This window comes from Melanostigma gelatinosum, assembly GCF_949748355.1.
Source record: "Melanostigma gelatinosum genome assembly, chromosome: 17".
NCBI classification, from domain to species: domain Eukaryota; kingdom Metazoa; phylum Chordata; class Actinopteri; order Perciformes; family Zoarcidae; genus Melanostigma; species Melanostigma gelatinosum.
Genome location: NC_136650.1, coordinates 18,128,917 through 18,273,095, shown reverse-complemented (window position 1 = coordinate 18,273,095; position 144,179 = coordinate 18,128,917). Strand labels below are relative to the sequence as shown.

Below are 144,179 nucleotides of genomic sequence, written 5' to 3'. Positions count from 1 at the left end.
TAGGGAGAGTGGTGCAATGAAAGAGGCCGGTGGAATCCGACGTTGGGGGGGGGGGGCACTGATTATACCGAGAGTTCCTCATGCTTGTGCATTGCCTCTTTAACCAAAACACTCGTTTTCTGCAATGCTCCACAGCTCACTGCATTTGATAATCCCTGGAGACACCGCAAGCGCTAAACTATTACATTCTGCATGCCTCGACACATGCAAATAAGTCAATATCGTCGGAGCCTAGTTTTTATGATGGAAAACAACCGGCTTTGGCTTCTGTGTGGAGCAGCCGATGATTTATTACAGGAGCGAGCGCTGCAAAGCAACTAAATAACACCGTGCCTGTCAACCTTCCTGTACAATGGTTACCCTCATGGTCCTTATTTTTTATGTTGTAGCCAACTCTGGTGATAAGAAGTCACCTCTGTATTTATTTCAAACAGTCTCCTGTGGACGCAGGGTTTTTTGTTCGTCGTTACGAGAGCAAAATGCAGAGGATTTCACAGGAATAGATCAGTGGACAGACTTGGCAACACGCTGGCCAAAGCGAGTAGATGGTTTCGATTTAGTCTCATGCCGCTGAAACTGAAACTATACACGTGTGACTACCGGTATACACATGTGACCCTTCAGACGTCACCATGCTTCAACCAAAGTGCTCGTTTGAAAACCCGCTCAGGGGCACTGTCAGGTTTCCGTATAGCCGATAATCCGACAATCCTAATTCAGCGCTCTTATTTTGAAAAACAGGGCAGAATGAGTTGAAACCATGTGGTTGCACGCGGTAGGTGTGTTAAGAACCGTCCCAGCATGCACTGGGGCCATGGATTCATTCATTCTCTCATTTTATGCCCCTGTGTGATCGTGATCTCAATACAGACAAAGAACAATCGTGTATACTTGTACGCCTGTGAGGGAGCGATTGTGTGTGCGCAGTTATTTCTGTTTGAATGATTATTGTGTCTCAACCTGCCTTTTATGAGTCAATTAACACTTTTCTCAATCATGATTCGTCAGCTGTGTGGAGGAGAAAAAGGAGTCACGGGTTTCAATTTCTCTCCTTTTCTCCCCCCCCCCCATTCTTTACACGACTATTCCTGTCCCTTTATGAGCGAACAACCGAGCGCAACATGAATATGAATGTCTGAAAACCTTTGTTCATTCCCCCATATTTTAAGAATGAAATCCCTTTAGATTACTGTCGAGTAAGCAACCGAGAGCACAAGCAAACAGCACACCGCCAAGCGTCCAGCAACACCTCCGTCACAAAGACACGTTATGGTGCGACCGGGCGCTTTACAGTACAGGTGATCACCAGACAGCCATTAACACATAATGGAGCAGATTGGATCATAATCATAATCTATTTAAACCTTGTGCTCAGTGCTCTCTTATAATAGCTGAAAGAGGACGCATTGAACTGTGTTCCTTGGCTGCTGTAGTCGTAACTAATACTATGACTGGACAACAAGACGCTCATTGAACAAAAAAACAAAGACTTCCTCGCTGCGACTAAGTGGCGCAGGTGGCTGGAAGCGATGCGTTTACGTCCACTCGTTTGTTTGGGAGAATTAAATACGAGTCGGCGGCTGATCGGACAAAGAAAACCGTCTCATTAGCATAGAAACGAATGACTATTTTCATTATCGATTGATTTCTTCATCAGCTTTTTAAATCAAGGGCACAAAGGGGATTGATTTCACAGAGCCCAAGGCCCAACACAAGAGCCCAACACAAAGAGAAGCAGCACATCCTCACGCGAACCGGAGAACCGGCTCTACTTCAGCCTGATTAACGACTCAAACGATTCATCCCGATTGAACTGTTCACTTTCTGCGGCTCAACTAATTGTCCAGAGAAGGTGACAGCCTGCACTGCTTCTCAAGGGAAACCCAGTAACGTAGACCGTCTACCTCTTGGCGCTGGTGGAGAGCTTGGCGGCGGTCTTGCTGGAGATTTTGGCCTCCTTCTTCTTGGGTTGGGTCTGGTCCCGCTGCTCGGGGCCCGGCTGCTCCGGTGGAGCCGCCTCCCTCTGCTCGGCGTCCGAGCTTCCCCCGCTGGTGTTGGGGCTGTCGTCCGGCCTCGGCTGCACCTCACTGGACATGCTGACACTGACGCACACACACAAACACACACACACACATATGCAGAGTTATGGATACCGAAGCCACAAAGACAGCATGCATTTAAAAATGCTCATCACGATTTACCAGTAACAACTTCAAATGGCCCGTCTGAACAACTGACGCCCATTTCTATAATGCAGTACAAACATTCAAATGCCTTAGAATTAGCTTAAAGCGCCGCATATTTATCGGCACTCATACATATGCATCGTGCTTCATAACAATAACATATTACAAGGCATTTTATCTTGACATAAGGTGAAGTATCATAATAATCCACTCACTGACTCAAGAATGAGTGTGTATTATAATGACCATGGTCGTAATACATTTAATGCATTATAATCACTGTTATAGTGCATTGTGTGGTTATAATTGACACTAGTGGGTGCTAGTAAAGATTGTATGCATTAAGTATGTTTATGATGCATTATAAACATGGGCGTCAAACTTTCCGTCCATCAACTTTTTATTACCATATCATATCTTCAACCTCAGTCGAATATTCAGGGTTTATCGCTGAGTCAGCAGTGTAGTTTGTCGGTAATATCGTGCACATATCTTCGACTTATTTCATCATATTTAGATGGTGTTGAGTTTCTTTATGAATGAGGAAAAGTCATGAATTCAAATTGAACTGCAACTCATGATTATGGTTATCAAGCTGCTTGTGTTCTTGATCAATTGATCACAGGTGTGAAATATGTCGATCCGACTTCCTGTTGTTTGGTTTGTTCGACCACCAAAGATGTTCAGTTCACTGTTGTTTTTTCTTTTGGGAGAGCGAATGTGTCAATGTTAAAGACAAACAGCCACTGCACACACACGGGCTATCTGATGCAATTAACTGCATTTGGTGGTGAGCCGATATGGGAGATAATTGGGGGATTATACGGGTTAGGGTGATACGGAGGGGCGTCATTTAAAAAGGTGATAACGTTTACATGCTCTGGTGAATTGCATCCTCTCGGGATGACCTGTTGTTATAATGTGGAAGATGTCAGGTTGAGGACAAAACACACCGAGAGGAAAAGTTGCAGACAAAGCAGCACATCTATTGGGCAGATGTTTGTTGTTGTTGTTTTTTCCCCCTTCAGGTGTGAAACTGTCAAAACACCTCAACCATAACTATCAACCAAGGTGTGTGTTATTGAGCAGGCCTACAAAAAACAAAACAATAATAATCACACCCCAGAGAACAGACAGCCCCCTCATTTTAAAAGACAAAACATAGATTATTTTGCTTTAAACCTTATTTAAATTAAACTATGTTGTTGTACCCTTAACAAACCAGTTCTTTATTTAAAAACATTTCAACTTTGACATTTGGTTCTCACTGTAAAGCCAACACATTTCAGTTGGAAAGGGTTTCGGGACTATTACAGAAGTTTAATTTGTATTGCTCGTGCTGTTTGGTGCAATGGGTGTACACCGAATAAAACAGTGGCTGTTAACGATTTTTTTTAAAACAGTCTTTTACGGCATCCCCATGGAGTCTATATGCCCGGTTACAGAGGAGCAGGTTTTAAATGGTTGATATTTTGCACGGAGTTCCGTGCAGAGAGACCTTCTCTCCATTCACGCAGAAGAAGGCACGTATCTACCGGGCTCATGTTGGAGGAGCCCCCCGAGGAGTGAGCAGCAAAGACAGCCTCGTTAGGAGACGTCTCGATGGAGATAGAAGGAGACCAACAAGCACGCGCCAAGATCGGGGCTCGAGCTGACCGCTGCCCAAATCTGCTCCTGCACAATAGACGGAATGAATCCCCCCCCTCTCTCTCTCTCTTTTACCCCCCGACCACAGCCGCCCCCTCCCTCTACAAGACACCATAATAACCCTTTATTTCGTCTGCGGAGTTGAGCGTTTAGAGGAGGATACTGACCTTTATGAGCAGGCTGGGCGCGCGGCGGCAGAAGGAGCAAGGTGTGATGATGTGTCCACTGTGTATTCCGTAAATCTGTAATGTTGGTTGTCCGCTGCTTTCCGCCCGTTGCTTTGACTGACTGCGAGAGAATGTGCTGAAAAAAAAAAGAAGAAAAAAAAATTCCCGCGACGGTCAAGTTATCAGCAATTGCACGCATCGTTTCCGGTTTTAAGGTGGCAAAGTAAAAGCCTAAATGGGCACGTTCTGACGTCTTTTTTTCTTTTTTTTTAAGTGAAACATAAGTGAGGTGACACCTTTCAAAAAAGTCAGACTGCAGCTAATACATATACTTTAATCTAACAGGTTCATCCTCAATTTTTCGCTACAGCAGAATTGATGGTACAAGTAAAGCAATTAAAACAACAGAGTAAAAAATATTGCATATACAAATATACAATACATACAATGAAATAGAATAGGAATACAATTAACGAACGAAACAATATTGCAAAGATTTAACAAAACAAACAAACAACAAACGCACACTGCTCTTCTTCAGTGATTGCTCTTGAAGAGACAGCAACTAAAATTTGGACACAAAGTGGCAAACCGTACCTTGAAAATAAAATAAAAAACACATCAAAGAAAAAACGTTCCAATAAACTATTAATTATTTTTAAATCGTTTTGTCACAAAAGGAACAACATACTATCCTACACACAGCAGACTACTGGGCTTTCATTATTTTATGTTTAGGCAGAGAATCCTTCAGTTCCGATTTATTTTTCTTTTGTTTGACGCAGCTTGACAAATCAGACCGCCTCCGTGCGCGCTCCCACGCGAGTCCGCGCAAACTGTGTGCTCTCTGAAGCGTTATGGCAGGCTTTGATGATAGTCGACTACAAAGGAAGTGTGCAAAAGAGAGGAACAGGTCCATCTTGCTTGAAAAGTGTGCGCCAGGATTTCAAAAATACAATATCCGAGATAATAATGACAAACATAAATAGATAATAATTTACAGTCCATACCATATAGACTGTTGAAGAAGGTGCACACTCGGAGTTGTTAGTGGTGTCTGTGCTCGGCAACCTGCTCCTGTGAGGAGGAGAGGGCCCATTAATCAATTAATCTAAAACAAGTTGGAATGAACAGCTTTTAAACACCACAGGAACCCTACATATTTTAAGTGACTATATATATATATATATATATATATATATATATATATATATATAGATAACTAAGTGACCAATATATCCTCCAAATGTTGCAATTCCTTGACTATCCGTACTTACTATATTATATTTTGTAAATTAATTAATTTACATTTTAGAAATACTTAACGCTATTGTTCAAGGACCAAGTCACCACCGCGGAACCTTTTATGTGGTTGATGTTTCTCCACGCAGAGTTCAGTGACGGACGTTAAACTTCCCGACATGCGCCATTGAAAAACAAACGTAGCAGAATCGGCGGGGGGCTTATACATTTCCATTCCAACGAGTTCGAGGGATTTGTTTCGTCTTTAATAAAAGTCTGGACACATTTATAAACAATGGAGACTATTTTAGAGCAACAGCGTCGCTATCACGAGGAGAAAGAGAGGCTAATGGATGCTAAAACTAAAGAAATGTTGCATAAGAAGTCCACGGTAAGAGCTATGCTAGCATTAGCAACGACTGCTAATCAATACCGCAAACATGGGAAATAAACTGCAAGTTGACTTGTGTTTTCTTTGTGTCTTTGTCCGACAGCTGCGGGATCAGATAAACTCTGACCATCGAACAAGAGCAATGTTGGATGTGAGTTAAAAACGAGTATTTGTTTTAAAGTTAAACACGTAACGTGCTAACGTTGCCTATAAGTTAGATATGAAGGTTAGCATTTCCTTAGGTACGTTTAGCTCATTTATATCATCTATATGGCAACAAGAATAACTAAAAAACATTTTAGATCTCTTAATTAGTGCACTGCGATAATTAAGCACACTTCCAATGTATTGTTACATTGTTGGACAGTAATTAGAGAGTAGTTTGGTGAGATGTTTTCGCCATGTAACTAAAGAGTAATGCAGGTCTGAGTCAGTTTTACGGTCATGTTGAATAATCGGTGTCTTTTGACAGAGGTATATGGAAGTCAGCGGAAATCTCAGAGACTCCTATGAAGACAAAGATGGGTGAGTGACTAACCTGCTCCAGTTAAAGTGACAACACCAAACCGTGACTCTAATCCAGATGTGTTGGTATCAACCTGGAAACAGGACTTTCACCATAACATTTAAACAGTCTCTTAACCTGTAAACATGAACATGGATTTCTTATCGACAGAATGAGAAAAGATGAACTTGCTGCGATCTCCGGACCGAATGAGTTTGCAGAGTTCTACAACAGACTGAAACACATAAAGGAGTTTCACAGAAAGCACCCAAATGAGGTATTTAACCTCTTACTTCTGAGCAGTCTCAATTTCAGACCATGCAAAACTTTTGACATTCATGCTTTCATTTGCCTCTTTTAGATTTCCATTCCCATGTCTGTAGAGTTTGAGGAGCTGATGAAGGCCAGAGAAAACCCCAGCGAGGAGGCTCAGAGTGAGTCTAAATCCACATGTTTACTCCAGGCTTTCTTATGATGATTTGCTCTGTAGAGGGTCAGCTGACCAGCGTAGGGATCTATCCTGTAAACCAGCTTGGACTGATGGCTAACACACCGCTCTGATTGTCTTTGTCTTCCGCAGACCTGGTGGAGTTCTCTGACGAGGAAGGATACGGCCGCTACCTCGACCTCCACGACTGCTACCTGAAGTACATCAACCTGAAGGGAGCTGACGTAAAGACCCCCTTTAAAGTCTGCATACTTCATGCTCTTCCTCCAAACTAAAGCAGTTCGTTTGAATTACTTCCTTTGCGCTTTCCCAACAGAAACTCGAGTACATCTCTTACCTGTCTTCATTCGACCAGCTGTTTGACATCCCCAAGGACAGGAAGAACGCTGAATACAAAAAGTAGGTCCATCATACTTATTCCCATCAGAACTGACGGGTAACAGCTGTACGAAACTTGTAGTAGAAAACATATCTAGCTGTCATGATCCCACCTTGACGACGTATCATGGACCTTTTCAATATATTATAAATGCTGCATACACGTGTGTAGAGTTGGATATGTGTTAACCCTGTGTGGTGGTTGTTTGTGCAGGTATTTGGAGATGCTGCTGGAGTATCTGCAGGACTACACAGACCGGGTCAAACCTCTGCTGGACCAGAACGAGCTCTACGGCAAAGTGCTGATAGACTTTGAAAAGAAATGGGACAATGGGACCTTCCCAGGCTGGCCGGTAAGTTCTGTTCACACGTGGATGTGGTTAGAGGTTTGGGCGTACGGCTCATCTGACCCGGTTGCTTTTTTTAACTGTAGAAAGAGACGAGCAGTGCCTTGACACATTCTGGAGCTCATCTGGACCTCTCTGCCTTTTCTTCTTGGGAGGTAAAACATGAAGTGCTCATATTCAGAGATCTATCTTTTTCACCTGGCGTTGCTCATTCATACGACTGATGTGTTTCTCTTATTCCTCTCCGCAGGAGTTGGCTTCTTTGGGTCTGGACAGGTTGAAGTCTGCCCTCATGGCGTTGGGGCTGAAATGTGGAGGGTGAGAATGTTGTTTGCATTCTGAAACTAATAACATTAAACTTATATGTATATATAGAAACTATTAGTGCACATTGTGCATGAAGTTAGGACAGCTGATTGATTGTGTGTGTGTGTGTTGGACAGGACTCTGGAGGAGAGAGCTCAGAGGCTCTTCAGCACAAAAGGCAAATCACTGGAGTCGCTGGACCCGTCACTGTTCGCCAAGAATCCCAAAGCCAAAGGCCCTAAAAAGTAAGCGGGTGTAAAAAAAAAAATCCAGTCTAATGCCGACAGTGTCTTATGATCGCGCTCATTAATTCATAACATATTCCATCCATCATTTCTGCAGGGACACGGAGCGTAACAAGGAAATTGCCTTCCTGGAAGCTCAAGTCTATGAATATGTGGAGATCCTCGGGGTGAGTGAATATATATCGACTGTTGCAGTCATGACATCTGGAGAAAGGCGTCAGCTGGCTCCATTGTAGGCTCAGCCGTGACCGTTTCCATTGTCCTTGGCGGCTGCAGGAGCAGAGGCAGCTGACTCACGAGAACGTCCAGAGGAAGCAGGCCAGGACCGGAGAGGAGCGCGAGGAAGAGGATGAGGAGCAGCTCAGCGAGAGCGAGAGCGAAGACGAGGACAACGAGATCATCTACAACCCCAAGAACCTGCCGCTGGGCTGGGATGGCAAGGTGAGGCCACGCGTTTGTTTGAAACCAACACATTTACACTATTAGCGGGGGTCTTTGTTGGCTCAGCGGGGGGGTTTACTTACATATGTCTACGGCTCTTGAATAAGGATGTCCTGTTTTATTCCCTGTAGCCAATTCCATACTGGCTCTACAAACTCCACGGGCTGAACATCAACTACAACTGTGAGATCTGTGGAAACTACACTTACAGGGGACCCAAAGCCTTCCAGAGGCACTTTGCGGTACGTTTGTTTTTTTACGTCACGTCTTCGTTGTTTACGGAGCGAGTGTGAAATCTGCGCGTCTTCAAACGCGCTCAACGTCCTGGAACAACAGAAGTGTATTTTGTGTTTTGCAGGAGTGGAGGCATGCTCACGGTATGCGCTGCCTGGGAATCCCCAACACTGCTCACTTCGCCAACGTCACACAGATCGAGGACGCCGTCTCTTGTAAGAGTCCTCGTCTCGCTCGTTTTGAACATCTGTTTTTTTTTTTAAAGAGTTTTGGAAGTTTGTTTCAATAATGTTTTTGTTTGTTTGTTTGTTACTCCAGTGTGGGCAAAGCTGAAGTCCCAGAAGGCATCAGAGCGGTGGCAGCCAGACACAGAGGTGAGTCCACACGGATGGAATCAGGACGACTGGTTTGGGGAAACGTCGCTTCCTGCTTTATATCGTAATGCTCATTCTGTGACTCGTGTGTGTTTTTTCAGGAAGAGTACGAGGACTCGAGTGGCAACGTGGTCAACAAGAAGACCTACGAGGATCTGAAGAGACAAGGCCTGCTGTAGATTGAGGAGAGCAAGAGTCACACAGAAAAGAAATCTACGAGTAACAAGCGTCCTTTTAAGATTTGCGGTATTTTCTATCACCCATGTTTCTTTTTATTTGTAAGTAGTAATGTTTTACAGACTTTGTAATGTCGCAACCATTGATGACTATAATAAACTGAGTACTTTTGTCACAATTGTTTGTCTTCATCTCCTTTTTTATTCTCTCTGAATGTGCTGGTGAGTCTTCCCTCTGAAAGGATTTCTACATATAGCCAAAGAGGCTACATAGAGTGAAACAGAAATATAACATTTCATGGTTTTCTATTGGCATAGATCACATATTTCACCATAAATGTTGACGGTATTCTTTTTCATACTGCGGAAGGCGGTGTTGCATACCACCACTTTGTTGTTAGGAGCATGTGATGACAAGGCGCTGAGTAATTGGTTCAGATAAGACACCAAAACCTTTTCGTCACCGACATCAAGGCTCAATGTAAAGCCAGTCTGTGAAACTGGTCAAAAGACAAAACCATTAAATACAGCGAAGCTCTTCTTGTGCCATGTGCAGGCTGCTCATTAACAGAGGGCAGTGAACAATAGCTTGTTTTGTCCGACCTGCAGTCCAAATTAGAAAGACAATCACTTAACTATCACGTTAGTCAATACAAGGCAGCAACTCCTCACATTTAAGAAGCTAGAACCATTAAATATTAAAAGTAAGGGATTATCAAAGTATTCACCGATTCATTTTCTGCTGATCTGATACTTGCGGCTCTTGGGTGGACTCTCCTAATGTCTGCCTTCATACCGTCATGTATGCATGTATGCAGAGGATGATTGTCCCAAAGATCATTCTGTAAATGTGAGGTCTTTTAAATAAGATCAGGAGACTTTCAAGGCGGATCATCTGGAATGAATATCTGAGATATTGAAGAGCAGCATAAATTGTGGCAAACCTTAATATTACATGAAATACCAAACTCATCAGAACTGTTGATCACAATAAAGTGAGCTCGCAGATGAAGTGACAAAGCTCATCACCTGCGCTCAGCCTCCCGGTAGCTCTAGTTCAGGGGTATTCAACTCAATTTCCAAAAGGTCCAGATTGAGAAAATCTCCTCGGACAAAAACATAACAATAATATCTAACTCGCGCTATTTACTGCCCTATATATATAAATGTATTCAAGAAGCCTAATAGTAGTACAACGTCTCTGTGTAGTCAACAACTATCAAATCAAATAAAGAAAGTACACATCAATTATATTTGAACAATTCTTATTCTCAATTTTCAAATGTAACTGGATGGACTATAAATAAAACAGAAATACATAAATAAATGTTCTTCTAATTTCAAGTACAATAAGGGCTGGATTAAAGAATAACTGACATAACAGAAAGCGTTTCAAAAATGTGCATCTGAAAATAAAGTAATTCATTTTAGAAAACATGTATTTCACTGAATTGTCCTGCAGCTTTAAATTCACTTCATTCAGGTGTGAAGCGATGTAAAAAAAAAGTCACATTATATTTTTCTCATCTTCTAGAAAGAGAAATGAGTGAGCATGATCTTCATCTGTGGTTATGAATCCACTTGTTTCAGCTCTATTCTCTCTGTTAACATCCTTGTTGTGAAGTGAAGTCACGTGTTAGGATTCTGATCATGTTGGGCTCTTATGTTTATTTTCTGTGTCTTCATTTAGATGCGAGTGGGTACGTTTGTTCAAAAGAGTTGTGCTTTGTCTCGTCGTGGCGCTTCATTTACCGCTTTATCGTCACGGTCTCCAACACACACTTCTATTCGACTAAATCCTACAACTGCAGCAGAGCTCAGACAAAACCAACAGCGCCCCCCTGTGTGCTTAGTCAGTCATTACATCGAGACCGGAAGCTTTTGTTGAATTATTCAATTTAAGGAGAGGATACAAAACCTTGAATAGCAGTGGGCATCTAAAAGTTGTATCAGCGCAGAAGATCTAAATAATTTAAATATATGGCTGTTCGTTGTCTATGATTACAGTATTTTACTGTTGGCCGAGGAACAGTAATACTGTGAAACACAGCATGTTAATGCACAGGATTTGGGGAAATTATTCGACTGTAAATGCATTTGCAGTAACACTTTAAAAAAAAAAACCTTTCTGAAATTTTAACTCGCGTATATTGTTTCTCATCTCTGCGTAGTTTACGTTGTGCGTTCCTATATTTAGTTGTAAAATGAATACAACTGAAACGTAAGGATCGTTACGGTCTGTTCATATTCATCAACATGAATCCCATTACTCTATGACTGTATGAGTATAATTGTTCATTTCCTTAGCGTTTAGTGAATTCCTACAGCTCTCATCATGGCGGCCACTTAAATACTTCCGGGTCATTTCACTCAGTTAGGAACCTTCCGAAGCAAAAAGGAATATTTGACCCGAGGTCGAGCCTAATTGAGTCTCAGTCCCGTGATTCCTTGCCGCGACATCGCCTTGCCCATCATCAATCCCCATTCGACGCTGCTTTCATCCCCTCGTGCTCGGGACCTGGGAATGTGGCAACACAAAGTTGTCAGATGGGGAACAGAATTTGTTGTTGCAATGTCACCGTGTTCCCAGATCTCAGCCTCGGTGAGTACAATGTTACCATAACTGAGAGCAATGATAGTCTAAAACTGTGGAAACAAGACCCAGGTTGTGAATCAGAATCCTCCTTTAAGCTCGAGGTTTGGACCAGAATTCCTCTGTTTCTGAATTCTATAAAACTCTGTTCAATATAATACTTTTAATTGCACATTGAAGACTAAAAAGGACTCTAGCCAACCAGCTCTTCAACCCATAAAGCACCCATATCTGGAGCAGCTTTCAGCAGTTCTACTCCTGCCTCATCTTTTCTATTCTGCCGACTCTAATCATGTCACCAGCCACAAACAAATGCAACTTGGACTATGTCTGAAGGAACGGACGGAAACACCACATTCTTGCAACCCAGGGCAGACTTCTTCGATCATTTCTAACCTTTCTTGCGCAGTGACACCACTGATTCACCAACAGGAAACAGACACACGTTTTAATTTGTCTTCAAAGAGACACAGGAAAGAACAGTCTTTCATCATAGGAAAATAAGAAAAAAGAGCCCGCAGAGCAGAGTTGCTGTACACAGACGCACTTTCTTGATGTCGCAAACAGAGACTGAACAGAGTTGTTATCGGGAAACGATGGTCATCTGTCCGTCCTTGTGACGGCTTCAACATATCAGTTATTAACCTGTACAGAAACATGTTAGTGATTTAAAAACAGTAAGGGTAGAGTGAACATTTATCTCATCAGAGGGGCTCAGAGTTGGAGCAAAACAAGGTCGGCAGATAAACATAAAGAGATTGTCTTTTGCTGTCTTTTCTGGTCACGCTCTCGGCATCCACCAGGGAAACAAAGCCCCGCTCACATCAGCCACTTGTCCTTCTCCTTGTTGAAGTTCTCGGCCCACTGGCGCGTGAGCTCCAAGTAGTGGTCCGGCAGGTTAGGTTGGTAGTCTAGGTACAAACGGGTCACTGTTTTCTTGGGTACAGCCTTCTCTATCTGCGTGCCTTCGTGCCATTGGTTAAAGGAAGTGACGGTGACGATTTCTGGTCTGACAGACAAAGCCGCCTGCAGGGACGTGTCGTAGTAACGTCCGTTGACCCGGTTCCTGGTGTTATGGTTGTTCCACGGCCGAACAGCTGTGTCCACGTACCCTGGACCAACGCTGGGAATGAATAGAAGATTGTTTCCGTCGCAGAACGCCTTGATGACGTTCCAGTTCTGGTGGGACGAGCCAAAGGAGAAGCCGTTGGAGGCAAAGTAGGTGTACATGCCATCAAAGCCGCTGGCCAGGATGTCGTGTTTGTGGCGCTCTTCCACAATGAGGGCGACGAAGACGCCGTCGTAAGGTGTGCCCCTGACGCTGTGGGAGCCTTTGATTGTCAGGAGCTCCGCCCAGGACTCCGGTGGCATCAGGTAGGAGTCATAGACGTAAAACAGAGGCAGGACTCGCCCTGTCCTGGATCTGAATCTGTAGAAGGCGCCGTGCTCTCCATACCTGAGAAACACGAGAGAGAGAGGGAGAGTTTCAACCTGTTGCAATATGCATGGAAACAATGTTTACCTACCAGTAACACCTCTCATCAAATTCAGCAATTTAAATCATTGTTGACTTAAAAACATTGATTGGTGCAGCTTTAAGTTCTCAGGCAGTTTGGTGAATCAGACATTAACTTCAGTAAAACGAGGACAGCAATGACAATGTGCTAGCAAGCTACAGTACATGCTAGCGATGGAAAGCCCAGACAGAAAGTTGAATTGCCACACGCATCACACGTATGACCCAGAGTCAGTGGGTTAGCCAGACTGGAGGCCTACCAGTCTTCTTATCAGAGGTCTTGTTTGATTTCAACGATGTTTAATAAAGCTAAGATTGTCTAACATTCAGAAAATATTTATTCTTTACTTAAACCATCATTTATTTTTTCTGTCTCTCCAATTTTTGTGTCATTTCATACAGAAGGCCAACACAGTAGGTTTGCGAAGTCCAGAAATCAGATTCAACTCGAGGCTGGGCTTTGATTTGACTCCCGTCTCGTATCATGCTGAACATGGCATCGCTTGGACTCTTTATTCTTCTTTCCACTCACAGCGTGAGATCGTGAGCTTCTTCTGTTTGTTTTTTTTAATCAGACTACTGCTGAATATATTATTGGATAAAACACTATCTAATTAGCTTAGCAGCCTTTCGTTGCTTGGGTTCTGGGAAAAGCTGAATATCATCAAATGTTATGAGTCCGGTTCCCTGACGACGCACATTCCTGGTCGAAGTCCGAGCAAAAGCTACACTGCAGATCCATTACAGCCGGACCACAGGGGAGACATCTATTTTTAACACCCTGATCTTCAGCTTCCCTTCTCAGGCGTCACGTTTCACCACATGGCTGGACTTCCAACGTCAGATCAGGAAATCAGAGCCGCGCCCTTCGGTCAGTGGAAGGAAACACAACGGGCACAGAGGAGAGTGGAAGAAACAACTCACTTGTCAATAATGTATTTGATGTTGTCATGCATGCTCTGGTCCGTCCGTCCTTTGTATGGCTGCATGTGAAAGGCCACCTGTGCAGACCACATTTGAAGACAGATGTTAACGGAAAGATCATGAAAGCGCAACATCAACACACAAACACCTGAAAAACAAGGGGTTAGGCAGTGAATTCCAAACGGAGCACTCAGCTGTTCTTTATTCCAGTGTATTGTTTGTTTTGATGGACAGCCAATATGACTGCAACATTGAATTAGCTTGACCTATAGGCCCGTCGTGGTCGTCCCTGTTGCCGGTGTTCGGGCACTGAGAGGCGAAGTCGCTCCCCTTCTGGTGTTCACGATGGGACCTTATCTCAGAAAACATACGTACGGTGGTCAACGGCAAGAGGCAAATAACTTCTTCATCCCGTTTGAATTGTGCCATGAATTACACACGTGGTGTTTGTCAATTTAAAAGATCCTTTTGCAAGTCGAGAAAGACGTGGTTTGTCGTAGGTTTATCAGCACCAATGTTCATCAAATAAAAAAGACTTTAATTCATAATATGCTAATCGTGTTTGACGGAAAGTGTCGACTCTGTACAGCAGCAGAGTCGCAGCACAGAGTAACAGGAGTGACGAGAGTCGAGAGAGTCGAGAGAGTCGAGAGAGAGGAGTTGGGAGTTTGTTTAGAAGCCATTGCTTGTTCACGAACGTTCACTGAACATAAAGCGGTCGAAAAGCACATTTCTTTCTCATTCCTGATTCTTCTTTTATTCCACACGGGCATGATTGACAACATTTTAACCACAAATAAACCTGCAGAAGACACATGATTGACAACTGTGTGACTACAAAGTAAATAATTCATGTTTGAAATGTTGTTCAATCATGTCAATATGGAAAGAATGAAGAACCGGGAACAAGAGAGATGGCAGTGTTCTGATGCGTTGGTCTTCTTTTGTGCTGATAATTATTGCCCAGCGCCTACAAAGACGTTATGGATGAGTGTGTGCCTCTGGATGATTGACAGGCATTAAATAAACAGAGTTCACCTGCAGTGAAAATAAAACACTGTTTTAAGCTTTTGTGAAGTGTCACTATTTCAGGACCGACTCATTTGACATCTTATTTGGAACGGCTGCTTCTTTAGATTAGTATTATTCAAGGATTAAGGCTTTGTTTCCGGCCCCGAAATCTAAAACATTTACAGCATTACTTTAAACAGTTCACAAATGACTTTAACCCCGTCACAACACACGGCACATTCGTTGTTTCTCTCTGTTAATTGTTCAACTGTCTTTTGTAATGTTCCAAAAATATGTCCCAAAAAGTATTTTTCAGTTTCTTTCCAGCAAAATTTGAAAACAAACAATCTTCCCCGTCAAAAACCTGGTGCCCAAAATACCCACAGTGCAACCCGGCTGCCACTTTTGGTTTGGGTAATACTGGCTGATGTGGCCTTATTAAGAAACAAACGACTACAACAAAATGACTTGGTAATGTTTCGGCAACAAGAGGACACAAACAGCTGTCTGAAGTTCATTTTAAACTAATTTGTGATACGTCAGCAGCAAACGTAACAGGATGACATCTACGCCACTGACCCAAGAGTCTCAGAAAGCCTTTTCAGCTACTTCTCAGTAATAATTCAAGCTTCAGAGAGTCTCTCTTTTTTCTGTTCTTTTTTTAGATTCAAGTCATCCGGAGGGAATTTCAGTTCATGCACAGCTGAGATATAAAAAAGAAGTAAATGAAATAAAACCCTAAAACTGGAGGCATGAGCCTGATTTGGCAGGAAACACTGTGTCATGTTCTTCCTGAGCAGAAAGCTGAGTGACTGATGGCCTCTGTCATCCAGGAACAACTGTGGTACGCTTGTTTGCTTCAGTCACAAAAGAGGGAGAAAAGGGTCTACTGCAGCTCAGCGAACACTAAAGCATTGACAGAGCCACAAACGCTGAGCGCACAACGCCCACTCCATCTTTCAAAAGAGGCTGCAAGGTCTTCCGAAACAGTTTCCATGGCAACGCGGCGGTGTTTGGCGAACAGGCTCGTGTTTGTCAGCCTTCTCGACCGGTTGGAAATCATGAAAGGCCAGCGAGGTAAGACGCCGCTCAATCTGTTCCTGGCTCGGCTGAATGAAACCACGGATGGATGCGGATGAAAAAGTGCTTTGTTTGCTCGGATCCCCCTCGAGTTGCGCGACGCCGACAGACTCTCGTATTTACATTCCAGGCCTCAGGTGTGTCGACGCTGCCGCAACACACACAACCACTCCTGGAGTGTTTCACCCAATGTTTGGCTTTTTCTTCGTTTGATGACAAACACTAACCCGAGGCGATGACGTTATATCATCATGTGGGTGTGTGCGGCTGGAACCGAACCAGACTGAACCAAAACAGTAAAGTCGTGGCCCAAAAAAACCCGAAAACAATGAGCCCACAGATGCTAAAAAGCTCTGTAGAGCTGAGAGGAGTTGGCCGATAATTCTCTGTTTGTTACGGAAAACAACACCTTTTCACGTTGCACATAATCCGTTGACCCGCTGTTTACATCAAAGATGTTGATCGCTGCAGCTTTTAATGTTTTTATGTGCGAGACTTGATGGTGATGAAAATAAAAGGATGATCAGTTCATTTAAAAATACTCAAATCCCATCGATGTTCTGACAAAACTGCAATTATCCTTAAAAAAAAGAGAGCTTCCTTTTTGTCAGTGAGAGGTTTGTTGGAGTTAAAACGTGGTACTTTTCTGCTCTGGTTATATTTGATCTCTGCTTGTTTTCTGCTAGCACCCTGACATTTCACTGGGCAAACAGGGTCAATCTATGCTTAATTAGTGAGGATGGAGTGCTGGAGGAGATTACAGATCAGCCTGTGTCCTCCTGTCTCTCATATGTGCTGGTCTCAACAGATATCTGTGACACCGGTGGCTTCGGATGGAATTAGGAACAACAGTGGCTCATCACACCTCATTTCGCATTTGAATAACAACAGAGGAGCTCCTCCTGTGGCAAAAGCACCGTAACAAACAACATATATGACACGTGGGCAGAGAAAACACACACATGGCTGCTCACAAACACTGTGACTTCAGCCTGCGTTTTGTCAGCGGCAGCTCTGTTGCACCGAAACACTGGAGCGTCAGCCCTCGGGTCAGCTGTGAGACACACACTGTTGTGTAAGTGCGACTGAGACAGAGAGAGACACAGTTCTCCGTCTAAGACTTCCATATAAGGAGCATTAAAGTAGACCGAGGGGAAGCTATTCTGTCCCCTTAATGCTGAATGCTGTGCTCAGCTTGTTTTGCCACCGCCGTCTCCAGCACCTTCAGCATCTTAGGGCTTTACGGTACCAGACCCACTAAAGTGCTAAAGTAGATCTGACTTCGTTAGATGGGGTGGTGCTTTGAAAAAGACAATCTACCCTAAAGTTTAAAAACAGCTATTGGCTCGAATAGAAAGGCGTCTGAAAGCAGAACACTTTCATCTCTCTACAACCTCCATATCACTGTCAATGTCAGGTGTTAAGGTTAAAGCATCACAAGTGGAGACGCCACTGGGCCCCACTGGTTAGGCACCCATTTCTTCACTGTCGGGAGCCTCGGTGGACCAGAATGCAATGCAGCTGCAAGACATGCTGCATTTTCAATAAAGGGCATGACACACTTTTTCTCAAGTGGAAAAAAAAATGCAGTTTTAAGGACCAGTCACACCAGCATTCAAAAGCAAAATCCAATCTTTTAAAGTTCAACTTTCATGATGAATGCTAAATACTCACATCTGCATTGTTGACCATGAGCAAATGCCTGAACTGTGCTGACTTTTGAGGCAACAAAGAGCTGGAGAATCCAAAACAGGGTCAGAGCTAGCTGTGTTGCACCATGCACTTTTACATGACCTTGCTCTGCTGGAGTATAAACTGCAGACAGTAATGAAACAGGAGTAAATGGATGAAGTCCTCAAAAGTTTGAAATATACTTGTCACACTCGGTTTAAAGAAAAAAAAAACCCTCAGCTTTAACATTTAACTGTCACTAGCAAGTCATTCATTCAGTAAATCATCAGAAAGGAAAAAAAACATACCGGTTGTCTCACCAGTTACCTTGATGCTGTGCCTGTGGGCGGCGTCCATGACAGCGGGAACCAGGTCCTCGGTGGGCTCCCCGTGGTCGTCTGCCACCCCGGGGGGGTACCAGGACAACACCAGCACCCCTACAACACCACAGCATGGGGAGGAAGTCTGCTCTGAGTACAGTCAGGGAGGTTAAAGCACCGCTTTGTTGGGGGATTCAGGAACATGCTGGAAATGTCAACTTCGATGTGGCATTAAAAAGTAAATCATGACTTTCAGCCAGTGTATATTTATATAGAATGTATATAGTTCTGCTTTTATTTGAGAACTTTGGGCGTCTAGGCAATAACCAAATCATCAATAAAAGCGATGGCAACTTTATTTAGACTATTGTGGATGAGTGAGTTGGGGGTGTTGGGTGGACCGGCTATACGGCCCTGGAGGTCCACAAAAAGGGAAACATGTATCGAGCCATGCAGTGTTGCAAGAAGTACCTGCTGCAGCCGCCTCTATCTGGGCCATGTGCGACTCCAGCACCGTTGGGTCCCTGGAGCTGTAGGGTCCCAGCTCAGGGTAAAAACTTGAGGCGATATCATCTGGAGGTGTGTGCTTTCCTTGGGCATGACTGGCAGCGATCTTGGGGTCCCAGTGTGGCACCAGCACGTGATCCCAGTGGATGTACTTGTTGTCCATGCCGGGAGAGCCGTACCACAGGTAGTAGAATATGTGCACGTCGTAGAAAATGCTGTAATCTCGGTCCGACTTGGTGAAAACCACCTTAGTGTCACTGCTGCCCATGTGGAACTGGCCCGGAGACACCACCACCGCCGCCGCCGCCACCGCGTCTTTCACGTCCAGCCGCCTCCTGTCGGATCGCTCCCCGATGAAGTCCATGCCCGGGGCCAGGTCCGAGAAGCCGTCGCTGGGCTTCAGCGTCCTGAGCCCCATCATGGCCCCGAAAATGAAGAGCGTGAAGAGGAAAAGTGCCACGAGAGCTTTCCTGCGGAGCCGAGTCATTGTCGCTGTCCGTGGTGCTGCAGACGAACAAGCCAGTAACGCGGGTTTCCTTCGTCTCACCGCCGACTACAGCTCACCAATGCAGTCATCGTGTTTCAGCAGGTAACAACAAAACATAAAAAGCGTTCAGTCACTGCAGAGGCTGGCGCATAATCGATCCTGTTAAACGCACGACAAGCAAAGCAATCTCATTTCACTTCCATCATCACGACCTGTAGGCATCTCGCACTATAACGCTTCAATACATCGCCCCCATGTTCGCCTTCTCACCGCCGCGATGCGCACGTCGGGTTTTATTTTGCTCCATCGCTTTCTCTTCCGAGATAAAAGTGAGAAATCGATTTTTTTATGATTATCAGTCTACAGTTCCCTCTAAAGAAAACAGAAGTGGTCACAGTGGAGGATTCTGTGAAGCTCTAATAAAGCAAAGTACCTTTGTTTTCCGTCCAATGGCTTCTGTCGCTCATCTCTTCATGTTCATCCCATCTTCATCACAAGGGATCACATCTGCGTCTTGTTGTTTTTTTGTTCTGTTGCTAGAACCAGCCCCAGCATGGGAGGAACACTGTTGTTATTACTGAATGTTCCTGTCAGGCGAGAGAGTGAAGGAGGGAGGGTGGGATTAACCCCGACCGGAAATACGTGTATGAGGGGTGATTAATGCCACAGGCTCGCGCGTATCTGTTGGGATTCATCTCTTATACGAGCATTTCTGTGTGGACCACGAGAGTGTGCCAAAATGATACAAATGCCAGTTTTAGTAGTACAGCAACCGAAACAACGGAATTGTAGCCTTTTATAATACATTGATAACAAGTGTTGAAAATGAGCGGGAGCAAATCTATGACGTTATAATCCTACAGGTAAAACCATGGTTTTACTTGTCCACGTTATGAACAAAAGAAAAATTGGTAGTGCAGCCTCATCTTTTATTCACTGCACAGAAGGTTACAGCTAAACATGCAAAATGTGAAATTTGCCTACAAGCATATACAAATCAGCATATGTCTCAGAACCTGGGGGTCTGTTTCCTCTATAATCAGTACCCAAAATAACTTATACCTGAAGGACTTCCAATCCATTTTCTTCTTTTAGGCCTTTTCTATACAGATATATATATATATATATGCCATTTCATTGTCTCATATAAAGAAATACATCATGTACTTTTCTGTTATATAACAAAGAAACGCTGTGCTATTAAGCACTATAAACTGGAGCTCAATCTCTGTCGACGCTGCAAAACATTCCTTTAATTCATGATGTTTGTGTGCTGATCTAACGGCAGTCTTTCTTTGGATTTTGTATGAACCTTTTCTTTTTATTCTTGGGTGGTCTCGGAGAATACATAAGCTTAAGGTGACATCTAGTGGCAAAGATGAAGTAGTGCTTTCTATTATGCTGGTGATTGTATTAGTGCCTGTGCACTACGGATGGCCATTATCTCCCAACAGTCTGTGAGAGTAGACTGTTATCCATGTCCACATGTCACCCATTTATCTAGAGATGAATAGATTACACAGGAGAGACCCTGTGTTGCTCTGACATGGATGTTTGTTTTGCATAAAGAAAAATCACTTGTCAAATGCATCATCTTCAATTTTATTTCAAAACATTTTAAACCAATTCTTTTTTGAATTTGTGAGCAACTTTTAAAATAGTTTTTTCACACAGAACGGCACAAGCATATGTTTAAAGAAGCAGGTTGAGAAGAACATATAATAACGGGAGAGAAAAACTAGGATGAAAAAAATAAAGACAGAAAAAAGACAGACGAGAAAACATACAATCAGCCACACAGTCCCAGAGGTTGACCACTGTTTAATAGTGTTACCCCTTGTCTCAACCCTTATCTTTCCTTGTCTTCCCCACTCCTCACATGTCTTCCATGACCCTGTTTTTCCTGTGTGTGTGTTCTCTCTCACTGGTTCATGGCTCAACCACACGGCTGCCATCAATCTGCTCGTCAGCTCTCTGCTCACCTGGCTGCAATCAACACATCACCGCCTACAGATCTACCCCGACACCTCTCCCATTCAGGGCCATACTGTTGCCTCTACACGACATCACCATGAACACACACACACACACACACACACACACACACACACACACACACACACACACACACACACACACACACACACACACACACACACACACACACACACACACACACACACAGTAGTTCACTTCCCACACACACCGTCCTGCTGCAGCAAATGTGGATTAATCCACCGCTGAAAATAGTCCACAGCAAATGCAGTATTTCCTCAAAATTTGCCTTTTTTTCATTGAGTTTTAAGTGTATGATAAAAAAACGAATTGACATTGGTGCCATCTGGTGGTGTCAGAAGGGACACTGTGAGAGAGAATGCATGTTCCCTCAGATCTGAGATAAATGAGCTGACAGCAACACAGACTGCACACATTTCCATCAGAATTGTTTGAATTTATGCCATCGGTCATTTGAAATATGCTGTAAACACATAAAAATCACACATATTGTAGCTTTGCAAATGTCCTCCACATTGACATATGATGAAAATGAATCTGTTTTCTGTTTCAATTGATAGTAGATTCAACCAAAGTAACAATCCCCCTAAAAGAAATCTGGTCATACTCCTTTAACGGACAGGTTCCTTTGTCAAAGAAGGCTTCAGCCTGTCATTGCTGCCCCGAGGTGGCCCGCGGCAGCCTCTCCTATAGAGGCTCGCTGTGGGAGGGATATCTGTCACAACATGGCAGCACGTTATGGATTTGTTATCGATCAGGTTTATTGATTGATTTCCCTCTGGAGGAGGGGTGAAAGGTGAGCTGACAGGCTTCCCGTGGGGCTGCTGCTTATTTTCCCCCCTCTGCAACACACAGGGTCTCACACAGTCATTTAAAACGTACAGTATTACATGCACAGCATAAATACTACAGAGTATTAGCGGTACTTTTATATGTATTCAAATACTTTCACTGTCTGTGAGTGAGAGGCAACTTTGTGTGTGTGTGTTGATTCAGCGATGGCTGTTGAACAAGCGCGTGCCAAGGCTTTGTTCCCACAAGCCCCTCTGTGTGACCCCGGTCACCTTAGGGTGGCCTGTTTCGTGGTGCAGCAGCCGCTGGGCCTTTCCATTTCCATGGCGACTTTCAGAGCGCCTCTGGACTATTAGACTATTAGACTAACGCATGAATGGAGGTAGTCATTTGTTTTCATCAGGCAACACCTCGCACACACGCAAAATGTGCAGAGACAACAAGATGCATTTCTTTCCACGAGAAAGTCAGAAAAACTGCAGACTTCAGCTCATTATCTCTTCACATATGCAATTCCTGATGTGTGTGTGTGTGTGTGTGTGTGTGTGTGTGTGTGTGTGTGTGTGTGTGTGTGTCATTACAGGAAGTTCCATGACTCAGCGGTGATGAGAGCAGGTTTGTGGCGCTGTACAGCAGCTTGAGAGCGACCAATTATTTATGAATGAGTGTAGGGGAATGACTCCAATGGGCCACCGTATGTTTTTCAACAAACTTGTAACAGGTGGATGTGAATCACCTGAGCGGAGACAATGCAAGAAGCTTCATTTCATCAGCAACAAATCCATCCGGAAAGAATTAGGAAGAGGGAGATCCCATCTGGTGTCTACATTTCAACTAGTTTGTTCGATTATTAAAGAAAACATAAATGCAGCCAACCAATCCCCACTAAAGTACACACAATGCTCATCCAGAGAACATTCAGGACCAAAGTCTCCTCGAAGATGGCAGCTGAGTGACAAATATGTTGAATACTTCACTACACTCATTTGTCTGTGTATTTGAGAACCCTCTTTAAAACTCCTTATATTGTAAGCTCTAAAAGTACATTCATGTAGACCATGACTCCTTATTCTAAATATGAATTTGAAACATGCATATTTCACTTATTCATCAATGATCAATGATCAATTTAAAGTGTTATTTGGGGTTCACAAAAGGCCCAAAATCAAACCCTTAAAATGTAGCTGACTTTAATTGATACATGACTTCCCACTAAATGTACAGAAGAAATGTGTTATTCAAGGTATTTATTGATAATATACTGTATATTAAGGATTTTCTAATGGGCTTCCTGCAGGGATTCACGTATTAGATTCCTCTATAGATTTACAAAAATAGCATTAAAAAAAAATAAATACCATTCCTCAAAAATAAAAAGATGATCAAATAAGGTCCAAATTGAGTTATGCAATCAATGCACAATTCAATGGCTGATAATATACGAGTGTTTAATGGATTATCTGCACAGTTTAAGGGTTTCTTCACTGGTAAAAACACCTTCAAATTGATTAAAGTCACCTCTGAATTTTCACCATGGCTGAAAGAACGCATGGCTTTCATGTTATTCTCTCAGTTCACAGTAAATTATTATAAAAATGTATATAAGTAAGGCATCATTGTACATCTTACTTATTACAATTGCATGCATTGCATTTATGAAGGACAACATTTTGTGTGGGTTGTTCAGGAATCAGAAGCGTCTCCTAAAATCTCATTGTATATTTCGGCTTGTTCTTATATTTCCTGTGCTCATATTGCTTATATATCATTTGCAAATAATATACCTTGAGATAAAAATGTGGATTTGATTCATGAAAATGGAATGGAAACACCATCTTGTAATCTGAACAGTAGCTGTAAAATGCTTTGCAGATGGCTTTTATTATGTGTGTGTATGTGTGTGTAGGTGTGTGTGTGTAGGTGTGTGTGTGTGTGTGTGTGTGTGTGTGTGTGTGTGTGTGTGTGTGTGTGTGTAAGAGTGCGATGGAGGGTGGCAGTGGGCGGGGTAATATCTTTCTAGGCCCTAGGGTGCAACACTAAGCTGAATCGTCCAAAGCCCTGATTGGTCATTTTGTCAATTGTTTTGCCTCCCTATCTTATTGAACATGTGTGATTTATCTGCGACTGGAAATCACGTGGACTTGACCGAAAAGGTGGCTCTGTGTGTGTGTGTGTGTGTGTGTGTGTGTGTGTGTGTGTGTGTGTGTGTGTGTGTGTGTGTGTGAGTGTGTGTGTGTGTGAGTGAGAGAGAGTGTGTGTGTGTGTGGTGGGGGTTACTGGAGGTAGGAGGGTCAAGGGGGTTTCTGCATATTGTGCAAGAAGGGAGCAGGCAGAAGGCATTCGTTCTCCTGGAGGATTACACACACTGACACACACTGACACACAATCATCACGGAGAGAACGTGCACGGATGTCAAGCATGCATTTAACTCATTCCGTCTGATATTTTGTGGGCCGGAGCTGTTTTCTGCAGGAGGCCGAGGAAACCTCCCACCATGGCAGAAGGTATGGATGCTCTGATGGAAGGCGGTTGAATAGAAAAGAGATGAAAGGGGAAGCTTTTCTTCGTCTTGCATTGTCTTCTTCCTTCCTTTCTAAAGGGGACTGTCTATTCAGAAACATCTCTCCAGAAGTGCTGCCAAGACTTGGTGGCTGGGGTGGGGGTGGGGGTATGCGTGTTCTAATGTGGAGGTGGAATGGAGGTATAAGAAGTGGACAGCAGCTCGGTGCTCTTTAAAGCAGCAGAGAGCGGCGGGATGGGCTCTGCTTCCAATCAGAGTTTCACAGGTAGACCACAAACAGACGTGTCCTGAGAAATCCAGCTTTTAATTCATGTTGTTCGGAAATGAGTTTCTCTCTTTGTTTGAGAAGCCTTGGAGAAATAGAAACCGCTGATTTAATAATTCGCTTCCATAAAGAATTGGCTTTTTACGAATTTTAATGTTGTCAGAGAAGAAGGAAGATACATTTCATTTCCAAGGTCTGTTGGTGAGTATAGATACGTGCACGTGCATCAAGGCTTATTTAAAAAATATTTAGACATTTTATATATTGTTTTCTGTTATTTTAAAACGAGTGAGAATATTCATAATATATATAAATATTGTATTAGATTAGATTAGATATATACTTTATTCATCCCCAAGGGGAAATTTGTCAAATGATGTCATACAGCGATCAAAATACTATCAGCATCGTTACTTTTGACTGAAACATACTTGATTAATGATGAGATGGTGGATTTCCCTCATATTTTTAAAGGCTGTTTGGTTCCTTAATTATGTAAGTATCGTGTGTTAATCACCCTCAGTTCATCATGTGTTAGCAATTGTGGGTTTAGTAACACAGTTGGACAAGAAAAGTAAAATAAAGGCGAAGAAATCGACTGGAAATAATCGATTACATCCTTTTTTATGCATTATGTGGGAAATGTTTGAAAGATTTGTTGTAATAGTAAAATGTTTTTGGTACTTTTACTCGGTCAACACATTTGAATATGGCATATGGGCTTCGGGAAATCGGATTACCGTAAGCCTTTGACCATTGTTTTCTGACATTTTATGGACTTTTTCAGTAATAATTGTGTAAAAGTAAAAAACCTGCAGATGAATTGATGAAAATGAACATTAGCTGCAGCCGTCTTACAACGCATCTTCCACCGTAATCATCTGAGAACATTGTTGCTGTGTTGTTTTCTCGGGCCATTACGCAACACGTCAGACGCACGCGGCCCTTCTTGGGTTTCACTTTGCTGCCGTTTGTCAGGACTTTCTGACCAACAATCTCCGTGTTGTCTGTGCAGCAGCGGGCTGTCCGCGGAGCGAGGAGGAGGACGCGGGTCTGTCCCGGGGCAGCGGCGTGTGCAAGTGGTTCAACCTGCGGATGGGCTTCGGCTTCCTCTCCATGAGCAACAGGGACGGAGCTCCTCTGGAGGACCCGCTGGACGTGTTCGTCCACCAGGTGAGACGCTGCTGCTGCTGCTTGTCACATCTCACGTGCCACACATTTCAGGTTTATTTCATAATTGGCTAAACCACCTTATATTCAGATTTTCCTGAGAATAACCAGAAAAGCATGGGGCCCTGAAGGTGCTCAGACATTCAAAATAACATTTTCACATTATGATAAGGGACCATCATGTAATAACAAGACACTGACAACAAGACATTTCATGTACTAATAACAAGATATTTTGACGTCATACCAAGATTTTCACCTAATAAAAATATTCTAATGTTTTAACAAGATCTTGTTGTGTTATAATAAGATATTTTCATGTTATAACAAGGTATTTTCATGGTAACTAACATTCTCTTACAGTTTCTTAAATGCGAAGATGTACTGCTTTTCTTTTTTTTGGAAACTGCACTTCACTGTCATCTTTCTGGACTTAAGTCAGGAATTATCACGCAAAATCAGCTCGTAAGAAGAGTGTAAGACACGTGATGTGTTTTCGTGTAAAATTACCTGGAGATTAACACATCTTAAGGCTCACTCTTCTCCCCCAGCCCTGCTTCCTGTTATAAAGTCATTAAAGCATCAGGGAGCCCACCCAACCCTGAGTTTCAGTCCCACCTCCCATGTGGAGCCTTTTGGTCGGGACCTCTCCTGGGTTACTTGCCCCTGTGCTGCTGTAAATCATCTGATGAAAGAGAGGGGATAAGGGCCCTTTACATGCTTGTTTTGGGCCTCAGTGAATCGTTGATATCCAGTTCTTCTGTTTTTTTCAAAATTAATTAATTAATTTTTTAATTACAATTTCTTCCGTGTCGTTTTTTATCCTCAGGAAACACAGCAGATGTATAAAAGAAAAAAGTAAAGCCATATTGTCCTCTGAGCTGAAAGCAGCGTTGACTGTGCTTTGGTCTAATTCCCATAAAGTGCAGTCAGCAGAGCCTTTCACAGCTGTGGTCATCATACCGATCAGCAGGTTTACATTCTCTAGTTCATCCAGCTCTTCCAGCAGCAGCTTTAATGTGTATTAAGCAACAAATGACCATTAAGGCTCATTGCTGGTTGGCTTGTGGCTGCTGCATGCAGCCAGGCTCAACGCAGACAGACTACTTTCATTGCTTGGTGGTGGATGGCTAGTATGCTAGAATATGTTTTCTTCCTTTAATGGCGTTTTTTTTTTTTTTTTTGTCTATTTGCTTTTGTGTTCTTAAGCTCTAATGTTTCGAGCCTTCTCTGCCACCACCCCGCTGCTCACTTTGTTTGATTTACATCGGATTTCTGGGAAGTGCAGCGCAGGAATACCACAGCAGTGAGTGCTTTGCACCGAGGTGGAGCCAGAATGGGAAATAATCTCAGGACGAGCACAAACCTGCTCAGGAAAATTGAGACTTCCGTTTGAAAATACAGCACGAAAAAATGAACGACATGAATATGTGAGCTCAAAATTGACAGAGCAATATAGCAACATAGCAGCAGGTCCTACTGAGACAACAAAGGAAGTGATGTTTACATTAAAGCTGTCTTTACTTAGAGACATTGTTTTATGGAGTTTGAACATATTTGATGTTACATTCAAATTCAAGAAGAGGAGGTCATATGGTTCACTGTGTGGTAGTTCATCCGTCCCTCTATTTACCACTACAATTGGAAAGCGAGTAAAACATCAATAGTGCAGCACACCATGCGCTGGTGATTTACTCCTCTCAGGATACATACGTTCTCGCCTCCTCTCCTGGTAGCTATCCCAGGAATGCACTCCTCCCCTGTGCCATTTCCCAGCATCCTCCAGTGCAATGGTCCTCTGGAGACTTGTCCAGATGGACTCATTTTGGAGAGTCTTTGGCTGCAGGTAGGTGGTGGTTTGGGGGGTGGGGGTGGGGGGGGGGGGGTGAGGAATGCTTTGGAGGTTGGCTTGGAGACGTGCGAGGGGAGGAGGGGTGTTTGAAAGCATTGCTGTTTAAACAGGGCCGTCAACGGGATTGGATTTTTACGAGAGAGCTGAGGATTCCCTGACAGCAGCTACACGTTTCTATTAATGCAACATTTAAGTGTGTGGTCAGTTTAAGTTAGCTGCTTCTTTGTCTTGTTAGGACCGAAACTTGAATTTATTTTAAGGTTAAATATCACCTTTATCCCCCAATAAAAATAAATGTATTTATATTTAAAACTGCCCAACAAGTTAACTTATAACTTGCAAAAAAACTGCCAAATGGCGAACAAAAAGCTGCATCAGTAGGCCTACAGGTAAACTATAAGTAAAACGATGACAAAATAAATGTACGAGCCTGCTTGTACCTGCCGTCATATAGAAGGGAGAGGCCCAAGAATCAGAGAAATGGATGGACAATGGGGCACACTTTGGGACAGTCTTGGGACTTAAATTCCTTGTACCGGTATACTCATCCACCCTATGGGCTCTATCGGTCGTTTAATTCTGACCCTCTCCCTCTCTCTCTCTCTGACAGAGCAAACTGCACATGGAGGGCTTCCGCAGCCTCAGAGAAGGCGAGGCCGTTGAGTTCACCTTTAAGAAATCATCTAAAGGGCTGGAGTCTGTCCGGGTTTCCGGGCCCAACGGAGCTCCATGTCTGGGCAGCGAGAGGAGACCGAAGAGTGCCCAGAAACGACGCTCCAAGGGTGATAGGTAAGTCCAGTCTAAGGACATCCGCGTGCTCATATGGTACCAAAACACCTCAACGTTTTGAGAACTATGCTTGCGTTGTACCGGCTACATTACACGATGCCACACATCTTTTCGAGATTTAGAACTGTTTTCCCCCTGCTTTCAATCTTTATGCTAAGCTAGGCTAACCAGGTCCTGACTCAAGTGCCAAAATAGTGGTATCAATCTTCCCATCACACTCTCAGAAAGAGAGCAAATAACCAAAATGTCTCAAAATGGTCACGTTTTAATGAGACAGGATGTCCCAAAATGACACGCAGGATTCAGCAAAGACAGAGATTACTCAGAAATACTTCAAAGTTCATAATCTTGAGCTGAAAGTTATGCGAAATAAAAAACAAAGAAAGTGTCTTGCTGGTTAAACGTCGTCTCTGTGAGCAGCAGCAGGCTGAGCTGGATCAATAGATTGTTTGACCTCTCAGCGCTCCGTCTTTTGGCTGCTGTGCCGGCCACAGGGTAGCTTCATCAGTTCAAAGTTTATTCCTTGATTACAAAACACTAATTACTGGAGGAAACTGTCATTTATTTGCAATTGCTCTGTTTGTCTTTGAAGCATGTTTGGGTAATTAAGATCCAGTGAGGCTATTAATGTGATAGCATCTTTTAGATTAGAGCATATTAATTATGGCTGGCAGTGATAAAATGAATCCCACATCCTCCTATCTTTCAATACCTCTTGGATTTTATTGCATTCAGACGTTCCTACTTTCTTCTTTTCACTGGTTCCAAAACACAAATGTGTCAGTGCAAGCTTATAGTTTGATTTGCAGATTGTAGGGCTTAAGATCCAACAAGGTTATTAATGCGATAACATCTTTTAAAGTTGAACTTCATTAGTAAGCAGTGATGAAAATAATCCCAACAACTTCCTGTCCTTAAATACCCGCTATAGGTTTGATTGCATTCACATGTTTCCTCTTTTCTCCCAAACATAAATGTAGTATTCAGCAGAGGAAAGAATCCTATCCATTTAATTGATAACAGATGTAGGTGCCTGGGAGAGGTCAGAGGTCACCATTGCCATAGCAACAATGGGATGTGGTGTGCAAATGAGGTGGAGGGGGTCAGGGTTCAGAGGTCACAGTTGTATTGAAACAAAGGAGCTCCCTCTCCCGCCCTCGTGGCCACGCTGATCAATACTGAGCCCTGATGGGGGGCAGGGAGGAGGGGGGAGGAGAGGAAGGAAGTGGTGGTTAGCTGTGAGATGGTGCAGGGCTCGGTCTGGGTCTCATCACTCTGTATCTCACCGACTGACTTTAAAAGACGCATATGGGTTTGGGGGTGAAATCACCCATCTTCTTCATGGGTTTGTTTTCCTCTGGTTTTGCCACATGACACAGACGTCATCAACACGCTCATTCACTTGCTGCGAATGCTCTGGATAATGAACGGCTCTATTCACAACCAATGGGACACAACACAGACTTTGCACTAAGAAGCTGGCAGTCACATTTGCGTTCTCACATACACCTCCTGTGGGTAATATCCAGATCAATTCGGGGCAGCAGTGCATGTGTGAAAAGGGGCTACAGTTGGCTGGTGAACATAGTGGAGCGTTTAGCAGCAAACAAAACTGTTATTTCTCATATTGGTGGAACAGCCAATAGTTTGCTAGTAATGCGTGATAGCTTGTGGCAAATGGACAAAAAAAATGAATGCATTATATCAGATATAATCATTCAATGATTATATCTGATATAATCATTTTTACTAACAGTTTCCACAGTTTCAGTTTGTTGAAGTTACACTTCTGTCCATGCAGCTGACCAAAGGTTGCTGTAGCGTGTTATATTAAATGTGCTCAGTTTCCATGTATTTCTGCACAAGTACTAAAGCAATATGAAGAGACATGAAACTTGCCTGAGACATACTTTGTCACAGCGTAATGCCCCTTGCTCGGTTTGCTTTTAATTACTTGTTCAACTGCAGATGGAGAGCAAAAGGGGAAACGCCAGGGCCTGCAGTAAAACCAGATTGTCCGCAAAAAGAAATCAATGGGTTTTGCTCCTTTATTTAAGTGGCCAGTGTCTCTTTGTGTCACACGACATACTTGAGCCTCACTCGCCTTACTTATCCTGCCTTAATGAATTCACCAACAGGGTTTCACTTAGCTACTGATCATTAGCTTCCTCAGCATTGATTTACTGATAAAAATACACATCAAGCTCAGGAGTGTTGGGTTTCTTCATCGCAGCTTGTTGTGTGTGGGGATTCATACATGCTTTGACCTGCCGAATTATGACCGGATGGTCATTTTATGTTTGTCATCTGCTGACTTTCAGTGGCATCCTAATGTGTGAATATGATCATATCTTGTTTTTGTCTTCGTAATGTGTCTTTAAACTGCAATTAGAAATGAGTGAGTGCCTTTTACACACCGGACATGAAAAGACTTGCCATGGCAGAAAAAGCAGAGGTGCAATTAATCGCGTTAATGACGGCTCTGTTACTTGAGGCGCCTCGGTGAAGATGAGCAGACACTGGGCAGATTTCAGCCACAAATTGGTCGCACCCGACTCATTTTAGTGTTTGAGACTTTTTGCCCGATCAGCTGTTTTATGCAGATTGTGTGACCCACCAGTTGAGAATCACTGCTTTAAGAAATAATTAGCTTTGAACAATAATTCGTGTTGGATATTGCTTCTTCACAAAAAGTTCACTTAAATAGTTCACCTTCTTAACATTAAAAAAAATCCAGTTCAAGACAGAGGGATCTGAAACCAATGTTGGGGTGTGCTGCCCTCTCATGGTGGGAGCTAATCACTTCACTGCATGCAGATGGAATTTTATTCTTTTTGTTCAGATTCAAAATCTGCTACTTGTCAAAGCTATTACATGCATTATTCAAATAATACAAACAAATGATTATTAATTGATTACAGCGTACGTCCAATGTAACCTTACAGTATTCTCAGAACTAATATTTAACATTTAACATCCAGTAAAATCAGTTTAAGCCTGTTTTCTGAAGCACTGTTGCAGTTCTTGACCTCTATTCACAGTAAAACCTTAATATGAGTGAAATGTCAAACACAAATGACAAGAAACGTATTTCTGGAGAATAATGACGTTAATTCATCAAAGTAAACCCCTCTGAGGTCATTTCCTGTCTTCTGTTCATTGTAGATGCTACAACTGTGGAGGACCCGGCCACCATGCCAAAGAGTGTCAGCTGCCCCCTCAGCCCAAAAAGTGCCATTTTTGTCAGAGTGTTTCCCACATGGTGGCCAGCTGTCCGGTCAAAGCACAGCAGCAGCAGCAGCAGCAGCAGCTGCAGCATTCGTCTCCAGGCTCTGAGGGAACCGCACAGAGGGACGAGGAAGAGGAGCAGAGCCAGGTCTTCGTCTCCGAAAAGTCAGAGTGAGCGATCGAGGTTTTTCACTGGAACACTGCTGATAGAAAGAGCTACCTCAGGTTATATTTATTGAGCGGCAAAGTGTTGTTGCTGATGTGATGCGTTGTTCAATAGAGCGCTGGCAGACATGTCCACTTTGAAAACTTTTATTTGTCTTTCTACGTTGTTTTTCTGCCTCGGATACGTGTCTCAGCTTTAGAATGAAACAATCAGACTTACAAAATATAAAATCTTGCTGCTTTACAACTCTCTGATATGTGGGTTTGGTTTGCAGGTATTTGACATCAGTGCATATCTAGAAAACCTGCATGATTGTTATTATAGACCGGCCTTTTTATAGCAGATGTTTTCACATGTCAGAACAGGAAAACCACAGGTGCAATTTACAACATGCAGCGTTCAATTTAGGTGTTGGGTGCTTGGGCACTGGTATCGTTGCTCACTAACTCAGGACTTCTTCCTGCGTTGACAATTCAAAATATCTGCTGTAAATAAAGGTCCAAATAAGAATGAAGCACACTCAGGCTTGAATGTGGCACTCACATTCTCCCAGTACTTTCAGGTCATATGCTGCCTTCAAACTGTTTTTTAGCACAGGAAGCACGTGATATGCATTGAAATGGCTTGACTTTGAGTAAATCATGGGGGCAAGACACGAAGAAAATGTACCATGTAAGATTTCCCTTGTCCTCTTTTAAAAAGAGTGAAGAAGAAAGATTAGAAAATACTATTTTTACCTGTAATCTACTGCAATCCAATGCAAAAGACCTGTGATAACATCAGACTACATCAGACTTTATTAGGTTCATAATGTTCAGTTTTTGATGTGATATTGCCGGAAATCAATTATATTTCAATAATATGTTTATTTCTGTGTTTAAAATGTGGTGTCGTTGTTGGCAACAATTGTGTTTCACATTTACATACATATGGGAGGCAGATTATTAGAAAACACTCAAATAAATTCCAGTTCAACACCAACACTAACTATCACCTCAAAGCCAAAACATATGATTGAATTAACACCTCTGAAAGTATCAACAAAAACTTATTATATTATTATTATATTAAATTATAGGCATCATAATACTCAACTTCATGACACCAAGTGTACTGGATTGCTTTGGATTGTAGCTACAGATGCAACGAATGAGTTAAAATCTCCATTTACGTAATCTTAAATACCACAGTGGGTCATTCATTTGGAGCCCATAGTTCCACTTTATCTTTAAAAAGCCAGCGAAGGAAACGCATATCAACGTATTGACAATTGTAACAAAACAAAAGTGTCTAGACAGCATTTGTCTAAAAATATCAGTATTGGCCTTCAATAACCCAAATCAACCAAACCCTTGTGTCTGGTTTGATTTGACTAAAATCCTGTTTCATGAAGACATCAAACCGTGTTTTTGAAGTGAGATCAAGTGACACCACAGAGTATTGGGGTCGCCGACCGCGAGGGGAATAAAAATCGTATAATTTTGAGAAGTCAAAAATATAAAAGTCACAAATAGCATGAAAAGTCTCGTAATAATACTTAACAAGAATATCACATTACCATTACACATTTTTTATGTAATACTAAGTCTTTTTTTCTCTCTCGTAAAAATAAGAAAAATAAAACCTTTTTTTCAAAATGATGACTTAATTCTTCTTACAACATAAGTAAAATATGATTCTCAAAAAAAAGCATCCCTAATACTTTGTTGTAAATCGATAATCAAACATTGCATTATTTCTGTTTTGTTTTTTTATTTCTACTTTTGAAAGATGAGGTAAACAATCCAACATGTGAATGTAATGAGAGAGCTGCCAAATACTTTGCTGAAAGTCATTTGTGTCAGCCTTTATTGGAAAACATTTTCAGGTATTCTAGTGAAAAGTGAATGTTACAACATAAGTGCCATAACCTCCACTTCCCAATGGGGTTGATGAGAACTGCTTTCAACTGTCATACTCCACACACAAAAACAACAATCCAACTTTTATTTCCCAGTAGTGCGGAAATTTACGTCTTAATTACCAAGTTGCCATTTCATCATTTGAACTTATATGCAAGACCAGTATTGATTGTATGGCAGACTTTTGTGAAACAGTATTAATCCGAAGGAAACGTTCACACATATATGTCAGGGATTTTTCACGTAAACAATTTGTCTTCACTTATTTTAGTGAAGGGGCTGAATGTATATAGATATTATCTTTTTTATATCACCTATTTATGCAGAGTTGTTCTCCCTGAAGGGCAGACTGAACATTTGACAGCTGTAATCGTTTCATTTGTGACTTGTGCTGTGATTCAGAAATATCTTCAAAAGTCTTTTGGCTTCCTTTTGTACACATGCTGTGCAGTAAGTCACAACTTTTTGTTTTGGCAAATTCTGATGATTCTATTACGTGTAATTGTTTGCAGACAGTGTACTTATAACGGCGTCATTTTACAAATCTACAACTTAACTGGATTGCCACTGCGCAGTGAAACCACACAGCGTTCTAGCGTTTCATTTAATGCTTTGTCATTCACCTCAGTCTGCAATCAGTTTATTTAGCGTCTTCATTTTCAACTCAGGGAGAACTTTTTTGATCGAGTGTGTTTTAGGATTTGTCTAGATGTTTGATGTTTACTATCTTGGGGTGGCGGAAGAACCGACGCATCCGCTGCCAAATGAGCCATGCACTATCTTAATGCCATTTTCTGACACGCAACACGGACCAGGAAGTACTGTGTCCACACTTTGTGCATCTTTCAGCATGATGTGCATCGCTTTTCTTAGTGGGGGGTTGTTCTTTTGCTATTGTATTTGACATGGACAAGTGGTCAAACATGGACAATGTGATGTCCTTGTAAGATATTCAGCAACAATAGAGTGGGACGGCTGAAGCTTTTTTCCCGCCAGCTGTAGAGGGAAGTAGTAGCCTGTGTTTTTGTCTGATTGCTGAAGTATATTTCAAAAGGTTTAACGGTCTGTTACCATGCTTTACCATGTAGCCACCTGGCCTACGCCATGACATCCACATGGCCTTAGTGAGCTACATAGCTAATAGATTAGCCAGTTAGCTTGCTAACTAGGCATCAGCATAGTTTAGTTTCCAGGCTTTGGAGTTTGTTTATATGCAGGGAGTCTTCCCATGCACTCTCCATTTACAGCATTGAAGAAGTTGTTTATTGATTTGCTTTCTTCACGAGAGTGAGAAGATTAGTATTGTTCTCATGCCTGTGCATCAAGTAGGGCTATACGCAGCTGGAGCCAGGATGGGTTTAGCCTAGCTTAGCATCAAGCTTGGAAGCAAGGGGGAAATGGCCAGCTTGACGAAAATGCCCACCAGCACTTATAAAACTCATTAGTTAACATGTTATATTATGTTATATAAGGACATAATTCTGTAAATTAGTGAACTTTATAGATGTTGGTGTGGTGTATTTTAAAAATCGGCCGGGCTAATGGTTCCTGTAGCTAGCAGCTTCAGGGGGAAACATTTATCCTCTTAGCTGTTTTTTTTTTAAATTGTATATATCTGGTGTTTTTTTTTCTCCACACTGTATTAATATAATGTTCATGATGTGTCTGCATGATAATGAGTAGAATAATAATTAGATTAGCTGTTTCATGTAGAAGGGGACCGGCGACTGAGCCCGGGGATTTCACAGCACAGAGGATGTTCTGAAGCATCAGTATTGATCTTCATTCATGATCATTACGCCTATATTATGTGCTTGAGTTCACCATGATGCTCACCGTGCTGCAGTGCAATGGGGGTCTAGTCTACCATGTATAACACTCTAATTTAGCCTAAGTCCCAGTGTTTTGTTGTTTTGTTGTCGTTTGTATTGCTTCTTATGTGTGACCAAGACAGAACTCGTCTTGTCAAAAATCTATACAAGTCTACCTCAGGTGTGATTTTGGACAGCTTGAGAACAGCATGTCCAAAAAACTGTTTTGTATGTATTGTAAATCTTTTGTGTATTAAGTGGTCCATACAAGTATTTATTACATTGTATTTTTAAATGTTTTTAGTGTAATGTGTTCTACCTCATAGAACATACTCTACAATTTTTTTTCTGGTATCTTTACGCCCATTGTTGCTGCCAATATAACAAGAGATCCAAAGTGGTGCTTTTTAATGACGTCTTAGCCTTGTTTCCGGGAAATAGAGAGACACAAAAGAACTGATGAATGTACAAATAAGATGTTCACTTGCATTCTTCTGCGAAGAAACACCCATATCTTCACTTTGCAGAGCAGACACACCCACCATTTCTGTCTTTCTGGGAACTCTGCTCCAATACCAAAGTCCCTCACCATAAACATGCATTATTAAGAATGTTTGGATTGAGCATGTTCATGATGATTTTGGGGTTAAGTTTCACCTTTTCTCAATACTCAAGGTTGTTCTGCACACAAACTGTAACCTTATTTAACTTGATGTTTGAGTTTGAATTTAATTTGGATCATCTCCCCACCATGCTTGATTGTTCATCCTGCAACTGAAATATATTGTGCTGCAATACAAAAGGTAATTAAAGATCGAACAGAACATTTGTGTTTCATCTATCAGTTTCTTGTATCTAGACTTTATGCTAATGCCTGTCATACTTTTGAGAGACATTGATATCAGGTTCACGTTTTAAATATTGTTATGAGTAAGTACAAAGGGTAATAGTCGATTTCCGTCCAAGTTCTTCTGACGACTAGTGTATTGTTGTGTTGATCAGTTCTTTGACAAATTTCGTAAATCAATCTAACTTCTGTGCAATGCATACCAGAGAGTATGAAACCAAGTTGCATGAAAACTGAGCAAACTCCACTGATAAAAAACACAAGAGGTGGTTAAAAGCTCTGAGAAAAAGCTAAATGGACCTTGAGTTATTTTTTTTTGTGTGGCGAAATTACTCTTTTCAAGGTTGAAAGTGAACTTTCACGATGAAACATCAGTTTAATCAGAATTCTAGCTGGTGAAGAACACCATAAAACAATGCCATAAAGAACAGATTTGTAGACTTTTATCACACTTCTGTGTCAGTATCTCAACAAAAATGTCAAATCAAATTTCAGGAAGAATGGCATGCATAGATCTGTGCAGGTGTGCACGTGCTTGTGTCCTCTCCCTGTTAGTGACAGTTCGGTTTGAAAGGGGAGCGCAGAGGGCCTCCGCATTGTACTGACTGGTTGTCTATTATATGGGGAAATTCATAAAATTGCCATTTAGTGGAGGATATGGCCGGAAACCGCTATTATTTCCCCTCAAAATAAAGTGTATGAAATTGTCACCGTAGGGGGAAAAAAAGAACTGATCAATTAAATTGGTAGATTATAGATATGTAACTGTAAAAGTAGGCACATGTGAAATAATGTGTATCGTTAATATAATTTGTCATTCAGTAACAAGGCCTGTCATCAACTTAGTATATAATGAATAGGATTGTGTTTGTTGTAATGAGACTTTTACAGTTATTATATTATAATAATACATATGATTCATTACTTATTTTTTGATCAGACTGCACTTTGGTCATGACTCAAGAATTATTTCTAAAAATAAATATAATACATTCAAAAGTTGTGATGGTGATTGGTCACTGTGTCACTAATGTGGGTGTTATTAGCTGTTTTCGCAACTTTATTTGAATCCAACATTGTTTATATGGTCCATATTTCCAAATTACTTAATGTTTGCGCATTGTGAAAATATGTATATATTTCGTACTGGATCACAGAATTTTTATTGTTCCTTCACACACAGGAGTTTTATTTTGAAACGCTGTAGCCGGAAGTTGCCCACCTCTGCGCTGCACGCACTCTGCTTCAGCAGCTGCACGGTCTCACGTCGCCCAGTGTTTGACAAACCTCCTTGGGTTTTGACTGTGCGAGCAGAGAACGTGTGAGGCGCTAATGGCTGCCAGGGAGAGTGAGGAAGACAACAAATGAACCCCAGAGGAAAAGATTTGAAGGTGAGAATGAAAAGATGACAACTTGCAGCACAACAACAGCAGCCTCTTCTTCTACGTTTACACCAGTCTTCTTCTGCTGTGGCTACTCGTCTGCTCAGCTCGCAGGTGTGTTTTGAGGGAATCTGGTTGAATTCTTGACGGAACACACACACACACTCACACACATACTCACACACTGGACAATACGCTGTCCAATGGCCCACATGTTAGGACAGTTTAGGAGTCAGAGACTTGTATGAGGCTTGAATTGATACGTCTGCATGTATAGCTGTGCTGGTGAGGGCTGGACTCTTTGTTAGCTGGTGTTAAACGTGATTAGCTAACGTTAGCTCACCGACAACATCGTTAGCTGTCGGTGGCCTGGACACATTAGCTGATGTTAGCCAATCAGCCAAGTGGATGTCTAATTAGCCACTTAGCAAGCTGGCTACAGCTCTGTCAACAGAGACGGACATGTTTCTCACCACCAAATCTGACAGTGTCAAGTGTATTTACTTTCATCTTTAATAAACATTAAAGTTTTGATATTTTTGTCTCCCGAATAGCCACGTAGAAGGCGGGTGTTGGAGTGAGTTTGAGCTGTCAATGTTAGATTGGCAATTTAGAGTTTTGTTGCATTGCTAACTTGTGTTGTGCGTCAGTTTGGTAAACAGCTATTTTGCTTATAGTTTGTTGTTGAAAGCAGTACTTCAATAGTTTGAATAAGGTTACTTATTTGTAATATGATGACCCACTCGTCATTCATTTAGTCAAGCAGATAGCAGTATGTATCTCTCTCTCATATATAATCCATTAATCAGGAAATAAATTGACAGCGATTAAGTTATATATAAAAAACACAACTATCTATTTCCTGCCTTTCAGATATGAATATGTGCTGCTATTCTCTGCATTATATCATTGTAACTTAAATGTCTTTGGGCTTTGTACTTGTCACCTTGCACTAAATTATGAATTGATTAATCATTCAAATAATTGTATCTAATTAACTATAAAAATAATGTAAAGATGTCTGGCCCTATCTTCTCTCACATCTACTCTTTAAGAAGTACTTACGTCTCTTCATCAAGGCTGAATTTATGAGAATACCTGATTATAAAAGCACCAGTATTTGCAGCCTCATTGCTATTTTCTGCTCCGACAGGTGTATCAGGATTATGCAACAACACAATAAGGATGAGTGACACTGATGATGGAGGTGAGCCTTTTCCACACAATCCCATTTTAAATGTAAACTTCTTTGCAGCACCAGGCCTCGGTGGCATAGCGACGTCTGGGGGATAATCATGTGTTGGTGTCACATGCAGTCATAAACACCTCGACAAGGCGACATAATAACCCTGGAACAGATACCAGTTTGTGAAACTCTGTGTCACTTTAACACAGTGGTACATTTCGTGGCTCTAAAATGAGGTGTGGTTGGACATGCGGTGCTGCAAATGTGCTGATAGTGTTGGTGAAGGAGTGGTGTGTCGGTTCCCTCATTGTGTTGTGTTAGTGGTTGAGAGAGTCCTGTAGCTGCTGTTCTTATATGATGTGCGCCGCCATCACATTAGGTAACTATAAGAGACAAGTAGGGATGCTGTTGTGTTTATTTGAGGGAAAACGATTGTTTATGCTTCAGGGAACATATCAATTATCTATCAGAGTACCACCAACATGCCAATCAAGTGGGCATTGTTGGCAGCTAACACCTATATGAAAACTAAAGAGTATTTAGATTTAATGAGGAGTTTCATAACAAAGCCAGGAAATGTGTATCAGACGTTTTAAGAGAAATTCACTGATTCTGAAGAAAGGAAATGTATTTTGTGGTTGGGGACAGATGTCAGGTTTACTGGTCCACAAGAGGGAGCAAAAGGAAAATAATGTTGGCTTCCAAAGGTGTTTTGGGGAGTCTAGACTGTGGGGGAAATGCCAAATATACTTTCCCACTAGAAAATATGAGGCTGCTTGCTAACATGTGATGCCCGAATAACAGAACTATGACTCCTATACTTAAATATATCATAATAGACTGATGTAAGCAACAGTCAGAGCTTGACTGAAGCTAATATGAGTAACTTGGATGAATTGGTTGTCTTTGTTGTGGCTTTTACTTACTGTAATATGTTGTAAGTCTTGTAAACTCAGCTAGTCGTAGCCTACAGTGTGAGATCAGTCAACAGTGAACTAACCCCATGTTCTTTGTCCACAGTAAGGACTAGGATGGTAAGCAGCCAGCCGAAGTACGAGCTGATCCAGGAGGTGGGGCGTGGCAGTTACGGCGTGGTCTATGAGGCGGTAGTGAAGCGCACGGGGGCCCGGGTGGCGGTGAAGAAGATCCGCTGCCACTCGCCGGAGAATGTGGAGCTGGCACTGCGGGAGTTCTGGGCCCTCAGCAGCATCCAAAGCCAGCACCCAAACGTCATCCACCTGGAGGAGTGTATCCTACAGCGGGGCCAGCTGGCCCAGAGGATGAGCCATGGCTCCAGCTCCCCGCTCTACCTGGAGGTGAGGAGACAGGATTCACTGGAACAGGGTTCACACACGAGCTTAATAATATTGTTAACGTCACCCAGCATTTAGGCTGTGAGTGGATATTGATTACTTCCTTAATGTGGCCCGACAAGTACTGAATGTTTGATGTGGTTTTTTTTGTTACTGTACTGATGAAGTGCATACGCAACACTTCCTGCAGCTGCTTCTTCAGAGTAAAAGTCTTCCAGCAAAGACAATTGATTATGACTTTTACTTTGAATTGTCCTGTGCAAGAAATGTCACAGAGGGAATCTAAGCCGAGGTTAGACGATGGATACAAACTAACACTTGCGTAGACGCACAGCAGTTACTGCTCTGTAATGTGGAGGAATAACCAGACTGTCAACTACTGGAGAGTTACAGGAGCAGAAATGCTCGATCTGGATTCCAGATAAGTGTGTCGGACAAAACATCTCTCCTGCAGCTGTCCATGTTGCCAACGCATGCTTTTGGAAAATACTGAATAGTGTCTCAGCATTACCACATGACACCTCGGAGACAGAAACCAATGTACATAGTCGATCATGATTAGTGAAAATTAATCTGTCTTTAGCTCGGCTGGCGGCCCGAACAAGACCATAAACCTCAATTTTAAAGTGCCCGAAACAGTAAATCGGCTGCATCAGATCAGTTAATGTTATCTTATTATCCGCCTTACACAGTGGCCCCTTACCTAAGACTGTTTGTTTTGCTTACACGCCTGCCGAAAGGAGATCTTGTTAATATCTTGTGTACTGAAACTCGGTTGGCAAGACAACGGGCCAAACATTCTGGTCCACAGGTCACAGAGATGCTGATCTCAGCCAGGAGAGGAATCCAGCTCAACCCGCTGTAACTGGACATGTTAGACGTTTGACAAACACTTGTGGGTGTCTTTAAAATAGACCGACGCTATATTTCTTGTAATGAATCGGAAGCTCGTTTTGATTGACAAAGTGTACCGTGATATCCTCTGACATGTGTTTAGCCTGCTGGTCCATCCACCGCTGTTGACATCTTGCTGTTGGTAAAGATCATCTTTTGTCTGTGACAATGTAGCGCTAATAGGTTAAATGTAAATGTCAGTGAGTCAACCTGTCTGCAGCCTGTCATGTTGCGATGCCTCCCTGCTGTCTGCCGGCGGGCACACAGTTGCTCTGCCGGTGCCTGATTATAGCCTCTCAGCGGCACGCGGGGGCTATTGTCAGACCGCTCGCTCCGTTTTCCGCAGCGCTAGCGTTGGACACTTTCCCAGAATCCCTTGTTATTGCTCTGTAATGTTCCAGTGCGTGCTGACGCGAGAACAAATGATAATAGGGCGTAATTATCTGACTGCACCAACTGTGGGATAATTTGCATCTATTTGTTGTTTTCAGCAGAGTTTGCACTGGGAATGGTCTATTACACACATTCAGAGCATTTGTAAAGCAGTTGGCGTCGGAAGCCTCAATGTGTGGTTGAGCCTCAACTGACACTTAAACTGGTTTTTACTCTTCAGTTAACAGTTCGTCTACTTCAGCTATTCAAAGTGCAAACACGTCTTTCTCTTTCTCTTCAACTGATGTTTCAACTGCTTTCAGTGGTTACACATCAACTCCTTTCAATTCTTCTCTTACTCTTTAATTGAGATTTCATCTCCCTTCAGCGTCGCTTAAGGCCTTTACACACCAGAGGAGTGATGAAAAAAACAAAGAAATGTATAATATTCAAGTATTGTGAGAAAGTATTCGTGAGGAAACAGTTAAAATACATATTGATGTGCGAAATAATAATCTGAAAGGTGCCTTCAGATATCGGTCGAGGCCGCCTGCATTGTTTTCAATGTAAACATGGAGGGATAGCGCTTTAACTTTAATTTGTCTGTTACAAACCTGCAGCTTTTCAGTGTCTGAATACAAAACGCCGTCTATCAAATTGCAGAAACGCATCCCGTTTAATCTTAATGTAACGTGAGATGGATGAAGCCTCACAGCTTCGTGGTCCGCTGTCAAAAAGTGAGATTAAATGACTTCCTGCGGCCGGCATAAAAAATGAGAGGCCTCTCACTCTGCTTTGGTTTAATAAAGGACGGTGAGGAAACGCGTTATGAATACAAAGCCAGAACAACCTTGCTTGTTAAGTTATGAGTGACATTTCCTCCTCACCCTGCAGAGCTGGTTCACACTGTATCAATAATCATGTCAGCTACACCAGACCTAAGTGATGTCTTCTATTTGCTTCTGCTTGTTGCAGCGTTGTCTCTTGTGGTTTGAGTTTTTTCTTGCTATCGAAAGCAAAATGAACCGAAACTGACATCCCTATTTCCTATAGGTTGTATTTCAGCAGATCTTGACAATGATAATACTGTTTACCATAATATTTATAGCCACAGTAATTAAAGCAAAACATCCTGATGCCTGCAAACCAACATGTGCAGCATGTAGAGGCTGACCATCACCAGTGGTGTCATGTTGAGTTGAAGTGTTTCTTTCTCTGCATGCAGCTGGTGGAGACGTCTCTGAAGGGCGAGATCACATTTGACCCGTGCTGCGCCTACTACCTGTGGTTCGTCATGGACTTCTGCGACGGCGGCGACATGAACGCCTACCTGCTGTCCCGCAAGCCCAGCCGCAAGACCAACACCAGCTTCATGCTGCAGCTGGGCAGCGCCCTGGCCTTCCTGCACCGCAACCAGATCATCCACCGCGACCTCAAACCGGACAACATCCTCATCTCCCAGGCCTGCACGCCGGCCGGCTCGTCCGAGCCCACCCTCAAAGTGGCCGACTTCGGCCTGAGCAAGGTGTGCTCCACCTCGGGGCTCAACCCGGAGGAGCCGGCCAGCATCAACAAGTGCTTCCTGTCCACGGCGTGCGGAACGGACTTCTACATGGCCCCGGAGGTCTGGGAGGGCCACTACACGGCCAAAGCGGACATCTTCGCCCTGGGGGTGATCATCTGGGCCATGGTGGAGCGCATCACCTTCGTGGACGTGGAGACTCAGAAGGAGCTGCTGGGGAGCTACGTGCAGCAGGGCTCGGAGATCGTGCCCTTAGGGGAGGCCCTGTTGGAGAACCCAAAGATGGAGCTGCTGATCCCCGCCAGGAAGAAGAGCATGAACAGCCACATGACGCAGCTGATCAGGGAGATGCTGTCGGCCAACCCTCAGGAGCGGCCCGACGCCTTTGAACTGGAGCTCCGGCTGGTCCGCATCGCCTGCAGAGAGCTGGACTGGGACACGTGATGGCCGAGCACACGGCACCAGAGACATTGTACACATCTCATTAGCTACCGTTAACCTAGATCACGGAACAGGGGGTTATCGTTTGTTTTTTTAAACTTGGGCACAATAATTAGAATAGTCATTGTGTGTGTCATGGCTTAACTTCATTCACTGTCCGAGCACATGCAGTCCTCTGCTAGCTGTGTCTTTTATACTGGAGGGGAGAGGTGTGACACCCACCGCCGCTGCTCCGAGCTGCAGCTTAGTCTCAGGCTAATCACATCACAGCTTCCTCCTCACGGAATCACTCGAGCGTGCTGGAAGAGCTAAAATGACCCCAGAAGTTCTGGATTCAATGAGAAGAGAAAGTCAAAAGTGAAACCGAGACAGTTTGTCTACAAATGCCATCCTGGACTCTGTGCTAATTTGTTCCTAATGCAATACGAGACATTATCCTGTGATCACTGCAGCGTACAGATTCAATTCTGTTGTTGGCATTAAATGCAGGTATGCCCTGAATGCTCAGGTAAAACATACAGCATGGTGGTATTTGTAGACAAACAACTACTGTCGCCGTTGAGTTTTGCTCAGTAGTCTCTGAGGAGAAAAAAACTAAATAATCTTTGGTTTGAAGATAACGTTTTCTTTTATGGGCGGGGACGTTTTATCAGTTAGCGACCAGCCAGCAGGTGCTCGTGGTCAGATCTTTCCTCTTTCTGCTCGCTACAGACTTCAAGATAAGTGGACTGGTCAAAATGGACAAAATCGTCTTGGATAATCTTTCCACTGTTCCAACAATCATCGACCTTAATTCACTGAGTAAGATGTGAAAACATGCTGACTCTACACATTGTTTTTCAACTTTTGGTAATTTGATCTTTGATTTATTATTTTTTTTTTTTCGAATGAGGGATTATTACCAAAATTTCTGGTGCACTTCTTTTCAAATAAACCAGTTACGGTAATCTGATTACTTGTAAAACAACCTGCCGATCGCACATCTTGCCCTGTTGTTATCACAGCCGATAGAAATAATGTCCCAAACTGTGAAAACAAAACCAAAGTTGTAATGTACCAGAATTATCCAAACAACCTAGCACACGACAATAACGCCAGCACATTGGCCTACGTTCAGAAGACTTGGCGGAGCGACAAATCTCTATGTTGCTTAAGCATAAATTTAATTATGTGAAGGTTGAGCTGCAGCGACATGAATATTTACATCAGAGTCCATTTGGACCTGAATGAGTCGAAATGAAAGCACTTTTATTGAGTTGTTTATATTTATTCCTCATAACTACCTGCTGCATTGTAGGAGGAGCTCCGTGAGGCTGGACTCGGTGCGATAAACTGCGTCGGTATGTGTTCACCGAGCGAACACAATGTCAGCCAGCAGTCTACTTATGCATGCGGTGTCTCACCTTCAGGGAGGAAGCGAGAGAAGACACCAGCGCGCACAGTCCTCCGTGAGCCAGAGGATCTCTGCTTCTTTTCTTTGGGGGGGGGGGATACACAATACTGTTGTGTTTAACTTGATCTGCTCTCACTGTGTCACTGCTCCTCGTTTCCTTTGACTCTGGATCTTACAGTAATCCCTTTCTTCATGCTTTCGACAGGCTAATTCTAAGCCTATTAAGTTGTTGCAGCACTTGGCAGAGGATCGCGCTCGGGACCCCTTTTGCCTTTTCAGGTCATACATAATTTGTGCATTTATACTAATTTTTACAGGAACATGTAAAACCAATCAGTCCTGGCTTCTTTGCTCTCAAACTGTATAGGAAAATTCTTTTTTTTTTCCTGTCACGATGCGATTGAGATTTGCCTTATTTCTGAAATTCACTGGTTTTCTTTGGGACACTGAAGTGGCCTCATTGATATTGCACTCAAACACTGGCTTCCTGTTTGAGACGTTTGCCAAACAAACACTACCGGTAGGTCTGGGGTATTTACAGATTTCACCCTTTGATTTGTTGTATTCCTTTGCACATGTGTACATACTGTACAGGATTGACGGGGGATGAGCTGTTGATGTACATTTGACTGCTCTGTTTTCAAGAGCCTGACTTTGTTTGTAAATTGCTGTGATGGATTACTTTTTTTTTTTTTTTTTCTTCAGCTCTTGATTCAGCTTTCGGTTCCTTCGTGGAAGAGATGTGATGTGTGTTTGCAGGTCAATACTGTGGGTGTGCTGGTGATAACTGTGTGTTCTTAATTTGCCTATCTTTTGTGAATTTGTGTAAGCAAAGCTGGTATACAAAGCCTGGTACCGGGCATAAATCAAACCTCGGCACGTTACCGGCCCTGATCCAGGACCAGCATACACAGCGCCACCGCACTGCTTTGATATCTGCCTGAACTCGACTTCGAAGTAAAGTGTAGTATGGATTTAGGACAGCCGTAGCATCATTTTCTTTTATTATGAAACTGCTGGTTTCTTGTAACCGCACTATACTTTAATGATATATGGTACATACTGAACACAGTTGGTGTGCAGCATGGAATTGAGAGGCAGCTTACCCAGTACAGGTTTTTCAGTAATATTGCTGTAACAGTTTATGGCCACCAGTGGAAGACAGCTGCCGCCATTTTTTTCGTTTTTACAGCCTTTTCTTGGTGCGGAAAAAATCAAGTAGTTTCTTTGCACCAGTCTAACCTAATTAACGCATCTTGTCTGTTACTGAGAAGATTGCCGATCATTCAGTGAGATCAGATGGTCAGCATTCCTCCTGTAATCAACTTGATGGGCCTCTGAGATATCTTAATTCACAGGAGATGGACTCAGGACTGTGGTGCCCCATACGAGTCTTGGATCAGGGCTACTGCCACCATAAAATAATGTGTTTGATGAAGACCACCTGGAGTCACGCCAGACAATAAATCGGCCAACGTCTTCTTACACTCTTTTGTATGAACAATCTTTGCTCTTATGTCATTGTAACATATTGAAGAGATTAAATGAAGTTTATCAAAAGTGGTGTGAATACCTGTCGGTCGCTGTTGGAATTGATTTTTAATAACAAATGGATTCAAATAATTGAATTGCTTGAAGAAATGGAGCATGCAAATGTCCATTTCCTCCTCCGCTCATTGTCTTCTGGCCCTGCATTGCATCACAGGTAATTGCTATAATTCAGTTCACCTGATGGCCTGATCATTAAGAGCGCTGGCTGTATTCTCCCAGTGCCTCCAGCCTGACTGTAGTTTTTGTACTGAAGGCATTTTGTCATGTGGAACCAAGGTAAGGTAGCAAATGTTGATGTCACCCCCCAACAAAGAGAACAATATCTTTCTCCTTTTTGTCTTAAAATGGTGAGCGTCTTTTTCACGTTCCACAGCTTGCAGTCAGCCCGCTGATGGGATGAGCAGCCAGAAAGCAGAGACATTAAAGGTGTGTCGACCTTCCGTTGATAACTGAAATGTGTGTGGAGGATCTGAAGGAAATGTGTTCACGCAGACTGTAATGCATTCCTTCACCCTGATCTCGCCACAGAGGACGACTCTTCGGATTTTGCCGTGCACAGTGTCTCAGCTGCTGTCTGCTTCTCAAGACGGCAATGACACCTTTGCAATCTGTGGCTGGGAACTCAACCGGGTATGAGGAGCAATAAAACAAAATCCCAAAGGGGACCTTGAGTATATTCTGCAAAGTTGTGTTTTAAATGTGTGCAGTGTGTTTATCAACTCCATGTCTCATTTTAAACCAATCTGACAGACGATCGTGTTGTGCAATGAGGAAGGAAATGTCTTTGAGTGCCCAGCAGACATTACACAATGCTGCTTTGAAGACAAGGATGGGATCTCTTTTAATGTGCTCAGAAAAAGGAGAATTATCTATTATTTAATGAAAAATTGGTATATTGTGTGATCAAAAGCTTTAGAGCACTGCTTAAGGATCTTGAGGTGAGATTGTTTTGCCAACTGATGTTTCCAAGATCAAGAATGGACTCAAATAACGACTTCAAACACAAAGTTTAGGACTCGGACACGACTTTGGACTTGTTGACCTTGACCCAGAGAGTGACTTGTGACTTGCAAAACAATAACTTTGTCCCACTTCTGGCACACGGTTCTTATGTGACTCTCCAACAGTCTACAGAGAGAATGTGAAAATGTCCAGATTATGAAAAAATGGATGTTAAAAAATATTCTTTAGATTTTGAAACGTTAAATCATGTGCCAACCACGCTTTCCTGGACGTCATTCAAAACCCCATTAAGAAAACAAAGAATATCCAAAGTTGCCACATTCTTGAATGGAGTTTGGTCTGAGGATCACTGCTTGTGCGTCCTCTCGCTGCAGGTGTCCGTCGTTGGCATCATCAGAGGCGTTGCTCCCTTTGAGGCGAACATCAAGTTCTCTGTGGATGACATGACCGGTCCACCTTTAAACGTGAAGCAGTGGGTTAACACAGAGGCCAGTAGCATCAACGGCGTCTGTTCACGACTGCGTCGAGGAAACAATCCGCACTGTTTTGCTAAATGATACGTTTCAAACTCTGTTTCTCACAGGACTGCACTCCGATGACATTTACCTCTCCTGGGACATACGTGAAGGTTACTGGAAGACTACACAGTTTCAATGTAAGCAATGCAAACACCATTTTATTTTAAAGAGGTGATTAAAAGGATGTGAGCATTGTTTTTGGGATAATATCTGTTATATATTCCTTTTTTTTTTTAAATGTTGCGCCAGGGTCAAAGGTCATTGCTGGCAGTAAATAGCCGATGTATCGAGGACCTGAATGAGATCACATCCCACATGTTGGAAGTGGTGCATGCCCATATGCAGCTTTTTGGAAAGGTACACACACACACACACACACACACACGCGCTTGTGGAAGCTTTTGACCAGCAAACGGAACCGAAACTTATTTATTGAGCAGAATTCAGACAGAGATAAACAATCAACACTGAAACCCAGATTTGACATTTTCATGTACTCCATACTTTAGTTGAAGAGTTGAAGGTATTTTGGCCTCAGCTGGCCTGATTTCATTCTCTGTCCCCTCAACACTTGAAACACTTGTTTGGGATTTTTCTTCTCCGTTTGTGATGTTGTTTATTCAGGAGTTTGATGTGAACATGAATACCACTGCTGCCCCGCATAGCGGTGATCTTAAAGACATCTTACCGAATGGTTTGTCCTCCCTCCATCGTCAGGTGAGTGGGTCGAAAGAGTCAGTTCACTCTGATATATGTTGTTTAGTGCAACTCCTCATTTCTCCAAATCTGTACAATGGAGGTTAAGAGTGGAAAGTTAGCAATGGTGACATTTCTGGAAAAATATGCAAGGTTGCAATAGTTAATGTTTATGATATAACAAGATGAAGTGAATATTGTTACGACAGGTTTTTTGTTGAGATTGTTTCGCATGTAGCAATAACAAGAAAATATGTCCTGGTCATGAAAAATATCTGTTAATTTGTTGCTGGTGTCTTGTTTTGACGAGATCCGTCTCATGTTGTAATAAGAAAGTCAGCAATATTTTTTTCCGTCAGCAGTGAATTACAGCAGCGTATTACTGCCTCCGTGACAAACCAATCAGTTACTCGTGGTATGGTGAGGTGAATGGATTTTCCTTTTATGGAGCTTACTGTAAATGACCACGTTGCATTGGATATCGCATTATTTACAAATGATTGCAATACCACAAATAACTACAAAGTATTATTGAAGAAAAGAAGAATCTGTGGTGTCTTTCCAGGAAATGTCCTCACTGTTGGTCCATGATGAAGACACAGTGCACAGTGAGGCTGTCCTCAGTAACCACGCCGTTGTCTCTGCAAAGTCACATTGCTGTTGACAAAGATGAAAAATTAAACCTTTCATGCATGAAGTGAAAAGCCATCACGGCGCCGCAGGGTTGGAGAGTAATTGCTTGTTTCCCTTTACAAGGTGTTGACCGTAGTCAGGAAGTACTCTGTCTGCGACATTGGCATCAGTTTCCACGAACTGCTGATACAGCTGGGCTGCCTCAGCATGAGGGACCTCAGGTACATCTTGGCCTCGTGCCTCTTGTGCCGGATGAACGTGCAACTTTGGCTGCAAACATTGTGTGATGATGGATGATTGACAAACAAGGACGTCGAATGAAATGCTTAAATCTGCGACCCGTCTCTCTTTCTGTACAGATCTTCCTTGAACTCGCTGATGAACAACGGTCACGTCTTCTGTACCATGGATGAGAATCATTTCAAGTCCACAGAACACTAGCGGTCTACCGGGAAGCTTGAGAAGCATCGAAGGCCTTGTCGTCCTGGATTGCAGCCGATCAGAATGTACCCACATTGTGATGTCGACATGAAACAGTCATGTTTTTCGTTAGATTTAGTTAGTTATGACGTAATGTCTGTCTTGGTCTAAAGATGTTTAACTCTGTATATTTAAACAGTCGGACAGATTAGAAAACTGTCACAGGGTTTATAGTGTATCATTTATTGCTCAGGTTTCGTATGTTTGACCAGATACTGTTTTTTACTTACGTTATTTGTGTTCTGAATCTGTGGGTACCCTGCATTTTGATGCTGTATATAAATAACGACGATAAAAATGAATCTCGTGCCCTTTTTATTCACAATGCTTTCCTTTAAGAGCTACAGTCTTCATATGTCTGTCTCCTTGTGCTCCTCAGTTTCCCAGAATTTAAGGTAGAAAACAAGTGGGCCAAGTTGGCTGCAAAGCAAACGGCACGCACGGCTCTTGTAAGATGAACTGTCAAAACATTCACAAGCTTATCGACAAGAGACTGAGGCCCAATCCATATCACGCTACCTTGACGACACCAAAACCTACAATTGCGGGTTTGGGACTTTTTATTTTACTTAAGGAAGCGGATCCGCCCCAGAAATCACTATATATATATATATATATATATATATATATATATATATATATATATATATATATATATATATATATATATATTACAACTTTACTTACTCTACAAGCGACTCCCAACCAAATACAATGTGTTTGTGGACCTCCAACTTGAAGTTTACATTCTTTAATTTACACAAGTCACAGATTCAATGCTGCTCTTCATCACGGTAACACCAAAATGACACGTTTTGGTGAGTCCAGTGTTCAGTTTTCGCCTCATTTCAATGCTTTGTTCATCATTTTCCCAACAAATGAAATGGCATCAAATATTTTTTGGGTGTCGTCCGTCACATGATAACTTCCTGTCCTGTAGGAGTGGTGATTCAATGCAAGCGTTACAGTTGACAGGACACTGACAGACTGTCAACGGTTTGTAAGAGTCTCGGTTTGTTTGTGGAGTTTATTGTGGCTTATTTTCTTATTAATACGAGCTGTTTATGCAACTCACACGGGTTCCCTGGAGACCTGGATTGAGAAAACTGAGCGAATATAGGTCAGGGAAATGAGGGACATAGAGTTCCAACAGTAACCCGTTATATCAGTCAGGTTTACCACTGTTAGAAAAGATTAAAACTTTTGGAGATGATTTATATGAAGACCAATGCGATTTATGGTGTCTGTAAGCGTCTTAGAGGGCATTGCCAGGCCTTCCTTAACGCTTCAAGTGATATTGGCACTGCTTGTCATTACATTTTCACGACAGAGAAGTTACAATAACAGGAATGCGAAATTTGTAATTGGCTGATCACACAGGTTTTGCAGCATTGTAGGAGGTACGGCTGCCAGTACACCACAGTCTCTGGTCTACACCCAGTCCCAAAGATTTATGATATTTTAAAGAAAATTCTAATTAATTTGGATAACAGGTCATGTATTATAGAAATTACATTTTCTTTTTTAATCTAAACGTGAGACACAAAGCTGCTTTATGGTCCACACACCAAGCGGTCACACTCGCAGCTGTGTGGTCATAAAGGGTGTGGCTTGTTGTGTGTGAACTGATTTACTGGAAGTAATTATAATTCTTCTATGAAAGGGAAACGGACTATTCATCCCAGCAAGGCCTGGCTTCCTGGGCTGAACAAGTCCAGCCAGACGGCCATGATTCTGTAGCCGACACCGACGTCTGACCTCCCTGTAGAGAAGCCGTTTGTTTGCAGATACAATTTATTTTCCAGTACTGGTGTGCATCTTTTTGTTTCACGAGCATTATGAAGACATCAGTATGCAGTGTTGGTCAAGTTGCTTGGAAAGTGTAGTGAGCTAAGCTGCAGTTACTTAAATGAAGCTTCACAGAGAAATGGAGCACGCTAAGCTGCATTCTTTTTTTAATACATTGAAACAACTTGATTTCAAGTCTATGCTATTAAAAAAATACATATAAATATATAAACAAGGCTATGGGTTGAACAGCATCTGAAACCCCCTCTCTTCACACCTTTTTAGTGTTGGAATTGGGATACTGCGACAACCAATTTATGTTTCTCTCAAAGCCAACCATCGGAGCTCCAACAACTATTTCGTTCACTTTTTCTGTGTACAAAGGTTTTTGATGCGTGTGTTTAAATGAAGATGCCGTCCGTTAGGCGAACAATACCACTTCAATTTGCATTGTTTTGTAAATCAACAGCCAGCAAGTTGTCGGAAAAATTCACGTCTCGTCAGAGTTCCAGATGAATTTGTTCGTAATTTGCCAAACACTGTGGAAACAACTGAAAAACCAGGGCAGGGGAAGCTCCTCCAGGACTTCACCTGGATGTGATGAAAGGAGCTAAGATGGTGGAGGTGAGCTCAATTATCTCCCGTTCATCAACACCGAGCTGACCTCAGCCGTGAACCGAGCAACCTGAGCTCACCGAGGCAGGACGTGTGCCGAGGGCATTCTAGGGCCAAAGTAAATAATCAGGAGTATCAGTCTACAGCATACTTAATTTACAGGTTTTCATGAAATATCAAACCATATAAAGACCCAGAAAAGCACTCAGTAGATGCAGATCTCCAGGTGTGTCTGCAACGACTCCTGCTCTAATCGTTGAATGAATGCATACAAACCCTCAGTGATGACCGAGTGTATCAGATGCATTTTTCACTCCGATGCTCTCATTTTATTAAACTGCGTCGGCTTCCGTGTTGACTGTTCAACGTTTCCTCTGACCAGAAACTGGTCGTCCCGCTGTGCATTTTGTTCCGTCAGCGGTTAGCTTTGTTGGCCGTATTAGCCCCGGTAAAGTTAGCTCTGTCAGCCAAACACACTGTCGGACTTCTAAGCACCAACTAATCACACTTGGTTCAGTTTGTCAGAGAGAAAATACTCATTTCGAACATTAAAGAGCATTATCGTTAAAACAGAAACATTTCTCCTTCAGGTTGTGGCGTAAATTGTAAGTTGCTCTTAAATTCACTTCACTCTAAAAGTTCAATTATCCCAGAGTTTGAAATGTAAGTTCCTGCATGTAATTCGTCTTGTCACAGAATGTGTGCATTACGGTCAATTTCGGAGGCTTTTGCATGCCCTAAAAAACAAACAAAATAAATGAAGTCGACACAATCTGTCATGTCCCGCTCTCCTCTCTTTTATTCTGTCTCTCGTTCACAGACACTTCACTTCATACCTTTCCGTGTTTCCCGCCTGTGTGATTGTCTGCCCCGCCCTGATTGTTTCCACCTGTCCTTCATTTGCCCTGCTGTCACCTGTCCCTCGTTATCACCCTCCTTTCATTGTGTATTTAGTCTGCGTGATCCCGTAAGCTGTTTGGTTTTCCTCGTGTTGTAGATCATTCGTCAGTTCCCTTAGTGTTTTGGGAACCCTTGCTGTTTTTTTTGGACTGTTGCTCTGATCCCTATTATTTAGAAAATATTTAATATTTGACTCTGTGTTGAAACGTACTAATAGTGAGTCCTCTTTCTGCGGGTGCTGGTATCCCTGATATAATCATGTTGGCATGTTTTACTGTCATCCCTCCTCAATCTCCCCCTATTGTCCACTCACAATAAAGACATGAATGAAAATGGTCTTAGGCCCTGGTGTGTCTTTTTTCAGCACACAGGGCTTTCCTGGGACAAATACGCCTGAAGCCCCACAAGCCCCAGCAGGTTAAACTCCACCATGTTGTTCAGGGCGTCTACATTCTCAGGGAAAAACCTCAGACCCAAAGCAGCGCCGCACCGGGGGAGCTGAAGGCAGCCATGAAGAGCTGAAAGGCCTGCTGGGATTGCCTGACGAGCCAGATAGACGTCTTTGTTTGCTGCTGTTGGGTCTCAGCAGGGTGTTAAAAAAAAGAAGTCTGGACTGAAAGAAAGGCAAAACTCCTGAATGATGAGCAGCTTCAAACTCCAGACTCATTTGCAAAAGAAAAAAATGCGTTTCTCTGGATCTGACAATGCAGATGATTGACAGCTGTAGATGTATTAATAATTCATAGCTTGCGCTGATTTTCATTTGAGACAGAGGGAGGTAGATCCAGAAAGCAAAATCCAAAGTCCAACAAATAAGAATGAAGGGTTTGGTTTTACAGATCCAAATGTGAATCCAGGCTTGTAGGACAACCTGAATATTATCTCATACGTCTCTGGCTCATATATTCCTGCAATACATGTGGAATAAGACGGTCGGACTCTGACCGAGCCAACATCCAGAGGAGCTTGTGTGTCTTCAGCAATGAAGAGGGAAGTCATCAATCCAGTTCCTGTTTGATATTTGGTTTGGCATTGCTGGCCACCTGACACAGTGTGAGTCCAATGTTCACCTTTAGCTCTCTTTTGGTTTTCACTAACCCGGAGATGCTGGACTGTTGCTTTAGATGCGGTTGATGAGAGCAGAGTTTGTGGGCTGAAAAGCTTCGTAGAAGTGTAGAGTTGGGTGATTATTCTCTGTCAGATTATGAGCAACCCACTTGACATGACTCAAGTTTAATATTGCAGCTTTAGTATTTATTTTTAACAATACCACATTTGAACTTTTCTTACATGCCTGATATTAGAGACATATGGACCTTTCATGCATTTTGTGTATGCATTGAGAGATTCATCCCTAAATATCTCAATACTTATTATCTTTAACTGATATCTTACTGCGGTTACTTTTATGGATTCACAGCAGTACGCACTGTACTAGCCACTCCAGACCTCATTTTTCCGGGACACCTTCTGTATGAATTCCTTTGTGTGAATAATATTTGGTCAGCAGCTTATTTACTCATGAAAATAAGAATAAAATGTCACAAGCCAGGAAAGGAGTAGTAGACACGCCTGTAATAGACTGTGACAAGGCTACGAACTGCGGGTGAGGATTGACTTCAAAGAAGCTCAATAAAGAAACCTGTATTCGTGACAGCAAAATCAATGTTCTTTTTTTCTCTCCTTCTCTATTTTTATACCAGCATGTGGCTTTCTAAGCAAGTGCCATTGTCAGATATTTATGAAACACTTGGAGTGAAAGTGCTTTAATTGATATGACTGTTATTAGAATTCCTCTACGCTTGATATTTGTACAATAACTATAATCCATACCTCTCACTTGGCTGTGTGTGAAATGATGTGGAGGAGGATTAGAGGGTCCCTGGAGAAATCTCCCACTGAGCTTACTTCACTTTCATGTATTCACTTTTGTCTGCATGCTGCTAACGGTCCTATCTACGGTTAAATAAAAACCCCTTGAGAGTGCTAATTAAGTGATGTTTTTCCTGCAAACTGATTTTGATAGCATGTCTCTAGCACATGCTAAATGTGTCATTTGCTCACCGCGTTGATGAAAATATTCTCTGAAGATTTGGAGCACCTATCTGTTCTTTCTTTTTGAATCCAGTCCTGATTGGTGACAGGTATTGCGTTTGAAATGGCTCAGCTTGTCTTCTCAAATGCAGTATTTTTATTTTTTCACATTACCGCTGTGCTGTGCTCTCTTAACAGCCATTAATGATTGTCCCCACCACATAATGAAGTGTCTCTGTGCCTGACAATGCGTTGCCTGCTGCTAAACAAGTCTCCAGACACCCTTCAGCAGAAAGGCAGGCAAGCTTAAAATGATGTTGTTTTTCCACCAGAGGGCAACATGCGGACTGGAATCCACAAACACCCCTTATGTCTCATTCACTCCACACTCCTGTAGCTGTAAATCACATTACCATTGCCAATCCCATGCCATTGACAGTCTCTTATGGATATATAAATGCCATTCATTGTAGTGGGAAACACTCTCAACAGTCATTTTTTTTTAATATGGCGTCGGTTTGAGACAATGAGGGAAAACAGAAAATGAAAGCTTTGTTTCACTTCAGATATCCCCATGAGTGATGCAATAAACTGTGCCACATTATGTTTTCTTTCTCCAGATGAAGCTGCGATCTGTATTTTGGGTGCATTAAATGGAACGTATAAGCGTACATCGTGGCTGTGAATAAGGCACAGATTGCATTGCGTCCACCTTTAGGTGTCTCTCAAGCTCTGTGCAGGCCCCGCTGTCTCGCCAGCACAGATAAATGGCACCTCGTTAATCAAATCTGCATGAGTGCGCTCAGGTTGCCATGGCAATAATTATCAGAGCTGCCTAATTAACTTTCTCAATTGCTTAATGATATACGACCCTCTGAACTCCCTCATTTTTTTTCTCTCTAATCCAAGTTGTTGTGTTTTTCTATTCCTCCATTTTCACTCCCCAGTGTTAGCCCGTGACGGCCAAGATAATAGAAATTATGGAGGAATTAAATTCAGCACCACATCATTTCCTCTCTGCCCACCCCAACCTGTTCTGGAGCCAAATGAGGTGGGGGGGGGGGGGTCACACAGCACAAGCACATGCTAGTGAATGCCGACGCATGTAGCCGACGTGTGTCTGGCCTGTACAGTGTGTGGCTCGCATACTTTGTCTTCTGCGGTGACCTCGTGTGACAGCTGACTGAAGGTTGGGAGCAGCGGCCCTGTCGTCCCTGATCAGCCAGGCGAAACTCCTGAGCTACAGCGAGACAGGGGGAATCGTACCTGGTGACACCCACCCTGCCATCCTCTGTCACAGCCGGCCTCCTGCACTGTCTGCTGCCTGTCTACCCGCGGCCCCCTCACTGGCTGCCATCCTCGCAAAGTTGTTCAAAGAAGTTTCGAAGTTGTGCGTGAAAAAAAAAATTGCACTGGATACTGTCCAACTGATGCCTTTTTTGATGGCTTTTGCAACCTTGTCATGAATAATCAAGAAGAAAGAGTAAATGTAGTTTCTTGACCTGAAACTACTTCAGGTCACAGGTATCAGAGATATCTTGCCTTTCCCTCCCTAGCTGGATCCTACATTTCCCATACTGCAACTTCATAAACGGCCATTTCTTTCAAACAAGGACTTTGCTAATAGCATGAAGATCAAGCACACATAATCTTGATGACATCCCGTTGACATCATCGGAGGTCAGGTCAACCTAAACCTAACCTAGTAGTTTTGTTGCCTCAACACTGCTGGGGCTGGTGCAGGCACAGCGATCCCTCGTCTTGCCGGACATTTATAGGAAAACACACAGAAAAATATCAAAATCACTTTTCCTAAAACATCATATGAATCGTTGTATGAGGATATGTTGAGAATGTACTTTGAACATCAGGTTTTGAACCTACACGAGCAACAAGGTTGTTAATGTGCTCCGAAAAATCTAAATCTGTTAACGAGGATCAGACCAGAACAGCTACTAAATGGTGAGGTTGTTTCCTTGACTTCCATTTCCAAGGTCCCGATGTGTCATTTGCGTTGGAGGACATGTCGCTAGAAGCCCAGTTCTGTTCGCGTTGCTCCTCTCTGTGAACCCTCACGTGTGACGGTCGTGCGGAGGCCATGTTGTGCTGAAAGAACGGCCGCACAGACCCGTGCCTGAGTTCTGGGATCAGTGCTCGGTGAGCAGACCGCAAGGCCTGGAAGAGTTCATGTGATTAACTTTTTGCAACCACCATCAGGAAGCTTTACAGGACTGGGTCAAATCAAGCTTTGGTTACCACCGATGTCTGCCATATGTCTGGTACCGCCCGCTGACACAGTGTGATGCCATTCCCCTTTTTATTCCAACCCAACCTTCCTCCTTTTGCTCAGAAGAACCTACCCGTGCCTTAACTGTACCTGCTGGCTTTTGTTGCCTTTAAAGCCAGTGGGGGAAAAGATTATCTTTGTAACACCTCTGCATTGCATCACTGTGTATTTTTTCCTCTTGTGAGTGGATTTCATGGTTGAGAGTGCAATTTGAAATAGGATTAACTGTAGGTGTCGGGTAGTGTGAGCTAAACCTCTTCATGTCAGGTACACCAGAGAGAAGTCTGTCACTGCGTCTGCTTCAACCCTTTCACCATTGAACCTCCCTCGCTTGAGGGGGATTCTTTAAATATTACTAAAACTCTATTTGTATTCATCAAAGGGCTGTGACACAATGTTGTGGTTTCTACCTGTAAAAAAAAGACGCGCGTGCAGTATTAGACAACCTCAACATGTATGGCCAATATGGGAGCAAAATGCAGCCTTTTGGTTTTTTTGGGAAAATAGAAAACAGTCTCTTTTTTCCCTAAGTGCCTCTGTGACATTGGTAGGCCACATGGTTGGCTGCGGCCCAGACCCACAGAGAGGATGCATTCCTGGGATGGCCATTGGGAGTGTAAGGGCTGAGATGCCCAACCCTCCTCCGCTCCCACAGTTTCCGCACACAGCAGTGAGTCCCGCTGGAAAACAACACTTTCTTCCGTCTTATGTAACTCGGGTTGGTTGTAAAGAAAAGGGAGGGCTGGAGGGAGGGATTATGGACTGATGGGGAGAAAGAAAAAAAGAGGCGAGGTTGTTTAAGGCTGAAAATTGCAAACAGTTGAGTACTGTAATAGACTAGCCCAAAGCTAGTGTTTAGCCCAACCCAAATATTCCCAACTCGGGGCCAAAGTGGACAAAGACAATGCAAGTTTTCATTTTAAAAAGCACCACAGTAGGGGGTTTTCAGTGATTAGTTTTTGTTCTTTGGTTGAACACACGCTAACAAATAACTTGAGCTGCTGTAGTCTTCAAAATGTAAAAGGCAACATGTTTTAGCTGTATTAGCCTCTGTCAGGGCTCATTAGAGCTTCCAGCTAAAATTCTTAAGACTTAAAGCTGCACTGATCAGTATTTTCGTATTAACAATGGATCAAATGACAGTGTGTAATACGAAAGGGCTCACTCACAGTCATACACCCACTGAAATGTATCACCCAACTTTGCAGTTCCTCACAGCTCCACGGAGCTTTAGCATCTTTTAGTTCATTGTTTTGGTTTTACGGCCCGTGACTTTTTAACTTTTGGTTTGTTCTTGCGTTCTCATTAACCTTGTTTCCAGCACCGTTATTTAGCAAAGAATGCCTCAACCCAGTATACACCACAGTAATCTGTACTGTAGTGTAAACAGCAGGCAGACAAAGTTGGCGACTAGCTGTGAACATAGTTTAGCAGCTAATGAGCCAGGTGTTTTTCTCAGTAGTTCGTGGAGACCAACACAAAACAGCTAAAAGAAGAGTTTGCTGGAACTTGGTGTTGTTCTGTGTCTTTGCTTGATGTGTAAATAGGCAACTGGCTGCTAAGACATTCACTCTTGTTTTGTCAACTCTTGTGTCTGGTATTCTTAGTTTTGGTTATGATTTCCATCGATTATGATAACACTGTGCTGACCAAAGTAATTGCTGAGATTTGGAAGCAGGGTAAGATTGCTGAAAAGTCCAATGGGTTAAGAAACAAGCGATCAGACAACACGATTAGTGGCCAAAACTAAAAAAGTTAGACCCAAGTTTTAACCAAATTTTCTCTGAAAGATGGATCTGGTTATAGCACCTTGAGGGAGCTGCGAAGTCTTGACAGATTTATTTCCTTTGTCTTGGGTTGGCATGAAGACATTGAAGACATCCAGGGGCCATGGTTGAAATTCAGCTTCATGATTAAATGAAGTGAAACAGGTGAGTCAAAAACTCAGGGTGCCACCATCTCTTCCCTTCTGTTTTGCCTCATTATGAGCAGAGAAGAGCAGCATCCCAACTTTCCTGATTGGAGGCGGTGGCAGCAGTCAGTGTTACTCAACAGTTGAAAGCCTGAGGGTTTCCCAAGGGAGGGAGTGGCATCCCACCTCCAACAGTAAACACATCAATAATCCTGCAGGTTGACTGACTCACTGGATAAGGTATGGCAATGAAGGAGGGAGACCTGTGGAGAAGAGGCAATTAGTGTTCACTCTTAAGGTGTACGGGTCTGTGGAATAGTGAAGGGTGAACCCTGAGCCCAGTTGGTGATCAGCCTAATGCTAACAACTGTCAAGACAAAAGAAAAAATCAATTAGTTTCTCTGCAAAGATTGAACTTTTTCCCATTATGAACCCCTTTTTTATATTCAGCAACTTTCACAAATTGGACACTTACCGCTTCCATGAATTTCCAAAACCAGTTGATACCATACACCTCTTTGTCGTGTTAAAGATCAAAGTCATTCATATGTGTCTTGTACTGGTCTGGGATGTGTTTAGCCTAACGTCAATCAGCACAACAACCACAACTAACTCTGTCAAAAAGTACAACAAATATGCCTTCCAGAGCTTCCCTTCTCATGCAGTGTAGAAATAGCACTGTAAAAACCAGACATGTGGTTGATGCATTTCACAACAAGTCTCCACACCTCAATGACAAAGTAGGTCATGCCAGTGCCTTGCAAAACAACCCACATGAAGATTTATTAATCGACCACCTCTCAGGTTAAAGCTACATTACAGGAATTGATTTGTTTGGGTTGGCTATAAACACAAATATGACATCGAATCACCTTATACCCATGTCATAGACCTGCTCTTAAAATATGTTTTACATTTTTCTTTTATTAATAGTTTTTTCTTTTCTTTTTTCTTTTTTCTTTAATTTTACTTTTAAACGTCTGCTCTGTTAAGCACTTTGTGATGTTATGTCTGTGAAAAGCGCTCTATAAATACAATTCATTCATTCAAATTCATACAGTTGTTGTTTAAAAGAATATTTAAGAATCTCACAGACGTGGAGCAACATCTATTTGGAGACGTGTTTCTGGCCACCTGACGGTACCGCTGTCTGCTTACCGTTTGGTGCTAGTCAGGTGATGTGCAGTTTTTTTTAGAGGTTTTTCTTTTACTTAACACAGCTGCCTGAGGCTTGAAACAAGGTTAGATAGAGAGGTGACACTGAAGCAAAACAGTGAGCTAAAATATGATGAAACTCTTCGTAGAGCAGAGGGGAACTGCAAAGTCAGGGGATAATTCTCTGTGGGCTCGTCACTACGACTTTTACCCGCGATATATGTGCTAAGCTAGGCGGACACGGCCTGGAGCTATAGTATTTCTGCACATTCATTTGACTTTAGGTTTAATGCCAAGCACACTTCCCAAAATATTGGACTGTTCAGACAGATTTATGCCATCCTAAACTGATTTTTTTGGTGTGGTAGGTTATTTACCTTTCACTCCATCCCTTAAGTTGGGCATCAGTGGACTTAGAGATCGGTGGGTAGAGGCAGCTTGAGGGAGGTGGCAGTGACGGTCAATATTCATCAATATTTGATGCAGAGAAAACAGAGGGACAACGGATAAACATGAACCTCACGGAAAATCCAGTTGGCAGAATCAGTTAATCTGACAAATAAAAGATGGAAATGAAACACTGATGCAAAAATATGTTTCTCGGAAGAGCTGAATGTCAAGGCTCGCTCCTAATGTTGCACAAATGGCCACAGAGTCTTTGACAAGTCCACCCCCCCCCCCGTGTGAAAACATGTAATTCTCTGTCTGCCTCGTGTCGTGTCCAACCGTGTGACTCATGTTTCTCATGTTTACGCTGTGGCGGTACATCACCTAGCCGTGATGACGAGGATTTTGATGTAAGCCACAGCTGAACACGCTATATCCACCCTGCTGGTACGGCCTCAGTGTTTTCATTCCATGTGATGGGAGTCACACCACATTCCTGTTACAACTTCTCTGCGGCACATAAAAAATCTCCTCTCGAAAACCGCAGAGCCATGTGTTTTTAATTTTCGGTCTGTTTGTTCCCATTTACAGCATCTCTCTCCACTTTTTCCCTCTCTCTCTCACACTCACTGAAAACACACACACACACACACACACACTGATCGCCAGCCCTCTTCATGTTGATAGGCCCATTTAGTCCTCATGAAAGCATTCCATTTAGGTGCATTTGAGGTTATGGTTGTCACTGACAATCGGCTGTCAAAGAGTGGCAGCCTCTATCGGCGTAGGGGGTTTCCAGAGGAGCTTACAACGCACAGAGCAGCTATTGATGGAGCCCACTTTATGGACTCAGACCCACCAAAGGCAATGGTGTGTGACAAAGACAGCGAGGGGAGATGGGAGTTTGCTTCTCTGACCCCACAAACGGGAAGAATCCCAGCGGATAATTAATCCCATTTGATTTTATTGTAATGCCCGGTTTAGATGAATGTGTTGAGAAAAGATGTTAATGTTAAAGATTTCGATGGTGGAAAATGTAGACTCATTACGTTGACTGGTGAGAAAGGCAGGGCTGTAGCTACCATTTCCATTGTAGGAACTTTCTCAGGCACAACCATGAACTGGAGAACCTTATGTCTAGACTAGAGGAACAACGGTGTCAATAGTTCCTGGTACCAAACAAGTCTGTTCTTCCCGTGCAGGATGTGGTGTGTTCATGTCCTGTCACAGATTTAGCAATTAACATTAGCAACCTCCCCCCCCCCCACCCCTTAAACAAAGCAAAAAAAGTTTTTTCTGCCAAATTGTACAATATCAATTTTCTTGTTTATAAACACTAATATACTGCTGGCTAAATCATCTATTTTTGACTGAATGTGTTCAATTTGAAAATGTTTCGGACATCAAATTCATAAACAAATAAAGACTTCAGCTTTTGTACCCCAGAATTGTATCCCTTTGAGTATGAAGAAGGATTTGAAACAAGATTTACACTTTAAAGAAATGACAAATAAATGAAACTGAATGAATCGAATATATAAAAAAGAGTCAGTATCTCTAAAATCCTGGCTACAACTGGCTCGAGCTCTGGGAGAAAGTATTAATTGCTTAGTTTTTTGCAACTGTACACAGTGTCTTACTTATGGATTACATTAGAAAATACATACATATTGACCAAGGTCCTTATAAATGATAAATAGTACGGATCAATGTTTTATCCCATGAAGCTGTCGGCTGCCTTATTAATCTAAACGACATAGAAATACCATGTGTGACCTTCATAAGGAGTTACAAATGAAAAGGGCAGAGAGCATTTCAAATATTATCGTGAAAAATGTCTTTGAAGAGGCTTGTATTACATGATGGGCAATCTATCACTAAATGAAAGCAAAAAAATCTAATTCCTGTCGCAAATCGGGACTACAATCTAAGTTCCGTTGTGCAACTCTGTCGAACAATGAGAAATAAAAAACTTTGTAACCTTTGGTAAATTCAATTTTAACATTTATCTTTATTATTGTTATTAACAACAGCAATACTACTACTACTACTACTACTTATTATTATTATTATTATTATTATTATTATTATTATAGTAGTACTACTACTACCACTACTACTATAATAATAATTATTATAGTAATAATACTACTACTACTACTACTACTATTTATTATTATTATAGTAATAATACTACCACTTCTACTATAACTACGAATAAAAATAATAATAATTGAAATAAGTCATGGCAATTGTAACTTAAGAATAAAAAGATGATGTATGTGATTGAATTTGTCTGTATATAAATGACTGCCTTTGGAAATGTATTGTTGGGAATATCACCCCCACCACACACAAACACACGTACACACGCACGCACAGCCTCCTCCTCCTCTGGAAACCTGTTCTGGAGGGAGTGACTTGATCGAGGCGGCGTCCAATTATATGGAAGCAGCACTTATTCCACTTTATTCCAGGCTACAGTTAAGTGGCGTGAAGCCTTCAGAGACGCAGGCTTGTAGTATAAAGGCAGAGCAATAGGCAGAGAGACGGTACCCATGTGACATGTGAACGGAAAGACAAAGACAAAGGTAGAAATATCTAGTATACCAAGTGAGCCGTCTGGCGGCGTGCAGAGGAGACACAGAGGATGCTCCTAATCAAATCCATGAGGGCTTTTTTTTTCTCGTCTGGAAATTCACGGCTTCATATAAATGATTCATGAGAGCCTGTTTCTATTTCTAAGGGAGTAATTGCGCTCGCAGTGAGTTTCAGCTGAAGCCGGTCACCAAACAATCTGCAGAAAGACGGTAGTAGAGCTGGGATCACATCCTGGAGACAATTATAAAGTCAGTTCATTTGGGGGAGTTTGATAAGCGTTCCTTTTTTTTCCAACCTGGACTGGACCTCATCTTTCAAAAGGATCAACTGTTGCTGCAGCCGGAGCGAGCGCAGAGACATTCTCCAAGTGTGTCTGGCTTTCATAATGGATGTTAGACCGTCACTTGGTCCTGCATGCAGCCACACAGCCGCTGTTGTGTAATTAACATGGAAGAGAGACTGATACTGTTGTTGATGCCTCGGATACACCTTCATTTGTCCTGATGTGATGTCACATTGTTGCACTGAGGAGAATGATAACACCCCACACCGCTGCCGGCTTTTTCATACTGGTTGATCATCTCTGTGTGTGAAACAAGACACATTTATTCTTCTCCCTTTGCATTAGGGAGCAGTTTCGACATTGTAACTGTCGGACGTTAATTAGTTGTTATTGACAGGCTTTTTTTTTGGTGATAGTGACCTTGCCCGATTTTGACATCTATTCAGCGGGAGATCATCATGCTGATGATGATGAAGAACGGCGGAATGGATGCGCATCAGGTTGATATCGATTCGGAATTTGAGCCTCACAGTCGTTCGCGGTCGTGCACCTGGCCGCTGCCGTGTCCGGAGGATTTCCCCGGGGGAGAAGAGGCGAGCCGAGGTCTGGCCCCGGCATCGGTCAAAGTGGAGCAGTACAACGTGCCCGCATGCCGGGCCGAGAGAAAAGGCGGCGCACCGGCGGAGATCAAGCACCCAGCCGGCGCCCCGGCACCGGTCGTGGCCGCTCATGCCTGCATGTCCGGGGCTGCGCTCGACGTGGCCGGCCAGCTGCGCAAAGCCAAGTCCTCCCGGCGAAACGCGTGGGGAAACCTGTCTTATGCAGACCTCATTACCCGTGCCATCGAGAGCACCCCGGACAAGAGACTCACCCTGTCCCAAATTTATGACTGGATGGTTCGCTTTGTTCCTTATTTCAAGGATAAAGGCGACAGCAACAGTTCAGCCGGATGGAAGGTAGGCCACATGAAAGAATTTTTCTGACACATGGTGAAGGTTTTAGTGGAGAAACTGCACTATATTTAGCCTTCGTCTGTGTCTGCAGCATAACTCATTTCCTGCATATTTGAAAGCCACATAATTGACCCTTGGTTCCCGCAATTTATGTCAGTGGCGTGTCCCCATGTCATTCCACACTACAGTGTTGTGGAAAGGGGCGGTGAGCATGCATATGGGTTCACCGGGTTCATCGTATTTAGGGATTGCAGCCTTTGCATTTGGAGAAGCCACACGGAGCCAAACTCCCCCTGCCCGGTTCCCTTTGGATAGGCAACTATTACGCGCTGTGACGCATTGGCAAAGTGTCTGGTCTCAAGCCTGTATTTCTCTGCGTTATCGGGTCACACGGGGGACAGAGTGTGCCTCCGGTCTGATTTGCCGCTCTTTAGTCACCCATGCCGCCAGTTGGTTGCCCGGGTTAAACCGTTTGGAGCCACCCCGCCCCCCTGCGATCCAGTGAGCGCACGTTGAATTACGCACAGGCTGTGCGAAAGCATGGCACAAGGCAGGGGTTTAAAAGGACAATAACAAGAGATGATGACATGGGGTGTCACAGCAAACAGATGCAACTACAGATCATCCCTTAAATTCAAATTAATATGACGTTAATCTAATAGATTGGTTGCTGTAATCTACTTACATTTACCACCCATCATGTTTGGGGATTAATGGTCTTTTGTTTCTAGGCCCTGTGGCTTCCACTCTTACTATCCTTTATGTTTATGAAGTCTTTGTTTCTTCTGCAGGCCTCTTCTCTTTATTTTCAGCCATTTCAAAGCATACTAACAGATGTCGAAATCACATCTTCTGTTTAAAATTGCAGTTCAGTAAATTCTAAATAAATGTGCACTTACATCCGGTAACAGACATCAATCAAGACTGCAACTGGGAGGTAATATGCAAGTCGTATGTAAACACACGTAAATCACTTTTGAATCAGACCCTTTTCGGAAAGGAGACAAAGAACATAGAAAGAAACAAAATGTATTTGAAAATCTGATCACACCTCCACTTTGTAACACAGGCTTTGCGTTGAAACTTTTCAGTCCAAGCCGTGAGATAACGTGATGACATCCCCGTGACATCACCAGGGTTCATTTTTCAAACTTTAAAGTTCCCTCCAGATCCACAGAAGACATCATTGAATTGTTTTTCGGCTGAGTAGTACTGCCCGTGACAAGTAACAAGCGTTACAAGCGTTGTGTGTAAAATCAGTAGGGTGCCCCTTTAAGATTCTCTTAACGCTTTTGAAGTTGCGGTCTCCTGTGTGTATCGCTTTTCTGACACAGCCTGGCAATAGAAGGAATACAGAGGAGGGGGAACACAAGGTGCACTGGGATTAACAGGCATTTCACACCATCTGTGTGTTTGACATCGAGTTGATCCAAAATCCTCTATCCACTTCTCCGGTCATGTTATCATATCCGTACAGCGTTTTCTGATAAGTGACATTGTCTCCCTTCTATTTGTCCCTCCTTCGATGCTTTCCCCTGCTCTGCCATCCCATTTGTCTCCAAATTGAGCAGTCTTAAGACGCAGATTAATCTGAATAAAATCACCATTTGATTGAAGTCGGAGCGGAGCGGCAACAACCCCTGTCCAATCTTTATGGTATGGGGGGTTTTTAAAATTGGATTTAAAGCTGAGCTTAATTCCGCAGGCCTTGTTCGTGCTGCCCAGGGATTCCCAGCTTGATACCTGCTCCCGTTCCAGCTTTGCGTGGACGTTTTGATTGGCTGTCCTGGCAGGGAATCTGATTGGTGGAGAGACGCTCCAAGTGAAAAACAACTTGATTCAATCATAATAACGCTCCTCAACAATGAGAGAGCGCGAGAGAGAGAGAGAGAGAGAGAGACCCACATGCACTCACATGTTTGACAGTTGGCAGCGATTTTAATGAGATTTGAAACACGGAGGAATCACTCGCCAACACACACACACACACACACACACACACACTCCCACACATTGTTGTGTGTGTGATTCTGCTTGGATTGACCATTATTGATGAGAAGGAGGGGGGGGGGTATATATGGATGGATGCTTAGATGGGATGAGTGGGAGGGAAATAAGATCCAGTCAGAGTCTTGCTATTAAAAGCAGTCTTTAAGAGCTGTTGTGTAATCCTATCTGAGAGCTGCTGCTCAATTCAGCCGCTGGGCTCTTTGTCTTCATCTGGGCCGGGAGATTCTCCTGACTCTTAATACCACACACACACATACCTACACCCCCCCCCCCCCCCCCCCCACACACACACTGTACATACACTGTTGAGGTGTCACTCACTTGTTTGACAGTCAAGCGCTAAGGCTGAGGTAGATTGGATTTCTTTCACACGCTTACTCACTTCTTGCGTCTGGTGGTAGTGTATGGATTTATTTGATTGTGGTCACACACGCACGCGCACACACACACACACACACACACACACGCACGGTGTTGCTTAAGCATCTGGCAGCAGGGTCACCCCCATGATGACTATGTATGGATTTCTCCGACTGCGGTACAGGAATTGTGGTCAAGTGTTTGGGCCATGTTTGTTATTGCATCGGAGGTGGGAGGCTGTGTTTGGTCATATGAAGTGAGTTCAGTTCTGTAGGTGGTCATGGTGGTGATGCGGGGGTACGCGCTCAAACACGCACACATTGTTATGTTCATTTCACAAGTGGCTCTGCGTGGGAATGGATGTGCTGAGCTGTGGCCTGTCTGCAGGCTGTACTGTACACAGATTCAGCACCAGACAGGCTCACTGATTCTACCTGTCGGCTTCACAAAGCAGCACGGTAAAGGGACATCGTGGGTTTGTGAGCGTTGTAATCAGGCTGTGATATAATGAGCACATGGCAAAGAAGCAGCAATACACATGAGGATCAATTATACTCTCAGAAAAGCGTTCATTTCTGTTTGTTTTTATGTCTTTAAAGAGCAACTTTACACCCTGTTTTATCTTCACACGACTCTTTGACATTTGTAAAGTGACTGTAAATGTGATCTAATTATAACATGTAAGATTTCGTTGAATGTACGATAGTTTCGTCCATTTTACAGTATTTCTCACACTGTGAGAGTTTCTCTGTTTTGGTCCGGCATCCATCACGGCTGCAGACATTTACGAGCGTTACTCTCAGTATCTCGTATTGTCTTAGGGAAGTGCTTTTTTTAATGTAATTGTTCATGAATGCACCATTCCGGGAAGCGTTTGGATCAATTTGAAGCTGCACATCCAAAGAGACTCATGTTAAAATGATACATAGTCCCTGCACACCTGTGTATATAGTAGATCCCTGCCACATGACATGCATCCCATGGGTCCTGACAGTTTTAGGTTTTAGGGCGAGTTTGGGGTGTTTCGCGTGTTTGGGTTTATTTCAAATATAATTTATTGAGAAAATTCTCTCTCTCTGACTTTGCCAATCGTCTGTGTCAGTGCGTGTCATGTCTTGCAAGTACAATAGATTCAAAATGACCAGCTGGAAAGAGACAAAGCATCCGAAATCACTCCCTCCGCACTCATTCCCCTCTCCCTGTCGAACAAACACTTACTAGATAACTCTATAGTGAGAATTAAAATGTGGTTTTTGACACTTATGTATCGTCCTCACTGACAGCTGTAGAGTCACATGACTAAATGCGCCTCATTGTGAGATTGTAAGCAGAAAGTAGCCATGCATGCCACGGACGCCTCTTTTCAGGTTTTTTGAGGACACAATTTCAAAAGATACATTTCACACGTGGACACTCAAATGAAACGGTTGATCTTGGTTGGAAAAAGGTCGTGACTATTTAATGTTGTTTGGAAAAACGTAAGATTTGAAACTAAGCTTTAAGGGGCTTTAAGGCCAAAAAAACTCCAAGAACACAACATTTAAGTTTTGTCTGGAGACAATGTACTGAAACTTAACTGGTGTTAGGTGATTGCAGGATCTCAGTTCAAAACTCAATCATTCTAAAAAGGAATCTTAAAGACTTTATTTATTGAGTGTAAGGTAAATAAGGTAAACAGGATATATATATTTATATATATATATTCAGGGAAATGCTATTTAAATATTTATCCCTTAAAATGGTCAGATTGACTTTTGGTTGGTTTACCTTCTTCTATATCCCTGATTACTGAGACCAGAAGTGGATCTTTACCTCTAATGATGCTTCTAATCTGCTTGCAATGCATCACAATGCGCTTCACGTAAAGTATTACCGCCCACGCTGACGGCCGTCACCTTGTTCTGCCGAGACTCCACTCGTGAGAGATGAAGGAGAACAGGGTGCACATCGCAGAGAGAGAGAGAGAGAGAGAAAAAGAGGAGGCAAGGAGACATTTTGAAGAACAAGGTATTATTTGTCCTGCCAATAAAACCTTTTTTGAATTGGATTTGGAATTGAGTGGGAGATGGAGAGAGGCGTAAAGAGAGCGAGAGTGGTGGCGGTGGCTCCTGCTGCTGAGCACATTGATAGCAGCCTTAATGCCTGTGATGCTCCAGCGCCAGCCGAGACAGAGGGGAATTGGTTGGAGATGGTGGAACAGGCTTAGAGGGTTCCCCGTGCCAGCCGGCCTGGCGCTCGCTCAACAGAGAGCCCTCTGCACTGCTACACAGTTATTGTTATTATCACAAAGGCGCAGCAGAAGGAGAGGCAGCTCTCGAGTTGGCGGGCTTGGCGCTGGGTTAACCGGGGGCGGGGAATGGGAAGAGGAATTTGGAAGGCGGAGGGGGTTGGTTGTTGAATCTGAGACGATGGCAAAACTCATCTGATCAGTCGTGTGAATGGAGAGAAAACAGTTGGGAAGAGTCGTTGACTGCTTGAATGGAAAGGAGGCCATGCCGAGACGGACAGATTTTGATCCGAGAGGATCAGTTGCCTTGTCAGTTGATGCTGAGCAACAAAAGGCATTTGAATAGAACGCGGGCGGATATCACTTAAATCTGGAGAAGGGGCCGGGGATGTAAACAAGGGATGCACCAGCAGTGGAGGCGGGGTGTTCACTGCTGAAATGAGTCACAGTGGTTGGAATAGAACATAATATTCTCGCCCTCAGCCCTCACACTTCAATCAGCTGGAATAAAATGTTGAGAAACACTCCACAGATGGAAATTCCAGAGAGGAAACCGAGTCCAGACACTCGAAGAGTCAGTCAGGAAGGCGGATCTTGGGAATGGTGCCCGGCGGTGTGTCGTAAAATGTCGGCCCAGCACACATTCTCTCCGCGTTGTCTACCAGACCTCAGGGCTTCAAAGTGTTCTGGTGTCTGGCTCGGACGATGAGCAGAGCGGGAGTCAAAAAAACGTTCAGTGCTCTGTCCTCGCTGTTAGACCGTGACTCAGGAACAGGTCAGCACATCACGCGGTTAACCAGGCCTTAAAGGACCCCGCAAGGGGTTTTCTCCTTTCTACAACTCACTGACACTTTACGACACAACTCACCAAAAATGGTGTCTGCTGCTCGAGACATTGCCTTCCATTCATTTCTATATGGTATGAAAACATTATCAAAGTTATGTCAAAGTGTGAAATCTATTTATTTCTGGCTTTGTACGTTACGGATACATTGAGTGTCGACGTTTTTGCAATCGGCACCGAGCGACCGTAATTCACGTGGTAAGATAACTAGAATAAAAAGTCAGAAAGTAACATTGTTGCGCTTGCTACGTAACGTTCTGTAAGAAAGTCTGCAAAGGGCAGTTGTTGTTTTACGCTTTGTTTGCTACATCGGTTAGTAATTACACAAATCCTGATATATTTTCTAAACCTCACTAAGGTCTGAAGAAGTGACGTTGTGTTGCCTAAACCTAACCAATCGTTTCGCAACGTTAACCAATGCGTCTTTTCTGCAAGCTTGATACGAGGCTGATATGAAACCGATTCATGAATTAACATTTGGGGGGTTTCTTCTGCTATATTGCTCAAATTCACACATTGAAATGTATAAATCAACCAGAGTTACTTTTCAAACACAGTCAAACAAACCCAATCCATAAATTCACCGCAGCACCAAAGTGATCCTGATCCCACTGGAATCACTAAAATAATGTAATCATGCATCTGAAATTGCACAAAATTTTAATGTGATTAATGACACAGTTGCTTCATAAAGTATTCAACCCCCTAACTTTCTGCATATTGTACTCATTAAAATATGCACCAATTTGAATAAATCATGATGCACTCACATTGTGTTCATAATCGGCTTTTGATGCCTTATAATGCCTTATGAGCACCACTTCAAGTAAAGTGTTGCCCTTATTTTTGCTGCAAATGGGATTAGTTTTCGAGTTCCTGCACACGCTGATAGAGGTTTGTATGGATCTGAAGATTCTTATTGTGTGTGTGTGCGTGCATCTGGTCTTGTTGTTGGATAGCTAGGCCTGATGGGAGTCCAGGTCCGGGGGGTACAGCTCTAGTTAATAATTCAGATGAGGCTCATTATCAAGGCAGCGCAGATCTCTCTCTGATTCCACCTTAATTGCAGGCAGGATGTGCCTCTCAGACACTCTCAAAGTCACTCCCCCTCCTGTCTGCAGCTGCAAATGACTACCACACACACACACACACGCGCACACACACCCACAGATCTCCACGAGTTCTCTTCCAGACCTCACCTCTTCGGAGCAGGTCCCCTCGCTGAGATCAGGCCTGCGTGAGAAGGTGAATGGACATTTGGAGATGAGTGGATAAATCCCACTTATGGCTTATGACTATCAGAGAGTATCTACTCCGAGGCCAGGCATGTGCTCCTATTATGAGTCACTTACATTTTTTTATCAGATCTTCATGAGGGGCTTTCTCCTTTTGGAGGGCTCGGCGAACTAAGATTGATGGGAGGTAATCAGTCGGCGGACGGCAGCTCTGTGATTAATGCTGCTGGAGAGCGAAGCTCTCAGCGCCACGCTGGACGACCTGGATCGCGGCTTTTCAGCCCTGAATTTCCCGTAGAGTTGAAGTGACCAGGGCATGTAAAAAAAAAAATAAGAGAACTGCTGCTGCTTGACAAGTAGCATCAGAATGATGTGGCATTTGAATAATGGCCTGGTGTTTCATTGTGAAGTTAATATTCAGAGATCTCTTACAAAATGACTTTCCCCTACAACTGAACTGCAATCTCAATTATGTTTCTGAGGAAACCTTTTTTTCTCCTGGATTACTACGGTCACAGTTTTAAACATGTGGTTAACGTTGGACATGTGTTAAAAAGGTGTTACGTTTATGCAACAAATTCTAACTCCACCATGTCACATGCTGACGCTGTTGTCAGCACTTTTGGGGTCACTTTCCCTCAAAACGTAAGTGCAAAATGCAGTTTCGTTGTATGGGAACGTCATTTTTAGGATGGGAGAAGCAGGCTGGATCAACAAGATCACTATCATGTCAATTCAAGACAATCAAGATTAAATATGGTCACACAAAACAAAAGTGCAATGCCTCACCAATGTCTAAAGATGTGTTGGTCAAGCTGAGATTTGATTTGTGTAAGAAACAAATGTTTCGTGTATACATCCTGCTGCTGAGCATTTTTGCTGCTTGTATGTTTTTAGAACAGTTTCAGCATGCAATGTTCAAGTTTGATTCCTGCCTGGGAATGGTGTTTCCGAATCAATCCATGATGGGCATCTCTTTTTCTCTGCGGAGCTTCAACGTATTCTTTTGGGGAAAATATCCTGGACTAAAGAAAACAATGTGGGAATCCAGCTTACTGGAATCTCACAATGTATGTACACTATATGCTGTCATTGAGCCTTGATGGTGAGCAGATAGAATGTTTTAAGCTTGGTTGGTGGGAAATGTCTTCTTTTTACTCTTTGGGAGACATTTTAATTGATGAAATTTGCCCACAATACAATAGAGCATGTAAAAAGGTTGCCTTTCCCCCTTTTCACCAGGCCATGTTCCCCAAAATTGAATGTTTTTGTGTCTGCTTGATTATCAATTTTAGTCAAATGTGTCAGTTTATTTGATACATAATCAATTGAAGGTGTATAACTGACACAAGCTTGTTTAGTTTGTCTGTTTCATGGGTTCATAGGATTTTCTGTTCTGGATGTTGCGGTAGATCAGCAATCAAGGAGAGGGTTGACAGGTTTGTCTAATTACGTCCTTGTAGCAGGGCTGGGCTGGACGCTGCTAACTGTTGGAGGATAGGTGAGTTAGTTCTGCGGTAAATTACATTATGTCATATATGGTGTGCTCATTGGTATGCACTGAGTGCCCTTAGATTAACTGTGATTTCAGCTGTAATTTATAAACCTTGTGTTGATGGTAATTTCATTATTTTGAGAGATTTGGATGCCCGCTCTGTTTTGCTCACCCTGTGCTGACTGGCAGGTGGTACGTTCCGGTGAGTTGAGGCTGAAATGGTGAAATAAATGCCTTTCATTTCAGTAGAGGGGAAACACGAGTTGGCAGCTTGTTGTGAAGCTGCAGATTTCTTTTGTTTAATTTAGACTTATTGAAATTCCCGGCTTTCATTTTCCTTTCAGTCATCATTTTGTTAATGAATGCCCCTTTTCTTGCACCGCTCCTGCTTATTGGCGTTGTTCCTTAACGTCCCTTTTTAAAGTTTTCTGTTGCCAAACCACATCATCTGCCCTTTATATGGGAGTGTTTCTGCCAATGGTCGAATCTCAAGAACAGGTGGCACAGTGAAGAGACTTCAGTGAGTCTAACTTGGGATCCTCAAAGGAGAAAACCTCTCAGTAAAGACTAAGAGTGGTTTAAGTGGATAAGAACACAGAGGCATTCTTGCATGAGGCCCAATGACTGAGTCAATTCATAAAAGCTGAAAACGTCTCTACAAAGTACTGTGAGATTTTAAATGGAGGGAAATGTACTGTTAAAAATGATTTGTACAGCAAAAGATGCTGAAAAAGGTTAAATGTTTTGAGGGAAACGAATGGCTGCAGTTGGTAAAGAACAACATGGTATGTTGGTGAAAAGAGACGCTCCATCATTTTACAGCACTATCAATCACCCTTAATGCGTATTGTTCCCAGCGCAGTGCAGTCGTGTTCGGGTGATGTTCAGCATCAATCAAGTCACTTTCATTTGCTGGCAATTTAATTCATTTTCATTAAAGATGACTGTAATTGCACTTTGATCATAGTTGATAAAAGCCAGTTGAAAATTAAAGCCATCTGTGCCTTAAGTGCCGGATCATTGGCTGTGTTTTAACCAGAGTTATTTGCTCATTGTCTTTGTATAAAAATAAAAAAAAAGTCTGTTATTAAAGCAGTTGCTACACTTGAGAAGGTGTCTGCTAACGATGTCATGTCGGGCCCATACACGGAAAAAGAACATGTCTATTGTCGGCACAAAGAAGGGTCAGGGAGGAGTATCTCACCTCATGAATATTCATCAGTCCAACGGCATATTTGGACAAATTACAATAAAAGCCTTTCAAGCTGGAACTGAGTGGAAATAATTTACAATCTCTTCATTTTGGAGATTATTAACTGAACACCTTTTTTAAACTGCTTTAATTCACGGCTAAGCAGACGCACATTATGGTGCAGATCACACAACCTCTGTGTGTCACGGCTCGCTGAGGGCGGTCCAGGAGGCAGACAGAGGTTAGAAGCGTAAGACGGCTTCGCAGTGAATTTCTGTGTCAGTTTGACGAAAATAGGTCAGGATTCAGAGCTTTGTGTTCAGCATTCTGCCCATGTGATGGCTGACGCCGAGCCTGACGACAGCTAGCCTCAAATAAACTCCAGACTCTTTCTGCCCCCTCCCTCCCCATTCCTCTGTAATCTAAACTTTGTCCTGTCATCCTCTGTCTGTCCCTCTCTCTGTTGTGGTTTCCATCGCTTGGAGCTCACGTATGAGAAATTCAAATCTGTGGCCATAGGTTAAGCCCGCTCCTCTGCAGAAATTGCACTTAAATCCACAATAGTCTGCGTCTGGTCGAAGATTTATTTGATTTAGATGTACTTTTGAGGATCGTAGTCTCGCTTTCGAGAGAGAAAATAGATGTGCGGCAAAGTTTTATGAGGATAATATTTCAACCGTGGCCAGCAGTGACCTAGCTTAGCATAAGGTCTACAGTGTGGTTGGTCGCCACTAGAAGGGCTTGATTTATTATTCTCCTGCAGTGCAGACCCTCATCTCTCATGACTGCCAAGCTTTAGAAATGACGATCTAAAAGGTGAATTCGCTCACATACGAGCCAGCTCACCGCTGAGCTACATCTGAGGCTGTGCAATTGAGTCACAGCAACACCTCTGCCGTGTGGAGAATTGGCTGTGCACAAACAATGGCGAAATATAAAGTGTCAAAAGAGATCAATTCTGTTAAGTGAATTTTCTGATAAGGTTGATCTGCGTCCAATTAGATTACAGGAAGAAGAAAACAAGTTAGTTTCATAGCTTTCAGAACAGTGTGTTGTTGCTGGGGAACGGTTTACTGTCTTACCTGGCGATCAGCCAGCAGCTAATTTAGACAAAACAACGAGTGTTATTGTGAACGTGCGACTTGTAGCTATTTTCTTTTTCTCTTCCAGCACAGATGGGAGATTTTTGAGAGTTTATCAGACTGTTCACTCAAAAAATACAGCAAGATAGGAACAAGTTGTAATTGTTTTAAGATGATATGGCTTCTTGCTTGAGCGCCGCTACAATGGGCCTTCCTGTGTGCAGTTGTGTCTACCCTGTGGGAGCGAGTGCAAGCTGCAGTAGAGTTATCAACAGCCTTACGATGGAGTATTACCTTTACACTGCAGACAACCGTGATGTATTTTTTGTTATTTTCTTTTTGACAATCTGCCAGTATTTGAGTGCCTTAACTTTTACAGTAAGAACTATGGCCAATGCTTTACATTTTTTCCAATGAATGGAAAAACTAATTATTCACAGCTGCCGAACCGTATATTTTGTGTACCGTTCCACTCCCAGTACATGATGCACAAAATGTGGAAGAGGGAGATCAATTCTGTTGTTTAAATAGATGCCAACGCTAAAACTTGGCCGATTAAAGTTGAGCTGTTACTGTATAGAAAGTTAACTTCCTGGACAGGTCAGCTGTGTTCATGTTCTAGAAAGCCTTATGTGTCCGGTATCTGCTCCCTCTGTTGTCAGCCTCTACCTTGTGAAGAGTTAGATTACGCCTGCATAACTGATTTATAGGCCCTCCGATAGTCTGACTTCATCAAATCCTTGATACCGCTCGTCATATATACCGTCTTTGATGAGTGCCACCGAAGTCGACGTGTGGATTTAATAGCGGCATTAATCTGCCTGTTTAATGGCGTTGTTGAGTGGAAGGTGGTCACCACAAGATGCGGCACTAAAAGATGAGTTATGGGCCCAGCCGGCGAACGACGAAAGGGCAAAATGCAAAACAAGCTGAGAGTTGGAGGAGAGTGGCGGAATTATACAAGGTCTTGCCATACATTGAGGATGTGCAGAGGCTAGAGCTGGCTACTGAGCGCGGTGTGAAATGAAAACATGTCAGACCGTGCTGTCAAAGTTTGCAGCGGTTTGTCACCGCCGCTAAAGGTGCCGCTAAACACATGTCTGAGGTGATATTTTATTTGGTAGCACGCTTTGCTAATTTATTGAGAACACATGATAATTGATTCTCATGTGACATTCATGGGATTACGCGAGTATGCTTCATCTCGTTTTTAGATAATGAGTCTGCTGAAATATATCGAGACCAAACATCACGCGCCTCTTTTTTTTCAGGTGTTTTTCAAAACCTTCAACATTGTGGCAGGTTGTTGTTTTTTTGTTGTAATGAGGCCCGGTGAGGACTTTGTGCCATGTTTAATTGGCTGTGGTTATGAATCGGGTTATATGAATATTCTGGGATCGTAATACGCTGTACTCCTCTGAAAGGATGAACTTCAGTGGTGGAAACATTACTGTGTACATTTACTCACAAAATACCCTCCGCTTTTAACCAGGGGTGGAATGTAACTAATTACATTTACTCAACTACTTTACTTGAGTACCATTCTGAGGTACTCAAGTATTTAATGCTGCTTTATTCTTCTATCCCACTACATTTCAGATGCATTTACAAGTTTACTCGACCATATTTGACCAACTAAACATATGAATTCATCAGTACAGGTGGTTCATTTTTAGAAACAAGATACCCAATAGCATATCAAGCAGCTAGAATTAACAAGAAAGATGCCGTTTACACCTTAATGCATCAGTAAGAATGTTAGACAAGATGAGTGCCTTTGATACTTCAAATGCACTTTTCTGCTGATTCTTTTGTTTGCTACTTCTAGTTTTGAATGCAGGACTTTGACATTACAAATTGTGGTATTGCTACTTTAACTTAAAGCTACCGTGTGGAACTTTTAACTGGTTACGATCGAGTCTCAATTTAATCCCGATGACTCTATATGAACTACTTAAGATCACGAGAAAATCAGCATGAAGATTGTCTATTTATATGAAGTTGTTGTTCATGATGGTCGTCGGTGACAGCGGGTCGGATTCCGCACAAAATCGGACAAAACCGCGCCGGTCCACCAGAGACTCCCTTTAGCTCAAAAGGAGTCTGGTACTCGGGTAACGCCACCGCTGCAAGGGACCAAAGGTCAGGATATCTTTAGTTTGTCATCTGCAAGTTCCCCAACTTTTTGGAGAGTTCAAGAGTAGACAGCTGAAGCACTCCATTTCAGTAGCATTTTGAATGTTATGTGTGAATTTTGATGTTGGGTTATTGTGGTGTTGCAGTGAGTCTTCCTGATTGATGCGATGCAGTTTAATTGATTAACAACATGTGATCAACACAGCAGTTGATGGTAAGACCTCAACCCTGTATGACTCCAACACATCACTGTGACCATGATAGTGTAGTGTGTGTATATATTACGATGCATCATTGACTATCATCATAAAATATCGTCAATTTGCTGCTTCGCTCTGGATATATTGACAGATATGATGGCAGTTGAAGCCCACAGTAATGAAGCTGATGGGAGGACAGAGGAGGACACGGCGGTGGTAGCGGTGTGGTGTGCGTGACTGAGCAGTGCACGTCTCTCTCTCTCTCTCTCTCTCTCTCTCTCTCTCTCTCTCTCTCTCTCTCTCTCTCTCTCTCTCTCTCTCTCCGTCTCTGCTAATGATCTGCTCCGCCTGTCGCTGCCTGGCTGACTGATGCCCACTGACAGCCCCACTCATGCGGAAAGGCTGCACCCCTCCTCCCCTTCTCTCACACACACACACACACACACACACACACGCACACAGTAATGAACTCCTCAGCCCAACGCCAGATATTTGCTATGCATGTGTGACACACATGCACCATGCACGCCAACTTGCGTAAGCACTCACGTCGAGATAGATGCATCTACCCAAACAAATCACGCCCATTTGTTCAGTCACATGTCAACAGACATATATGTAGAGCAGATGACAGACACACAAATACAGCTCACGCGGTATACGTTATCCACAGAGAGGTCTCATCCTGTATACGTTGTAGCATCCGGCTGACTTACCATCCCTGCATTTTTATGCAAATGACAGCGTATTGAATCAGATAAGCTGAATGGAAAGTAGCACATTTCAGTGACATTTTCCGCAGTGTCGCAAAATAGTTTTCTTTTGCTTGCTTGAGAAATAATGTAATAAATAGAGATGGGAATGTATGTTAGTGACATGAATAATGATGCGGGTTTGACATGATGAGCTTTTGTAAAAGCCTCAGTCTCAACAGTTAGTGTTGAGGATGCGACGTGTTGACAGATGTACTGTCTTACATTTAGTTTGCATATTAAATATCCTGAAGTGTAAGTAGTGATGATGCAGTTAATTGATTCATTGATTAAGAGAAAATGTATCAACTGTTTTGAGAATCAAGTTCAAGTCACTGATCGGGCAAAAATGTCAAACATCAACTGTTTCCAGCTCCTCAAATGTGAAGATTTGACACTTTTCTCCACTTGAATATATATATTATGAATTTGAACACATTTGTCTCTCAGACTTTTGGTTGAACAAAACCCGACGTTGAATTGGGCTCTGAGAACTCGTGTTGAGCATTCTTCCCTATTTTGTGACATTTTAGTGGCACTCTACATTGTAAATATATGAAAATAACATTTTATTAATGTACAGTTTTTGTCAACAATTATAACTTCTCCTTGACATTCATTATTACAACTGTTTTACTATGTTGTCATTTATTATCTGTTTATACAGCAGCCTCCACTTTGTGGGTATCCACAGGAGTGTTATTGTTTTTGACAAATACAACGTACAACTACATTATAGTGTGTTATAAACCATATAATATAGTGTATTAGAAACCACATAATACATGTCTATATGCTGCGTACAAATGCTAAATAGGGGGACTTAAAGTGTTTCAATTCTAACAGACAAAACGATTGATTGATTAATCACAAAAAGCAACAACATGTAATTATTCTCCAGGGATCAGTGAAGTCTAATCACATCTTATCTGATCTCCTCACTTTGCTTTTGTTGCAAACATTATCTGACGCCACACATTTCTACATTCAGAAAAAAACTCTGTTCACTTCAACCTGTCTCATAGAAACTCAACTAATTCGCGTTATATTGTCGCACCTTTTCAAATTTTGCATTGGATTCACTTGGCGCCGGGATTCCGGTTCCATTATTGTTGGTGGTGATTGCCAACACTCATCGAAAGATTTTAAAAACTGCTGGTGGGTGAGATTCTCTCCCAATATTTAATGTATTTATGCACACATTAGCCAATCTGAGGTGAGGCATAAAACACTCAGAGTGGTGTTCAGAAATAAATTGTCACCACTTCACATACTTAGCAACACCTCCAAATTGCAGTTTGTGGATATAGCCTACTTTCTCAATAAAACAATAACTTCTTTCATTAGAGTGCTCAAACATGAACTCGGTTTTCTCTTGCTGCTCTTGCTCCTAATTACTAATTGGCCCTTACTAATAATAAACAGTCATGCATATGGAAATCTGATCAAAAGAGCGTACTTGAACCAATTCCGGGTAATTTATTCCCATGGACATCCGTTACGATATCTTGATCAACTCTATGATCAATTCATTATATATCATCGTGCTCATATTTGATTTTTCATAGAATACCGATTCACGTAAGCGTGGCTGGGCTCAGTCCCGCCGCAGCATCTCCACATTAGCTGTCTGCCAGGGGAGTTTCAGGGACGTAAGAAATTAGGTCAGTAAGCAACACAGTGATGCAGGGCGACACCTCTGGGCTCCCCTCAGTCCCAGCCTGCACACGGCCCACACAATCCCCCAGCTGATGGCTCAGCCGGGGTTACGCAAGGCTCTGCGAGGCCTGCCGGCTCTGGCACAGATTAGAGCGGGAGACTCGGCCAGGTACTTCACTGCTGTAATATCTGGGCTGAGACCAACATGAGAGAGTTACAGAGGAGCACAGGGCACGCTGTAGTGGACCAGGGTTAAGTATTTCCTTTCAATAGTAGTCACTCTCTCATATGGCACACTTTAAACGGTTTATAAATTGCAATTAATGGTTTTCTTAAATCGTTTGCTCATACTTTATAGAGTTCTATAAAGTTACGGTAAGTTAGATGAAGCTTTACGTCATTATAACAGCAGTGGTTGGGTTGTCCTCTTGCTGGTGAGTAATTATCAGCCAAGTCATTAAAATGCTCATGAGTTTCTCACTTTTTAATAAGTCATCAAGTCGGCATCATAGATTATAATAAACCATTAATAAAGGGTAATAAAGTATCAGTTCTGCGGGGACATGGGTGACAAAATAAATATCAAATGGTTGTGAGTTCATCACTTTCTAATAGGCCATCAGCCAAAAGAGTCGTAATTCACCTGCAGTGATTCATTTACGTCATTGAGATCTGAGCTCTGCAGCTTACAAGACAAAACTACTGTCTTGCTGGAGGAGGATGGAGAACAGTCAGATGTTTTACAACCTGGCAACCCAAACGTTGTTTAAACCCTCATGAACTTCAGACCATGGTGCCACATATTGTACTACGCATATCGGCTGTTTTTTAATAGTTTCGATATAAGTCAGTCTCTAACACACTCGCGTCCTCATAGGATTGAATTGTAATCACTTTGGGGACATGTGACTCCATCATCAGGTCAGATGTACTTTATATTTAGTGCCAATTAGCAAATGTAAGCATTCTAGCATGCTAAACTAAAATGGTGATCACAATAAACATTTAGCTCACAGCACCGCGGTGCCTCAGTACAATCTCAGAGAGGCACTAGCATGGCTGTAGACTGTTCTCTCTTTAAAGTCAGCTTTTATTGATTGTGAAATATTCAATAATTTTGCCATTTCAGGCCTAACAGTTACTTTAACAATAAAAGGTTCGAGGAGGGAAATTGTGTTTTGGTTATCCTGATTACCACGCTGACAAACTTAAGACATTGAATCTCAATTATACGTTGCTTAATCGCAAAGGTGGCACGAAACAAAAAAGTTGGAAAAACACTGCTGTATTACACGTGATCAACTTTTATTAAACCCATTTATGGCTATATAATGCATCGAGATTTACTTCTTGAAGCACCTTCTGCCTATCAAACGTGCGTCTGAGTCTAACCGTGAATAAAAGCTCGTACAAATGATTGAGACCCACAAAAAAACACAAATCGATTTCCATTTTGTTTCAATTAACGGGACGATTTCGAACTTTATTAGAAGCCGTCCGACCGTCGAGAACACTTAGATGTGCAGGAGGAAGAACTTCAAGCCTCTAATGAAGTTTCTCGTCTGCTCTTTGAAAGACTGAAAGCTCTGTTATACTCCACCCCTCAGCTACCATCTTGACCCCCCCCTTCACACACACACACACACACACACACACACACACACACACACACACACACACACACACATTCCAGCATCCCCATTAGCAATTCATGAGCAGCGTCTCATTAGACTTTAAGTTTTACCATAGGCCTCTGAAGTATATGGCTGGAGCAGTTATTAATATTTCATAGTCTCCGATTGAGGAGCTGAAAACGAAGTCGACCCGCTTCCGCTACAAAGTGACTTGCGCTCCTCTTTTTTTTTCTCTTCTTCTACTTCTCTTTTCCCTGAGCGTTAGACTGTCTCTCTCTTCCCCTTTCCTCGCCGTTCGCTCCTCCGCCACGGCTTTCTCTCTTCAGTTTCCTCGCTTCCGATCCCAGTCTGCCACACAGACCTTAACTCAAACTGACTTAATTGGGCTGTCTTTGTTCTGGGAAATGTGGGCATACCTTCCCCTTCTCCCCAGCAAAGGGAGAGAAGAGAAGTAGAAAGTGAAGAGGGGAGGGAAACGATGGAGGAGAAACCTGAGTGAACCCCGTTTGCTCGACGAGTACTCCCTGTGCCATGCTCGGGTTATGGGGGGTTCAGGGGTGGGAGGGGGGGGGGGATGATGTGAGTGTGTGTGTGTGTGTGTGGAGAGAAAGATGGGGAGGGGAGTCTCGAGGGTTCACGGGGTGTCTGTCAGACTGGCAGACAGGAGCTCTGCCCCCGAAACAAACCCATGCATGAATACGTCAAAGCCATGTCTGTGCAGTGTGTGTGTCTGTGCAGTGTGTGTGTGTGTGTGTGTGTGTGTGTGTGTGTATGTGTGAGTGAAGGGAGGGAAGTGGAGAGAATCAGATGAGGATGAGGGTGATGAGGCTTCTTGTTTCCCAACGTCTGTGACAATGAGGCAGACGCCACATTCCCCTCGCAATGAGAAACAGACTGAGAGAGGGAAAGAAAGAGAGAGAGATCAAAACCAGAGTGAGACATAAAGAGAGGGGGGGAGGGAGGGGAGAGGAGCGCTTTGAATTGGTCGGGACAGTTACGGCATGCTTGCACATCGCACGGAATTGGTTGGAAGCAAAAGTATGTCGGAATATATGCTCTGTGCCGCTCGTTTGTTGTGTGTCAGGGTTCTGCGCGGGCCTCAAACTGAGACCTGAACCTGGATGAACCCAGCTGAGGAGGAATGGTACTGCCAGATGTGAGACTCAAACCTGACACAGGGCTTATGTTTTTGTTTGTCCTTTTTTAAAAGACAAAGATATTTACTTTGTTCAGATTGACAAAAGTTTTTTTGGCAGAGAAGTTCTGCCCAAAGCACGTGGACATCCAAACGTCACACCCGTATGTGATTGTGGAACATGTCATTCCAAAACCTGGCTGCAGGGATTTGCTCTAGTTCAGCCAGTACATTACGTTATGGCTCGTTGTCGTCGTTGTAGGTCATCTCACAGGTGTTAAAAGGGGTTTGGGTTAAGTCTCTGTGCAGACCAGTCAAGTTCGTCCACACACAAACTGGGAAAACCCATTACTCCAAAGGGTCCAACGCAAACTCTTGCCACAGAGTATTGTCGAAACTATTATTTATCATTTACCTTCATTTTAACAAAGGGGTCTAACCCGAAACATGAAAAACAGCCCCATACAAATGCCAGACAGTCTTTTCCAGCAGAACTTGACTGTTCAGACAGTCATAATCCAAAACAGAACAAAGTCGAGTTGTACAGTTGCCCACCAATTTTCTTGCTATCGTATGTCCGAATGCTAATGCAGTTTTTTACACGGTACATTACCAGTGTTTAGTTCTGTACAGGCCTAAAACTGAGACTCGTAACCACGTCTTTAACAACCAATACAACTGAACCCAACTGGTACTGCCAAAATGTTATACCTGAACTCAACCCAAGGCCTGTAACTATAAATTTGCTTTATTTCTCAGTCAGAGGGAAAACGAAAGAACTTTATGGTGAAATTATATTTGAATGACAAAAACCTGAACCCCAAAACCATTTACATCCACGGCAGGCAGTACCGGTAGTTGGATGCCTAACCTCAACCATACCCTGACCACCTGCCATACCTCTTTCCCTTACATTAAACTATGGTTGTCATGCACATGGTTTGTGAAAACAAACTATTTTAAAAGCGTTGGTATTGGACTTTGATCTAAAACCTTAACATGAAATGAAAATTGCAGAATCAACCAATATCAACCACACCGATGATTTAGCAAATCCAGGGACAGAAAGAGAGACATTTCTTGATGAATAACATTTAAAAGAAACAAACAAGAACCCATCATGAGTCCAGACACGCAACAAAATGGGAATTCTGTAATCTGATTTGAACCTGATCCCAAACCTAATAGTCGGGGTTCAGTTCGGGGAGCAGAACTTGAGGGTGGTGAGAGTTAAGTGCTTCAGGTGTTAATATGTTGAAACTCTGCAATCATAGCTCCCTTGACACACATGTACTTCTCAGTGTGACGAACAAGTCCGAGGCAATGAAAAAAATGATTTAATAAGAGGCAGTGAAGTCAGGGAGAGAGAGAAACAGAAGGGATGTGGGGAGGAGGGGGGTGGCAGTGACACAGAGAAGGAAATCAAGGATGGAAACAATTCAGTGTCCTTGGAAACCAATAAGGCTAATTTGAATTTGAGACTGAGGACTTCTCTCTTCTTTTGCCTCGTATGACCTCCTCCTCGCCCTTCTTCTGCTCTCAATCAGTTTAATCTCTCTCTGCTCATCCCTCCCAGATGCTCTCCCTCCCACTCTCTCTTTCTCTTTGCTTTCCCTCCCATCCGTCGTTCAATACCGCTCACTCTCACCAAAGCAGATTTCTTTCCATGACGGATGGGCTCTGTGAACACTCGCCCAAAAAGCTCAGTCAGATCTGCTGCTCGCGTAGTAAAAGCTGAGAGGCGGGCGGTTCACTCGGGGACATGCGTGGCATTACGGGGCGGGGGAGCGAGGGAGCGAGGGAGTCAAGAATGGGTTTTGATCGGCGTACGTACAGCGTCATTCTGGCGCCTTCATAAAACGCCTGGATATACTTGTGGTTGGCCAGGCAGCAACCATGTTGGCCACGGGAAAGCTGCTGCAGGCACATTGGTGCTTTCAGAAGAAGGGGGGGGGGGCTTTGTTTTTTCAAGGTCTCCCTCTTTTCCTGCTCTCACCCCATCAATTTTCCCCGCACATTATTTCTACAGTCTCTGTGGTTCGTCAACAAGCCCGCTGCCTCGTAGGCATCTTTACAAGTCCTCCTCTTTCAACATCTTAACCGTAACCCCCTCCAGCCTTTCTCTCCTCACTTCGCTCTGCCCTCACTTTTCCTCCCCGTCTCTCTCTCTCTCTTTCTCTCTCTCTCTGTCTACGATGGTCATGTCTCATGGGGGAAGACAGTTGGCAGGATGCAGGCTTGCTGCCATGGCAACAGGAACCCTCCCTCTCCCTAAGGTCTCCTTAGCAACTAGTAGCTTGGCATTGTAGTAATGAGCCGGCCCAGCATGCCATACTAGCGAAGCACGAGATGTGTGTGTGTGTGTGTGTGTGAGTCTTTATGTGGTTTTGGCTTTGCGAGGGTGATATGCCCACTGTCAAAGTGGGGTTTGACTTCTGTTCTGTGATGTCAATTAATAATACAGAATTAGAAGTTCCGTTGAAGTTATGATTCATGAATATGCATATCCTTTTTTTCCCCCCTTGGCTTGTCAATTTCTTGTCAATTTTCCGGATTGCATTCACTAAATGGAAATGTATGGCCTCGTCGTGGAAGAATGGCAGTCGAGACGCATCGCTCAGAGAAGAGCATCTGACTTTTTCTTCCCTTTTTTTTGAAAATTGGCATACTTCAAAAGAGCACATCTGATGAGAGAGACGTGTTTCTCTTAAAAGGAATTTGAGTTCTCAAAAAGTGTGACAGTGTGAATTGGCAAAGTGATTTACCGTGAAAAAGTCACACGGACGTGAATGTTTGAAAAGTCTATTCAAAGCTGGCTGAATAAAAAAGGACTAATTGAATGGAACAATACAGAGAAGTGATTGTTGTAGGCAATGATTTGCTATCATCACTATTACTGTCTAACTTTGGTATTCGAGTGTGGGCCCCAAAGTAGACATCAGGTTACAGAGAAGCCACGAAAGATTAAGCTGACGATGATCCGTTATGATCGGACACACGCCACCAAGGTTGCATTGAAATATGATCCAAACAGAGCTGTGCATGTGTCTAGTTTTGATAAATGTTGCAATCAGAGGTCATTGTGAGGATTACGGTGATTTACTGTAACAGTTTGTGACGTTCGAGCCTGGTTCCGGACCTCTGAATCGCACATCTCGCATTTGGTTGGAGATTAAAATAGGTTCAGTGTTGTGCTTGTCAAGGGCTGTTTCACGCATGCAAGTCAGTGCTTTTCAGGCAGGATTAGAAAGGGGGATGTCATTTTCCTGAAAGAATTTGCTACATCCGCGAGAAAACGGTGACACCGTTGTGACAAAAATGGCATGGATTAGATTGATGCAGCGACTCAGGTCGTTGTAAATTGAGTGCAGAAACAACTCTTGTCAGGTTCGGATCTATCTTTATACAACATGCCAAATGTATGTTGAAAGAGAACCGGCTGCAGTAATCCTCCCCAATATGACAGTGAAGCGATATCCTCGTAAAGCGACTACAAAACCGGAGAAATCCAGTCCCTGTTATTTTGTTACGGATGAACCTCGGTTATGACGAGGCTTCCTATTGAAGAGAGAGACCTTTGACTCTTCTGTAAACGATTGGGGACAAAATCCACAGTTCTCATTCAGTGCAAAGATTAATGCTAAAATGAAAGCAAACATGAGGCTTTGATGGTTTCAGTCACACAATTTGAGAAAGTATCGTGCTGGCAGTTGGGTGCGGGTTAATTTTCAGTGCCAGAATGTATTCCCCTAAGCAATTTAGGAAGGTCAGAAAAAAACTATTTCATATTGAAGGCTGTAACTTTGGGAAATACCCACTTAAATTGGCTAACGCAGATTGCCACTTCAAATTAGCTTCAGATGAATTTAAAAACAGAACCATTGACTCATTTCCTATCGTGTCCTCACACCACAAATGTATCACTTGACACCAGTTTCGACAGAACAAACAAAACAAAAACAAAATCTTTATATGGCATTATCTCTTGAATCTTCAACTATCATGAAAACCTTTAGTCCTAGAAGTGAAAAGTACGTTAGCGGGACGGATATGTTACTATTGGTTAGGGCACAACAGAATAAAATACCCCGTCCTCCCAAACAGTTCATGTGAAAACAATGTCATACTGAATGAATGTCTGAATACCGTCAGCTGAAGTAGTACATTCAAGTTGATATTTGGCACTTTAATCAAGCAGCAGTTTCAGAGGAAAGGTCTGAATATTCAACAACCCCTCCCATTTTTAAACTATATGAATATTCATTACAAAGCGTTGAATACTTTTGTTCAAGATTAAGTGGCTTTTCAGCACCACTTTGGATTAAATCCAAACCTATAAGTGAGGTACACACACATTAAGAAAAGTTGATCACCTCCTCTACTGTTATTCAGTCAAAGCTGCACCTTTCTGTTTGGAAACTCTCTAAGTTATGTATGAAAGGCCAAAGGTTGAGCTGATTATTTGAACATAAAGCAATAGTTGTTTGGCATAGTAGAGTGTCTGAGTATGTTCCCCCCTCTCTAATTCTTCAAGTCAATCAAGCCTTTGTTGCTTTTTTATTAATGTGCCATTCAGAATGTCTCAGCCCGTGTTACCGCCAGTGTATCAGCTTCTGACTGTGGATCAGTGCATTTGTTGGCGGTGCCGTGCAGCCTCGGCGTGTGGATGGATGTGACAGCTGAGTAGTGGTGTCACGGATCACGGATCGATCCGTGATCCGTTCGGATCACCCCTCACGGTTCGGATCACCCCTCACGGTTCGGATCACCCCTCACGGTTCGGATCACTCGTGAACTGCGGATCAATCGAGTATTTATTTATTTATTTTTTACAGTGTAATCATAGTGTAATAAAGTTATACTGCTGCTGTTCCTTTTCAAGTAACAAGTCCCCGAATATCAATGCAGAGTGTCAGTGAACAGATATAAAGCAGTAGTGTGTTCACGTGACCGGAGCGGCTTAGAAGCATTTAACGGTGACGTCATGGCGAGCGGAGGAACATCAGAAGCCGCGGCGCCATTTAAGTCGCAAGTTTGGGAACATTTTGTCTTCCCTGTAACTAGGGCTGGGCGATATGGCCTAAAAAAAAAATCTCAGATTTTTTTACAAAAAATCCGATTCACGATTTAAATCGATTTTTTTCCCCCAAAATTTTTTGCAGATGACAGAAGCTGTTGAAAACAATTTTTTCTTTTATTTTGTGATGATTTTCCCAAGTAGGTTGATAAAAATAAAGTGCAAACAAAACCTGAACATTGTAGAAAGGTGCCTGTAGTATACAAAAAGTATTTGGTCACTCTTTTGTTTGCCTGAATCATTTAAATATAAAATTTAATTAAACATAACATTAAATGGCATTAAATAGTAGCCTTCCATTGTAAACAACTGTGCAAATGTAACTTTTTACAGTAAGCTTTTCTAACTGAATACACTGATACAAACACAGCATGAAATAAAATGTATATGACCCTTTAACATTCACATTTTCAAAAGTGCAACATCTGATCTAACATCAACATAACATATTTTGCACAGTAAATAAGTGCATGTAAACAAAATCAAGTGCATTCACAACATAACCAACAGTATTAAACAGTAGTGCATGTTTTTTCTAAATATTTTTTGCCAGGAAGACAAGCCTGTCTACTACCTCTGGCTTCAGGCATGCACGGTGGCATGTAACAATGCCCCCCCCCACACACTGAAAAGCCTCTCAGAGGGGGCACTTGTAGCTGGCACAGAGAGGTATTTCTTTGCTAAAGTACTTAGCCTTGGAAAGTTAAGTTGGTGACGCTTCCACCAGTCAAGTGGATCGGTGTCTGGGTCAACCTGCTGGACCACAGGTCAGTTGTTGCGGAGTAGAATGACATCCCCTCCAGCTCCGCAGAGATCCTTTGGCGTGTACTATTGTACAGCCGAGGCAAGGCAACGTCAGAAAAATGTTTACGGCTTGGTAGCACGTACCTGGGGTCCAAAGCTTTGAGACGGTGAATAAACCCCGGCTTTTCCACGGTGTATATGGGCACCATATCTTTTGCGATATACATCGCGACTGCATCCGTGATGGCTTTCCACCGGGCACTCTTCTTCTCATGCGGAGTACAGTTGGTGAATGTCTCCAAAATGCTGGGTTGTCGTTGTGAGGTGGCGGCGGCGGCGGCCAGCAGTGAAGCTGCTGGCCGCCATTGTTTTAGTTTGTAAACAATGCGCGCGCACTCTACTACGGGAACCCAACGGGGGGGAGGGGTGGGGGCGATTTTCTCGATTTTCAATAAAACACATCGCCTTAAAGCACACATTCGAATTAATCGATTAAATCGATTTATCGCCCAGCCCTACCTGTAACGTATAATGACGGATGAGGGTGGTGGACGAAACCGTTACAGTATGTAGGCGTTATTTAAAGAGAGACACACGACAACGACAAAACATCGGCATGTCCACACATATGAAGAGACACCATCCCGTCTGTCAGCGACGGGGACACTCCGGTGTAGAAAACAAAGGATTTCTAAATCTGGTTAAAATGCTTGAGCCACGCTACGAAGTCCACTCACGCACCCACTTCAGTGTGAAGCTGTTCCAGACCTCTATGAGAAGGAAAAGACTGTAGAGACTGCTTTCACCACGGCGGAGTGATTCTCCGGTGCTGTAGACACGCCCCCTCTGTGAGAGTCACACACACACCTGGTTCAGGTGCTGACAGAAGCATCAGAGTGAAGCTAGACACGCCCAATAATATTCCAGTCACCACAGAAAGTTCGACCCTCTCCCCAGACAATGGAGATATTCTCATCTTTTTGAAAATAATGTCACAGTAATGTAACATTATTGTGTATTTGAATGACCTGACAGGAAGTAAACACAGACCCAAGTTGTTGCTGAGCAGTTCAGTTCAGTGTAAACAGTGGAAGCTAGCTCACTGGCTGTTTCTTTCTTTCAGTATTGATCAAAGGACGAGGATATCAACATACCTCATGTTGCACTTAAACTTAACATAATTCTTGAATGTATGATTTTTATTTATTTATTTCATTTTGTTTCAAATTGGACATCTTCAATATTTTTGTTTTCATGTAAGACTATCACCCAAAGTTCTTTGCTTGAAGTGTTCTTGAAGTTCTTTAATTAATAAATGGAAAGCAAATATTTGTCTCCTCCCCTTTTCTTTGTTGATCCGAAAAATGATCCGAACCGAACCGTGAGGTTTGTGATCCGTGACACCCCTACAGCTGAGTGTTGAGGTGGGTGGTGCTCTCCTGAGACCTGATGGCAGGTGTGATCAGGCCTGTTTCTCAGCTTCTCCTTTGGCTCCCATAGGTGTCACGATGCTCCACCTGGCGTGTGAAAGCTCCCAGGGGAGGGATAGAAATCACAGCTGTGGAGGTGACTCCTTTTTATGAGCGCTAGTCAAAGGTGGAGGACAAACTACATTTACTTTTGTTACTGTAATTGAAGGGCACAGTCGTGTAGAGAATATGCTTGGTTATAGTATCAAAAGGTCCCAGCATAGAAGATAAGACGGAAATGTATCCATTCAGATAAAGACGATGTGGAAATTACCTTTTAGGTTCTTTTGTTTTTAGCTATCTAGTTCACATAGCTAGAAGCTACGGCCAGCAACTATCGCTGGTCTTGCTCACTTAGACATGAAGGACAAGGGAAAAAAAAGGGACCAAAACGCGGCTACATAGGGAAAACTGCTGGCTACATATAGTGATACAAATAAGGAGTTTGAAAAATTCTTTTGTATAAAGTAAACAAAAGAAAAGAGCCAATTTTACTGTATTTCTACTCCAGCAAGTTGACTTCTACTGTGCTTCATTAGAGTTTCCTGTAGCAGGACGGAACGGTGTTCGTGATGTAAGGAAAGCCAACAGGAAGGAAGCTCACGGCTGCTCCGGCTCCGTCACTCTTTACAGAGCTGGCTGTGGCCTGAGGACCGGGCATCTCTGGCACGCAGGGAGGATTTTCCGATCCCCTGCCCCGCTTTCAGATGCTCGTTAATCTGCCGGCTCTATTTTTATCTGCCCTCTCCTCCCGCCCCCGGGCTCTCCGCCTTCACTCTGCTCCTTATGTCCATTTGCAGAGAAAGAGGCTGCCTCGGCAGGCCGGCAGCTCCAATTAGAGGCCTCTCCGCTGGGGATTGGGCTTGCTGTCCGCCTCTAGCCCCTCAGGCTCCCTTACCGTCTACCTTTCTCAGGTTAGCCCCAGACGACGCCTCGCCCCCTGCCTCTCTGCACCCGTCTTTTCCCTCCCTGTCTGCCTTGTTTCTCTGTCTTCCCCCGTAGAGCTTGTGGAGCTCCGCAGGGAGTAAGGGGGAGTGAAAGGCCTTCTGTCGCCCGAGGGCCGGCTCTAGTCCCTCGGCTGTACTTTGACGAGAAGTTAACTGGTGCACCTTTCAGGAAGCATCCTCAGTAGAACTGCTGGTTGCATTGTCACAGCTACTGCAAGTATACAACTGACTGCAAGCGCTGTTATTCATCCTCCATGCTGAAAAGATAAGGCTTTTGTTGTTTGGCGAGTTTTGCAAGACCGTCACAATTCAAAGAACCGGCCTATTACAAAGACCCTTACACATATGATTCCAGCTTCAAAGGGTTTGTTTTAACCTGCTGAATAAGAGCATACAGTCTTTTATCAAAATGTTTTAATATTCAACAACAGAGAATCTTTAAAATCTTTACTGTTGAATGAGTTACCATGTGGTACATGTCTAAAGAGACATTTTTTGGTGTTATAGTGGATAAAACATGAATAAAAGATGTTGAGACTGTTATATTTAATCATATTTCAGTCTGTGCTGCTTTGTGTTGGTCATGTTTCAACGGTAGCAGCAGCACTGTTGCAAAAATGTGGCTGCACATCTTTATTGTAACCGATTGGTCGGCGCTGTTGCTAGCCTTGTACACAACTCATTGTGTGTCTTGAATGGTCCTAGCTACACTGCATTCATCTGGATCCTCTCATCTGGATCTGTTTGCCTGCAATCCACCAAAAGAACAGCATCTTTTCCCCCCAGCTTATAGCCCCCACCCAAACTCTGCATGCTCACACCTTCTCCAACCCCATTAATCCCTCAGCCTCCCACTTCTTTATTTCCCTTCAAAGAGACAAGCGCTGCCCGTGACATCAGTCACAGGAAGTGAATCTTTAGCGTTGACTAATTTCAATCGATTGCCTCCAGACAGGCTTAGCAGACGAGACCCATTCCCACACAGAGCTGGCTGCTCTCATTTAAGTCTCCCCGCCTGCAGAAAACGCTTCACAATGAACGCAGTCAGTGCTTTTATCTTCTCCCCCACTCCTGCTTATTATCAAATAAATGCGCGGCATAGAGAGATACCCATTGACAGCACCGTGCATATTGACTCCTGGCTGTGTGAAATGGGTTAATATATAATGGTTGAGCAAGGGGAGAAAACAGATTTGCCAAGTCCCGCTACTTCTCAACAAGGCGGAGTACAGCAATCCCCACAACACCGGACCACATCTACAGTTGGTGCTCTGGTTTATGCTCTCAGATGCTTGTTTAAAGAAGGACATGCACTTGTGACTTCTGGTGACGAGTAGTTCTTTTGAAAACCTATGTTGAATACACTTATTGTAAATCGCTTTGGATAAAAGCGTCTGCTAAATGACTAATGTAATGTACAGGAGCGCTCCGTGGAATTTGAAATGCAACCCTGCTCTTGAATGCGCCATAAATTCAAGGTGGGTTCCTTTTTTACAATGTGAAGCAGAAAGCACATTCAAATCCACTACATGATGTTCTACTGAATCCTCTAAAGAATCCCCTCCAAGAGACTTCTCTCCTGTGAGGATGTGGGGAGGTAAAAGCAGCCTATAAAAACGAACTCCTTCGGCAACCTGTTTCCCCGTATCGCTGCTCGACAGAGCTACAGCAGAAGGTAAATCAGTTTCCGTTTTGCTTCTGCTTTCACGCTCTCATGAGTACACCACAATTCAAACACAGATACCCTGCAGTTTCCATGTGCAAAGTCAATCGAACAGGCACACAGTCGGGCCCACAATCACCAGAGGCCTTCTTGTTTTTAACAAAGCATCCTCATCCATCCCATGCCAGTGACATATTGCTTCATTAACGCTCCCGGCTTTGTGTATATTGACAGCTTTTTCAAAATGGCAGAGAGTAAAAGTGCTGCTTGCTCTGCACCAAAGGAGCTTAAACAGACGATAAAACCGAAACTGAGTCTGTGCCAGTGAAGTGTGCTCTGACTGACACTGTACCCCTGTGCTAAAGTAATAAGCCTGTCTGAGACACGGGGTGAAAAGGTCTCAATCTCCTTAACGCTAGATTAAGGAGCAGCTTGATCAAGGCGTCTTAAGTGCTTCATTTTGGAATCAGGATCGATAGCAGCTAAGAAGAATTGAGCTAGGAGCTTTCGGTTGGTAGAGCTGATTGAATAGAGGCTAATGACTTCTCAGAAGCCCCTTACACTGGAGGAATGGCTCATACTGTATATACCCTGCTTGTGTTTTTATTTTAGCAATTTATTTCCCTTTTATATAGAAAAGGTTATTCTCTCCCCTAGCTGCTGCTGCTGTCACAGCCAGCGGACAAATGAACAGGCCCTGCCGTGTATTAGCGTTTACATGCTAACACACAGGACTCTGGTGACAAACATGTTTTCTACCAGGAGCGGCCGACAACAGTCAGGCCGGTGTGACGTATGGCGGGGGTCGATCCGGACGTATTTTGAAGAGTGGCGAAAACCTGTGCTTGTTTTTCTTGGCGACCAATAACGACCCGACCGATTGCGTCCATCAACGCCCACGCCCAGCCTCAATCGCCGTGATCCGACCAATCGCCACCCTGTCTCTGTGGTTCGAGTGTGAAACCCAGCTGAGGAGTGCCCAGAATTAACCAGGATTAGCCTTGGATTGTCAGGGATTACTCAGGCTGGAGAGGGATTAAGTACGATTGCCAGTTTGGGGTGGGGGTGTGCGGGGGGGGAGGGGCAGATGTGCGTGTGTGCGAGTGCACATCGAGGTGAACATGTGTCCGTCTGTGAAACGTATAAGATGGCGTTTGTTTACGCGTGTAGTGTTTGTGTACAATGCCGCCTGGACTGCAAAGTCTAAAACACACTGGATATGATTTTATTTCCACATTTTGTACAGTCTGCAAAGAGGTGTGGAAATGTCTGGAAACAGTTTTTTCCCCTTTATGGCGTGACAAGGTCCAGTAGATATATTTTGATATTAGCTGTTGTGTGGAGTTTCTCTGCTCAGACACAACGCTCCGTTGAGAGAATTGCTGGCAACAGGGAGACAGCCAGAGGAAGAAGGGTTACATCATTCTCGTAGCTATGCAACACAAACGGGATCATTTGCAATAGATGCAATTAACGGTAGCTCGCTAACCCGGACTAAAAAAGGGACAAGGGTGTTGGAAAAAATAATCATCAAGAAAATTAACCACAGCTCTGTTGTTGCTATTCTGAAATGGAGGATGTGGGCACACCACATACTGCCGAAGAGAACACACCGTTCTTGACCATTTTAAAAGGCTGTTTAGAGACAAGAACCCTAAAAGAATGTAGGGGGATAGACACAAAATTAACTCATTGTGATATAATCCACAACCATAGAGGGGAATTAACGGTCTGACACAGTTTTGACAGTCAACCTCAATCCTTGAGGGTCGACTGGATATCATGAGACTGTTCAGATGTTCCTGTTACTCCATGTTCAGTTTGGAGTAAATGTTAAAGAGACACTTGATGTCTCATGTGTAAAATCAGTGGAGTACTACTCAGCTGTCTTCTAGGTCTCTGGAGGGTTTTCGGGAAAAGTAATATTTTAGTAGTGTCAGTATTTGACTACAGACTAAAAGCCACAATATTCCAGCCTCTGCTGCTTCGATTTAGATTTTAGATTTTAGTTTTGTTTTTATATCTTTCTCTTGTTAGAGCGCCAACTTTGTGGAAGTAAAACACAAAGTTGATTGAAATTAAATAGAATTCCAACTCAAGATCCAGAGTCCAACCATTGAACCTGATTACTATTTTCATTTTTGTGAGCAAGTAGGGGCGAGCGTTAAGGTTATCTACATTTCATACACGTAAAGTTGTAAAACCAGATATTGAGCTTGTGCATCAAAAGATCCATCTCCCTGAAATCTGAGCAAACTCGACCCGCTATTGAAGACCTTGTTATGCGGTTGAAAGCTCTGGAAAAAGTTAATCACCACACTCTGGGTTGGGATTAGACGGTATTTCCAAAGCAAAGAATTCACTTTGTGATATCCAAATTGTATTATAGGGTTAAATCTCAATGTTCAGTTGTAATTATAGAGCCTATGCAGAATGATCATGATGCATAGTTTATCCTCATACTGAGTGAAAACCCATTCATATATTGTTGCTTGGTCTGGTATTTTGAAAAAGGGAAAAGTGTAAGAATTCTGTGTTTAGACAGATCTGTGTGTCCACGGGCCATTAGCTAACCACTGGACTGACTATCCCCTGACTCAGTGAAGGCAGCAGTGTGACAGGGTCAAACTCAGTCACTATTAATGTACAGTATACAGTAGTGGAGCTGGACACAGTGCAGCGTGTTCCCTGTAGAGGAGGAGGATGGCTGTGAGGACGGATTCAGTCACCGTTCTCTCTGCAACAGTCCATCTCCTGCTGCATTAGCAGAAAGGCAAAGGCGGAGAGCAGAGGGAGCAGGCTTCTCCTTTTCAGAATCACTCTGACAACTTAATGTACACACTGAGGCAGGGATGGCCATCCTCTATGCCACGGAGGGCTGAGAGTCGGCAGGTTTCATTCCAATCAAAGACTTTGCTGGAGGTTTTCACTGATCAGCTCCTCCTCTGTGGCTGACAGTGTGCTAATCAGTGACATCTCCCGCTATATAGCATTTGATTGCAATGACAACCCGGAGGCTCTCAAACTTTCCTTTTCACGTGATGGTCCAATCCTCCACCAGAGGCGCGTTGATAAATTGCAAAGTGATAAAAAGGAAGTTCCTTGATTTTTCTTGCGGAGTGAAAGATCAGAGAAAAACCTCGTTCTGAAAGTTGTCACTTTTTTGCCGCGTAATATTCACAATCTGTATAAAAGTATTTATGACAAATAAACATAGATAAAATAACAGCTCAAGATTTGTTGAGGTTTCGGCACAAAAAATGATTTGGTTGGAGTTAGGGAAATATTGTATTTTGGGTTACAATTACTACTTACTGTTGGAGGACCTCGGCTGTCATGGTAAACAACAACAACCACTTTGGTTGAGGTTAGGGGACGACGGTGGTCTTTTTACTGGCAAGGAACATTATCCACACATATACTCATGAATTAATTGTAAAGGAGCTCACAAGGACTGCAGTAAATATATTAAAAATAACTCCAAAGGCATCTTTTAGCTTCATGCATCTTTTTCAAATTTGTTAATGATTAATTAACAAATTCTCCCTGAAAAAATAAATAAATAAATAAACAAATGATTTCACTCTAATTGCTTTTCTGTGCTCAGACTATAGGGCAGATAATCAGGGATCACCATATTTGGGTACAGAAACTGTAACAAAATTTTCACGATTAGCAACACAAAATTCTGGCCTAAGCCTTCAGATAATGGCAGTTTAATCATAGTATATACACGAGACAAAGCACATTATAGTATACAATGTTTCAGCAGTGAAGGAACAGCATTGTACTGTATAATTGTTCCGCTGGTTGTTGTACAGAAGCTTTCTCTCCGCACACACACACACACACACACACACACACACACACACACACACACACACACACACACACACACACACACACACACACACACACACACGGCTGCTAATCACAGCTTGGTACAGGTAGTGAGACATTGGGACTGCTGGTGATTGAGCCTCCCTGGTGGATTGGAAGCAGGAATCTGACAGACTCAGATAAAAAGGCTGTTTGGAGTTGCCTGCAGCATCAAACAGCATCAGTCCCCCCCCCCCCGCTCTCCTCCCCACCATCACCTCCCCTCTCTTCATTTCTCTCTCTTTTGGTTTACTCTGTTGCCATGGCTACGCCCAGCCGGAGCCACCATGTTGCGGAGGAACCTGTCAGGGCGCCGCTCTCAGATCACCTGATGCGGGTCGGCTCCACTGGCGGCCTCTTTCGCACGGCGTCATCGTTCAATTTGGCTTTGATAAAGTCCGCGTTCGATAGCACGCCGCTGCTGAGAAGTGCATTCAGCCCATTTTGCAGCGAACGTTGAGCTTGTGCAATTTTACCGACCCGGTGTTTTGGAGAGGACCCCTCTGAACAGCAGAGAAAAAAACGTATAAATGCATCTCTATCCAATTTCCACGTCTGTGTAGAGAGTCTAGTCAAAGCAGCGTGATTTGAGTGGACGATGGGACGAAATTACCTGTTGGGAGTCACGCCGAGGGGATGGGAGTGTGTGGAGGGGGCCTCTCTCCGTGACTGAGAATAGCAGTAGGTCAGATACAGGAGAGATTTGAAACCCACTTGAAACTGAATTCCCCCCGTAAACATATCAACTACTGTTGTGGATGCTTTTCATAATACGCTGCAACAACAAAAAGGCTGTCCAGTTAGCAGCCACGTGGCTCTGCTGCTGCCTTTGTATTGGAGGGGGGGGGCATACATATGCTGGATATATGGATTGCGCTGAAGGGTGAAATGTAAGCTGGCTCTCCACTAAGCACAGATTTGCATCTCCTGCTGTTTGTTTCCGATATTTGCATTGGAGAGGGGAGAGAGGGGAGGATGGAAGTTGTGTAGGGTGATGAGAGGATGGATAGATGTGGAGAGAAGGGGAGAATGAGCAATGTCGTGATCAAGAGACACAGGGACACAGAGAGGGAGATGAATGGGGCTGAGCGCAGGAAAATTGGACAGGAGGCGGGGAGTGAATGAAGATAGAGAATGGCTCGAGATATCAGGAGACAGAGATTGTGAGCTATGTGCAGGTAATAAACAAGGCAGAAATAGATAGATATCTCCAGAGAGGAAAAAGAAAAGCGTGTGATTGCGCACATGGGGAAGAGGGTTTGGGCTTGGGGGGGGGGGGTTGTTCCTCCCAAAAGATCAGAAAAGACCAAAAGGCAAAAGAGCGGGAAAGAAAGAGAAGGAGAATAATAACACAAGCAGGAACGATTTGGATGAACATGCTGTACTTAGACCAACTTGGCCAGCTGAGATGATGTGTATCCCTGCTAAGCTCTCCTTTAGGCAGGCTTAGATCTCATCAACTCACTCCAGGTTGGCACCGGCTTCAAATGCTGCTGCGGAGCCCTGGATTAACTATACAACCGTCACGCAGACACTAAAACAGAGGTCTGGAGAGACTTATCCTACACCCCCCCACACTCACACCGCACTACACACCCACCCACAACCGGCACGTCCGTCCGTCTTCAAAGCTATTCACAAGAAGACTTCATCATAACGGTATCTGCCGTCGTTGCCTACGGTCATGTTAATTGTGGCATGATTTTAAAAGAGGTGAAATGAGCATGTCCCTCTCCTGCTCCCTCCCCCCTTTTACTTCCCCTCTATCTTATTCCAGGCCTACGTATGAGTTTCTTTTTTCACTCTGGTACTCTTCCAGATCTGCTCCTGCCAAATCACGCCTCCCCCCCCCTTCCTTCCCTCCCTCCCTCCCAGTCTCTGGCTGGATCTCAGGCTCTCATATTTGGAGGCCCTTCAATCGATATGGGCTGTCTGTGATTGGGTTGCCTCGCGTGATTCATTTCTGTAACCTTGGTGATGGTTTGATGTGGAGGCTGCACCCATGTCCATATTATGACTCAGTGAGCATGTGTGGAGAGGAGAGGCTGGTCAGGGGAGGTATCGATTGGTCCTTCACTCTCCCTGCCCTCTTTACCTTCCCCTCCATCTCCCCCTCATTCTTTATCCATCTGTTACTCGCTCACCGTGCAGCCTTGATAGTTTGGCCATAATTTGAAATTACTTTGTGTTCTCAAGAAATGATTATTTAACCCTAAATGTTCCCATGGGAGTTAATGTTAATCTATTCTCTCTGCCTCTTCCTTCCCTCTCTTTTTCTCTCCATCATCTCCTTCCCATCTTTCTCTCTCGTTCTAGAATTCAATCCGACACAATCTGTCCCTGCACAGTCGCTTCATCCGGGTGCAAAATGAAGGGACGGGGAAGAGTTCGTGGTGGATGCTGAACCCAGAAGGAGGGAAGATGGGGAAAGGACCCAGACGACGGGCGGCCTCTATAGACAACGGCACTCGCTACCTGAAAACCAAGGGTCGCATTAGCCGAAAGAGAGCAGGGGCCATGGGCCTCGGACGGGGTCATGGTCAGAGAGTCGGACCCACAATGCAAGGCTCCCCGGAGCATGGTAGTCCAGCAGGTAAAGGAAGTGTGGGCATGGGGGGTGAGGAGTATGACACCTGGACAGATCTCCATTCCCGCACCTCCTCCTCTGCCTCCACACTGAGTGGTTGCCTGTCCCCGATCCTTGCTGAGGCTGACGAACCGGAGGAAGGTGGACTGTCCTGTTCAGCCTCCCCTCGATTGTACCCCAGCCCCTCCAGCACACGCTCCCCGGCCCTGGGCACTGGAGGCCACTGCCCGACTGTGGAGCTGCCCCAGCTGACTGACTTGACGGGGGCTATCAGTCTAGATGAGAGTGGCTACCCGCAGCCACAGCAAATCAAATGCAACGGTTATCCCTACGTGCCTGCGCCCAAGGCAGAGGGCTCCTACTGTGGGCCCATGTACGGACAGCCTTCCATGGGCATGCTCCGGCATCACACTCTCATGGAGACCATCCAGGAGAACAAGCCAGTCAGCTTCCAGCGCCCAATGAGGGCCTACTCAGAGAACAACGCCCTGCAGAGTCTGCTTACTGGAGGTCCTCCGTACTGCAACAAAGAGACAGTACTGGGCCAGGGACATGAAACACACACACTTATGACACAGGGGACCAATGGCATTCACAGCCAACACAGCCACAATCAGAATCGCAGCCACAATCATAGCAATGAGCATGCTCACAATCCCAGTCTACACAATGGCCATGACCAGAACACAACACACCATCAGAACCACAATCAGGGTCACAAACACCAAGCCAGCCTCGACTACAGCCACAGCCACAAGCCCCTACCTGCCCATGACTATGGTTCGAGTTCGAGTCACGAGCACAGTCACAGTAACAAAGTAAACGCCAGCCATGATCACAACCCTCGCTCCAGCCAGAGTCACATGCACAACCACAACCCCCATAACCCTATGCACAGTGGGCCTCACCCACAGGCCCTCTCCCCAAGGGTTAGCACCGACATCCTGCAGCCCTACAGCCTCAAGACCTCTAACCACTATGGGCCCCGACCACACCTCCCAACATCGCCGTCTCTGCCGCCCAACCCCGCCGGTGTCATGGACGTTCCCCAGGACCGCTGCCGCTTGGCATCCGCACCACAACCCCGTCACCAGCCTTACCCCGGAGCTCACCATCAGGGTATGACCGACTCCTGGCATGGCTACTACCACAACAACCACCAGCCAGGGAACGCTGGGTACCAGGGGCAACAGCACAACTCCCACAGTAGAATGGCTGCCAACCTGGAGATGGAGAACGTCCCCAATAGTCTGGACTGTGATGTAGACTCCATCCTGCTCAATGACTTTATGGACACAGAGAGCATGGACTTCAACTTTGACGGCTCTCTGTCCCAAGGCATGGGCATGGGGATGGGCATGAGCTTGGGGGCGTTTGTCTGCCCTCCACCAGCACACAGCAACCAGAGCTGGGTGCCAGGGTGAACCCAGGCCCAAGGGTTTGGATAGACATGACCGGAAAGCTCACTCACTGGGCCAGACTGCTGGTGGGCTGTACCCTTGGACTGTCTGACTGTGATTCGGTTTCTCTGAGACTGTAGAACAAAATACGTATTGTCATTTTGTTTCCTGGGGACTCCATACACCCCCACACCCTGTTTATAAAGCCTCCTGTCTCCATATTGAACCTGCCCCCGATGAGCCCAGTCCTAAAGCCCCCCTTGTTCATGCCCTTCAGTTTTTTATTTTTATGGTCTCCACCCAATCTCGTACTGCCTGTCCTAAGCTCTCAAGCACTTTACATCCATCCTATCCATACAGATGCAGTAACACAAAGACCAGGCAAAGTCGCGTTGTGTGTTGGCTTAAGTTTAAAGTATGCAATCCACTTTACAGTATTATCTCCTTCTACAGAGGTGTTGTTTTTGACTTGAGAACATGATCAAACAGCTGCATAAATATCTTTCAATGTAGAGGTGCGCTCAGATTGGGGTTTAAAAGCAGGGAGGCTTTGAGGTGTAAGGATGAAGAAAAAAGGAGGGTTTTAGAAGAAGAGGGAATTACAAATAATGGGATGAGAGATAGAAAGGAAAGGAACTCCCTGGTCAGTAGGACTTCTCTCCCTGGTGGACAGTGGTGTTTCCTGTTTAGTTCAGTGCAGGAGGACAGTCATACATCAGGCAACCATCAGCACCACTCCAATGAAACGCAACGTCTTTAATCTCCAAAGTAATGCCAGAGTGATGCATCGCTATTGCAAATCTAATGCGCCACTCTTTTTTCAAGCCCCCACCCCCTCTCTCTATCCTCAACTCCGGACACACCGGCTTAATGTGTTTTGGCGAAAGTGATGATTAAAGTCACTCTGCACTAAATGGGGGAGGGGTGGTGTTGGAGAGGGGGGCATTGATGGGCGATGACAGGAAAGGAGAAATGCAAATATTCCCTCCGTGCCTCTTTCTCTCCATTGTGTGGATTTATGTAGCTTTCCCCGTAATGAAATAAGCAACGATCTGAGCCTGCTGTACATCCTGAGGAGCTCTCTGATTGGCCTGCACTGGGCTGCCTCAGCGTGGCTCCTTCACCGGCTGACCCCAGAACAGCTTACCGAGCAGCTGTGGTCAGGCCTGGATGTTGATGGAGCTGCCGTTCTCAGACCCCAGTCAACCTTGTCTAATTCACCAACACCCAGGTTCAAGCCCACTATGTGCTTTTACTCCTGCGGATTGCAAACTGATGAACAGCGTCAGCAGATTACTATTTGGTGCTATCTCCTCTTCCCAGGCTCCCTCCTATCACGCCGCCCTATCCAGAGGTTACTCGGAGGGTAAACAAGAGTAATTAACCGCCAAACAAGATGGATGATTTATGCAAGTGTGTGTATTCGCTCATCGGCACAAAGTCATAATTCTCCCTCCCGCCAAGAACGAGGAGGGCGATTTTTGAGAGGCGATGCCCAGCGACAAGGCAAAGCGGCTGGCAAGCGGTGTGCTTACTTCTAGTGTCCTTTAAGTCCTTCAAGCGTTCCCTTTACAAGCGGTCCCTGCCCCATCCTGACCATAGCTTTACTTTGCTGTCGTCTTTTCTTGTGCTCGTTCTGTGATTGTGCGGTTGTCTGTCCTGTTTCAATACAGCATGGATAAAAGCTTTTGTGTACATTTTATTTTGTTCATTCCCGGAGGGAAAACAGGCAAAGGGGGCATTCACCAACCCTTGTCCTGGCACCTGTCCCACTCGAGATAGAGAAAATAGGAACAAAAGAGAGAAGAAAGGTGGATAGATACAGAGGGACTGAACGGGAGGGAGGGAGCTACATGAGTAGGCAGGATCTGTGAGGCTGAGAGAGATTTTCCAGCTCGGTAGCTTTCTGTAGAATTGGCTGTTTGAATCAGGCCAAATGTCAAGTGCTACTCAGCCAGCTCCAGCGAGCTTTGACCAAAAAGCCACTTCTCCCTCCTGATCAAGGACAATGATGGGTATTTCCATACACATTTCTTTAGCTTTCTTCTGTCCTCTTCATGAGTTAAGATGGCCCATTGTTGTAACCCAACTGTAATTTGTTCTCTGGACTGTGTGCACTTGTGTGTCAAGCTTCTCGTGGGTGTGCGAGTGTGTGTGCGTGTGTGTAGCACAGTGATGTACAAGAAATGATTAAGGGAATACTGTTGAGAACTAACCTGCCCTGGTATTGTCCGTGCCTGGATGAGTGCAGCATACATAATATATACAGTTTATATTTATTGGTTAGGGAGATGGGTCTATGGACGACCGCTCAGACCCCTCTCTGCTTCGTCTTCTTGATGACAAAGAGGCAGAATGCTATTTCAGTTTGACTTCATTTCATTCTGTACATATTCTATATTGAGAAAATTGTATTATAATTTTTTTGCAAATATCAATTTCTTTTCTAAAATGATGTATCTGCTCATCTGGTGACCGTAAAATAAATAAATGAAAACAAAAACGAATATGAACTTAAATGTTTGTTCTGTGTCTGTTATTTGTAAACACAATCACATGCAAACTGTTGTCAGGTGGAAACCTTGTATCTCCTGCATATGAAGTCTTAAAGAACTATGTATATATATGTATGTATATATATATATATATTAGTGCTGGGTTGAAATCCCAGGAAGTGCATCTCAGGGATGCTGCTTCCTGGACGGCGAGACATGTGATAGGTGTCGTATATAGTAGAGAGACTCGAGAGAAATAACAAAACTACAATATGGAGAATTAACATTGCAATATATAGGTCAATTAAGGATAAACATACACAAAGAACGGATTTAAAAAAGGTTTCTTATTCATTACATTTTTTATGATTGTAATATAATAACTCGGCAAAGCAGTTGCAGAAATCTGTAAATCTGTAAACACGAGGGGGCAAGAAACACATCAGTCTGCCGATGAAAGAGGTTTCACACAAAGCAACGATTTAATCAGATTGCCAATGTATTAGGAGATAAAAACTAAAAGTGAGCACGCCTGAACTGTACGTCAAAGTAGAACTAATAAATCGATCTGCAAAACTCTGTTGTAAACATCAGTCACAAAGTTTTGGTGGTGATTTTACTCTTCACCTTCGTTTTCTGCTCCAATTAAATTGACTAATCTCAAGGTTTGTTCACAACCTGATCGTCTGACTGCTTATGTTTCTTGCCCCATCTGACTCTCTTATCAGCCATGAGCCCTCGTTCGTAGTTCTTAGCAATGAACGTAGTGAGCAGTTTTATTATTACCGATAGAAATGATGTCCCGAACTACACAAATAAGAACATGAAAATCACCAGTGGCGTGACTAGGTTTTCACATTAACAGTAGTCATAGGAGCTCATAAGTCATACAGTTAACATCAGTATAGAAACGTATCACAAGATGTATCATTAGCTGCATGTGTGGGGGTGTATGCGTCTGTTTCTGTGTGTACATGAAAGTGTGTTTGAGGCCTGTGTGGTTATGTGTATGTTTCTATAGAGTGTGTGTGTGTGTGTGTGTATATTTTCATGTTGTTTTGTCCGTGTGTATACAACGGAGCTCGTGCTGAGAGTATATCATCCACATTTGAGCCCATGTGTATGTATGTTACTGTATGTGCTTGTTTGTGTGAGTAGATAACTGTGTGTGTGTGTAGATGTTTTTCAGGGTAATGATGTGTCTTTTGTTTTGTGTGTGTGCATATGAGTGTTTATCAGTGTGTGTATAATGAACAGTTTAACACACCACTGTATCACCCTTTACCTCTGTTTTGGGACTGTTTTGGGAGTGTGTGTGTGTGTGTGTGTGTGTGTGTGTGTGTGGGTGCCTGTTTATGTGTTTTGGTGTGTGTGCCGAGTCTAGCGCCTGTGTGATAAGGCTCGTTAGCAACCCGATGCCATGCCACAGCTGTGTCTGTCCCAGCGGAGGCTTCCTCACTGAGGGACTTACTTACATCTGCACTGCCATACTGCGCTACACACACACACACACACACACACACACACGGCTGTGTCCTTGTCGCCCCCTCGCCTCCATTGCTGTGTGTGTGGTGTGATCCTGCATAGAGACAGTCAAAGTAGTACATGGTTAGTTGGCAACAACTCACCTGACAAGATGGCTGATCGCCGTACACCTGGGAAGATGGCGGCAGCCAGCGCTACACACACACACACGCTGTCAGAAACCAATAACAGCTCTCCATCATCCCCAGCCCAGGCCGTTGTATGAAATATGCCCCTCGGATGCTAGTTAGTTCAACTGGTAGAGAGAGCAAGGTTAGTGACAGAAAGAATGCATAATAAGGACGGGCTCCTGCTGCACTCCATGCAAATGTGGAGCCTGACGTGTCACAGCTGTGATGGATCTGTTCTGACAGACACGGTGACAGCCCGGTGACAGCAACTTAAAAACCTACACCCCCTCTCTCCCTCCCTCTCTCCCTCCTCATATATATTTACAACAGAAGCATCTTAATGCACTCTTTCTTCCTAACACCCCGTGTTCTTCTGCCGCTAGTTCACAGACGTGCCCATATTTCACAGGGTATGGAATTGTGTGATCTGACAAAGGTTGCGGGCTGATATGCGAGCTCTGGTGTACGGTGCGGTATAATGTGTAGGGTCTGTCACTAAATCCACTCAAATCCACTGAATCCCAGGAAACTGCTCTGACTAGCAATCAATCCTTTTTGAGCTCATGCAAATCATGGAATCCAATGGTGTCGTTTATTTGATGAATAGTTAATTCTTTTTGATAAACTGTTTTTTGAGCTTTCTGTAATAATTGAAGTTTAACAGAAGAAAAATGAATTCTATGAAAAAAATCTGTGTTATTAATGCACTTAAAAAATCTATCCCCAGTTTCAACAATGAAGACCTGGTACTTAATGACAGATAATGACTCAGACGGCCTTGGATTCTGTGGTTGAATGGGGACAGGAGAGGCAAAGTATTGAGCAAAGATCAGGGATATGGTAATTATAGTCAGCAGAGAAGACAACATCCCCTCCTCCATTTCCAACAATGTCTGGATTAAACATGAGTAGAGTCCACAGAGTTCAGATATCATCTGATCTGTCATGGGGTGCCCACATCGAGTACCTGCTCACAAATACACGGCCAAGGATCCATCGCCTTCGTGTTGCCAAAAGAGCCTGTCTCTCATGTGACGTTCTAAAACAAAAGGCCTTCAATCGCAGTTCTTGAGTGTGCCAGGCCAATTTGGGCTGGGCTGACAAAAGGCTCACCCTGCTCACTCACCAACATACTCAAGGACAGTTCCTTGGCACATGGAATTCGTAATGCCCGAGTAGAATCAAAAGAATTTTCATTTAGTCCTTGTGCTCATAAATTGTTCTATGTATGAACTATTTATTTGAGGGTTTATGCTCTTGCTCTCATGCTTTTGCATATGATGTTGATTGCGGTTTTGTTTGACTTATTCAGGATTCACTGTTTTGCATATATCAATGCAAATTCAGCCAATCACTTGCAAGATTTTGGTAATGGGTAACAATGTTAGGTTGTTGAAATCAAGGTGACATACTGTAAGCAACGTCTCTTAATGATCCCCCACAAAGATGTTTCACCAATCAAATTTCAGGACCAACGTCATCAATCGGTACCAAAATGTCACGTCACGTTCAGGAAAGTAACTAAAGGAACAAGGTGGAGGCGAAGGACACCGTCTCATCTTCTTCATCAGGACACATCCTACCAGGCTCATGCCATGGCCTCCCCAAACAAGGTAGGCTGGCATGAAATAAGTCACCATTTTCAAAGTGTATTTGTGGTTTGTTAAAACGGATGTTTACTGAAGGTCAATTTCAGTGACAGTTCATCAAGCAGAGGTGTTGCTGCGTTGGTTATTTTTACAGTTTAATATACCTTGTGCATTATTCTATAATGGTGTGTCAAACTGTGCTCCAGGGCTTTGTATAATGTGTGCCACGATCTTAATGGGGACCTGCCAGCTAATCCAAAATGTATTTCATGGTCGTTGCATGAAAGATTCAATAAGCCTGAAGACAACAATATTTGTCTCAGCCGATAAAGCACACACACTCAATAAAAACACATGCAATTCATACACTTTTCCCCAGTGACATTTGTCTTTCTGTACTTCATGTTTTATTTGTCATCCACAGAGGATGTAAAGTGTAACACAAAGCGGGCAGCGGACACACTGTGCGGTTACGTGTCGAGATCCATTATCGTTGGCCTCCTGACCCCATGCAGCTCCCAGAGACACGCAGGGACTGGCTGATGGGACTTCCTGCTGGAGAGTGCGTTGCAGTGCGTCGCCGTACGCTCACGGCTGCGGTTTATTACAGCAGAGCCTCCCCAGGGATCCAGCTGATGGCGAACATCAAAGCTGTGCCTGGTGTATTAGAACAGCGAGAATGTGGGTGGAGGTCATCTCCAATGAATTCAGCCTCATATATGGGACAAATGCCTTCAGCACGTTGCATGAACGCTCATTATCAATTCATGGAGCACTGAACACTCCCGGTTTCTCTTCAAATTCTCTTTTTTCCCCCTCGTCTTTAAAGGGAGTTATTTTTTTTGCATGGATTTCAACAATTCAAACTTCCGCTCAATGACAAGCTACGAGTCCCACGCTGGAAAAAGGTCCCATGTGTTTGAAGCATCTAGGCCGCTCCATCTTTTTGATCAGCAGCTCGGCTGTGAATTCTGCAGATCAAAAAGTGGATCAGAGGCTCCCTGGAGACCGCCATTTACGCCTGCCACCAGCAGAGGATAGAGAACGTAATTTAGAGTTTGTTAAAATGCCCAAATTCCTTCTCATTTCCCCCCCGCCTCCCTCCATCAGCCTGCCATCCCTCCTCCTCCTGCTCCCAGTAGCTCTGATCTCGCCACAGATTAAACCTCTCATTCCCCGAGAAGACAGAGCCATGGAGGGGAGCTGCATCTCCAGCCACACAGGCTGATTATCTTAAAGAGTAATTAGTGAGTGTGACAATCTCAGAGACAGAGCGCTGTGTCGACATGATGGAGATGGATTATTCTGACTGGGATGTACACGGGCCCCTCTGAAAGGCACAAGAAAGAGGAGTGCATGCGTTGCATGTGTGTTAATTATCAGTGTCACTCACTCTTTATGTGTCTTCATGTGCTTGTTAGTAATTACTGTTCATGTATGTGTATGTATCAGTGGCAGCCAGTCAGTCAGCGAGCAACTTCAAACCATCGCAAGGCAACAATTATCCCCCTCAATGATATGCAGCTCGGGCTTACATCCTGAGATTTGACACTGAATGCTAATAGATCTGGAAGTTGATTGTTACTTTTGTGGGGGAGGGTGAAGACTTTGAAAGTGATTTTTCTTGCATAGAAATGTCTGGGTCAGTCAGTATGAGAATATATTTCATATGTTATTAACATTATTGGTCTTATCCAGCGAAACAAAGACAAAGGAAATTAGCATAACACACATGTAGGCAAAGAGGGCTGAAAATGCCTCGTAGCAGCGTAGGAATATCAATTTTTGATTGCATTGTTCCTCATCATCATTCTTTCCTACACTCAACTTGCTCTCAATATTAAAGATAATAGTTGAATTCAGGAAATTTGAATCAGTAGAGGCTAATTAAAAGAAGAGCTTAAAGAGCCATTAAAAATTAATTAGCTTTAATGTGCACACAAGTTGAAGAGATATGTGAGGAGTCTCCGGTAATTAGACCCCTTTGTGACATTGATCATTTACGGGGGTAGTCGTTCCATGATCCGTACAGGAACATCCCCCCAGTGGAGTCCAGACATTGGTGGTGGTGAAAGACTTAAGGACAAACCTAGCTAAACATCTGGATGGATGTGATCAGGAGCTAGTTGTGCTAGCTGTTTGTAAGAACAAACTTAGTCTTGTTATAATTTAAGAATCTAGTCAGTGGGTATTTAAATATCCCTGAAATAAAACAGTTGCACCACAAAACAATGATCCTTGCTTTGAGCTTTGTTGTCACAAGATACTTGAACCCGGCTTGGAGCTCGCCATCTGAATTGGCTGACACAAGTAATAGTAGCTCGCTAATATTGGACCTGTTCATACTGAGGGAGACTCTTAGTGGGCTGAGCCTCCCTTTGACTGAAGACGGATTTAAGTCATCGGCTCTGGTGGAAAGATTGTGATGATTTTAAATTCCTCAACACTAAAAAAGCTAGTTACACCTTAATAATGCAAAAATTGTGATCCAATACTATACGCTATTAAACCATACCATTCTGCATAGAGGGTACTTTTATACTTTGAATTGTGGTATTGCTACTTTTACTGAAGTAAATAATAAGTGTACTCCTGCAACACTACTCGAGGGGTACTGCATTTAAAAAAAACATGTAATTAAATCTTTATTGACCGATCAAAGTGTGTGTATAAAAATCACACTTCGACAAGAAACCATCTCTCCACCATCTTGTTGCTGCTTGTCTTTTTTTGGTGTCACTGTCACTGCCGTGGTGTGAAACTGCACCTTGTTTAATTGCGTGTGTGTAATGTCTTGGTCCGTAACACACAGTGAATTGTGTGATCCCACTTCTGCCCCCTGGGACTTTTTCTTGTTGACTCCATGTTGAGATGCCAAAACAAGCAGGAGGGAAAACAGATCAATGAAACACCATATCAGATGATGGAAAAGCTGCGAGAGAGAAGTGTTAGCGGAGAGGAGTGAAGATCAAACTGGGCAAACAAGACTGACATCACCTCTCGCAGCAACCATCAAAGCACAGATTTTGTTGGTGGTCCGTTCATGATCCAACTTTAAAGTGATTATGAAGCTCAGATCTTTGAGATCCAAGTGTATACCGGCTGTAAATCCATTTGATCTCTCGTGTCTTCTTAAAGCTCTTGCTCTCTTCTCACCAACTGATTTGATGGAGCTGTAATTTAACCTGCAGCCAGTGGAAGATGTAATTTATTTGGTGACATCTGTGTTTAGCAACGGAAATGTAAAAAAAAAAAAAGAAAACAGGAGTTATGTTTAAAAACGACACGTGTATCAAAATCTAGGGGCGGTGAACACACCCTGTGCTGCTACAGAAGAACCGAGAAGTAAATTGAGCTAAAAGGAATTACTGCATCATAATAAGGAAGGCTTAAAGACGACAATATAGAAATATCCTACGATAAGGGAGTGCGGATGAATTTTATACACGGTGCAATTGTATATAAAGTCAATGGAGAGATGTGCGAAATGAAGCAGACTTGAAAATATTCAACTTGAGTGAAATAATTGCACGTATATCCTTAAGCTTCATGGATCTACTTCATGAAGTGTTCAGGTTTCAGTCGACCACAAACACACAGTTGGTGCTTTAACTGAATCCAGCGTGGAACGGTAGTCTCTAACAGTAACAATAAAAAATACTACAGAAGCAATTAGAGAATGTAAATGTCTTCGCTGTCGCAGAAGATCAATATTCGTTCTGTTATGGTCGCCACCAACTGCTGAGGAACAATTATCTCTCTCTTTTGCGAAATGGTTCGCTATGTCCGGACGCCATAGTCTCTAACTATGTCTACTGTTCGGTGCTGAGCAGTGTGCAGTAGGTCTGTCAGAGCTGTTGCCACATCGGTGTGCTGTATTTTTCCATTTCTTAGAATAAGCAGAAGTGAGTAGCATGAGCAGCAACACAGAAAGAAGCGCCTTCAACACTTCATCTGCAGTGAAGCTCATACTGCGTGACTAATCTCTGGGAAATACAGTGGAAAAAACACCTCAACAAGCACTTAGCCCCGAAGATGAAGACTAAAACAAAAACAATTTTTTTTTCAGGCTCGCATTTCAGTGTGTGTGACACAGTGTTTGTGTGTTTAGTAAACTGAGGTTTGCGTGAGACTTAACTCGAACATACCACAAAAAAAAAAGAGCGCCGACTGTTCTCCATCCCAACATGAATACAACTGGATGTGTGTGAGGAAACCTGTATCAGACTGAGAGAGCAGGAGGAGTGTTGGATTAGATGGCAGGTATATTGCATCTATCAGAGAAATCATCTCCCCCAAAAACACTGTCCGCCTCCAGACTCTGCTCTCTTATTCTTTTGTAAGAGGGGCAATTCTCTGCAATTCCCAAGGTGTCAGCCGGCGCTATCATATCACAGACTTGCCATTCAGCTCTGGCTAGCTTGAAGCGGAGGGAGTGATGTTGAGCCAGGCAATAGACATCTCATTACACTTTCATATGCTGCTAACCGCCGCAGGTTGGCTGGCTGGTCAAAGAGAGCCGAACACAGCTTCATTGATTCAGACGGCTGCTCTGCTCTTGACGCCCAGAGGCATTGGTGCCTCACTCCTTTTCCCCCACGTTTAATTCATTTCCTGACGTGTCACTCCTCGTCGTTCCCCGCAGTAACGTCTTCTGCTCTGTGTCCCGTGGCTCTACTTTTATCAAACGGCGAGATGTTTGACATCAAATCGGTCCGCTCAAGTGGTGAAGGGGGCGAGCCTGAGCCCCTCGCCCAGCGTGGCCGGGGTTTGACCTGGCATGGCGTCAGCCGAGCTGTGAGCATGACAATGTCCCTCTGTCTCAACCCCAACACTGGAGTCATTCTTTCCCTGCCTAGCACTGGTCCCTGCAGCAGGCCGGGCATATGGCTGACATACATCGCCCGGGGGTTACGCCTGAGGGTTGGCGTCCCTTCTCTGTCGGCCTCGGCTCCATGGAGAAGCAAGTGGTGCCAGATAAGAGCTGCTGGATGCAGCAGGAATGGTCTCTCCTCACATGCACCCTTAATTCCCACTGTTCCCCATGTGCAACCAGTACAGTGAGTACTCCAGTGGTTTCCAGCCGCTTGCCAAGGAGGCCCAAGAGTTCTCAGAGGTCTCTCTCAATATGCATTCTTGTTCATTGTCAATACTGCCGCCATCAAATGAGCTCATGGTTACAGTTTAATGTGAATGTCCCTGTTGTTCACGACTTGGTTAGTGGAGATGTTCTGATAGTTGTGACACACACTGTTTTAAAAAATAACAGAACCCTAGTTGTGTGTTTTTCATCCACTGTTGTTCCTTCATGTGGCATTGAAGCGCAGAAAACATGAAGTCATTCACTATTTTTAGCCACACAAGCGCCGTGGCTCTATGGCTGTCAATTCTCTGGCCCAGACTGAAACATGTCTATTGGATGGATTTTTAATTTTCTACAGACTTTTCCACAGATGATGTCATGCACCGACTTTGGAGACCCCCTGACTTTTCCTCTGGCGACGCTATGAGGTTGACACTAAATTAATGAAATGTTTTGACAGCTATTGAATCTATGGACATGCCATTTCGGCATAGATATTCATGGTCCCCGCAGGATGAATCTACTGACCTTTATGATCCCTGAACCTTCGTCTAGTCTCAATTTGTCCAATACTACAGGTTTTCTTTACAAAGAGCTGCGAGCATTGCTGGAGACTAAGAAAATAAGGAGGAGTAACTTGACATAAATTCTTGTTGTCAGCCATCTAGCAGCACTGTTCTTATGAGTGTAACTACTAAGTATGCTTCACTTCCCATGTAGCATTTGAAGGCAGAGTATCTCTAATCTTTAATATGATTACCTTTCATTGTTTTTAGCATTTACCTCGTGTACCAAGAGGCAAACAGGGGACACTGACCACCGCCGTTTACAATGAATGGGGCTTACTGACAGCTCAGAAAGTACATTTAAGGGTGAATAGAAGCAAAGGAAAGGATTTGTAGAGTCCCTAAGTAAGATAAAACAATGGATAAACTAAAACTTGTTTGCCATTAGAGTCAGGTTTTCACACAGATTTTTGTACAATAGTTTTAAAATAAGATTTTGACCTGTTTTGTAATAAGTATATTCAAAACAGAGATTTGCTGATTTTATTTTGAAAAGTAAAAAGTTCTAAAGATAACTCAAAGCCAAAAGAAAGCTGGAGATTCATTGTAACACCAAGGCCTTTCATCCAACCAAAAACAATTGTGTCTTAATTGACACAACATCCAGCATGCAGTCCGTCTCAAACTGTAGAGATGTTCTCTTGGTTTGGTCTCTTTACAGGAACCATCACAGGAATACATGTTTTGAGGTCACCTCAGAGTTGTGAAACATCAGTTGATTTCAGCTGTGACTTTTTCCTCTATGGATTCCTCTGATTGTGAGTTCTGTCACTGTGGTGAGTGGTAACCGTGACGCTTGAGTCTCAGTGGTACCCGGCTGAGGACTCAGACCCAGTAGCCGCTGCCACAGACAGGTCATCGGAGGTAGCATCGGCACTGCCTCACTACCTCTGATCTGCTCTGACAACAAGCCTGCCATTTGGCTGACAGGCTCCTCTGTATTTAGTTGGTTGAGACCGGTTGTTTCCGACTCCAGAGTGCTTCACCTGGCCATAAGCACGCAGTAATCACACACATCTGACACAGGCCTCGGCGAGATGGAGGTTTTAGTGTGCTTGGTGTGACTGATCTGACAGCCTGCAGAGAGCACTGTATAATATCTCACACACGTTTTTTTGAAGTGATTGTGTACTTGTTTTTTTAAAGCTGTTCTAACCACTATTTTGATATTGATGGATCAAACGACAATTGCAATGAGAAAGATGCCGCTGGAAGAATTATCGACCGACTCTGCTCAACTTTGTAAATATAATTGTAAAAATTTGCAAATGTACCAAAAACGAAAGCTGACTTCCACATTTGTGAAGAACCTCTACCTGGATCAGGCAAACTCGGTAGCAATACAGTATTTCTGCTATCAGCTCAAAACAGTTTCCAAAGTTATTCAAAATGAATTTTATACCACGTCTCAATGTCAAATTCAAAAAAAATTGTGTTTGTTTGTACTTTGAACTTTACCTCCTCTTGCACCAGGCTGGAGGAAAAAGGAAGTAAGAAAGAAGGAAAAGACTTCTTCCACGTGGCGTCTCTTGATAAATTACAGCGTGCTTAGAGTTTTTATGTAAGACCCTGTGAAATATGTAGATGCGACAAACCAAGAACTTATGCCCTGCTTCAGGCCAAAGCAAACAGACTTTGTGTTTGCAAACACCTTGCGAGAGAGAGAGCGAGAGAGAGAGAGAGAGACCATTACCAGGCCACAGTGACCTGGAGCAAATCTCTCTCGGTCGCTCCGCAGCCACACTGCTACTAATTGAAAGTGCTGTGAAATATAGATGAACACAGGAAGCAAGCAGGCTGTTCCTTCCTTTTCCTCTCTTGCATCCTCCATCTCGTCTCTCATCCCTCTTTATCCTTTTATCTCTTTATCTGCCTCTCCTCGTGAGGTCAGGTCGGTCTCTCTCTCTCACTGTGCATCTCTCTCCTCCGCTCACTTTATCTCTCTCTAACGCTCTTCATCGTGAGTCTAGACAGGTTAGGTATCAAAACTAGTGGGACGCAATGAAGTCAAAGTTCTTCAAACAAACAATAAATGATGGCAATGCTACACTAAAAGTCAGCCTAAATAATGTGGAAATCAGGAGAAACCTTTTGGAAATCTTAATTCTACTTTTGTGAGTGTTAAATATGTCATCCCATAACTGCGTCCACTGATCTGATGCTTTCACAGCCCCCAGTTTTCTGGCTTCAGTCTTTTCCACCAGATGCCGTTACCTGGCTGCAGGGATTTGCTCAAGAAGAAAATATTTGGGAAAGAGCTTCTCTCCTCTGGATTTTGGCTGATGGACAGCAAGTCGACATGTTTCAAGAGATTTTTGTTTCAAGAGATTTTTGTTGAACTGAAGACAAAAGTAGGATCTTGAAAAATATACAGGAATTACAGTACAACCTTAGTAAAAGGTTACAACCTGTGGGTGTGAGGAGAGCTGCGACTGGTTGCACGTTACACACACACACACACACACATGTTATGTTAACTGCCAGCCTCTTCACACACGGCATAGAATTCAAGGTTACCAGGCCTGCAAGGGCTCACTCAGCTCCAAGAAAATGTCTGTGAGCGTCAATACTTTCACTTCATGGCTGCCTCATGCAGACACACACAAACACACTCCCTGACACACACACACACACACACACAACCACACCCACAGAGCCTGCTCGTTGGTGCTGCATGGTCATTTGATATCTGTGTAAGCTAATGTTCTGTGTCTGTGACTGCGTGAGGAAAGAAAAAAAGAAAAAGCTTGTTTGTGTGTTTGTGCGCGAGTGTTTTCAGTTGATCCCACTGAAAGTCACCTCTGATAGCCATTATACACCCACGCGCTAAAATATCCCTCAATTTCTCTTACCCCCTACCAGCTCACTCCCCCACAACGCACACTAAGCAGACACAGTTTGTTGCTGTGTTTCTCTGATTTGCACGGGGTTTACAACAGTGCCACGGCCATATTAATAGGGTGGTGTATGCTCCAAGGGCTGGCTGGTGGATCTTACGCACAGCAGTGCATCTGCTCCGCACCGTAGTCGTGGGATGAGTTTAGTTTGGGAATCAAAAAGTGATTCTGACCATCAATCACTGTTTTCCCAACACATATCGGGATATCTCTTGGCATTAAAGTCGAGGTGTGGCTTTTGTGTGATCATTAATTTATGTATGCGCATCTTTCCTCGCTTTTGAGCAAAGCCTGCTTGTATCTGTGTCTGTGATTTGAGTGCGCAATTAAGCAGTGAGTCTGCGTCCACCTTTATATTTGTGTGTGTGTGTGTGTGTGAGAGTTGTATGAGGCTCTAAATCACCTCTGTGCCGTTGCTGCCTCTCAGTCTGTGTTCTGTGATAGATCCTGACAAGCTGCTGTCTGAATTATTGATTCTCTGATCTGAAATTTTGATGCTTAGCCTGAGGGCTGGATTAACCTGCCGACAGCACCACCGGCTCCCCTCAGAGGTAACCACAGCACAGTCGCACACACACACACATGCATATTCATGTACACGTATGTGAACACACACACACGCGCACACACAAAACACCAGTTGAGGTGGTGGACCCTCCTCTCGGCAGAGCTGCAGATGACATGCAGCCTCCCACCCACAGATATAAGCAGGCGGCTTTTCACTCTGTTGTCTCTGTTCATTTGTCCTCATGACCCCCATGAATGGCCCTGAGTGGGTGGGTCTCATGGGTGGGGGATGTTCAGAGCATCATTGGACTCAATACTTCCTGTGCAACTCCCTGAGGCAGTGTTAGCCGGATCACCTATATTCATGGGAAACAAATGGATAATGTATTTCATATAAAGCATTGTGGAGGGAAAGTAAAATGTAGACATTCAGCACAAAACAGTTGGTTACAGGTTTATAGACTTTATTTTTTATGAAGCTGTGGTCGGGAAAGACCAACCATGGTTAAAAACAGTGTTGCGTCTAATACGTCTGCCACAGCAACTCATCTTTACAGCTTCATTTGACTGCCCCAAAGTGGCCCAAAAAGAAGTAGTTAGAACCATGACTGTCTAGACAGAAATGTTCACTTCACAGGATTTTTTTTCCTGCCAAAAAACATTGTGACTGCTTTGAAAGAATTAATTTTGGGAAATATGCTGTTATACTTTCTGTCAGAAGCTACAATGGAAAGATTGATACCTCACATCTGTGTGTTAGGATTGTGTCCTGAAGTGATTAGCCTAGCTTAGCAGTGAGACAGTCTCTAAATCAGGACAAAGCTAATTAGCTCTTTCTCCCTGAATTCAGTGTTTTGGACGCCAAGTTAGGCTAATCGCCTCCCAGCTCCGTATTTAACATGCAGACATGAGTGTGGTGCTGATCTTCAGACCCTTGGAAATAACGCAAATGAGCTTATTCTCCAAAATGCACAACAAATCTATGCACACTCTCCCATGTGACATATGTTACATAAATAACAGCGATAGGATAGCTTTTCATGTATGTTATTTATTCTTTATAGTTTAAATCAGGGGTCTCAAACTACCGGCCCGCGGGCCGAATCCGGCCCGCTACGTCAATTTTATGTGGCCCGCGAATCCGCCAGCAAAAAAAAAAAAAAAGTAAAAACTTTTTTTTTCTTTTTTTTTTTAAAGTTAGACTTGATAATAAAAATATCCCCATAGTCTAAATTATGAGATAGAAAGTCGAAGTTATGAGATAGAAAGTCATAATTCTAGATAGAAAGTAAAAATTCTGAGATTGAAAGTCAAAATGATGAGATACTTAAACAGTCATAGAAGCAGCTCTTTGGCTGGTTACTGTACATTTAACATGGAAATGTATTGTGAGTACATTGAAGACTACTTTAAACTGTGAATGCAGAGAGTTATTTAACAATATGTTACGAGTAGTGACATTTACAACCGGCCCTTTTTGGGCGACCATGATGCTGATGTGGCCCGGAGTGAAAATGAGTTTGAGTCCCCTGGTTTAAATGTTAGAAACCAAAACTGAATATATCTTTGTGATTTCCTATGTTTTTAGATGTGAAGCACCCGATGAACCTGGCGACTCACTCGCTTACTCACACACGCACACTGACCCCTCCTAACCTGTTTGTGAGTGGGTGCATCTAACAGCCCACACTACATGTGTTGACAAAGACAAACATTTGTTGAATGACCATTATCCAGAAGGAACGAGGCAAAATATAGCATGTTTTCTGCACCTCCGACATTTCTCTTTTTTCCCACATTTTTTCCTTTGTATTATCACGTAATATTGTTCAAGCTCTTCATAGCAGGAGCTGACACGGTGCAGTGCAGTATATCGGTGCTACCAGGCTACCTGGTTTTCTGCTTAATTTAGCTGGATTGGATTGCCTGAAGTGGGCAAAAATAACAGATTGATTTGTTTTTAAGATGGTGGGCTGGCATGTTTTTTATAAATTAAGTTGTTTTCTTAATAAGAACTAACGACCAACAGTGTTTCGTTTTCTTTTTCTTGTAAGATCAATCTCACAAAAGCAGAAACAGGCCTTCGCAGTCCTCAAATTAAGCCCTGCAAGCATTGTTCCCTGCTACACGTCCATTTCAGTCATTGGGAGTACAACCTAAAGCAGCCTTTGTGTTGTTATCGGGACAGTATCACACACTGTGAGCAACACTGTTGATTATACATAGAGCATAATCACAGCGCCGTTTCATAAATGCTGTGTCTGTGTGGAAAGTGCTGCATGCATCATTTATACAGCACATCCATGTAAAGTATGATTGGTACTTCACCTCTATGACACAGAGTGTCCTTGTTTAGAGTCCTTCACGAAAAGACTTCAGACCAACCGCATCGCCAGACAGGAATATTGATATAAAAAAATTCTGCAAAAAACCTGGAGTATATCCGTCAACAATCTTTGTTTTTTGTGTCCAATGTAAAGTTTTTGGGAAATTCTTGCTTTTTATAATATTTAATATCTATGTTGCATAGTTAAGGTAATGGACTGTGTTTTTAGCAGATTATTATTAAGGTCTCGTTACCCTTGGACCATAAAGCACTTGGTTAAGAATAGAAAGATTAATGGTGAATGTTAATTGCAGGTCTGTGATATGACTTCTGCACCTGCATGAAAGTCAGACACGATATACTCCCGTCCTGCTAGCTGTGGCTCAGGAGATAGAGCGGGTTGTCCACCAATTAGAAAATCGGCAGTTCAATCCCCGGCTCCAGTCCACATGTCGCAGTGTCCTTGGGCAAGGCACCGAACCCCACATTGCTCCTGAAGACTGTGCCATCGGCGTGTGAAGGTGCAGTTCCCAGCTCACCGCTGTGTCACTTCACTGTTCAGCTTTTTAAATATTTCCAAAATAAGGTCACGGATTATATGCTTCGCAGTCTCAATAAAACTAGTATCCAGTCCAGCCACGCCCTGAACCGACACATCGTCTGTCTTCCCTCTTGATTTGAATTGTTGACGGGTTTGAATGCATTTTTGGCCCTTCAGACATTTTGGAACGCACCACACCCCCTGCTGCGACACTCCGTCTTCTGTCACAAACTACACGGCGAATTGACAAATTGTCAATTTCGGTTGATGGTACGGTTGAGTGATTTGTTACAAATGAGGGCTTTTATTGTGAACATGTCTCCTGTGTGGAAACCGGCATAAAATCACATTGTTGAGTGATCGGATGACGGATGTTGTGGATTTAGCAGTAAAGTAATTACAGCCTTGTTATGAAGTGCCATAAACTAATGGCCTACATCAAACAGCGCTGCGGTCTGTATTGTTAAAATGCGAGTGTCTTTATTTATCGCCCTTTCCTCCGTCAGACCTGAACCTTTCCCCCTCTCTCCCTCACTCTGTCTCCTCCTGTGTGCTGTTTCTCTTTTCGTATCTGTCACATTGCTGAGGTGAGTCCTCTGTCTCCTGATTTATTCATGATACGACTTTTAACATCATTCACGATGACACTGGAGTCTGCATCTCAAATTAAAATCCTTCAGGCAAAGTGTGTGCCGTGTACTGTGCACAAAATGTGTGTCCGTGTGTGTGTGTGTGTGTGTTTGAGATAGCAAAAGAGAGAAAATCTACTGATCGATCTCCATCAGTTTATACAACACGGTGAGAGCAGATGCTTAAATCATCCATCATCTGATTATGAGATGGTGCATGCTTATGCACAACTGCAATACTAAATGTTTTTTCAGGAATAATGTATGTATTTCTATATATATTTCTATATTGTGTGTCTGACTTGTCTTTGTGAGTCTCTATGGTGATGTGGCATCTCAACAATTAGCCAGGTGTAATTGAGTGGGGTACATGATTGTCACCGGCAACTGTAGTGGCGGGAAGGCACGTCATTCAACAGTGCGTGGGCGTTAACCACGAGCGCGGCTCCGTGTTTTGTCTCCGAGATTTAATGGGCGCTATAAGCTTTGATGGAACATTACCAGTTTGTTCATGAGCGTATGTCAACATATGTGGGAGGAAAGGTGCGCTCCTGAAGAGCTTTTTTCTCTTGAAACGCGTGGGCGGGATTTTGGACGTGTTTATCGGTGAATTGGAGAATTTGTCAGGAGCATTTGAAAAGTGACAAAGACGGGGAAAAGCCAAGTGAAGACTTAAAGACGACGACGTGTTTTTACACCTCGGCTTTGTTTTCCATTCACGTTGCCTCCTATACATTCGGCTTTTCTCGACGACAACCTGATCACACGTTGTTCCTGCGGATTGCAATCTGGTTGTTGTCGCCTCACACCTGATCCGAGAGCTTCCCGGTGTTGCATATTGCAATTCTAAACTGAGATCTGTGATGAACGACAGCACCCACACTGATATGGTGGTTGGACCCAGCGTTTCGCAAGAGGTACCATCTGCAGTATGCTAGAAGGTAGTTGGAAAAAATTTAGAGCAGCTCAACTCATTAAAAAAAAACTGAAATTACAATTCCTTTGAAAATTGTACTAACCTGAGCAAACTGTAACACCTGAACAGTAAACGTTACAATTGAGAATGCATGAAAAGTAGCGTGAAAGCTAGCAGAGGAGTCTAAATGTTTGCTCAAACTAATGGAAAACTGCTTGAAATAGATTAATAAAGGTGAATAGAATATGATTTATTGGCCATGTGTGTGTAGGCCGACATATATTAGGAATTTGACTCTGACTTTCAGTTGCCCTCAGACTTGCTTGTTCAAGAACAGCTAGAAAAAGAGACAGAACTAAAAACAAGGACCACAAAGCACATATATAACACACAACAAGCATCAACACGTTTATGCATATACATACATTGTCCATGTAAAAGTCAAACTGTTGATGTAACCCAGCACAATAAAATTGTGCAAAAAGTGCTGGAATAAATAATAAATGGGGTTACTTTATGTATGCAGTGGGTGGTTATGTATAGCACATGCATATATGTACACTTACAGCATGCTTACAAAATCTGTTCAAATGGTGCGAGGCGTCCACAAAGGTGTACCTGAGTTCATCTCACAGGGCCGTTGTGGTACGTCAGACCATAACGATTGGGAATCACAGCTTTACTCTCTTCATCATTGACATTCTAGGTTTTCACACACACAAATAGATCTATGCATGGTAATCTGGCGGGAATAATTGAATTCCATTTATTTTGTATAGCCCAAAATCACAAATTTGGGAGGCGAGAAAACAATTCAGAGGAGCTCTGCGTTCTGTCTTCTTTCTCTTAGGGCGGGAAGTCATCATGTGCATTACCACCTGGCCCTCTTCTTACCCAAAATGCCGTATTCCTCTACGATAACAAATACCCCAAGGAGAATATAGCGAGGGACGACAAAGGATGAAGATGAAGAGGAGGGCGGGTGCATGTTGTGCCTCAGAGCGAGGGCATGGCTCAGCAGGCTCGACAGTGTCCCCTCGATGCTGGCTGGTTTTTTGATGTCGACGACTCAGAGTGGGCTTGGTTTTTAATGTTATGCAACTTTGAAGATGGAGTGTTTGAAGTTATGCATGAGTTGGACTCATTTCCAGCTTTTTTCCTGATTTGTTTTTTTTGTTTTTTTCGCCATCTCTTTCTTCTCATCGAGCCTCTTTTTCTACGAGAGGCACAAGTTCTGTGTTTGAAGTGAAGGAATGTGTCAAGGGTATATCTGCTGAGGGGTCCATTGTGGTCGTGGTCTTTGCTGTACTCGCGCCTTAATTGTGTCTGTTCAGTAATTGTTGCTGCTGTGTTTCCTCATTTCCTCTCTCCTCCAGAATCTATACTCTCTCCACTAATTGTCATTGTCTTTCTTTGGACTCTGTTCACAGATATTCATACGAAAATGAAAGCACTTGTGGGAGCTATGTTGAAGAGGGACATTTAAAGGGCCACTGTGTAGCATTTTGAGGGATCTCAGCAGAAATGGAATATTATATTGATAACTATGTTTTCACATGGTGTAATCACCTAAAACTAAGAACCGTTGAATGTTTTTCTCAGCTTAGAATGAGCCCTTCATACCTACTCAGGGGAAAAGGGCAGCTTGTTGCACCATCATGTTTCTACAGTAGCCCAGAACGGACAAACCAAGCACTGGCTCGAGAGGGGGGGGGCCTTTCATGTTTTTACGTGAGCTGAAGGCCACCATAATTCTCCAACACGCTCGTGAAACCCGCCGTAACGTGAGCCGCAGAGGTCAGGACTGTGGTACCGCCATCCGCCGTCTGACTTCCGTTGCTCCTAAAATGTTATTATTACGGTACGGACAGCCTCTGAGCAAAGCCAGCGGCTAACCACGGCTTTGCACTCGGCGGCTGATGTTACCGCAGGCTTGGAAAGGGAGGTAGCGAGCGGAGGGGTAGTCAGTGGGTTGCGATGCCACCAAAACCTACACACTGTCCCTTTCAAATGATATCAAGTGGATATTTCTTCATAACTGAGTCAGTTTGACTGACTTGATAATGCTTCTCTTAACACACTGTGTTTTAGCATTCATCATTGACCCGTAAATACGGCTCTTGGTCACTTTTCCACAAAAGTTACATGAACTTGCTTTAACGGTGCATTCATTTGGTCACCAGTGGGCAGCAGAATCAGCTGTTAACACAACCTGGAGGTATTATCACATCATGAAGTTGTACAGCAGATACAGACAACACTCCCTCATCAACTCTTGAGGTCATTTTCTGGCTCTTTAGCTGTTAAATGCTCCACTTTGTTCACCACGCAGTTGCTAGCTTTGTTTGTCTGATGTTTGGTGGTTGGTGGTGGAAACAAGGTTAATAAAAGCAGTGAGGCCGAACCAAAACGATTAAGTGCGACCGCAAAACCAAACCAAACCAACACAAGGAAAACAAGATCTCGTATTTTATTTTCTCAGACAATATGATTTTAAGAGTGTATAGTAAAGGAGTATTAAAATGGACAGATATGTATCTTTTGATAGATGTGAGGATTTACTGTGTGACACTTAATCAGATCTCAACCATGCCTCCTGATAAACAATGCCAACATGTATTTGATCTCGCCCCGTCAGAAGGGGCTCATTTAAACAGTTTAAAGAGTGCAATGAAAACTATTTTTCATCTTGATACAGGATCTATTCTCATTCAGCTCCAGATTTCTCCATTTACCTCTCCCAGTAAACAACACCGAGGTGTTCAGCGCCATCTATTCCTGCACTTGCTCCTCTCTGCCCCTTGTCAAAAAAGACAAATGATGTGAATCCTTCCTTTTAAGAACGCTGCAGCCCATTTTGGATCGTTCTGCGGGAGCAATAGCACTGTTCAATATTTCGGATTAGGCCTTGACAGCATGGAGGAGGAACCATTATCCCATTGTCGTGTGAAGCTGGAGAGAGCTGTGATGTGCACTTTTAATGAGGCCCATTAAATCAAGTGGCAGTTCCTCACAAGGAAAAGTTGGTTGGTGTTTAATAGTTTCACCGCAAGCTTACATAAACCCCTTTAGTTCAGAGCTCGGGCGCTCTTTCTGGGCAGCGCCGGGAGAAGGCTCCCTTGCTCCGCAGAGAGGCACGCAACAGCAATTAGCCATCCTCTGGAGTCTTAATTAGGGAGCCACGTCGACCTGAAGACGAGCGCGTGAGAGGACCACACGTCGGTCAACAGCCCAACAAAAATAGATGAAAAAAAATAGATGCTCCAATTAATTACAGACTCCAAAATGAGCATCCAAAGCAGTAGCAGGCCTTGAGAGGCGAGAGGAGTAGTCAGGCAGGGCTGCTGGATTGATGGAGGGCTGCCACCGGTTTACAGCTCTTCTTCTGCCTCAGTCCCTACATGCAGAGCTCACTTTGGAGATGTAGATGAACGCTTATCAAGCAACTCGGAGCGCCCGCGGGCAAACTGATCTGACTGATCTTAGATTGTATGCTATATGTTCGTTAATTAGCTCGTAACTGACTGTGAGGGGCTTTTGTCTCCGCTGGCTTATCCTTCATTTGGTTAATTGGCATTCAATGCATGTACTCCTTAGTGTGTGTGTGTGTGTGTTTATGTTTGTGTTCGAGGTACCTGCTTTTGTTCCACCTATTTTCCTCAGTTTAAAGCAGGTACTGCTACCGTGGCCATGGTGATAAGAAACAGCATCAGAGAGGATGACAAAAGACAATTGCCATGGTGATGGCGTACAATGTTTGGCATTCATGTGTCAACAGTGAAGATGATACGGTGACGCGGGGACGGTGATGTTCTCTGTAATGGCCGTTGCGACGGCAAAAAAGCGTAACGGTGTCGGTAGCGTCTGCAGCAACGGGTTTGGTGATGAGTGCAACGACAGCGATGAGCATCGCGGTGCCGGCAGTGAGGCCCGATGCCCACAGCGAGGGCTTCGGTATCAGATTACGGCTGGTCTGCAGGCAGAAGACAGCAGCCTCTCGTTAACTTTAATGAGATAAAGACATGGCCTGCTCTTTGTCTGGGGAGCTCTCTTTTCATATGCAAGTGTGTGTGTGTGTGGAAATGTGTGTGTGTGTCTCTTGGAGGAATGCTGTTCTGCCACGACCCCAGTAACCTCACAAACACAACACAAGTATAAGAGGAGAATGTCAAATCTGATCACCAGTCGTTTGTATTCCCTTTGATTTTTCTGTGTGTAGATTTGTGCATTAACAATGTTGGAGCTGTATACCGTTGATGTTTGGCATATTTGCAAATGAGCAGTGCTCTTGCTTCTACAGACCTTGACAGCTGACGTTATACCAACAGTACTTTGCATCTGAGTGAGAAATGAAAAGTGTGTGCGTCTGTAAATCGAGTATATCTTTGCATGTATCTATTTGTGTGTTGGTGAGTGTGTGGCTGGGCGCCATGCCAGCCTCTAAGTGACAGCACCCCCTCTCGTTGGCGCATCTTTGTCTCAGAGACTAATGGCACAGAGAGAATCAATTACCGCCATAATGCTGGTGTTATGCCAGAGCTGCTGGGTGGTGGAGGAGAGAATAAGCCATTCCCATGCACCCTCCGTTCTCACCCACTTCCCATCTTCCTCCTCCTTCTCCTCCCATGTCAACCAATGGCCGGCTAGAGACGATGACATGTCCCCTCGCTTCCCGTCATCAGACCTCTGTGGAGCACCGCGGGGAGATGGCACCCATTCCAGACACACCCCAGAAGCCGCAGTCGCACCCCGTCATCAGAGAGCCCAGGATCCCACCGGCGAGGCGGAGAAGGACACCCTGCGGCTTGAAAACATAGTTCCACTCCACCACTCAGTGTGGCAACGTTTTTACTAGCTGTAATTTAGCCTTGAGGCCTTGTAGCTAAGGCTCTTATTTTTGTATCAGTGTGGCTCTTAAAGATAAACTGCACAGATTTTACTCATCACAGTCTGTTTACAGGTGTTGGGTAGTACTACAGCATTTGTGAAAAAAGTCTTTTGTGTCTCCAGAGGAAGCTGTGAGAAGTTGGATAAATTAAGGCCCTGTCTACGGGTATACAGATATGTCTTTAAATGCATATGTTCCTCTCCATTTTAAAATAAGAATGCTGTCCAAACGACCTTCGTTTAGCAAAATATCAGGTGCTGATTAAGGCTGTAAGTCAACGGTAACTCGATTACCAGAGAAGAAGATTCTGAGCATGTGCAGTGAGCTTATTTTCACTTGTGTTTAAATTGATTGTATCTACTGTACACTTTTTAATAAGCAAATATTTAAAAAAAAGTTGTGGAGTAGTGCAATCCATATCATTATTTTGGAATGAAACCACCGGTACCTCACATATTTCCATTTTTCATATTTAACATACATTTAACATTGTTCTTTTGAAAAAAGGTTGACATTTTGTCTCTTTTTGCTGCAGAAGTAATAATAAAACGCAAGCATTTAAAAAGCATTTTTTACCATCATGGGACACTTTATCTCTTGACAGCATACATTTGTCGAATCTGATCAAAGCCTCTGTGGAATCAGTTCTAGGTAAATCACAAGTGAATTCTAACACTCGGCAAAACTCCATCATATCAACGAGGAATAATGACTTTGTGTTATTAATTATTTGTTGAAATTGTGTTCGCCTTGCGGGTATCAAGCAGGAAAACAGAAGGGTGCTTTAGATACACCTGATGTAAAACCACAAATATTTGAAGTAGGAAGTCATCTCTGCACACTGCATCATTGAATATGGGATTTCTCGACAGCAAAACAGCATGAAGAGCCACATGAAAAGCTCGTGGCGGTAGTTAGAGCACATAAGCGGTCTCAACACGTTGACTGTCGAATTTAAAAGGCCACAGAGAGCGAGAGCGAGAGAGCGAGTCCCTTTGTACGAGCTGCTGTCTGAAGCCCAGCCACCAGAAACGAACATCGTCTTGGGCCTGATCTCGCACACTGAGTTTTTCAAATTATCCATCAAACAGGATCAGATTGTCTCACTCCTTTCACAGCATCAAACAGATAGAAGAGCGAGGAGGAGGGTTAGACTAAGAGAAAGAGAGGTGGACGGAGGCATCTGACAAACTCATCCGCAACGTAGAGGAGGACTAGAGCGCCGGTGGTAGGAAAAGTAAAAGAGATGTCTGTCTTCTGCTGTTACAGTAAATAGCTTTTATATACTTGGGTAACAACAAAAAAAAAACAGTACTCTACCCTGGCTTTGAAAGCTGTCTCGTCTAGACGTGGTAAACGGGCTACATTTGAAGTGTTGCCAAATAAAAAATGAGCTGTTACTCAAAGGCCTCTTCACTCTCTTTATCTCCCCTCAGTCTCTCTTCCCTCTGAAGTTTCTACCATTCCTTGCTGATGGCACCTGTTTTGCAGGAGGACAAGCAAGAAAGAAAGCATCACCGTGACAAAAACACTCCTCCATATGGGGTATTTTATCCATAAACTATCATTAATAAGTCAGTTATGAATGGCCGAGAAGGCCTGCGCAGTGAGAAGAAGAGAAACATCAGCCAATATGTATATTTTCTTTTTCTGTTGTTCTGTCTTTCCTGCTTAACTTTTCCCATGATGATTTATATTTGAATTTCTCATGATTACATTTGAATGCAGCTTGGAGGAACTTAATTGCATTGGAGTTATTGTTAGTATTAGTATCTGCATTTTGCTTCTCACACAGGAGGAGGAAAGTTTGTTCTGGGCGTCAGTAGAACCGGAGATGTGTTTAGCGAGCGTCTCAGAGTAGGAAATCACTCTTAACCGGCCAAAAACACTGGTTTGACCTGTTGGGAGTCGCCAGGAAATGATGTTCAGGCAGAGATGTTCTGTGAGCGGACGGGTGTTCTGGGAATACTGTGATGAGTCGGTAAGAACAGGCAATTTCATTTATGCACATCTTATTGTGCAGAACTCAAGTTTCTTCAGTGAGAACAAGGATATCCCAATGTCACCAAAACAGGTCAAATTATGATAAGATTGGATATGTAATTTATTTAAAATATTAGCCAGGATATAACATTTGAGAGATACAGTATGTTCATATTGTTACAGTGCATTTCCCAAGATTGGGTGCCATTACAGAAATAGCCATTCATCCTCACGTGCACGGATCGTAAAAGAGATGTAGTTGTAAGCGAGTTGTCCTGTCTTGCATAAGGCCTCTTTGTCAAAGTCTAGTGTTAAGACTTTAAATTGTGTTGACATTAAAAATTCAGTTGTTTTAAAATCAAAATTGCCTCAAACTACGTGACTCACAGAAACCTGGTAGTACTCCAGCACAGCACCACCGACTGCTTCCTGGCTCTCTGTGTGCATTGGGGACCTGGAGGTGACAGGATTTTAGATCCAAACTTTCAATCCCGTTAAACACCAGCGGCATCATATTTCTCTATTACTGCATCTGACTATTTGCAGCTCCGACAACCAAATTGTCCCCACCTCTATCAGTTTGTTGATGTTATCTTGTTGCATGTCATTGTCTGAGCATGTGCACAGTCAGAACCACCAGAAGTGCAGAGGGGGAGCAGGAATGGTCCTCGAGCCTCCAGCCCACAGGGTGGAGAGCCTGTAGTGGCTGTGCAGGAATGTGTTTGGACCAGACTCGAGAGTCATCGTCCTGCTTCTCAGGTCAGCTTACCGGTAGCCGTGTGGAAAGGAGGCTGCATTATCAAAAGCCCTGGTATGGGCCGGGGTTTGATGAGGTTGATGAACGAGGGCTGAATCACATAAAATGGCAGGTTCCTGTGGGCAACGACTTCCTCTCTCCCCTCGGCGGTGAGTGTCGGGACAGTATTTTAAGGCTGCGGTTTAAGATTCCGATGGTGTGAGACGGCTGTGTGTTCATCACTCGTTAGGCAGCTTCGTCTCCGCGCACACAATCAACACAGCGTACCAACATTCCTGCACCACATTCGTGTCTTCGTGCGGCACATTCACATGCACCGCACACCATTCCGGCTGCAACGATGGAGAGTTGCCGCCCTTCTCGGCCACTGCAGGGGATGTTAGTGGGACAGACGTGACAATTCAGCGCTGCACAGAAGAGTTCAGTCCTCTGGAGGAGAAGCACACAGCTGCAGTGACTTGTGTCTTGAGACAACATGTATAACATGACAAAGCACTCCTTCTGTTTCCTCAGCCAGAATGGGAAAGTAAAGTTGTAACAGAGATTGATACTTGTGAAGAGCAACAGTTGCTTCTCATTTCACATTCACTACCTTTTACTGGATCTTTACTGTCTAACTTTAAATATTTATTGCATTGTGACATGTGTGAGATGTGGGGCAAGTTGCCTGAAAATGAAAATACATTACTGACCACCAACGGTAAGTCTCTGTGACTAAACGCATTAGCACTTGTGTTACTAAGGCATGTTGTTGCGTCATAATACCAAATAAATGTATTTTGACAGCCATACTGTTATTACCATTTGACGAAAAACAAATTGCTCAAATAGTGGAATTATCACGCAATATATTTAAACTTCAACATCTGGTCCGCCATAGTTATGCTATGACCTCTGTCCCATTAGGTTGCATTCGGTCAGTCATATAATGCAACAACTGCAAACTCAGATGAGTGAATGAACATCTCAGATGCTTGAATTTTCATTCCAAGTCTGTGAAGCCAAACACTTTCTAAATTTACGAAAACGTAAAAATGTCATCTAGAAATGTTCGGGATGGACAATCTCACCACATGAATGCCAAGCTGTTCTCATCCCCAACTCAGCACATATGGACGCTTGGTCAGCACTGCTTGGCGTCACTTCGATATCGGCAATAAAACCACTTGGTTAGGTTTAGTATCACGGCTTATGTTTAAATACCTACGTATGTCGGTATACGGTATGTTTGTTCACGTCATTCTAGTTACATATCCTAGGTGATGTAACTTAAAACAAGTCAATGTTGACTTTTGGTTTCACACTGGACACGAACAGGAGTCTCCTGGGTTAATGTCATATGTTTGTTTGACACAATGTGGTATTCAGTACCATGTGAAAATGTGTTTGCCTCCATAGACACTGTAGTGATAGACAGTTTACCAGGGTTGCTTCCAAATTTGATGATTTCTGGTACATATTTGCCCATTCATTTCTCACATCGATCACTTTATACGATGCAAGAACTGGTTGTTAAGAATAATAAAAGAAGGCAATAAACCAAGATCTGACCTCATGATCACGAAGCCAACAACAGCCTGCAAACCAACACCATCACATGCTTCCTTTGGTTCACAGTGTGTGAATCTGTCTGTACGTTATGCCCCCATTAACATTCATGAGCAGAGTAGAGGGAAGTTTGAGATATTGTGCTGCATGTGTACACAGAGTTCTTTCCCCACATCTTTGTGTATGTGTTGTGTGTGTGTACCTTCTTACCCGAGGGACATCATAGCAGTATCTCATTTCACATGAAAAGGGCTTGCGGGAAAAAGTTTGTGCGGAAAAAGCACTGCCTCCACAGTGCATCTACCCACCCCCCTCCCTAAAAATAAAAATAAAGAAGAATTTTTGATTACAGTAACAAGCCCATAAATTATGCAGGAGTTGTGGATGATGAGCTGATGAAAGACAGCCCCTTTTAACCTTTTTCCCGAATGAGGAAGAAGCGCCCTCCCTTTCTGTTTGGCCACATGCGGCGAGGACGAGTCAGAGACGGGGGTCTAGACGTAGGGTGATACGTTCATTGGGGGGGGGGGGTCTATATTTTCAGTCTGCTGGTGGGAATATATAGTGAAACATGACGGCCTCGCGCTGCAGCTGTTGCAATCATTTCTCCTCTTTGGCTCTGTTTCACTTGGCGTCGCCGGAGAAAGACAATTCCAATTGATTCTGCCGCTGTCGCCATTTTTGTCAGGCAAAAATGTTTTGTTCTTACTGCTGGTGTGTGTGTGTGTGTGTGAGAGAGTTTACATGTGTGTATGTTGAGGGAAGGGAAAAAGCTGGGGGAATGCTGTTGATGTCGGCTTCGATCAGTGTGACTGCTGGGAGCATCCTGATAGGAAACGAGCGCACCACTTTCAGAGTGGCTGACTGCTAATGTGTTCCTGTGTAACACAATACACACTCTCCAACCCACCCACCCCCAGCTATTTTCACTACAACTACAACACACACTCATTGACTCAAACATACCTGCCACCTTACCCACCAATCACACCAGGGTTGCAAAACAAAGTGCTGATTATTTTTGAAAACACAGAAGTTCAATCCTTTAATGGTTCGCTTAAAGAAGTATTCTGCCGTTGGAAAGATGCACTGTTCATATAAACTAGGCTGTCTATTCAGTAGAAAGGTCCAAATATTGTTGACAATGGCGCTACATGATCAGAGAAAACAGAGAAAAGTCGCTGTGGTATTCCCTTTGGCTAAAAAGGTAGACAACCTACAACACCCAGAATGCACTGGCCTTGTTGCAGCCACTGTGTAGACAAAGGGTGACATCATTTTTCGTGATAAAACCAAATGTTACCCTTAAGCTGCTTTACTGTGACATAAACAAACTATTCCTATCGCACTTATTTCATGCTCAGATGTTTTTTCCACTTTCCTTTCTTATCGGTACCCTGAAATATGTCTCCTGCCGATAATAGTCGCCAACAAATGCATTATTTTCCCCTGTTGAGTAACGTTTGCTCAAAACTACAGTGACCAGCTGTTGCAGGAAATGATTTCGCCTTTTTAAAAAATACAGTGAAACGATAAATTTGTGACCTGTTTTTAAATGAAGATCTTGAATAGAAACAGATGTGTTCGGGGCTGAGAGCCAGAACCAGCGTGGAGAAGTCAGAAAGTATTGAGAGACAGACTAACACATTGTTGGTTGATACATTTTTTTTGTGGGATTGTTAACAATAATAAATAAATGAATAGATTCCGATAATTATCATTTTACAATATACTGTGCAAAAATATAGATGTGAGTTGTGTACAGCATACAGTTTTTAATGTTGCAATATGAATAAAATAGAATTATATTATTGTTGTTTTTTTTGATGACAACAATAGAACTGTGCTTTCAAATGTGCTTATTATAATCTTCACATCGGCTACCACGTTACTGAATATATTCGCTATGTTTCAGTTTACGCACAAATAATATCAAGACAGAATCACACATGTGCAACTACACATGCGCCCGAGGATATTTGGCACCTTTCCAAATCCCATATCCTGCACAAAGAGCCATTGTAGTTACATATGATAATGAGCTCAATATGCCCTCCTCAGGAATGTGTGAAAACGGGGTAGTTTCAGTGTAGAAATGCCCTCTTTCCCACAGTCTTAAAGAGCCAGCGGCCCCTCCGAAAACATGACTGGCATACAAATGCCTTTGTGCCTCAGTTCGGGGGCCAGAGTATGCGAGAGGGCACCCTGGCTGCCGCCCAAAATCCACAATGGCCATATGCAGAGGAGGTGGAGGAGCATCTCCCAAGTGCCAAGAGGTTAACTGTAGACCAGCAGGGACGTGAGCTCCGATTAGTGATCAGTGAATGAGGAAGCAGGCGTTGGGCTCGGAAAAGCACTCAGAAATACGAGCCAAGTTAGTTATGGAGGAGGAGGTGCCAAGTTGGAAACACTACAGGTGGGAGGGGGAGGAGGGACGGCAGTCCGTGGGCAACTATCACATATATACAGTATATATATATAAGGGTGTGAAACTCCTCAGAACAAAGAGCCAATTTGATTTTGTAGTTGTAATCATCAGAACGGAGAGCAGAAGCCATAAAAACAATAGAACAGGGGGGCTGGGCGTCCTATTATAACAAAGAGAGCATTCTGAACCAATGTTCTTTCTCATGATATCATTCTTTAATTATATGAAAGCTGCTTCTAAAAAAACCCAAAACAGGTTATTTGTCAGTGCCTGCCACTGTTCCAAATGATAAACTCACTGTACACTAGCAACTGGTGATCACAGTGGATTTAGCAACTAAAGAGTCAGATCATCATTATCAAACATATTATCCACCAAGAGGAACGTTAGCATTCATTTTGAGTCCTGTGTCTCACCACAGAGTCCAATTGTCCAATATTCACTCTCCTTTTAGCTCTGCTTTGGCTACACCAACTCCTGAGAAACATATCTGCCTCTAAAGCTGCTTAACACTCCACTATGTTAGCCAGTGGCTAATGTGCTGTTTGGCGATGAGCAGGTGTATAGTGTACAGACGGTTTATTCGAGCTTCTTCACTGAACATCAGCTGTGGGTTTGTTACTTCGATCCTGACCGCTCGCATCACACGACGTCATTTCATCCACTGTTAATGTAAAATGTTGATGAGTGCAGCTTTAAGTTTAGGTGACTATAACCACTTTGTTATGGTCAGGGAAAGATTATGGTCAAAGTCAAAAGATATCGAGATTGACTATTGGTGGGAAATAGGAACAAGCAACGTTCTGCTTTGTTGACCCATTCATCCATCTCAACCTCCCCCCGAAGACGTTTTCCAGCTCTAACAATGTCCCAAGAGTCGTAATTCACACAGTGACTATAGGGGTCCTTGTCAGGCATGTGAGCAAACAACACATGTTGTGTTTTTTCCTTTGTAGACAGTTTCTAATAAACATTAACATGTTGATTACCAAAAAGCAAATAATTTAAACGTGCTTGAGAAGAAGATAAAGAATTACAATTCAGAGAAAACGAGTGAAAGGGGTTGAAGGTTCTCAGGCGGCAAATTAAATCGCCTAAGTAGATTCTTTTTCTATTTCCAGCTCTTTGGAATATATAATTATTAGAGTGTATTAGTTTTGCAATACACATAATATTAAATATACAATTATACAACATTTCCAGTGATTCAGAGCATGTGTTCTCATCCCAGACTACCTCTGAAGATCGAGTGAACTGAAGACAGCAGTTCTCAGCTCAGTGAAGGGTCTGGTTTATATTTTTCACTCTGCCTCTTCCTCCGGGGCCTCTGAGTTGTTAGCCCCTGATTGGTGGTCCTGACCCAGCGGGCCAACCCATTGGAGGTCCCGACAGCTTGGGTCACTCTCAACCCGGGTATCAGGACCTGTAACAGCTTCAGCTGGAGAGGAGAGAAGGGAAACGTTGGAGGAAAGCACTTGTGATCGGAGTGGGACTGAAATACTTTACAGGCCTGGAACTGTCCTTTGTGTGTTTTTATCAAAACTCTTTTCTTGAAAATGATCTACCTTCAATGTCGACTTTCCAACCCTACCGGACCAACTACGGGCAATTTAGGGGACTTGACATGACACTAAATTGCAATTAGTCACATTTGAGGATTTAGTATGTCCAGAAATGATTGTCCAAATTCTAGTAGATTAGGAAATGCTCACCTGAAGGAGTTCACAGAAGTAAATGCATTCATTTGAATTTAAGTCAACTGCCACCATTGAAAATGATGAGCGGTTCCTGTTTGCGTCGTACCATGTATGCACAGACAACTATGAACGGGTTTCTTTGACACTGAAGAGACGTGACGATTCTCAGGCAAGTTCTGGAGTAACAAGGATAATGATATCCCCGTGGAGTGTCAGTCATACTGAAGTCAATATGGATCACGTGAGTTCAGATGCAAGTTACGGCTTTTAAAGTCCAGTAATACCCAAAGTACAGGTATCAGTGTCTTGGGACGGAAAAAGTCAAATCGGTGCATCCCTACACAAAACAACAGAAGTACACACACACACACACACAGACAAAACAGACAGACTTTCACACTGGAGACTGGTGTTCGTGTCGCGTCTGAAACAAATAGTGTTCTCTCTGATAACGTTAACGGCTGTGAATTCAAACAAAATGACTTGCTTAGGTTTAGGAAAAACACCACGGATAAATTAACAGTCAGGTTAAAGAAAACATCATGATTGGGTTAAAAATAAGTCAGTAAACGTAACAAAATAACGCAGAAAACGTTGGGACATGGACATCAGCAGCAATCATTATTTAGCTTTTTTGTTGAAAAGATGTTTCTTATCAGTGCTATCTGCTGAACATTGACTGCATTTGTATCATTATGTGTCTAAACTTAGATCAGGCAAAAGTCCAAACCCGCCCAGATAACATTTTTAGATAAAAAAAGGAAACTAATGTAGTTCAGCATGAACACAACATCCACACAAACACCGGCACATTAAAATGCATTAATCCTTGTCCCTCATTTGTATACGTTCCTACTCATCAGCATGGCGGAAAGCAAGTGTGTGTTTGTCTGTGTATGTGTGTGTGATTTGAGACACCACTCTGAGGTTCCGGTCAGGGTGTCGTTGTAAAAGTCCAATCAGCGTGGGGAAAAACAGCAGGGCTCACAGCAGTGGATCTATCTTCAAGGCCAGACGGTACAGAATGATGAAAAACCTCAAGTCTGAAAGAAATGTTCGTCCTTATGCAAAAAACGGTCATTATCGACTCGCCCCCGTGTCAGAGGAAACTTCTGAAGTTCGTACAACCTCCACTGAACCTTTAACAACTTAGCAACTGCACTTCCAACTCCTCTCCGTCCCCCTAACCGGTCTCAACTTGTGCTGCCAATCCACCTGCACACCTGTGACCCGTCCACTCATCAAGATCCTGCAGTGCAGACCCAAGCTCTACACACCAATCTTCGCCATAGTGTTCATTTTGACAACGTTGTACTAACGCCACACTGTCAGTTATATCCTTGTGTTTGCTTGAACTCTGTATTCATGTGCCGCAGGTCCATTCTCCGCCTGCCTCGCCAAGAGTCTTGCCGGTCTGCTTCCCAGACGACAGCTCAGCTCTCTCAGCCTGCCCCGCACCAACCCTCTCCACACACGTCTCCAATAATGCTGCTTGTGAACTGATAATGCGAACCTCTGTCCGAGCTATGGGTCCAAAATCCATTCTACGCACCAGTTTGTGTAGGGATTAAACAAATAAGAACATCTTACATCATCTACATCTTAACTCGTCAAATTTAGAGATGCTTTGTTGGGGAGGCGGGGCCGACTTTGACTGTTTTGTTTATAAACCACAAACAACAAATCCTACTCATTCTCGTATTTGAGAGAGAAAAAAAAGAAACCGATCTAATAACTAAATCATGACACAGTAGCATGTTAGATATCATTTCTCTTTGATTTAAGTAGCTTTATATTTGTTTCTGTCGTAATTAGGCGAGCTTGAAACTTGTTCCATAGACACAGTGTAATCAGACGAGGATCAGATACCACATTGATGTGGGATCTGGGAATTGACTCGAGGGTCATTCCTCAGAATATATTTAATGTCCATGTTTTCTGCTCTTAGATATTTGTATCGTACATGTACAAACGCTGACTGTTTTTAAATCTCTTGAGCAGGCATGGCATTTGCACAAACCCGACTTTATTAATCCTGACTGGTAAGATAGTGAATTTGTTGAGTGAAACTGATCTAATCTGTAGTGTCAAGCCATGCATAAGTGATGATCAGTAAATCTGACTTTTTTTTTTTATCCTTCTTTGAAGATTACTACTTTAAGGTCATTGATGATCTCCATGTAAGACCTGGCCTCTCCTCTAGCCACCCCCCCCCCCCCCCCCCCCCTCCTCCTCAGGCAAGGGCAGACCCCCAGGGTGTGTTTGACACCCAGCTGGGAACTCAGGCTGAGCCCTCAGGCAGCCTCGGCATCATCAGCGTTCTGCCACGGGTTTGTAAGGAACTGTAAGGAAAAGGGGAACTTTTTTCTGCCTATAAATCTTCCTGAAATAACCCTGTCACAAGAATTTACTATTTTTTCTCCTGTCAGTAATGGCTGCTGTATGCTTTCTCCCCGATGGTTACCGGAGCGGGGTCTGTCTGGAGGATGCGTGCCTCCAGAAACAACAGTATTTTCATTTGATTTCAGTGAATCATAGTTTTTTTCTGTGTGTTGTAATAATTTGAGGTTTTAGATGGCATTTTAATCATGCAGTTTCTCAGAATGAGGATATCAATAAGGGCTATAGAAGGATATACAAAGTGTTGTACAAAGTGTTGTACAAAGTGTTGTCTTAAAGGATATGTGTTTTTACCATTTGAGTGAAACGATCCTTTCAATTGCTCAATTTAAATGTCTTGGTTGTATTTGTTTAATGGTTGAATATTTTTGAATTCTGCTTCTCATTTGCTTTAGTTCTCAATTATATTGTGTGACCCTTCACACATTTCCCACGTTTTTTTGTAAAATGCAGTTGACAGCGTCTCATGTTACTGAAGGTATTTTGTTGTCTCTGAAATTTGTCTTTATTATGTTAATAAAGACATTCATATGTGCTGTAAAATATGTAATCTGCTTTCCTGTATGGAAACAAAAAACATTTTCTGATACTTCTTATATAAGTGCTGCAAATTTCAATTTAAATCGACTTTTCCATTGACATTTAAATGTTCTATTCTCTTTGTTATAATCTTTTTTTTCTGCCAATTTCTGTTTCATCCACTCTTTGTCAGACAGGGTTTAATCCCATTTATTACATTTTTTTTTTTTAAAGGGCTTTCTTTTTTCCCCCTCCAAGGTCTAGGACTGGGCCATTGTCAGTATGTACATTAACGTCTCCTCCGACCATTCCCTCGAGCCACTCCAAAGAGCAGGGATTAATATCAATTATGGACGGGTGGGAAAGTTCCCCACCGTGTGCCAGATCCTTAATAGGGACATGTGTAAGTCATTACCTCAACACTTTGGACTCCCAACACAGTTAAAGTATGTGAGAGCGAGAGAGAGAGCGAGAGAGAGAGAGAGAGAGAGAGAGATGATTGATGATAAGGAGGACCAGAGTAAAGGGGGTAGTTGGGGGTTTCGTTCTAGTTTGATAAAGCTAAGAAAAAGCAGAGGAAGTGGGTTTAGCTTCTCTGTGAAGCGTCTGTTCGTCTTTGAAATGTGACGAGAGGCTCTATGGTGACAAACCTTCTATCAGAACTTTTTTAAATCTCTTTCTCGGCATCCATCGCTTTCTCACGCACCCACATACACACACACACACACACACACACACCTTCGTCAGCGGCGGCAGTCGGCCTGGTTCCATCAGAGCTCCGTGTTGTTGAAGGCCTAAGCGCCGACAGCCTGGTCTCATTCAAATATGGAAGAACTGCCAGTCGCTGTCGACTGGTGTTGAATATAAGATGCACAGTGATATAATGTGTTGTGGACATTGGCATTTTGAATGCCTTTACTTATCTTTTCACTTATGTCCTCCTCGATGTATTTCGAGGCCTGTCTGGAGCTTGACACACCTGTAGGATTTTGCCTCCACTAGTAGAGTTACAGAGCCCCACAGTGACTAAATGCTGCTTTACAATAAATGCTTCTTCAGATGCCATTCCTCTTGAAAAGACTAAGATTATAAACAAATACTGATTAAAGTAGAGCCGAAAGCGGGGGTCTTCTCCCCTAGAAACATTTCAGAGACTTTGTTCCCTGCATTCTAGTGACTTTTAAAGAATGGAACTATACTATATTAAGTATACCGCAACAGCAGGAATGTTGTGGAATTTTACTTTGGATCCTAAGGAAAGAATACAGATTAATCTGCCTCTTCGGCGTGAATTTTTGTGAATCTCTGGCATAATATGAATCAGTTTTCAGTCATTGATTTATTTCTTTGACTCGTACGTTTTGCCCCTTTAAGAGTCTATGCCCTCTGCGGCCATCTACAAATGCTTATTGTAGTTAACGGTGCGATGCTTTGCAGCCTGTAGCACCATCCTTGAGGGAGCATAACCCTCATTTATCAAAAGCAACTCGGCAGGTTTTACAGAATGCATGTCCGCTTCCTGTAAAACGTTCTGTTCTTTCCGGGACATCTGAAATTTGCTGAGTATTTCTTTCTCCTCTCTCACTGAGGAGGATGAGGCAATAGCAGCTCTCTTGAGACAACATATGGTGTAGCAGTTTTGTTGCCGGGATTGGAAACAGTAGACTCTTAGAGTCATAAGGGTGTATGCACTACCTGCACTTCTTTGTAGCGTCTTGGCTAGTTGCCTGACAAGACTGTCGTTACGCTAAACTAAGCTAAACACTCCCTGACTCCATACTATATACCCAGAAACATTTAAGTTTTGACAAGTAAATGAATAAACGTATTTCCCAAAAATGTATAAGGAACTATTCCTTTGAAATAAAGCGAAAGACACAAGTCTCTTCGTTCACTTGAAGCTAAATACCGTGTTAGCATATATAGCATCTGTATCTGCAGTTCTGCCAAACTATATATTAACTTAAGAGAAAGTTAATGATGTTTTTACAGGAACACTTTGCCCAGTGCAACTGTAAGACAGAGTATTCCTTATCCTCCATTTCTCCTCAATAGTCCCTTTGCATCCTTCTCCGTCTCTCTCCACAGAGGCTCTGGACGGATGACCTCGCTCGCAGCCAGCACTGTGGAGCGACCTTAGCCAGCCAGCCAGCCAGGCTCCAAGTTACTCCCAGCGTTCTCCGCTGATTATAGCGGGTGGATAGGAAAGATGTGGAGGTGCTGAGGCCCAGACATGGAGAGCCATGAACACTGCTGCTGCTGCTCTGTGGAGCCCAGACAATGAGTTTTTACAAGAGGGATGGATCAGCACGCCACATAGAAGCCCATAAATCCACACCGCAGTGGAAGGCAAGACAACGCAGCGCCATTGTGTTGGTGTTGCTCTTTGTTTTATGTTCTGCATGCGTATATGTGTCTGGCCTCACATGTCTGGATGTTTCTGTGTGTGTGTGTGTGTGTGTGTGTGTGTGTGTGTGTGTGTGTGTGTGCATTTAAGTGTCTTCACCTCAAAGGAGTGGCCCTCGTCACACAGCTACTATTGTTGCAAGCCTCTCCGCCTTCCCTCACAGTGCCTTAGTGGTGCAGGAGAAGAAGAAGGGGAAGTGGGAGGGAGTGCATTGTTGAGTTGGACTGGCAGGAGAGGGGAGGGGGTGAGGAGGAGTAAGAGGAGGGGAGGAGGTGATGCGAGCCTGGGCAGACTCCTCGGAGCCGGACGAGAAGCTCCGATTATAGTGGCGGGGGACCGCAGCGAGACGTCGCCCAGCAACCCCGGCAGCTCTGCCCGTAAATCATGTCACCAGGGCTCCTCGGCGGCGCCCCTAGCCTCCCATCCAGTCTGTCAGCATCCCGGCTGGGGGACTGAGACCAGGGGGCTATCCGGGCCCAAGGGTTAGCAGTACCAGAGCTGGGGACGAGGACATTTTGGTCAGAGTGTTTTAAAGATACACCTCACCAGCCTTCAAAAATAGAATATCTCACTCTGAAATCCATCCTTGGTGAATTCAATGTTTCCGATGAGTGGGAGTATTTCCTCCTTTTTGAAACCTGAAACAGATCTTCTTTAGTTGCAGCTCATATAGCTTCAGCAGTGTGTCTCTGTTTCTCCAGCAATGTGCACAATAGACTGAAAGTGTGCTATAGACTCAGAATAAGTAAGAGATCAGTGTCCAATTAGGAGAAATCCCAAAGATGAAAAAAGAAAATACCCGGACCATTCTTTCACTCTCACTCATAAAAGTCAAGTAAAAATCGGGAAATGATTGTAACTCACACAACAGAGGATTCTTTGAAACTCTCACTGAGGGTCATCGGCTGTTCACTTCTAACAGCTTACACAGGCTTTCAAACGGTCGCTCGCCCTTCAATAATCCTACACTCTTACCAAATATGGGTTCGTCCAAAAATGGTTCAGGTTTGCAGTGCTGCATAATCGTCTTTGGCAAGCTTTGAAAGAAGTTCCCTGTAGGAGCATGTTCTCCATACATTTATAACGAATGGATTCAACGAACCATTTAGGATTGCTTGAAATGCTCCAAACGAAGTCTTTTAAGTTCTTCTCATTGACTTTGATAGTGTGATGCATTTAAAAAACGTATTCTATGGTTAAGATCGAGTCTCAAAACAGTTTGGGTTCTCTGTGTACTTGAAGATACAGTGAGGTTGCACTCAGGTTACCGTGCGGAAGTGCTAATACTGGCGCCGGCAGGTATACTGCCATTCTATAAGAATTCTTGAAGAAATTAATAAACTAGCCTCAGAAAGACAGAATTATGACCTGTTCTCTTTATTATTGTTTATAATAATAAACAATAGCTGAGATCTTTTTAACAGCCACAGTGGTTTTGATCCTGATTTTTGCCACGAGTCATGACCCAGCAAGCACTCGATGGATGTCAAATAGCGAGAGGTGGCCAAGTTCAACATTAACCTTACAAAAAGCTCAAAAGGTTCACAATATGAAATTACCAAACGAGAGACATTAATATTAAAACAGCTTTGGAAAGTGGTTTGGAGTGCTGGTGTGCTGGATGTTAAATAACCAGACTTTTTGTGTGTCGTTAAATGTTCAGGTCTAATCTTTTAATCTGTCCCTTTGACTGTTTATCAAATCTAATGTGGATTTCTACAACTGGATGATTATTTGATCAAAATGCATTTGTTTTGTGTGCTTTTTGGAAGTTGTCTTTCAGTCCAAAACTCCTCATTAACTGCCATCTTGTCTCCCTAATTTAATCTGATAGACCTCATTGGCCTGGATGAGTGGCACCCTGCCCATCTCCATCCAGGCCCGGGCCATGCTAACGTGTCATTTGGATGCCCCTACTTGCCCTCTTAGCGCCCCGCAGCGTCTGGCAACCCTGCAAAACCCAAAGCCGACGTCTCGTTAGCATGCTGGTGGCCGCTCGGTCGCGCCGTCGAGCAAGGTCACCTGGAGACTGAAGGTGGTCGGAGTGCACCGGAGTGAGTGGGTGCAGGCGGGGCGGACGGTGGAGGAATGAGTAGGGGGGGGGGGGGCAGTCAGTTTGTGCTATTAGCATTCACCAGCACCCCGCACATTGCTAAATCTTTCAGTAACCTCCAGCTGCTTGATGTTGGATCAAATCACCAGAGAGGCTCACCGCGTGCCTATCTGCCTTATCACCACCCCCCCCCAAACCACCCATCACACCCCCTCCCTCCTCCCTCCCATCTTCTCCCCCTCCGGAGTGCCGTCTCATCCAGGCCTCTTCACTTATTCATGTCTTTATTTATTATTTCATCGGCTGCGTCTGAGCCGGAGAGAGGAGGAATCTAGTTGTGAGAACAGTCATTAATTCATTAAAGCCTCTTCCTCTCTCCTCTTCTATCCATCTATCTCCTTATCCCCCCATCTCCGTCGGAGAGGAGCCTTTCCCCCCCTGCCACAAACACACGCTCCTATGGGCAGTCCTCTGTTGCCCTCCTGTCTTCTACTCCACCTTCAACCTTTCTATTTTTTATGATTTGCCGTCAACCAATTCCTCTGATTCACATTTTCTCCCCCCTGCCTGTTGATACATTGGAAGACAGGAGCTTGGCAATGTTCAAAGGCAGAGAAGGGGAAAGAGGGGCTACCCAGTGATCGAATCTGATATCTGGGAAAACGAAAGTCTATCTGGGTATATTTGCTGATCAACAAGAGCTGTGGAACCATGAAGACGCTCTTCCTCCCCTCTTCCATCTGGATGTCCATTTTCTTCTCTGCCATATCTTTACCCCCATAGAAAAAGGGTTTTACAACTCCAAAGGCTGGGTCATTCAAGTTCAGCCTGGGCCTGAATAGTGTTCAAGCATTCCGGCGCTTAAAGCAGATGCGTGAAATAAGATTTAACTGTCAACAGGCCGAGGCGAGACAAATGCCAAATTGACGTATGACGCTGTGTATGTATTGCATCTTGATTTGAAAGAGTTACTCTCGCCGTGGGTGTGCGAATGACGAAGAAAGTGTTGCTTTGTGACTAAGACAAGAGCAACCACTTCTGCCAGGCTCCCTCACATTTTGTATTCTTTTGTCTGTCTCGGGTGAATGGACCCGGCAATGGGAAGGAGAAATATGTACGGACGTCACTTCTTGTATTTTCTGCTGAGGCTTTTTCACTCCAGGTGTAGCGCTGTTCTTACCAGTACGCATGTCTCCTCTCTATCATGTTAACATCAGTAATCAGACCAGTATGGCAATGTGTGTATGTGTGCGTCCTCAGGGGCCAGTGTAGGGGCCCCGGTGGCTGCTCTTAAGGGGTTATGTATGGGAACGGGGCTCCGAGGTACTGGCTGGCCTGTCTGGGTTATTAATGACAGCGATAGACCGGACCTCACACACTCTATCACCTTGCGCCTTACACACCACCAGCTCATCTACCACATTGACATCTGGCAGCCTCACCCCCGCCTCACCCCCGCCTCACCCCGCCTCCAACTCTGGACAGGAGCAATGCTTTCTGGGGCCCCAGACAACATGTTGGCTTGGCTGTCAGCCTCCTCTCAGCCTGAAATTGCTCTTCGTCAGTTCATATTCATGACATCATGGTAGATGTTACACCAAAGGTTTAATCAATTAAGAGTGACTGCCTGCTCACCTACAAAACATGTTACCATACAACGAAACTGCATTGTCAACTACGTATATAGGGAACATCATTTCTCCTAGATTACGTTTGTATTTGATGTTTCACAAATACGTTGAATTAAAGTCCACAAAGAGAAAAGGTTGGGTGGATGGATGGGTCAAACATGGGACTCTCACCCAGGAGACCATTGTTTGTGTCCTCTGTGAAAGCAATGCTCTTTTGTGTTGCTGAGAATTATCCCCAAACTCAGCAGTTGAACTTATGAGCAGCTTTTTGATCTTAGTTTTAGATTTTGAAGTTTTCAGCAAAAAAAAGCTCTTATTAAACCACTGTGCACTATCCTGCAGGAAAGAGCAGGCAGAAAACGGTAGCAACTAGCTCGCGATCATATCGTTTAGAATTTAGAAGCCAAGGAGCGAGATATTTCTTTCAGTGGTTGGTGGAGACCAAAACAGAGGTAGAAGGAGCGCGACGATTGGGCTTTATTCGGCTTGGCTCCATGTCTGCTTGATGTGTAAACAACATGGTCAGCAACTGTTTGCTAACATATTAGCTGCAACAACTTTATTAGGTGATAAGTCAGTAGGCCTATGTCAGTGTTGCGTTTACAGCTTGTTTTGCTGTGCTTGTGGGGGACAAGTAACTCTTAACGCCACATATTGTCCCATGCCGCCTTGTAAGTTAATCACCACATCCTCTGTTCCCTTCTGAAATTCGTTACGAGCCATAGTCTCTACTGTGATTGATCGCTTTTCTTACAGACTCTTTGCTCAGTAAAATCAAAGCAGCAGAGCTCCTTCCATCCACGGGGAGTCATATTCTCTGCCATTTCTCAAAGAGTTTAGCTCAATATGAGAGGACAACGGAACACATGGCGGGGATCAGGTTGGGATTTAGTTTGTGGAAGTTTCAATTGATATTTAGAAGGGATCAAAAATGAATTCGCTACACTACTTGTGTTATGATTATGGCATTATGATGATCCTTTGGCTGTAATTATCAGTCGCAAGGTCAAAGTAAACTGAAAGACACGGTGTCTTATCAACAAAAGTAAGCTCAGTGGGAGCAGTGGTATTAGAGAAGAGTCTTTTTAAAGAACTCCACTGACCACTGTATTAAAATGGTTTACAGCCAACAAAGCAATGAGTGTTTCTTTAGTTTTCATCCCACAAATGATCAGTACACGTATGAAGAAGTTAAAAGTTTCGCGAGTAAAGGGGGTAACTTAGTGTAAGTTATTTTGAAGTCGCTGTTGAACATAAGTATTGTTCTTCAAATCACTGAGTATCTATTTAATAAATACAAGGAACGTAAGCAGCACTTATTAATACAGAATTAGAGTGGTGTATTGTTCACACTTTTCAAACTGTAGTTTCAGGGTGTATTATTACAAAGTAGTCGTTTAAAAAGTAGTTGAAGTGCAATTTAATCCCTAAATGATGTCCCTTTTTTCATGTACTTGTTCTTGTGTTTATGAGTATCCAGTACGTTTTTCCTTGGTACCCGGTTTGTACACAATGTTTGCTGTAACTCGCAGGCTTTAGTCTCAAGCCTCAATCAATGATACTGCTCCTTCTCAGCTCCCTTCACATATTCCCGTGCCAGTAGAGCTGCCAGTCAACCCAGCAGAGGACGGAGGGCAGAAATGAACGGAAACAAGAGCAGGAATGGGGTGAGATTGGCAGGCGCGGGGAAGGCCACAAAGGGTGAAGGAATATGAGTGAAAGAGCCAACTGAGAGGTGTGTGTGTGTGTGTGTGTGTGAGGAGGAAGAGGAGGCGCGATAGAGAGTGGGAAAGAGAGGTGGGAAAAGAAAAAAGGGGGAGACCGATGAGAGACGAATGAAAGAGAGAATGAAAACAGAATAAAAATAGAGGCTGAGAGGAATCCTCATTTTTCATTTCAGCCGGCGGACTCGATGCCTCGAGATCAGACAATCAGACCTGATGGCTTTGGGAGGCTCAGTCAGCTTAGGGCTCGGAAAATGATGGTAGGATGATGAGGAGGGTTAGAGAATCTCAGCGAGGAATAGAAGCAGCAGGAGGAGGAGGAGGAAAGAGAAACGGTATTGGAGTAAATAACAGCAACACAAAAGGACAAAGGATTCACAGATGGAGATTGCAGAAAAG

General features: G+C 43.4%; 6 protein-coding genes across 8 annotated transcripts in view; 4 read left to right on the top strand and 2 right to left on the bottom strand.

Annotated features, from left to right (window-relative positions):
• Window positions 1-4,134, bottom strand: part of LOC306791837 (ubiquitin-conjugating enzyme E2 E2) — a 48,384-nt gene extending 44,250 nt beyond the window's left edge. For both annotated transcript variants that reach the window (XM_079288735.1, XM_079288734.1), the window contains exons 1-2: window positions 4,001-4,134; window positions 1,905-2,102 (exon numbers count right to left, since the gene is read on the bottom strand). In XM_079288735.1, coding sequence (XP_079144861.1) covers window positions 1,905-2,095 — 191 coding nt within the window. In that variant the 5' untranslated portion in view covers window positions 2,096-2,102; window positions 4,001-4,134. The remainder of the gene's footprint in view (window positions 1-1,904; window positions 2,103-4,000) is intronic.
• Window positions 4,135-5,429: 1,295 nt separating this feature from the next.
• On the top strand, window positions 5,430-9,260 carry sf3a3 (splicing factor 3a, subunit 3). Its single transcript, XM_079288751.1, has 17 exons — window positions 5,430-5,633; window positions 5,737-5,784; window positions 6,106-6,158; window positions 6,310-6,415; window positions 6,500-6,572; window positions 6,719-6,810; window positions 6,903-6,985; window positions 7,179-7,317; window positions 7,398-7,466; window positions 7,562-7,629; window positions 7,755-7,862; window positions 7,960-8,029; window positions 8,139-8,303; window positions 8,435-8,545; window positions 8,662-8,752; window positions 8,856-8,911; window positions 9,013-9,260. Exons 1-17 carry the CDS (start codon window positions 5,538-5,540, stop codon window positions 9,088-9,090), a joined length of 1,506 nt encoding a protein of 501 aa, XP_079144877.1. The 5' UTR covers window positions 5,430-5,537; the 3' UTR covers window positions 9,091-9,260.
• A 3,107-nt stretch (window positions 9,261-12,367) lies between these two features.
• On the bottom strand, window positions 12,368-19,196 carry maneal (mannosidase endo-alpha like; the record flags this gene model as incomplete). Its single annotated transcript, XM_079287611.1, has 4 exons — window positions 12,368-13,136; window positions 14,121-14,197; window positions 18,210-18,319; window positions 18,674-19,196. The coding sequence occupies 4 exons, from the start codon at window positions 19,194-19,196 to the stop codon at window positions 12,500-12,502; spliced, it is 1,347 nt and encodes a 448-aa protein (XP_079143737.1). The 3' UTR covers window positions 12,368-12,499.
• A 5,303-nt stretch (window positions 19,197-24,499) lies between these two features.
• Window positions 24,500-32,005, top strand: LOC306791181 (protein lin-28 homolog A-like; the record flags this gene model as incomplete). Its single annotated transcript, XM_079287818.1, has 4 exons — window positions 24,500-24,509; window positions 25,807-25,964; window positions 28,424-28,602; window positions 31,768-32,005. 4 exons carry the CDS (start codon window positions 24,500-24,502, stop codon window positions 32,003-32,005), a joined length of 585 nt encoding a protein of 194 aa, XP_079143944.1.
• Window positions 32,006-37,867: 5,862 nt separating this feature from the next.
• Window positions 37,868-43,671, top strand: pdik1l (PDLIM1 interacting kinase 1 like). Of its 2 annotated transcripts, XM_079288135.1 has the most exons (4): window positions 37,868-37,946; window positions 39,091-39,144; window positions 40,144-40,439; window positions 42,928-43,671. In XM_079288135.1, exons 2-4 carry the CDS (start codon window positions 39,123-39,125, stop codon window positions 43,666-43,668), a joined length of 1,059 nt encoding a protein of 352 aa, XP_079144261.1. In that variant the 5' UTR covers window positions 37,868-37,946; window positions 39,091-39,122; the 3' UTR covers window positions 43,669-43,671. The 2 variants fall into 2 exon arrangements, with proteins under 2 accessions (XP_079144261.1, XP_079144262.1); XM_079288136.1 differs by lacking the exon at window positions 39,091-39,144 and having other exon boundaries at window positions 37,878-37,946.
• A 20,063-nt stretch (window positions 43,672-63,734) lies between these two features.
• On the top strand, window positions 63,735-103,014 carry foxo6b (forkhead box O6 b). Its single transcript, XM_079287494.1, has 2 exons — window positions 63,735-64,817; window positions 98,871-103,014. The coding sequence occupies exons 1-2, from the start codon at window positions 64,320-64,322 to the stop codon at window positions 100,563-100,565; spliced, it is 2,193 nt and encodes a 730-aa protein (XP_079143620.1). The 5' UTR covers window positions 63,735-64,319; the 3' UTR covers window positions 100,566-103,014.
• The last annotated feature ends 41,165 nt before the right edge of the window (window positions 103,015-144,179 follow it).

What these genes read in the sequence shown, in the direction of transcription:
- pdik1l (XM_079288135.1), top strand. Translation starts at nt 39,123, where the DNA reads ATGAGTGACACTGATGATGGAG. An exon ending in GAGTGACACTGATGATGGAG is followed by an intron (nt 39,145 to 40,143) that starts GTGAGCCTTTTC and finishes CTTTGTCCACAG; the next exon opens with TAAGGACTAGGATGGTAAGC. An exon ending in GCTCCCCGCTCTACCTGGAG is followed by an intron (nt 40,440 to 42,927) that starts GTGAGGAGACAG and finishes CTCTGCATGCAG; the next exon opens with CTGGTGGAGACGTCTCTGAA.
- foxo6b (XM_079287494.1), top strand. Translation starts at nt 64,320, where the DNA reads ATGCTGATGATGATGAAGAACGGCGGAATGGATGCGCATCAGGTTGAT. An exon ending in ACAGTTCAGCCGGATGGAAG is followed by an intron (nt 64,818 to 98,870) that starts GTAGGCCACATG and finishes CTCTCGTTCTAG; the next exon opens with AATTCAATCCGACACAATCT.
- sf3a3 (XM_079288751.1), top strand. Translation starts at nt 5,538, where the DNA reads ATGGAGACTATTTTAGAGCAACAGCGTCGCTATCACGAGGAGAAAGAG. An exon ending in AAAGCCAAAGGCCCTAAAAA is followed by an intron (nt 7,863 to 7,959) that starts GTAAGCGGGTGT and finishes TCATTTCTGCAG; the next exon opens with GGACACGGAGCGTAACAAGG. An exon ending in CGCTGGGCTGGGATGGCAAG is followed by an intron (nt 8,304 to 8,434) that starts GTGAGGCCACGC and finishes TATTCCCTGTAG; the next exon opens with CCAATTCCATACTGGCTCTA.